Source organism: Diceros bicornis, chromosome 11 (assembly GCF_020826845.1).
Source record: "Diceros bicornis minor isolate mBicDic1 chromosome 11, mDicBic1.mat.cur, whole genome shotgun sequence".
Lineage (NCBI taxonomy): Eukaryota > Metazoa > Chordata > Mammalia > Perissodactyla > Rhinocerotidae > Diceros > Diceros bicornis.
The window spans coordinates 43,664,350-43,808,528 of NC_080750.1; the positions used below are offsets into that span (position 1 = coordinate 43,664,350).

Consider the following 144,179-nt stretch of genomic DNA (forward strand, 5'->3'; position numbering starts at 1 on the left):
ATATTTCTATTATATAACAATCACTTATTACCTGTACTCAAAATTCAGCACATTGTATATATATCAGGTAATTGTAGTTAACTGTACAACCTGATGGAGTCGCCTGCAGTCTCGTGCCCTGGTGGAATGCCATAGTGATTCAAGTGTATTTGTGATAGTGTTGCCTTAAAACAGCTTTTTGAATGGAAATTATAGTCTTTGATACCATAAGCTCTTTGAACCTTTCAACCCTGCATTTTATTACATTTCCTCATTTACTTGTTAGCGTATATAACAAAATAGATGTTTTTCTTTCCTATTGCACTTTTCTTTTTTTAAGAAAACAAGCAATTATGGGTTAGGTGCAATATGAATATAAAATAGTTCTTCTGTAAATATCAAAGATTATTTTATAAAAATATTCTCCATAACATAATGTGTCATCATATAAATATTTCCTTTTGTTTGACTTTTTTTTTATTCTCTACATGGTAAAGGCTATTTTAATTCATATTAGCAATTTAATTCCTATTAATTCGTTTTTGTGTCATAATATTTAGGATAAAAGAGGCTTATGGCCTATATTAAAATGCAATAATTTTATTCTAATTGAATTTAACCAGAAGCAACATGGAGGTAAAGTAAGCATCCAGAGACCATATCATAAAGAACAGAAGTAAAACGTTTACACACACACACACACACACACGGAGTAATTTAATCTATTTCAGCAGACATCCTCCATTGCCATGCTGAGCCATATAAAGTTCCAATAAGAAAATCAAAGTTCAGAGGTGGGAAATAAGACTTGTCTTTTTTGCTGATAGCTTATTTTTAAGTATTTTTGTTGAAGACTGTGGTGTATGTATATGTCCTAGGAATCATCAAGTTTTTTGTCTTATTAAGTACACATCTGTGAATTGTTTATTCTAGTTGAAATATCTCAATGATATTTTTTAAAGAGAATGTTGCTATTGATGAAGAAAATGATGCTGTGATTTCACTATGGAAATTTCCAAACATTTTTCTGGAGCTTGAACTTTTATTTTTAATGATGTTAGTTTAGACTAAGACCTCTGGTGAACTCAATAACCCACAGGTTTGGTTTGGGATGAGGATTTGATTTTAAAAAGAGCTCAGCTTCAAAGCAAGAAAAAGATGAACGTATAGTTTTTAAATCAGTATTAGCAGAGCCACAGATACACTGAACTTATGTGGGGTTCTAAGAAGAACTCAGTTTAAAAGTCCCTTAATTGTCTCCATTAGTCCCCAGGCTAGCCCATGATGACCTCAGGAATAAAAAGTCTTTAAGGATTTGCCTCTCATATTCCAAGGGTACTACTATAGCTATTACAATGATTACTATTTACTAAATGATACCCCAATGTCTTGAAAGACTGAATGTGTCTCATTAAATACCAGTCCTATTATTGGAGAGTTCCATAGTCCTTGGGAAAATATAGTTATAGTCTTACAATTATATGAAGTTAATAAAAGCATTTAAAAGGAAAATAAAGACTTAAAAACACTTTTCTTTCTGGAACTGAGCCCTTATTATAGGGAATATAATAGGAAATTAAAAGCATAATAAAATATCTTTTTCATCAAATATTTAAGCAGACCCCAATGTGGTAATAATTTTTGTTTTAGAGTTTATAAGTTAATTAGAATTCAAAAAATATTTGTGTGTGTGTGTGTGGACCAGTAGAGGAAAATGTAAGCAATCTGAGTAAAAGCTATATGGGAATTCCTTGTACTATTCCTGCAAAATCTTTCTGTAAGTCTGACATTTCATCTAAATAAAAAGTTACCAAAAAAAAGTATTTTCCCAGAGAAATTAAATCATCTGTGATAGATTCTCCAGACCAGCCTATAAAGGCTCCTTAATTATGGAATACTTTGTAGACCTTAAGCAGGATGAACATATATAATTTCCATGATAGAAGGCATTCAAAATCCACAACTTGGGTTCTAAAAAATTTAAGGAATCCCTTTTCCCTCTCTGTCTTCTCCACTTTGGATATGGAGATGTGGAGAGGTATGGAAACATTTTCAGATCCAGACCACTGATCTAGGGGCAGAGACCGTAAAGGGTAAGTTCTCAAGGAAAGTAATGGGAGCTCAAGGACCAGAATAGGAGCTCTGAGGTTAGGAGTGGAATTGAGGGTGGAGAAAAGAATGAACAGAGAGGGTCTATGAAAAGGTTGGGGGCTAAGGGTTCTGAATCTTTTTGGCGGTTTAACTATCCTAAAAAATAATGTGGAGTCCCAAGACTGCTTCACTATCAGCCTGTTTCTCCTGAGAATTCTAGGAGCTGTTCCTACTATTCTGGTTTTATTGTTTCCATTCATGGCTTCTTGTCCTGTCATGTTATATCCAGTACACAAAATAAATTTGCTCTTCATACGTATTTGTCAAGCAAGCATACAGTTCCACTGAAGTTTTCTAAAGATATTTGCATCAAGAAGCAAAGAGAAATACATATTTAAAATGCCTCTTTCCATTTTGCCTTACCTCTGTATTTCCGTCTGGACTTTGTAATAAAATACAAAGTTTGAACCTAAATATTAATAGGTTCATTTACTTATTTTCATTTATTTATTCATCAAGCATTTATTCAATGACTGCTATGTGCCAGAAATATTGCTGTTTTTGGAATTCAGAGATGAAGTATGGCCCATTCTATCAAGAAAGGAAAATGAAAGATGAACGCAAGATAAATAATTACAAAATTCTGTGGGAGCACAAAATAGGAGACTCAGTGCTTGGAGGAATCTCTTGGTCTTAGCAGAATTCATCAAGCAGAGAGGGAGAAAGACATGGTCCAGGCAAACAAACTAGCACACACAAAGAAATGGAGTCTTAGAGATGCATCGTGTGTTCCAGACAGCCAGTTGCCTGGGATGAGTAGGGAGTAAGGAGAATAAGGACAGAAAGACCCTTTGGACATAAATCATGAAGGGGATGTTCGTCATGTTAAGGTGTGTGATGATTATTATTATTAATCATTATTATTATTAGTTTCCATGGAGCCCTTTGTTCAATATAAATCTTACAAGAGAAAAAGGAAAACAGAAAAAAAGCAGACTCATTGGCTTCTGCCTCCCTCCCCAACAGTTTTAAAACTACTAGGCAAGGGAGACATCAAAGAAAGACCTCAAAGACGTTAAAGAAAGAAATGTGTTTTCGAAGGGCAGTGTCAGAAACAGCATGGATAAGGGTGGATATTTCCTTGCACAGATGACTAAATGAACATTCTTCTGTATCTCAGAGGAAAATGATTCATGCTATATCCAGGGTGTTTTACCACAAGTATGAATATAAAGCTGGGATGTCTGGCATTGGAAATTCACATTACTCTCAAGGTTGTTAGCCCTTCAGGTCCTTTGGTGAGAAGGAAGGAAGAGTTGCGTCAGAATTTTACTAACCTTTCTTCCATATTATTTCTCCTTGATAATGTCGGTCACACCAAGGTAGACTCTGCCCTGGCCTGTCCTATGGTTAGGTTAGAAGCAGTCATAGGACAGAACAGGGTGTTCTATGGTGGGACTAGCAAGTGAAAGGGATGGATGAAGGAGAGTATCTACTCCAAACAGTGGCAGGGGGTGAGACATGGCCCCCTGAGACTACCCAGCTGGGAAAGTGCAGCTTTACATCAAATGGAGCTCTGCATGCAAAGACCTAATGAAGCCTAGGGCTACATAATACTTTAAACCCACATTCAAGTTCTTGTTAAAGCAAAGTTAATAGTCCCAAAGAGAATGGGTTAATGACTTATAGCAGTAGTTTTAAGTGTGTGGATTTTACCTGGATAAATCATCATTAATAAGTGAAAAGGAATCTCTTTGATACATATTTGTTGGGACGGCTTGATAGATCACTACCCTTCACTGAACAGTACAACATCAAGAATTTGTTTTGCCTGATTGTGCACGTTGATGCTATTTCACTCTTTAGATGTCTGTACTTGGGAAGTTAAAGGAAGGCAGATTTGAAGGGTGGCAGGATGGAGGGATAGGACACCTGTGAGAGGTGGGAGGGCAGTCATGAGAGGAGCTAGGCCAGAGGTGTTGCAATTCCTGAAAAGAAGGAATTACCATCTCCTGCAAAAGAAAAACTCAATGTTGTAGAGATGGTGGGGAAGTTCAAGTTTCTTGTCTCAAGACAGGCTAAAAGCAAGGACACCAAAATGTAACTTTAAACCAAAGTTTACAGTGTTATAATGTACATTCTTTGTTGAGACTGTTCTCAAATCCTGGGAAATCTTTGTATTCTCTAACGGGAAGGAGAAGAATCATTCCTATTGTGAAAGCCATGAGCTTATGGAAGTAATTAGTCCCTTGTCATCTTTGTTGAGTTCAGTTTCCTTCTGCTCTTAGCATGTTTGCTTGCAGATTTTAGATAAAGTGTGGCTCCCTTTAAATGCTTCTTTTATTATGTTGATGATGTGCACTCATTTGGTATTCTTATATTAAGCCACGTCAAACATTTTACATTTTATTGCCATTTATATTTCTCGTGAAGTGGCTTTGCTCTTAACCTATCTGTCACAGGGCATCTGTTTGAGTAGCTCACACAATCCACACACTTTTTCATCCAAAACTATTTCCTTATCTATGCCCATTTCTCCCCATATTCAATGCCTGCAAAAAAAAAAAATAGCATAGGCTTCATAAATAAATAGATTTTGATAAAAAAAAGAAAAAAGTAAGCAAAAGGAAAAAAATAGTGATCTTCTAAAAGCCAGACTTCTTTTATCATCAGCGCAGATTCTTTTCCATCATAATAAACTTAGTTTCAGGAAAATGTTAATATTTGAGATTTAAACAATGAGATAGCAATCAGGACAAAATTTAGATAGCAAATCTAAGACTTAATCTCAAATATGCTGGTAGAAAATTTTGGATAAGGTTGTGCTGCCCTTCAATTTTTTAAGTATTTAATGTCAAAATATTAAATTGCAAATAAACCTTACAGATTGTGAAGAAAATTGCTTGGCAGAAAATGACTGCATAATGTACAAATCTTGAAGTATTTGCTAAGATGTTTGTTTAGTCTGAAATGTTTTCAATCCATCTGTATTGAGGAAAGAACTACGAGGTAGTCTTAGAGAAAACTAAAACAAAGCAAAACAAAAATGCTATGACAGAATTTGGACAATCCAATGTATTATACACCTGGAGTGAGAGGAGCAAAACTAAAGCCTTTTGGAAAGTTATAGCGACAATGGTCACGGAATTCTGTACCTTTAGAAATAGCGATGCCCAGTGACACAGGCGTGTGCAGCATCCAGGCAGTGTTCGACCACAGTATGCTGCCTTCTTCCCAAATAAACTGTATCTTGAAAAATTGAAGTGAATAAAAATATATTAGCATTTGAGATTGTACTGTTCCTTTACCTCCTCCCACATGTAAATTAAAGATGCCCTGCAAAATTTTATTACAGAACTTGATATTCACTAATCTAGAGCAGTGCTCTCCAGGCTTTTGGATTCCTACACACTATTAGTAAAATATTTTAGTACATCAATAATATATTATAATATATAAAAATAAATATTTATATTATTGATATTTTGATTAATAAATATAATATGATCTCAATCTGATATACTACAATATAATACTATAGCTTATTTTATTTTCTAAATGAGCATGAATATAAGTAGAAATTCTAGTACTTTCTTCACTTACCCCAGTGAATCATGTTTATATTTTACTTTGGAAACTGCTACAATAGGCCGTGGAGCTTCACTTTTATCGAGTCACATATCACGTTGAGAAGTGGATAAAAGATATAGACCATCACCCCTCCAAAAATGTGCATGTGCTCTTATGCCTTAAGATTTCTATATACTTCCAGAGGTTTGGGGAATCCCTGCAATCTACTCCTAGACGACCTCAGTGAGGTAGCATAGACCCTCAAACTAAGAACCTATTATCTAGAGGGGAAGAAATAGTAACTAATGTTTGAAATGAGAAAAGAATGAATAAATGGAAGAAGTCTGTGACTTTTGGTCCAGATGGAACCACTTCTGATTTTTGAGGAATAAAAGGAATTCGTTTTTTTGGTCCTGTTCTGTGGAATGACTTATGAGCTTCACGTACAGGCAACTAAAGTTTTCTTTTGCTGCAAATATTTAATATATCTCTCTCTAGCTTTTGGTAAATGTGCATTGTTAGAGATATCCCAATTTTTTTTTCTAATTTAAGTACTTCTTTTCATTTTTCCTCTGTGTAAAATAGGATAGCTGTTGGACCTTGCATTGAAAACGTTCTTGATACTAACAGCATTCCTTTTATTATTATTTTCACAGTTGCTTTAAATAACATGTTTATTTTGAGTTCTGCTTCTGGCAGAGTTGCAAAGTCTATCAAAAAGTTATCCTGTGTCTCAGAAGCTTGTTAGATATTGCTGCCACATAAATATTGTAATAAAAGTGTTAAATAAAAACCTTCTTAAAATTTAAAATGAGTTCTGTTTAAAAAGAAAAATGAACCATTGAATCAAGTAAAAACAGTATTGTTCCAAGTCACCCAAATACATTTGTTCTGATATAGGTCTTGCTGCTACACATAGAGGAAACGTTCAATGCAACGGTGTGGAAAAACAGGACCAACACGTATTATTTCAGGCTTTTGCTGTGTACAGGTCAATGAATCCAAAATCCCTTTTCAAAAAGTTATTGTTAAATGCAGTACTAATATAACCAATATACATTTCTTTAGGTATGTAAAGCTCCTATTTCCAACAAAACTCAGACTCAAGTTTTCAAATCACACATAAAATCAAAAGTATAAAAAAAAAACCCTAAATTTAAGAATAGAACTGTACTTGGCTTCTCCAAGTGTAATGGTTAGTAGCACAAGTTCTGGGGTCAATTTGTCTCGGCTGCATTCTGCTAGGAGACAATTTTCCATCACTCCTCTTACATTTTGTAGAGAAACAAGAGTACCAACTGCCTTTGTTCTACACTATCTTTTCCAATGTGTTTGAATAGGAAACAGCCTTAGAAAATAGAGATAATGTCTCCTTGCAGAGCAAAACGGCAGGCATATTTACTGCCCATTATTAAAGATTTGTGTTCCTAAGCTCAAGGTTTGTCTCCTATAATGCAACCCACTGTGTGTGCAGGGGTCACTTGGCTGTCTTCACTTGGTGAAAATTGAGGCCCAGGGAGACAGTGCAAGATATAGCTGATGCTCTCTGTCTACTATCATAGTTGTGAGTAATGAAGTCTTTTGTCTCTGACCCAAGAATCTTGTGTCTTCTGCCAGCATCCATGAAACTGGCAGTTTAACTTGTTAACTTGCAAGTAGTGTAAATTTCACACTTCATAGTATTGACAGTTTTGGCAATGAGAATGGGATTCTGACAGAGACACAGCTTCCTGGAAGAGGAAGGTTGAGGATCTTGTAGGCTGATAACAGGATTTGAGGAAGAGTCCATGAGAATCAATGGCAAACATGGTGACCAAATTGTGTGTTCAATGGGATGTTAAATAGTCCTCCATTTTATTGTCTGCTAGTGAAAAAGAATTAGGGAGGATGTTGCATGTCAAGTATCAGAAAGGAGATTCAAAGGCAGCTGCCTGAACAGTGGCTTGGTTGTTGCTAACACTACTCTGTGTGAGAAGACTTTCTCCCCAATTAGGCTGCCAGCCTATTGTCGTAACTAACACAAAGGACAATTCTGGGTTAAAGGAAGGTTCTGACCCTCTTCAGACAACAGTTACAGAGATCAACACTTACACTCAAGGCAAAGAAAGGAAATTTGTGTGATCTATGAGCAGAAACTAGATGAATTATTAAAATTTTGGCTAGTTCACTTGGGAAATGAGTGTGCTAGATGCATAATGCTTGTTAAGGAAGAATGGCAACAGTTGGGAAGTCTTAAGGCTTAGTCCTTCCTGCAGCCTTTCATGCCAACCTTAGATCTTTTCAGAGATGACAGTCAAAGACCTTGAAATTTTTCTGTAGTCCTGGCTGCCATAAGGGAGCTTGGTTCTCTTGGAGAGATTTCCCTGAGATAGAAAAACTCCCATGGAAAACCACAGATAAGGTATTGTTGTGGGTTGAATTGTGTCACCCTAAAATTCATGTGTTGAAGTCCTAGTCCTCAGTACTTCAGAATGTGACCTTATATAGGAATAGGGACATAGAGGATGTAATTAGTTAAGGTGAGATCATACTGGAGTAGATAGACCTCTAATCCAATATGAATGATAGCCTTATAATAAGGTGGTATTTGGACACAGACACACACAGGGAGAGTGCCATGTGATGATGAAGGCAGAGATCAAGGTGATACAAGTAAAGGAATACGAGTTATTGCCAAGAAACAACCAGGAGATAGGTGAGAGGCATGGGACAGATTCTCCCCCATACCTCACAGAAGGAACCAACCCTGCCAAGACCTCGATCTTGGACTTCTAGTCTCCTGTACTGGGAGACAATAAATTTCTGCTGTTTAAGACACCCAAATACTTTGTTTTGGCAACCCTAGCAAACTAACGTGGGCATCGATCTATATTTGGACCTTTAATGCCCTGATTTGGATTTACAATGCTGGTCAAAGTGATTCACTGGAGAATGAGAGACTGATGTAGATAAATTATTGAAGGTGGACCTGCAGCCCTGGAAAACTCCCCTAGACCTTGCATTTAAATTGGATAAGAACTTAAGGATATTTTCTTGGTAATGGTGCAACAAATGTCCCAGATTACGGTGATCTCCTTAAAAAGAAGTTGCTGCTATGCAAGGCAATCCCTTGTCAGCTAAAGTGAGCAAACCCTACACCCCCAGTTGTAATACATTGTGGCTGTGGCTGATAAGTCAAGGGATGCCCAAACTGAAATAGATGGTGTCAGTAATGAGGACCTTACCACCTGCTCTGGAATGTTGGGCAGGCCAAAGACCTTGGAAGTTCCTTTGGTCGAGCCATGAGCTGCCATCATGTACTCCAAACTAAAAGTAAATGCTCCTTGCTTAGTGGATTGGAGCCACTGTCTCCCTCTGCACTCCTTGACCCATCCTTCCTTCTCTACTCTGATGTCAGGTGCTTTAAAAGAGAAAGACGATTAAGCATGGGGCCAAGGTCTCCCTGCCCCATGGGGAATGAAAGGTCATGGGCATTTGTCTGAATATGGCGGGAGCGGTGCTTTCGGGAGGAAGAGAAAAGGGAATCCAAATTTTATGCCTCCGTTGTATACAAATCACCATCCTACTTGGTTCCTTGATGGGGTGGGGCATGTGAAATCAATTAATGGGATTTAGGCAGGAATCATAGTGGACAAGGTAAGCAAATGTGCCTTTTGTTTGGGGCCTTTTAGGGTAATTCAATGTATTGTCACATCCATACCTAAATGTCTATTAAGAATTGATGTGTTCCTTGTCCTGTAACTGCCAGAGGGGATTCTCCTGACATGGTAAGAGCAGCATGCAAATAAGTGCTAGTATTTTTGGGGCCCCACAACTCTAACAACATGTGTCTTTGAGCTACAAGTCTCTGGTCTGATAATTTTGGTGATTAGAGCCTCTGGTAAAGGAAATCAGCCTTCCACAGAAGTTCTCCTTGACGTTTAGACTTGCCACCTCCCTGACACAGCTACTGAACAACTCTTATTATCAAATCTCTATTAGTTTGCTACTAGGCCCCTGAGGGCCTTGTGACTCTCCAGCCTGATATTTCCATTTTGGAGTGAGTTGATCAAACTCAGTGATTAACAAGGTGGGAGGAGCCCACAAGCCTCACTTGGTAAATGGAAATGGTATGTTTAAGCATGCAGATAGCTTAACCACAGCAGCAGTTCAGCTTTACATGAAAAAGTGGCAGCCATGACTGTGGGGAAAACTTCATCCCCCACTCTGGTCCTTAGAGCTAAGCTACTGCTCAGTGGAGCCCTTGGTTCACAGAGCTTTCCTACATGTCTGGGCCTGGTGCACTGATGATTCAGCTAAGCTGAAACCCAGTGGTGTCTTGATATATTTATACTTATTCTTGGGTTGTTGCTAATTTCCTAGCTCTTTTGTCTGCTCCTTGGAAAATTACATATTAGCAGACTAAAGGCAACTCTCTTTGGGGCCATGAACTCTGGAAGCAAGTCACAATTGCTGATTGCTGTTTGCATCACTCATGTAAATGCCTATGATAAGGGCCTGTTCTCTAAGGATACTGATTGGAATCCAGGAGCTGAATGAACCTGAACCACTCAGATTCCCACCATCACTACCTGGATCCATCACTGTACCACACACAGCAGCACAGTCGCCATCATAGGCCAGGCACAATGATGTGTTTCAGATTCAGAGATTACCACTGCCTGCCAGACTTGTGATTTCTGTCAAAGTTGACCCATTTGTCTCATGGTGAGAGTGGCCATATGGCTTGGAGCGTTGTCTCTCCCCTAATCCTGGCAGATAGACTACGTCAGATCTTCAACCCCCTTTCAAGACTGTCAGTGGTTCATCAGCAATGTTGACACTTTTGTCAGGTCACAGTGTTGAAGTTCCAGTCAGATCAGCTCACTATAGTCACGTTATTGTATCCCTGGAAAATAAGCGTGTATTGTTTTCAGCTTTTTGGAACATTTACAGTCTGACAATGGTGTACTTTTTATTGTAAAAGCCATTCAACAATGTGCTGATAGTCAAATTATTCAACTGATCTTCCATACTTCCTACCAGACATAGCACCTGGTATTGTTGACCACTAGAATGGGCTTCTCGAAAACTGAAAAAAGTTTTTTTGATTCTACTCTCATCATCTCCTCCTGGTTTATATACCTTAATAAATAGTTTGATTACTGAATGCAGTTGTCTCAAGAAAGGAATCATCTCCTCCCGGGATATGAACAGGATGAAACGAATAAGGGGTTAAATAGATCTAATTTTAAAATTTGGGATTTTGTTCTGACCTTTCCTAGGCATGATACTTCTGTCTTCTAACAGAAACCCCAGGCCCGTGTGGCTGTACAGCCTCTGGGTTGGCAGCCCACACACAATGGGACCTAGAAAATTCAGACTTAATTAGATTTAGTCACCTGGATTCTCTTGTTGGATTGATATGATCTTAGATCATAAGGAAAATGACCTCTTGGTTAAGTATACTTCTTATTGATTCCCCATACAGTGGTCCACATAGGCCAAAGTGGGGAATATAATCAATTTCTCTAAGTTTTATAAAAAATGCCATTGTCTTTCATGTACCTGACCTTTCAAGACAAATGGTCTGGGTGAAATTAGGGGAAGATTGGAAGAAAGGTGAAATCGTAGCTGCTGAAATAGGACATAGATTCATGGTGGTGGACAAGGAACAATAACTCCGGCATTTGGGGAGGCAAGATCTTGAACCCCAGGCGATATGACAGAGGGAAGAGTATTAATGATCTTTATCATTCAGAGCCACCCCTGGAGACTTTATCATCAAAGAAAATGCCCCAGTGTGGCTCCCCAAACTGTTTTAAATGCCTTAAATTTTACTGACTATTGGGCCTGCCATTTCCTTCTAGACAACTCTGAACATGATTTAATCACCATTCCCCTTGACCTTACTGATTCTGTCAGATGCAGCAGGGGATAGCTCCAGCTCGTGCATCTCCCACACAAACTACCTGTCTTTCCCACCCCTTTCCTGTAGCTGTTGCTCAGTCATTTCATGGGCCTAATGAATGCCGTCAGCTGGTGGCATGACTCTATAGGACAGGTTGGACCAATTGCACGCAGGCAGTGAGTGCCTCCACAGGGAAGAGTAGACTCATTTATTCAAACTGAACTGAGAACCCTAATGTCTGCCAGCTTGCTGGGAAGCAACAGAGGAGGTATTTTCAACCTGTGCACCCTGACTGAAGTAGATTCTACTCAGGAGTCCCAAGAATGGTGAACTGTACTTCTTGAGTCCAGAATTAATTTTCTTCATTCTGAAAACACAATGACTTGTACTGTAAGGGTAGGGAGGAATAAGGAAGGAATACGAGGTCTTCAAGGGTTTAACACAGCACCATGAGTAGATCATGAGGGCTGCAGATGACTATAGAGATCTCTCCAGAGTGAAGCCATCCTTGATGACTCAGAAAAGCTTTATGGAGGGATAACTGACTGATTATTTATGCATAAACTATAAGCAGTTGTCTCTGTGGTGGGAGTCACACCATTAGAATGGTGCTATGAAATTTTCCCTGACTTTAGCTGAAGTCAAAGACACTACCTAGGCCTTCAAAGGCATTCCACTCAGCCTCAACTCACTGGTCAGGGTTGTTACGAATGATAATAAACTGCCCTAGACTTTCCCTTTGCAGGTCAAGGTGGAATCCATGGAATCACTAACTTGGCCAAGTGGAGATGTCAACATAGAAACTTGAGGAGAAAGCCACCTGGCTTTCTAAGGTACACCTGGTGGTTTATGGGACTCGTTCAGCTGGTTAGGTCCAGAGCCCTGGGGGCAAGACATGGTTAAAGTCAACACTGCAAGGTGGCGTCATTCTGTTTCTTGGAGTCCTGTTGGTAGCAGCCATAATTAAGTGCTGTATAAGCCAAATTGAACAGATTTGGGCCCAGCTCTTTCAATCAGGTTAATCAGAGTGCTATACTCATGAATTCACCAGAAGCCAAGATGATGTAGAAACTAGGGGTGAGTATTGTCAGAAGGCAATTCTACATGGACCCCTCATATTTATGCATGTCTTATGACCAGAGGCTCCAACTGCCTTTGTTCCACACTATTTTTTCAAGAATGTTTGTATAGCAAATTGCCTTGGACAACAGAGATAGCATCTCCCTCTGGAGCAAAGGGAGGCGTGCTTACTGTCCAGTATCTGAGATTCAGATTCCCTAAATTCAGGGTTCCTACCTTGTAATATAGCCCACTGCATGCACGGGTGTCACCTGGCCCTCTTTGTATCACACTGCAGGAATTGCGACTCAGGAAACTGGCTACTCTGGCTACTGCTCTTGCTGTAAGTAATATAGTCCATAGTCACTGACCCAGGAGTCTTGTGTCTTCTACCAGTACCCATGAAATTGTAGCAGGCTAAATTTTTAGCTTGAAAGTAGGATAAGGTTAAGGTAGGATGCCAAAATTTAAAAATCATATGATTTTGCATAGAAATTTTAGATCACAGAGATCACTAAGAAATTGCAGTTTATTTGGCATCACTGGGTCCTGTCAATGAATGGCTGCCCCTGAGCAGCCGCCTAATTTGGGCTGGGTAAATATTCACCAGCTCACTGCATTCCCCAACATTCCCTTTTACCTTAAACCTGCCCAAACCACCTCATCCCTTTACATTACCTGCCCAGCCCCATGGGCTTTAGAGTTTGTACTTCTTGCATATCTCTCTAGGATAGCAAACCTGCTCTATGAAAATGATGATAAAATGGAATGTTCAGTGTCTGAAAAGAGTCTTTCCTTTACAGAATCCCATAGATCATATTAAGATTCCATTAAATTTCTTCCCTTGGTATATCTAAATGTGGTTTGAATCATGGTCTTGAAAACTGTATGTAGTTTTCAGGAATACAGTTTCTATAAAGTGTGGTTTACTTTTATACAGTTCTGCCATAGTTCTCATATTAGATAGCTGTGTGTATTTACTTTGTAAATAACAGTGGTGGTAGGTTTGCATCCTGGAGCTGGCACACTAGGATAGACATTAATAGCCCTGGGTTCAGTCCCCAGAGGGTCATTGTGGTAACAGCTCAAATATCGTGACTCATTCCAAGCCTTCTGCCTGATGATTTGGAGACCAGATAAAGTCCCAGTCCACACCTTTGCTTCCTGTTTACGGAAGAAGTAACTCTCTTTACCAGAATCTGGATTCTTAACACAAGGGCAAGGCACAATCCCACACCGGTTTGGATGGACAGAGTATGGGGGAAATAATTTCTTCAGCTTCCTGCCCTGGGAAGGCTGTATATGGTACAGAAAGCAGAGCTATCACTAGGTAAGCAATCTTCAGTCTGCAAGGCTGTCAGCTGGTACTGTGTTAATTAAGGCAGGTTAATCCTCAAATAAGAAAAACCTAAAATTTTGGTAGTCCACATGAGCAGTTTATTTCTGACATTATGGGGGGTGTAGAAGGGTGGTGCTCCACCAGTCATTCAGGGCCTGGACCAACAGAGCTCTCTGGTCTTCACTGTCACCTTGGGCATAGATATCCATTGGGCAGATGGGGAAGAAAATGGGAAAGTACTTGTGGTAGGTTGTGTTCAGGCCTGGAGGTGACACAGACCCCCTCTGTTAGCTTGCACTAAGGGACATGGCCAACTTCACTGCAAGGGGAGTTGGGAAGAAATGGGAATCACTTGGGTGATCAGCACAATGTTTGCCACAGATATTTATTGAGGGTTTATTGGGTGCCAGGCAGTGTTCTACACTCTGAGACACACGTTATTTGAGAGTTCCATATAATCAGGAGATCGAATGTTTTTGGCCAGAGCAGGCCCCTCTTCAGGCCTGGAAGCAGTGTAGCACTGCGAGTGGGTGACAATGAAGGAAGAATTTAATGTGGCAACCCATCTAATCCTCCATGGGGAGAGTTGGATGGCCCTTCTTTCTTCTCCCATATAGGACAACCACTGATGGTGCTCTACGGATTGTGTCCATCATTTGCTGAGCCTACTAGACAAGGGTCCAGAACCAACCTTTTATGTCCAGGAAGAGATAAAACATATCTGAGTTAGTTAAGAGCAAAAAATGCCCTCCTTGTTACAACCCTTGTTACTCCCCAGGTGGGGGAGGTTGTGTTCCCCTGAAAGGACACATCCAAACAAAGAGGCCTGTTATCACCTGGCCAAGGCAGGCAAGTGTCTCTTAAGTGACAGGTTCGTTAGTGTGGAGAGGGGTGTCACCTGTCTTTGGCTGCAGTACAGGCCAAAAAGGACCCCTGAGGGGTTCATTCTGTCTTAATCAGATGCTCTGGAAAATCAATTCCTGCAAGCTGGTTGCCTATCCAGAATGAGTTTTAACTAAGGGCAGGAGCCCTGCCAAGCAATTGCTAACAGAAGCTCATTACTGCCAGAGCTGGAAATAGTCTGTACAACTTTCTTGTAGCTGATGAAATCTGCTTAAGAACCTCTTATAGTTTTTCACAGGGAGTTTGCCACACATTGGGTGCCATTCATTTTTCAACCTTGACATCAAGTGAGAGGAGACCAGGAGTACTGCACATTAGACTTCACCTGGGAACCAGACAGTGGACCTTTAATCGTGGACCATTTGCTTTGGGATCATCAGAAGAAGAGGGTGCTTGTTCAATTTACAGATTCCTGGAAACAAGCACAGATCTATCAATTAAAACAGCAGGGTTGGGGCCCAGGAATCTGCATTTTAAACAAAGTCCTCAAGAGATTTTTTGTCAGCATTTTCAACCCCAGAAGCCTACTACTCTCCTTCTTAAAGGCTGGAATAACTCTATTAGAGTTTACCCACTGGGTGGCAAGTCTGCTAACAGCTAACGTTTCTGAAAGCACGTGGATTGCTATGTAAGCATTTCAAGCCACAGTTGCTTTACTTCCTGGACCATGGCTATATTTAGAGAAGCAGAGGATCATCAAGCTTCCTCGGATTCCCTCCGTTTTGCTTATTCCTAGCTCTCCCAGGCTCAGTAGGTTAAGGTGATGATATGTACAGTCCAGTACACTGAGTTTAGACCATCCATGATCAGGTTACATCTGGGACCAAGAGACAACGACAGTTACTAAGAATCTATGCCAAGGAGTAGTAGCTAAACCATAGACCAGAAGATGAAATGGTAAAATCGAGATCTAGAAAAGCCAATCAATTGACCTACAGGGGTTTTACTGCATTTACTCTCAATTGTATAATCAGTATCTTTAGCTCAATCCACGATAAATAACAGTTTTGATTTTTATTCACAGGCTCATCATTGAAATGTGACTCATCTTCTCTTCTGGATGTTTTCCCTACCCCAAGATGAATAGTTTCATATCCTGCTCCCTTTTCCTTTCCCAGCCTTCTAGCTTCATTGGCTTTTTCTCAAACCTCATTCTTAACTCTTAGGATGAACTACCTCTCTCTACATATTCCTGATGTTCAAATGTAATGAAAAAAATGGAAAAATTAATTAGTGTTGCGAAATAGACCAAGGATTTTGCTGGTGGTAGAAGGAGGGTTTCTAGCTTTGAGAAGACAGGCAGGAAAAATCAACTTGAGATCCTGTAACGCACCTACCAGGACAGAGAGCAAAGATACTTCTTTAAATCTTCAAATAAAAAACCATTAAATAATGCTATCTGCTTGTAAAAAGTCATCCCCCCAAAAAACTACATAACTTGTGTAATGTATGCAATACATCTGACACAAATTAACATATTTAGGATCACTTTTCATGGAGGAAATGAGTAGAATTTGACACATAACATGTTTTTCCCACTATTTTTCCAGACTTTCACGTGATTTCGTGAGTTACTTGATGTTCATAAGTTTCTTTTCTGTTTAAGTCAGCCATAGCTAGTTTCTGTTGCTTGCAATGCAGAACTTTGACTGATGGAGAGACCAACAATTACCAAGACAATTAATCCTGAGGAAACATCCTTTTTGGAAAGAAGGCTGTGGCTATCCACTGGGGAGGGGCTGGTGTCCTACCTTATATATAAGCTACATCAGTGTGATGTACATGTGAAACACAACATGGCTAACAGGATAACAAGAGATAGATACATATAGTAACAGAATATGTATGTAATAGAGTGGGAGACTTTCTAATATTATTGACATCTTTGAAAGATTAACATAGAAATGTAACTTCTAGGTCTGTCTTAGCTTGGGCTGTTAAAATACTGTCTACTGGGTGCCATAACCAATAGACATTTACTTCTCACAGTTCTGGAGACTGGAAAGTCCAAGATCAAGGTGTTGGCAGATTTAGTTCTTGGTGAGGACTCTCTTCCTGGCTTGCTGATGGCCACCTTCTTGCTGTATTCTCTCCTGGAAGACTCTTCCTCTCCTTATAAGGACGGTAATCCCATCATAGATGCCCCACTCTCATGACCTCATCTAAACCTAATTACCTACCAAAGGCCCTAATACCTCCTAATACCATTACATTGGGGGTTAGATAAGGCTTCATCATATGAATTTTAGGGGACACGAACATTCAGTCCCTAACGAGGTCTCTGAGAGATCTCAGAATTTGGTCCAGAAAAGATACTCAACACTCTGTATTAGTATCCTATTGCTGCTGTAACAAATTACCAGAAACATAGTGGCTTAAAACAACACAAATTTGTTACCTCACAGTTCCGATTTTAGGGAAATCAAGATGTCAGCAGGGCTACATTCCTTCTGGAAGTTCTAAGAAAGAATCTATTTCCTTGCCTGTTCCAGAATCTAAAGGCCACCTGCATTCCTTGGCTCATGGCTCCTTCCTTGCATCACTCTGACCTTTGCTTCTATCATCACATCTTCTCTGAATTTGATACTTCTGCCTCCCTCTTATAAGAACCTTTGTAATTACATTGGGCCCACTCAGAAAATATAGGATACTCTCCTCACATCAATATTTTTGACTTAATCACATATGCAATGTCCCTTTTACTGTGTAAGGTAACATATTCACAGGCTCTGGAGATTAAGACATGGACATCTTGGGGTGGAGGTAAGGGGTGGAAAGGGCAGGGCATTCGTTATTTTGTCTACCACAGCATACCTAATGTTACATATGTGGGAAGATCCACATCACAGCTCAGGACTCCCTAACTCAGTTCACAGTTCAACTGACACTATCATTTTTTTCATGTGAGAAAACTTAGTTTCATTAAAATCACATTCAGGTTAGACTGGAGAAACCACAGATTTCCATAGCATGCCAAAAACGTAGGTCTGAGTAGCCTTGGAAATTATGGACAATTACTTGTGGTCTTTTTTATTGGTTTCTTGGCAGGGATGAAATGAAAACAATAGAGCACAAAGAAGAAAGACATATGAGCAGTTCAATAAAGTGAATGCACATTATTTCTGGTAGATAGAACATAAAAACACATCCCAGGGTGGTTTGATCTTCATTCAATTAGGATAATAGAATGGAACAAATCTAGGGCTGCTTTATTCTGCTGCCTTTGCTCCTCTCTGTGGTGCTGGAGAGATAATAAGGGAAGGGATAGGAAACCATGGCTTATATTCTCTATAATGCAGTAGGAGATGTAAGCAAGTTATCTTAACTCTAACATAGTACATGTGAAAATGGACTATTTACATTTTTATAAATACATTTCTCAAATGGATTAGAAAGTTCACATTTGATGAGTATCTACCATGTGTCAAGCACTGTAATATGTCCTTTACATATATTATCATAATTCATCTCCACAATTGCTTTATTTTCAGAGATTTAGAGAAATTCAGTAACTTGTCCACAATAGGACCAAAGGCCAGAAGTCTTATGAATCCCATTTTCTTATCTCCTTTGTGGTGTTTTCTTACATGAAGAATGTTCAAAATTCATATAATTCAGGCAGAGAATCATATAATAAAATAGAAAATCCTATGTGCATTAAATTGTACTGAATATAAAATGCATTCATATATATTAACTCATTTGCTTCTTACCAAAAACTCTACAGAAAGTATAAAAGTTACTATTTATAATGTCCTTGTTTTACAGACAAGGGAAGTAAAGTTTAAGAAATCATGTTAATTCCCCCAATTTACAGAGTTACCAAGTTGCAGATAACTTCTCTTTTGATTTCTTTCTACTTTATTAGGCATTATAATAAACAAACACTAACAGTCAATTTCTTCTGACACATAAGAGAAAAGAATGACATCATGAGAAAAGAGCTTTGGGTTTGGAATCAATGATCTGCAACGGGGTCAATGAGTCGAGTGATGTCCCTTATTTTTTTTTTATTTTTATTTTTTTTGTGAGGACGACCAGATCTGAGCTAACATCCAATGCTAATCCTCCTCTTTTTTGCTGAGGAAGACTGGCCCTGGGCTAACATCCGTGCCCATCTTCCTCCACTTTGTATGGGACGCTGCCACAGCATGGCTTAACAAGCAGTGCCTTGCCAAACCGGCGAACCCTGGGCCGCCACAGCGGAGCGCGTGCACTTAACAGCTTGCGCGACCCAGCCGGCCCCAGAGTGATGCCCCTTATTAATGTGACTTCCTCACTACTCTGGACCTCAAGTCCTCACATCTAAAATGAGCAAAACATCTCCCGCCTAGACAAGGAGATAACATGTGCAAAAGTACTTGGTAAACTGTAAAAGTTATTTAGAGGTAAGGTATTTTTTTTAACTAAATAGCATTACAATCATTCCAGGGGAGCAGATATTGTTTCACACTGTAATCTTTTCAATAGAGTATTGATGCTTCTCAAGTGGAGCATCGTTAACAGCTCTTTGAATCTCGTTAAACCAGTTTAGGTCTTTTGTTTCTGGATTTCAGGTTGATGTTCTTTGTCAGGTAGGGAAACTATCCTATGGAGACACCAGAAATCATAGTTGAAGATCCTTCAAAATCCATTCTAAATGACATTTTATCAAATATGTATGTTTTGTAAATGTACTGGTGGGTACATTCAATGCAATGATTTTGCTTTGATGGGGTCCAGGGCAGGCCACTCCAAGATGTGTCACTCTTGTATGCAGATTATTTCGAGCTGAAGACCATAAAGGCTCAGAAGACTCTGAAAGAAACTTTGATGTCCCCCCACTAACCGCCTAAAAGAATTTAAGATAGAAGACCTGTCCCCAGGACAGGCCATCACCATAGATAACTCTGGGTATGGATAGACTGGGAGGGTCCTTGTTAAGCCTGTTCTTATCAAAGCTCTGAAAACCAAATAAAAGTAGAAGTTACCCTTTGTAAGAGACATTTACATTTATAAGGGAAATCTCTGCTTGTAAAGGTATCTCCTTCTCTGTACCAGGAAGAAGGAGGGATGACCTCATTTCTAGACATTCTTATCAGTGCAGAAGTCAAGGACTTAAATCTCCACATTAACCTCTTGTTTACTGTGTTTTTTTTTTGTAATTTCCCATACCTGACTCCCCCCACCCCCAACATCATCTTTTGTCTTTAGCTGCAGATAGTATTTAAAATGAGATCCTCTGCCATTTTGTCAAGTTACCCAGTTTCCTGGGTTTCTCTGATGTATACATGCTATAAAGCTTTGTTTGATTTTCTCCTGCTATTCGGTCTCATGTCAATTTAATTTGTAGCTCAGCCAGAAAGGACCCAGAGTGGGTAGAGGATGGTCTTCCTCCCCTACAGCTTCAAATGTCAATGAAAATGAGTAAGATTTTATCACATTGGCACAGGCTAATTTCAACTTTTTAGGTTGCTGATAAAGCACCCATTCAGAAAAAAAGTTCAGGCTCTATGTAAATGGATTAGTGGACAATTTACTTCCTTTTCATTATTTTTGCTCAGGTTTGTTAGAAAATTCATAATATTATTGTATTACCTAGTTTGGTTTGGATTTTATTTTTAAAATTAAAAAAAAAGAAGAGAACAGCAATCTGAATGTGAACAGTAAATGTAGCAAAGACATTATCAGATTATCACTTGTCACTTGGCTTATTCAGTTGCTAATTCCATACAAACAGTAACAGAGTTATACAGCTCTTTAAAGTTCCTGAGAAGCTTTCAAACACATTGTCTCATTTGACCTCCTACTACTTTCGTTGAGAAAAGTGGGCCAGGCAACATTATCACATAAAATGGAGAATTCTAGACTCAGGGTAACTTAACTGACAAGGCTGAACTAGATCCTCTAATGGCCATGTTTCAGCATTTTTCAATATGCATTCACTGCCCTTGGACATATTACATTTCTATAAGGTGGATATAAGGGTTAGTCATATTAATAGTTGGTTCTAAAAATAGCAATAACAGCAACAAGTTGAAAAATGATACTAGCTAATAGTTTCTGAGTACTTAATGGATGCCACTCATGCTTTAAGCATCATACTTGTATTAAACCATTTGCTGTTCATGATAAGTAATATTTTTAATCTGTTCAACACTGGAGTATATTGACCTGTTATTTTTCCCATGTTATAAGTGAGGAAACTGTACTTCAAAGAAATTAAGTACCTTATCCAATGTTACACCTCTACTAAATGGAGAAAAACAGGCAGTCTGACTAAAGAATCTATGCAAATAACTACTAAACTATGCTGTCCCCATAACTAACTTTGTTCTTTGCTTTTTCAATCAAGAAAAGACAAAAAGAGAGGTAACCAAACAATCAAATTTGTGGCTCTTATATTTCCCATTTCCTTTTGTGTTGTTGATGCAAATAATCCATAATCAGTCTATAATCCAAAATTGGGGTGAGTTTATTATGAGCCAGATCTGAGGACTAGCCCAGGGCTTTCCTGCTCCAAAGAAGGAAGGGCACCAAAGAAGTGAGGTGTACAGAATGATTATATACCAGCTTGGAACAAAGAGCATACATCACATATGATAGGAATGTCCCTTTTACAATTGGTTGGCCCAGTGGCATAGCGGTTAAGTTGGCGTGTTCGTCTTCGGTGGCCCGCGGTTTGCCGGTTTGGATCCTGGGCACAGACCTACTCACTCATCAAGCCATGCTGAGGCAGCATCCCATATAGAAGAGCTACAACTGTACAACTATGACACACAACTATGCACTAGGGCTTTGGGGAGAAAAAAGAAAAAAAAGGAAGATTGGCAACAGATGTTACCACAGGGCCAATCTTCCTCAAAAAAAAGAAAAGAAAAAAAGAAAGAAAGAGAACACCAAATTCTAATTTTTGTACCAGCTTACTTCTGATATTAAAACTTATTCACTTAATCATATTCATTTTAATCTTAGCCAACTTGCCCATGTACAAAATTCTTTCCTCAGGGTTTCTCTTCAACAAACCTTCTATAACTTTCTTTTTTCATTCAGAATTTGTCCTATGCCTTCTTTTTTTTCTTCCTGGTACTTTAGAACAAATTTATCTTTCTTAACAAAATAAACAAAAATATTTCCATTCCTTTTGTCTTTTTTACTGAAAACATACATCTTACTTTCTTTGAATACAAACATGTTTTCCTTATTAAATTTTAGTAGTTTTAATCACATATATTTTAATTTTAACCCTTACAATCCTTAATTTCTAGTGAAAACTAAGAAGTAAGCAATTATAAACTGTATTTTACATTATCCTTCTGTGGCTTGGCAAACTTGTAAATACTTTTTATAATTTCTAGAAACATGCTACTTCATAGGACAACTTTAATAAAATATGACATATTTACTAACAGAGCCAAACAGCTTTTGGTTTCTCTGTAATAGGAAGCCAAAAGTAGATAAATCTATATTTAGTAATTAATGTCTAATATTTTCTTATGGGGAAATGACCTAGCTACTCAATGAATTTTTATTATTTAATTTAGCCTAGCAAAGCTTCAAAGTTTTAAGTTATCAAAGAGATTTTGGAAGCTATTTTAAGTATTCCTGTCATAAACTATAATTATTGCTAAATGTCTATAAACACTTATCTCACTTACATCTAGACCATTTATTTGTAACAATTGTATTTAGATGACTCACAAAAACTTTATGTAACACTTCAGCAGTTACCATCATCTTATGTTGTTTTAAGTACATACAGAGTAACACATAATCATTGTTAATAAATTTCCCCCAAAACTTTTACCTCTTTACATTTATTTAGTTTACCTGTTTCCAATAATTATTTAGATTGCCTATAAAGACTTTGAGACATCAGACAAAATCAGTTATCAGTCTAAGCTATTATTTGTCTGACAAACTTGTAACAGGGGTAAACATGAGCTAATTTGACTAATAAACCAAGGCTGCCTGTTTGTGTCATATCCAAATACTGACAACTCTGAGGACATGCCTATTTCCCACAAACCAATAAATTTAAACAAGCTTTCATTTACCAAAGATTATTTCATATCACGTTAACTTGAAAGACATTTCAGTTAGGTGCATTTAGAAATAATTTATGTAAGTGCTTACTTTAAGCCAACTAAACAGAGCTCTTAATTTTGGCCATACCATCCGGAGGTAAAAATATCACACACATATAGCACACATATAGATACACATACATAAAGACTCCACAGCTATTGTGTTAAAATTACTGCCATGAATCAGATACAGTAACACAAGGCTCCCTAGTTATGAATACAAATTTTGTTTTAAGCCACTTTTACTAACATTTGTGGAGAAAACACTCAAGATGCTAGAATTTGGGCAAGGGTGCTCTTATGGCCATTTTTCTTGCCTTTTTACTTTTTTTTCCCTTCAGTCCGAGGAATTAGTAATGGGCTAGAAAACAGTTCCCAGAGACTCGAGGTGATAATCCTTTATGAGATAAAGGAACTGGATGGAATCCGAATTGCCTCTAGAGCTGCTTTTACAGTCTTACAAGGAATTTTTGTTAAGGATAATTGTTCTTAATTTCTCAGAAATGTTTGGCTTGTAACTTAAATGGCATTATAGGTTGATCTGCCTGTCCAACTACATCATCTCTTATTTGCTTCTTTCCCTCTGGGTGTTTAGTTTTATTTTAACTTAGGGTAGAAGGCCTAGAAAGAAAATTTCTATCAGGATCTGAATATCAGCTTCCAGTTGGCTGAATTTCTGACTGTAAGTTGCTAAATCCTTCCAAATACCTTCTCAGGTTTCAGCCAGGACAAACAGTAACTACCCGGGTGTATTGAATAGTTCCAGTAATCTTTAACGTAGCAGTTTCCCAGGAAATTGTTCAGAGTCTCATTAACTCTGGGAGTAGATTTTGGAGGTGTCTGTAAAGCCATGGCCTAATACATTTTTCTTTAGGTACCTTTTATTTATTTATTTATTTATTTATTTATTTATTTATTTTTTTGTGAGGAAGATCAGCCCTGAGATAACATTCATGCCCATCCTCCTCTTTTTGCTGAGGAAGATTGGCCCTGGGCTAACATCTGTGCCCATCCTCCTCCACTTTATATGGGAGGCCGCCACAGCATGGCCTGACAAGCGGTGCATCGGTGCGCGCCCAGGATCCGAACCCAGGCCACCAGCAGCAGAGCGCGAGCACTTAACCACTATGCCACGGGGCTGGCCCCTAGGTACCTTTTATAACTTAATTTTTATTAACTTTTTGCAACAAAACTATCAATAAGGTTATTTTGAAATTTTGAAGTTTCTGTTTTTAAATGCACTTTTTATTTTTTATTTTTTTTAATTTTTTGTTTATTACAGTAACATTGGTTTATAACATTGTAAAAATTTCAGGTGTACATAATTGTACTTCTATTTCTGCATAGATTACATCATGTTCACCACCAAAATACTAATTACAACCCATCACCATACACATGTACCAAATTATCCCTTTCACCCTCCTCCCTCCCCCCTTCCCCTCTGGTAACCACCAATCCAATCTCTGTCCCCATGTGTTTGTTCATTGTTGTTATTATCTACTACTTAATGAAGGAAATCATACGGTATTTGACCTTCTCCCTCTGACTTATTTCACTTTGCATTATGCCCTCAATGTCCATCCATGTTGTCACAAATGGCCGGATTTCATCCTTTCTTATGGCTGAGTAGTATTCCATTGTGTATATATACCACAGCTTCTTTATCCATTCGTCCCTTGATGGGCACTTTGCAAACCATACATCTGATAAGGGCTTGATCTCCAAAATATATAAAGAACTCATGCGTCTCAACAACAAGAAAACTAACAACCCAATTAAAAAATGGGCAAAAGATCTGAACAGACATTTCTCCAAAGAAGATATACAGATGGCCAACAGACACATGAAAAGATGTTCAAAATCACTAACTATCAGGGAAATGCAAATCAAAACTACAATGAGATATCACCTCACGCCCATCAGAATGGCTATAATTAACAAGACAGGAAACAACATGTGTTGGAGAGGATGTGGAGAGAAGGGAACTCTCATACACTGCTGGTGGGAGTGCAAACTGGTCCAGCCTCTATGGAAAACAGTATGGAGATTCCTTAAAAAATCAAGGATAGAACTACCATATGATCCAGCTATTCCACTGCTGGGTATTTATCCAAAGAACTTGAAAACACCAATTTGCAAAGGTACATGCACCCCTGTGTTCATTGCAGCGTTATTCACAATAGCCAAGACTTGGAAGCAACCTAAATGCACTTTTTAAATGATCTTATCTAATCAGAGCATTCCTTCTAATGGCCAATGTAATTCCCCTGAGGCTGGCGGCAATTTGGGTAGAACCCTTAGTGGAGAAGGGAGTACAACTCACATTTCTGTCTGACTATCTCTGACGACAAAATAGGGTGCCACCGCATTTTGGGACCTCAACCTGATGATTATTAAGCCAAACCCTCAAGACACAAAACAAGCTTGGTAAGATTTTTTTTTTGCTGTTCTTTGTAAATATTTACAGCTTCCAGAACTTTTAGTTTGAGCAATTATGCCAGAAGGTGGTGAGCTCTACTCTTTAAAAATTTTTCTATTACCTAACTCTTAAAAAGGAGCCTCACAGTGGCTATTGTAGTGTTAAATTATCCCAGGTTATCTTGCCTGCCATTTATAGCTATCTTTATCTCATGAAGCTTTTGCGAGTTTCAGCATGAAACCGGCCAGAGTTCCAAGGAGAGGCTGCCCATTTGGGAAGTGGTTGGCTTTTAGAAGCTCAATTTCCCTTTTTTTTTTTTCAGTTTAGTTTTACTATAAAGTCTGAACAATTTCTAGGGACAGTGTAGTGGGTAAAAAATGTGCTGCTTGTGAGTGTTACTCCCTAAAGAAAGGTCCTAAACACCCTCTTACGTGCCCTGATTTCTTCCCCCGGCAGTCTAAAACTACTGTGGGGGCTTGGAGTGCATGGGCGACCAACCTTACATGTGCTTCCCTGGACGAGACTTTAATTAATTAGAGTGAATGATACTGGAGTTCTCTACGGGACCACTACTTGTCTCATCATGAGGATTGATCCTCTGACACTCTCATGAGGTTCTCAGTCACCTGAGAATAACTTTCGGCCAGGAGGATCTGGTGTCTCTTTTCCTCAGAGCTGAACAAGTTCAGACTCTCATTTCTCTATCAAGCAGTTTGTTCAGGCTTTATAGATGCAATTCTTCCCAATTTTAAAGCCAAATTAAAATGGTCAGCCTGCCCCATTTACTCTAAAGTTCGCCCTGGGCTCCCTTGGCCTAGGAAATTTCCCCTGTTTCTTTTTCCTAGGAATTTCTCTCCCTAGGCTCCTCTTACCTAGGGTATGTACCAGTACCCCCTTAAGACACCTAGTTTTAAGGCTTGAAATAGCTCATATAAACTCTGGACCCTTGACTTAAAATAAGGACTTAGTCCAGGTTTCAGTAGAAATCACCAGGGTCACCTGAAGAATGCAGTGATCTAGGGGGCCTCAGTGGACCCCTATTGGTACCAAATTCTAGTTTAGTATAGATTTCAGGTGATCTCCTGTGGGTTTCTCTGAAATCCTGCCGACTACGCCAAGAAATGTCCACACAAATAATCTATAATCAATCTATAAATCAAAATAGGGTGAGTTTACTATAAGCCAGATCTGAGGACTAAGCCAAGGCCTTCCTTCCCCAAGGAAGGAAGGGTACCAAAAAACTGGGGTGTACAGAGTGGTTATATGCCATCTTGGAACAAAGAACATACAACACATATGATAAGGAATGTGCCTTTTACAATAGTCATGAGACTGCTTTGATGGCACACCAGATAGGTGAACGCAGCAGGTCAATGGTCACAAAGTGAGCACAGAAGGTTGGTAATTTATCCTTAGTTTACGGAGAGATGCTTATCCTTAAAGAAATGATGATCTAGGGGAAGCTACATCCCAATCTTTGAGGTTATCCTTCTCATCTTTGGGACATAGCAAATATTTAAATCAGATGTACAATACAAGCTTAGCAGGCCACATCAGGCCCTTTTGGAAAAACAAGATCCAGGCCAAATTAGTTTTAAACCAAATGGCTTCCTCATATACTCCAATATATCCTATTGCTTTTCATTTATTTATCAATGTCAGTAATACTCAGTATGTAATTTAACATAGGCTAGAAAAGAGCAATACTTTCATGCAATATCTAGGGAATTCTATGAGCTATGGACTGTTTTGAAATAGACACCTGTAGTTCAAGTGCTAGATTCTGACTACCACTGGATAAGACTAAAAGAATGTATGTTTAGCTCTAATTTCACGGGAATCTTGAAATCTTCCAGGGCTTCTGAGGACAACAATTCATTACTTCACTAATTTTACTCCTTGGCTATGATTTTAATTTTTTCATTGTTTCCCAGCAAACTAAGGTGCATAAGAGGTTTCCTGATATAGAAAAAGAAAGTTTTACTAAGTCACTTCTAAAATACCTTTCAGTGCTCAAATTAGATGAATCTTTGACATAATCTTGGTAGATCTATCCTTGTAAAAAATCTGATAATCTCTCTCAGCCACAAATAAGTGTGGACTGTGGCCAAAGTAAGACCAGTTAGTTTTTATTTTAATCAGTTTGACTCCCGAACATAACATTAGAGCTGAATCTAGTTTTCATAAGCTTTTCTCAGAAATAAAACATTTTTATTTAATTCCCTACATTCCAGTATAAATATGGTGTTGAGTTGATTTACCTTAATGCTTGTAATTATTATAACATTAATTCTAAGCATCATCCTTAATTCTCTTTTAATTTCTTTCCATTTTCTTCCAGAGTTCAAGCATTATATATATATAAAATGCTTGAACACATGTATGTCTATGTGTGTTTGACTGCAATTTTTGGTTTGGTTTTAAATTCTGGCAAGATAAACATTTAAAAGAATTTGGTATAGGAAAAGTAACTTTAAAAAGTGCTTCTTTTGGGCTGGCCCCGTGGCTTAGCAGTTAAGTGCACGCGCTCCGCTGCTGGCGGCCTGGGTTCGGATCCCAGGCGCGCATCGAGGCACTGCTTCTCCGGCCATGCTGAGGCCGCGTCCCACATACAGCAACTAGAAGGATGTGCAGCTATGACATACAACTATCTACTGGGGCTTTGGGGGGAAAAAAGATAAAAAAAAATTAAAAAAAAAAAGTGCTTCTTTTAATATTTAATAATACCTTTTTCATGTGACTAAACTTATAGTTAATTTGCAAATTTAAAAGAAATTTGGATGTCACCTGTTTAGGAATCTGAATTGTTGAATGCCTTTTTTTTTCATTGATCTAGAACCACATCACATAATGAGTCATTTAGAACACATTTTTCTCTTTGCTCATAAGCTTTCTGAATTCCTTGTTTTAAGTACTGAATAACCATTGGCAAAAATCACGACTAGAGGTCTGATTATTGCGTGCCTATCCAACACTAGCACCAGAAGCTTCACTAAGAAACAATAATGGGGCTCTGAGCCACCCAGATTAAAGAAACATGTGACTATAAAGCAAATCATTGTATAAGGAATTGCTGAAATTGAAGAACATGCTGCTCTGCAAAATGATCTAAAAATTGAAGTGCTGATTCCATGGTAGAAAAAACTGTTTTGATGTTTTCAAAAGATGAAAACTTTGAAAAGCACATGCACAGACCCGAGAACATCCCCCAAATCCTCCTCTTTATCCTCAACCTAAGGTTTGTTATTTTCACATCACTAGAAAAGCCTTGAAAACAATAGTTACAATACATTTAATATTTAACTTACCCAACTAATTTATTTTTATTAGCTGAAAATGTGAGTCATTTCAACTGACGTTTCTGAAAGCCACAAATTGTCTTTTTTTGGTGTGTGAGGAACATCAGCCCTGACCTCACATCCATTGCCAATCCTTCTCTTTTTGCTGAGGAAGATTGGCTCTGGGCTAACATCTGTGCCCATCTTCCTCCACTTTATATGGGACGTGGCCACAGCATGGCCTGACAAGCTGTGTGTGGGTATGCGCCCAGGTCCGAACCTGCGAACCCAGGCTGCCGAAGTGGAGCTCAAGCTCTTAACTGCTTCCTCCACCAGGCTGGCCTCAACACAAATTGGCTTTGTATTGATATATTTTTCATGCATTGGACTGATCTTCAAATAGTTAGTGTTGACTTCAAGCCTGGCTAAGCCATTCCCTAAACTCCTCCTTTTCCTCCGTAACTGATTCTCCTCAGCTTGGGCCATACAGAGTAGTGTGGTATATTGTTTCCGAGAATATGGAATACTCTACTCGTGACCTGATTCCTATGCTCCTTTGTTAGCAGTGGTGACAATGGGTAGGGCGCTTTCAGAAGCATAGTGACTGAACCCCTTTTGTGTTCCTCCATGGCTGGCAGGCACCCTTCCCTCCCAGAACGTTATATCCTTTGTAGTATCTTGTGGGCCAAACAAAAGTCAGCAAAGTTTTCGAGAACAGAACTTCCTTTAGATTCAGAGTGAATATATTTAATTCATATATTATATTTATGAAAACAGTCTAATATATTTACAATTGCAAATAGGTGTTGGACAAAAAGGCAAGAAGTGCAAAAAGTTATTGGCCAAAAAGAACAATGAGGGTGGAAGTTTGAACTTCAGAGAGAGAAAAAAATGTTGGTAGGTTTGCTCCCCCTTCATTTCTTCTCACATTTTTCTCCAGGTGAACTTTCCTCATGTTTCATGACCAGAAAGCAATTTTCCCTCCCTATCTTTTACCTACAGAAGGTCTAAGGTACAGAACACCACAGTGCACTCTAGACTGAGACACAGCATGGGTCTACCGCTGTTCAAAGGAAGGCAGGGCGAGATACGATAAAAAATCTTTTTAACAAGTTAAAAAATTATTACATCTGCATAGAAAAAAATCAAAAAGTACAGAAGATCATAATACAAAATGTAAAAGTCTTGGTCCCTCCAGCCACTGGTTCTAATTATAGATAATAGGTTTATCAAAACTTTCCTATGCATCTTTGCAGAAGGTTATGCTTATAGCACTGTGTGTGTTTGTGTGTGTGTGTGTGTGTGTGTGTGTTCTTATTATCCAAATAGCACCTTACTCTATCCAACCATTAAAAAATTGAGGTTGGGGGGCCGGCCTGGCGGCATAAGCGGTTAAGTGCGCGTGCTCCACTGTGGCGGCCTGGGGTTCGCAGGTTCGGATCCGGCTGTCCATTGACACACCCCTTGTTAAGCCATGCTGTGGTGGCATCCCATATAAAGTAGAAGAAGATGGCCACGGATGTTAGCTCAGGGCCAATCTTCCTCAAGAAAAAAGGGGAGGATTGGCATCAGATGTTAGCTCAGGGCTAGTCTTCCTCACGCACACACAAAAAAAATTGAGGTTGGTTACATTCATGTGTCATTTGTTTATTTTAAAATGTATCTTTCTGTATCATTATGTATCTAGCTTTTCCATGATTATATAGAGTAATGGGCTATTTTAATGGTAAAAAATTAATAGTTAATATTAAATAATGGTTTAATATTTTAATAATTGTATAGAATAAAGTGGTCCATTGCATGCAAACCTGTAATTTATTTAATCATTCCACTATTGATAGCAATTAGTATTTTTATAAGTTATTTGTTGTTGTTTTGTTTGTTTGCATAACAAATATGCTTCAACATAGGGCTCTGGGTACAGATGCCAGTACAATTTTATTGTTTTGACATTTTCTCTATTCGTATTGAAATTGTTCTCACCGCAAACTATTCACACCACAGAACACCATCTTGGCTTCTCAGGTCCACTTCAGACTGGTGATCTAGAAGCAATGCTTGCTTTCTCTTCCTCACTTTTGACCTAACACTAGTCAACCTTATCCACGCACCTCAGGCACAGAAGTTTACAGTTTCTGTTCCTCTAATCTGCTCCCTGCGGTGAGGCTCAGAGCATTAACTACGCTAAGCGCCTGGTAGAACTCAGACTGGGAAGCGGATAATTAAAAGTCTGCTCATTTTGTACCGGGCCTTTTCCAGTTCATTGGTTACCTCTGAGAAACACAAACAGAGGCCAAATTCTAGACAGTTAAAAGCTCCCTGGAGTCATGGCTCCTGGCCGCGGTGTAAGATCAGATGTGCCACTAGGATCAAGCACAGAACGTCACTGGGTCTTGCAGGGAAGTTTAGTAATGGGCAGAGCTGGTTTTGACACGACACTCACCAAATTATACTACTGAAAATTTTAGCTGGCTCATTCCACTAATCTCATTGACTAAAAGTAAAATGTGCTAAGCTAAGTATTATTAGCTTTCAGTTGCCGTAACTGTTGAGGGACCAAACCACAAAGGAAATGTTTATCTGCAAGATGCCAATAAAAAAAAAGAGGATGCTGGCCACCGAGAGTGTATTCTTTTTAAGGCTTGTGCGTTGCAAAATATGTACACAAACACACACACACCCCTCCTTAGTTTTTGCTACCCCTGAGGACAGACCTTTGGATAAGAACACATTTGGTGGGACCACAACAGCTGCATTCTACCTGCCCCGGAATTCATTCAAGGAGCAGGCCTGGGGCTTCTCCGTCGTCACTGTTATGGCCTCAAATGAAAGCCTTGTCACCCAGGCGGAGGTGGGAAGGCACTGGAGCGCAGCAGCGAGGAGAGCATCCGAATTCCCTCCTCTGTTGCTGATTGGTTGAAAACCAGCAGGCAGCAGCCAGCCCCCTGCGGCTCGACTCGCCATTTGCTGCGAAGAGGTGGCAGTCAGGGCGGGCCGAGGCTGCGGCGCTCCTTCCAGCTCTACGCTGCCGCCGCGGTCCTGTTGCGCTGCCGCCGCTGCAGCCGCCGCCTGGGTCGCCGTGGTCCGCGCTTCTGCGTGGGGACTGCTTCCCCGGCTCCGGGCGCAGACACCATGGTGAGTGCTCTCAGCCGGGTCAGGCTGGATCGTCGCGTCGCGCCGGGCCTGGCTGCTCCAGGGAACCGGCCGCACCACCGGAGACGGGCGCAGGGGCCGGGGAGCGCCCCGAAGGGCGCGGGAGCAGCCTCGCTGTTTGCCTGCGTCCGGGGTAGGGGAGGTGGGAGAGTGGCCAGTCGCTGCGGGGGCGGTAGGTGATTTGCTTCGTAGGGGGTCGGCCGCGCCGCACCGCGTCGCCGTTTCCCGAGCTCGGGAAGGGGACGTGCGGCCGAGGCGCGGGGGCTTCTCGGCTCGGGCGGCCTCACTGGTGGGAGAGGTTGAGCGCCGGCGGCGGGGGAGGTGCCGGGACCGTGTCCCCTCCGCCGCGCTTTCCCGGATGCCCAGCCGGCCTCGGAGCAGTGACAGGTGAGCGGGGTAAGAGGTGGCATGGGGGTGGGGCGGATGGTGACTGAGAGGATGTGTTCTTGATTGGGGCGGGGGTTGCGCCCCTCTCATGCCCCTCTGTAGCACCGAGTACCCCGAATAGAGCGGAACCAGGGGGTGGGGTCCAAGGTTACACCAGCGCAGTGGCAGCAGATGCAGCAGCCTCGCCCTCAAGCCCTTTCCCACCTACAGCTGGTTCCTGACGCTCAGGTCTCCCCCTGTCCCCGCAGTACGGATTCGTGAATCACGCGCTGGAGCTGCTGGTGATCCGCAATTACGGCCCGGAGGTGTGGGAAGACATCAAGTAAGTGACTGGCTCCTCGAGCTCCCGCCCGGCGCTGGCCCCCGCGCCTCGCTTCGTCCTCCGCTCCCTGCTCGGTGGCGGGCGCGCATCCTCGGAGATGCCTCCGCCCGCCGCCCGCGGCTGCGGCTGCGCTCCCACGCTCCGGCGCGCGGACCCGGAGAGGAGGGGCGGCCGGGGCGGGGCCGCGAGGGCGAGAGCCGGGAGAAGCAGCCCCTGGGGTCACCGCGGCCTCCCGCCCCGGCCCGAGCGTGGGAACGCGCTGCCAGCTCCCGGGCGGCTCCCAGGCTCTGCAGGCCGGCGGCTCCCACGCGGAGAGGGGCCGGGGGACCACAAAGGCCTCCGCGACGTTCAGGCTCCCAGAGGCCTGAGAAACAAGCGGAAGACCTTGGCTCGTTTATAATTTACACACCATGCGGGCACATAAAACAGTTAAGCCTTTTCGGTATGCTAAAGCTCGCTTCTCTTGAGACTATTTCTTGAGCTACTGTGAATCAAGCGCATTTATTCATCTGTAATAAAGTGAAATTGGAATGTTTTCCCTTTCATTTTTCCAAAATACCACCCCCCCCCTTTTTTTTGGTTTCTCCGATGATGAAGGCTGTCAGTTGCAGGAGGGCGTCGTAGATTCAGTCTAGAGCTGTGAGCCCAGTTCTCTGGATGTGAACGGAAATACCACAGCCACCTGAGAGTTTAAGCCTGTTGGAATGGTGGGTCATCTCGGTGGGCACATTGAGGATTTCAGTCTTAACAAAGTTCTCTCTTTTTTTTCTCTCTCACTCTGGTGAAATTTGCATTTAACTTGTATAGCTGACCACAACCAACTAGCTACACCAAAACCAGACATATGGATTTTCATATTGGAACAACAATCTAATTCCTCTGTCCCATTCACAGGGAGGTAGAGGGAGTGGTTACCTGGGTGGGCAGAGGAGAACACATGGTTATTATTTACTCATTTCCGGTACTCCCTGATTTCATTTTGTTGTATCAAGTAGGTGGTACTTGCATGCTAATTTTTATTAAATACATTGCAGTAATTAGCAGTCAACTCCAACAGGCCTTATTTGCAATTACATGATATTGATTTCTTATAAATGTCGATTTCCATGAAAATGACCAGGGTTAAATATGAAGCACTAGAATGCAATTTTTCCTTCCCTTGAGTCTGTATCATTAAGCATTGTTTCATGTTCCGTGAGCCATTTGTGTTACCCACAGGGCACATCTACATGTTATAAAGAGAAGTGTGTGGTTGAATCAAATGAGAATCCAGGCACTAAAGTTTACTTTGGGATTTGGATTTTCTGTCCACCTTATTAATACCTTCATAATTTTTATTTTGCTTGGTAGACGGAGTTAAAGAGAAGGCAGACATCAAGAGCAGGATTTTAAACAGTGTAACAAGTATAGGATTATTCTTAAGTGATTTTCTTTGTGAATTTATGAAAGCATCAGGCATATCCCCCACATGATGTTTTTTCATCCGTAGGTGGAGATTCCCAAATTTCCCGGTGGATATTCTATGACAATGAATATGTTTAGAATTTTGAGAGCACAATAAAAGATGACTATATGGTTAAATAGTCATTATCTAGTTTAACCAGATTTAGAATGTGTATCCTACCCATCATGGATTTAGATCACTGTTGAATACAGAGATGAAAAATTATACTGCATAGAGAAATGTATCAGAAATTTAAAAAAAATTAAATTGTCAGGTGATTTGTTTGTATGGGCCGTATTTTCCCCAGAGAGGGTCAAATATCTAAAAATATACAAATTCCACTGATGTAAGAACTGAATGCCAAATCACACTAAGGATATTGTTACATTCTACTTTAAAAAACAATTTATTAATTTTTAATTAAACAATATCTTTTAACTCACTAATTTATCTTTAAGTAGCTTTGAACAGTATTCTTAATGTGTTCAAGTGCTAATAATTTAAATCATTCAAAACATATTTTTTTTTCTGGTACAAATCACATGAGTCTTTTTCTTATAAAATTACCTCAGGATTATGTGTCCCTGCAAGGGAAAGATTTAGTTAAACTAGTGTTTGTAATCTGGGTGTTAATTTTGTTTCTTTTTTGTCTAAGCATCCCTTTTGGTGGAGCCCATCTTGTCTCGGGTACAGTTTAGTATCTGGACTAGAGAACATTGTTCAGCTTTCTGCATTGAAGGGAGTAAAGCAGCTCATTGGTTTCCAACCTGGTCAGTACCCCAGAGGGATTACTACATGCTCCCTGGAAGAGTGCTTGCTTAGCACAGCAGAGAGATGCTCAATGCCTGGGCTCAGGAGAGAAGAAATTGGAGGAGTTTAATTTTAAAATGCTCCTTGGAAGATTTTGATCCCTCCTCTCAACCTCATCCTCTACTCTAGGAAGGACCACTGCAGTCAATGGTCCAAGACACTTTCAGTTTTAACTTTTTATAAAAAACTAAATATATGAAAAACATTTTTTATTTTGTTTCAAGTACCAAACTCCCATCTTCCTTTTTAATCTGTCTAAGTTGATGTTTATAAAATTTTATATAATACTTTTTTGGTTTAGTAGGAAGTGACCATCCATCCTTCATGATGAAAGGATGCCAAACATTTAATGACAAATAAAACCTAAGTAACAGATTCCAGACAGAAAATTGTAAGTGGATAAGAGCCAAAAATTCTTCATTGTAATGTCAGTATCCGCTTACACTCTCACCAACAATATAACCATTTTGTAAGAGCTTTAAATTCCTCTTTTTAAGAAAAAGAAAAATTTCTAGACCAAAGCTTGGCAAACTGTCTCTTAAAGGGTCAAATAGTCAATATTTTAGGTGCTGCAGGCCATGAGTCAAATCGAGGATATTATGTAGGTACCTATATAACTATTAAAATTTAACCATTTAAAGATGTAAAAACCATTCTTTGCTCCTGGACCAGACAAAAACAGGTGGTGGGCTGGATTGACCCATCGGCTGCAGTTTGCCAACCTCTGATCTAGACCATAATACATGCAGAAAAGCAAAAGAGACCTTGAATCTACTTCAAATCTTGTTTTGTTGGATTCCTTTCAATTTTCAGATGGTCCTTCCTAGAAGCCATGGTTCTTAAGTGATAAGAAAAATCAATCATCATTTCAGAAAAAACTCAAAGTCAGGATAAACACATTAGAAAAGCACGTAAATACTTGATTTAATCATCTCTGTTATCCTCCCATCAGCCCTGGCAAAACTCATCGTTGCATCGAACTACTGCATTCCACTTTAGATTTTCTAACTTCACTGGAACATAAAGATGGATTCAAAAAGCAAAAAACCTAAGATGATTAAAAGTCTGTTAAAAACAAACAAACAAACAAAACACCTTCCTGAAAACTAATTATTTTGCCTGGAGTTGAGCAGGTTAAGGAACAAATTAAAAATAGATTTGAAATTCCAAAGGGCTGCACAGTGTATTCAGTAGCCCTCCTGTTTTAAGATCTGAGAGAAACGTTGGAATCAAAATTTTGGTATGAGATTTGAAAATGATGTAATGACACTCTTAGTTGGTAAACATTGGAGTAAATCCCTCTAGAAGGCTGTCAATCATCTTCCCCGAGTAAAGAATACATAGATGTTTACCATGGTTTTATCTGATATACCTGTAGCAGGGAAGCACACTTTTTCTTTGATTGATTTATTCCCTCTTTCTTTCTCTAGGTAGGCTTACTTTTAATGAGCATAGTCTAGTGTTTAAGGCAGTGAGAATAGAAAAGTGAATGCTATACTCCTTGCTTTCAAATGAAGTCTAGAGATACAGGATATTTTTCATCATATTATTTCTTGATTTTTCTGTCTGTAAAATATGGAAACATTTGACTCTTGGATAGTATATTCTTCTCTTCCAGTTTTGAAATTAATGTATCTAGTTGCATTTGCTAATCAGGAATTAATCATTATGGTTCATATAAGCAAATGCTTTGGTATAAGCTAGTTATGTGACTTTCCCAGTTGCCTAAACTTTCCAAGCCTCAACTTCATAAGGAAAAAATAACACCTGCCTTATAGGGTTGTTGTAATACATTGAAAAATATCTGTAAACTGCTTAACATGGTTCTTAAAATATAGTTACTTAATAAATGGAGTAGCTATTATTAATTTTACTCTAGAATCCAAGTTTTTCAACTTTTCTCTTTCCCAGCTCACCTGAAAGATAGGAATCTCTCCTTTCAATGACAATAGCCCGTTGAAGTCTACATACTACCCCAGTGTAAATGCTCCCTCATCACTCTGGGATAACTTCATTGTCATTTTCCACTTTTTGCTCCTTTATCCATTCTGTGCATCTGGTACCAGAACTATGAATTTGATTTGCGTCTTAGACTCTTCTTTCCTTCTTGCTCTTAGCACTTGTCCTGCGCTACTAACAGCCCCCAGCTAGGCTCTCTGTGTCCCACTTCTCTCCATTCTGCAGATTATGGGAAAACTATTACTTCCATTATTCTGTTTTTCCAGTCAAGTTCTATTTTGGAATCAATCTTACATTATATTCTTCTAGTCCTAAATTCCTATGTGTTGTTTAAAAAATGCAGCATATGCTCTTTGTATTCGTCTCATCAAAACAAATTAAAACAAAACAGTGTACCACATTTTACCATATTTTTATCAGATTTTCATATTCACGAGGCTCTATAATTCTATACCTTTCTGTAGCCTTGCTCAAGTAGGTTTTATAATATCAACGGTACTTGATATTATAAAAACTGTTTAAAATTTGCGAAGTCCTTTCCTCCCTGTAATTTCACGTGAGTGCTACAACACCCATTTGAAATGAGAAAGGCTTTCTAGCTCCAGCTTTTCCCCACGTTTCTAGAGATATAATTGACACATGACATTGTGTAAGTTTAAGGTGTACAATGTGTTGATTAGATACATTTATAAATTGCAAAATGATTACCATCACAGTATTAGCTACCACCTCCATCCTGTCCCACAGTTACCAATTCTTTTTTGTGGTGAGAATATTTAAGATCTACCCCCTTAGCAACATCAAGTATATGATACAGTATTATTAGCTATAACCACCATGCTGTACATTAGATCCTCAGACTTGTTAATTTTGTACCTGGTTGTCTGTATGCTTTGAGCAATATCTCCCCCTTTCCCCCACCCCCCAACCCCTGGTAACCACCACTCTACCCTCTGTTTCTCTGAATTTTGTCCTTTTTAGATTCCACATATAAGCTCAATGATTTTTTGTTTGTTTGTTTTTTTATGATAAAGCTGAGTTTCCAAGAGGTTAAATGACTGTCCTAGGGAATTATCCACAGAAAGATGAAGCGTCAAAACTCCAACCTTGCTCTTCTGGTGCCAGGTTTACTACTTCTTTTAAGTTAGAATGGGAGCTAATGTAGTATACATACCAAAATGAAACTATATTAATTTTTTTACCTAGAAACTTCCTCAGCACAAATAAACAAATTAATATACAGATTGAAAAATAGGCTAACTAGATAATTGTTAAGATCAGGACCTTTTTCTGTAGAAAGATCTGCCTGTTAGCCTGCAAGATAGAGGAAAGCACAGTATGTTAGTTGATAAGCTCACTAACACTTGAAGCTATTTCTCCAGGTGGAGCTAGATGTCCCATGTAAACTCCTTCACATCCCTACCAGTGAGCTCTTTGCATAGAGCTCTCCCAGAACATGGACCATGTCTGATGAGCAGCATGGCGCCTGGGTGATAAACCAGGTCATAGCCTTATCTCAGGGTTTTTCTTTAATGATCTGAAGTATCCCCCAAAAATCAAGCTGGAACTTTGTTTTCCCTGAATTCTGCAATCTTTGAGAATTAAAAAAAACGTAAAAGCATATTATTTAATTAGGTGTGTCAGAGAGGGAGCTTTGCACATTAAAATGAGCATAGAGGAGAAATCAGGAAATCTGTCTTCTCCCTCTTAACATACCCAGACCTGGTTATGGCAAACATTAACTAGACATTGGGGCCGGTAGCAAGGAACAATGTCCTTTCTACTCTGTCACCTCTCTCCAGAATAAGGGACTCGAGCAAATGTTTCTCTTCAATGTGTTGGAAAGCGATAGTTATGGCTCAATACTGCGCAGACATCAACAGGAAAACCCACTTAAAGAAATCTGCATCACTGGGCCAATTCAGAGGGTGACTTTCAGACAATGTGATTACTTGCTGCTTCTCTGTTGGCTCCTTTGCCTCTTTGTTTGTTAAAGAGGAAACAGCTGGGAAAGGGGGTCTTTGTTTAGGTCTAGCAAAATGGAGCCCCTTTTTCTATATCAGAAGATATTGAGGTTAAAGAAATTTCTATTCCAAGTAAAAGGTAAACGTTCTGAAGTATTTATTGTATCTCTTTGGTACTGTGGCTTTGGTTTTATTGCATGTTCTGATCTACTTGCCCTTCATTGTTGAATCATGAAATATTAAATTGTTGCTTTATTGAAATTCTTTATGCTCAATCTTCAAATCACCCAAACATGAGAACCATTCAGTCCACATGTCCGCTTGCTCTCAGCACTCCAGCCTCACGGGCCAGTTTTCAGTTCCTGAACCACGCTGAGGTTTATATGTGTCAGGATAACTCCTGTGCTTAGAAGGGTCTCCTTTTCTTCACTCTCCCCACCCCCTCCCATAAATGTAAATAAGTCTCAGCTTTGAGATGGCCAAACAAATGTTACTTGTTAAGGGAAAACTTTTCTCACCTCCAAAACTGTATTTTTCCTTCATAGTACGTGCAAGAGTTTATAATTATGTATTTCTATTATTATTTAATTAATGCCTATCTTGTCTGACTAGACTCTAGTTTCTAGAACTATTGCCTAGGAGAAAGCCTCTCTCTTTCTCTCTCCCCCAACTCCATATATATATGAATTATCTTCCACATTTTACTTTCCAGAGAATAGAGCATATGTATATTCATCACAGATATTTTTTTTTCTGTAACCAGGATTTGTTATGTCAAAATGGTGACGTCTTCAACTCCTCTTTAATAAAATATAAGCTCTGTTGAAATGGGCATTTGTTATATCAGCAAAGGCAGAAGATTTAGCAATAAATTATAGCATCTCCTTTTGGAAGGGTCAGAGTTCATACTTGGATATAATGAAAGGATTAAGAGCACTGTTGTTGAATTACCAATTTCATATACCAAAAGACAGTTATGGGATTAGATTCAGGATAAGATTGAATCCTTTAGCAAGTGTCTAAAAGGCAGGTGTGTGTGGTACTGTTTAAAGTCAGTCTCATAGACGTAGATAAATATTTGCAATGCTGAAATTAAATTTAAAAACCGATGAGAATGCTCACCATGTCATTCAATGTTGAATATATATTCAAAAATATATATATATAATCAAAATATATGTATATTTATGTATGTGGAACGCTTACCATATGGTTCCATAGTCACACTCCTAAATGCTTTATATTCATTATCTCACCTAATCCTCACAACCACCATAGAAAATAGAGTCGCTCTTTACTCTCATTTTATAAATAAGGGAACTGAGGCTTTAAGACTTTAAAACCCTGCTTCAGACCACTCAGCTATTAATCCTCAGAGCAGGGATTTGAATATAGGTAGGCTTGTAATGATCCTATTGTGTGCTCTCCCCCAAAGAGAAGGACCTATGACCTTCTCTTTTCCAAAGACAACCAATTTAGTGTGGACACAACGTATTTGTGCTTTAGTACTACCCATTTTTGTTTTTGTTCTCCTGGAATATTCAAGCACTTGTACAGGTGATTTTGGCTGTCATATTTTTAAAGGTGGTTTTATTCACCAACCAGGACATCTACTACAGAAAATCAGACTCATAAATTTTGAGCCTCTTATTTATTTTTAGAAGAAGAGCTGTGACTCGGTGTGCTCACAAGGCGGGTTGATGAAGTGCACACACAAGGATCTAAGTGAATTCATTTGTCTGATGAAGCTACTGAAATTGGCTCATATGAAATGTCTGTGGATGTGTCTTCAGAATTCGGGCAGTTACTAATGAGACTGTCTCCTGGCAAGTTGGACACAGTCAGAAAAAAATGCAATTATGTATCAAGAGTGATGTTACTTTGCCTAAATCCGTGTCACTCATGAGAGCGTTTACTGTTACAGTTTATAGTACTTGGATGAGTGAACACACTGACTTGAAAGAATTGACCTTTATCGACTGGAAGAGGGTCCAAGCAGGAAGCCATGGCTGCATTTATGGGGCCTGTCTCTCCCCTCGGCAGCTCCCTCAAACTAGAGTCTCCCCTTTGGAGATTCAGACTTATCAGGAATCACTGGATTGGACTATTGAAAATTGAGAGGCCATTAATGCCTTACAACCACTCAGAAAAAAGCAAACAGATTTTTTTAATTTTTCAGTTTTTATATATAGTTATCTGTGTTTTATGGTGGAAGATTTTAATTTTAATAATAGTTGGGGACAACCTAGCATTTATGATGTCCTGGCAGCTCATTAAAAATGGACCATCTTAGGATTTATTGTCAAGATGACATCTACATACTGTCTTTTAATACAACATGTGCTGTGATAATGGTTTTTAAAGGATCAGTACCCTGTTGAGCTGTCATTGGTCAGGCTGATTTCTGGATGTGTGCCAACCTTTCCTGCCTGAGATCAGACCTTATTTTGAGACTCCATATTCAAGATGCCTGCATTCAGGCTCTCCCATTTCAGAACAACTCTTTTCATACCTCCACGGGAGACTTCTTTACCTAAAAGCCAGCAGTCCTTGCAATATACTAAAATTAATTGAAAAAAATGGATAATAGCAGGAACTCAGTGTCAGAATAGGAACTCAGTTTTTGTACATTCACATTTTGTAGTTAAGGAAGTTCTCCTTAAGTATGCAGTTATGAGAAATGCTGCCTGGATGTTTCTGACAAATTATATACCTAGCTTTTAAAAAATAAATAGCAAAAAAATTCCTAAGTTTGAAAACAAACAATGGACTTTTGCCAGTAATGTTTGATTGTTTGATTTTTTTAGTAAGGAGTTTGGAAACACATAGGGGAAATATATTTAATTAATTCATTCACTTCTTTTAAAACATGCACACATTTGTTGAGCACACGCCCTGTTTCAGGCCCTTGAGTTAGGCACTAGTGATTAAAAAAAACAAAACACAAAAACCAAAACCACAAAACCACGGAACACCACCATAACACAAATACCTGCAACCCTTTTGGGGAAAGGTAATTAATATAAATAAATGATCAGTTTAAATTCCAACAAATAAGCATCTCTAAAAGTAAGTGGGAAATTAATTGCTACTGGGAAAATTCTTCATGTGTATACCTACTCAATATTTAAACACTCATTGTGGCTACAAATACATAGAATATGATTATTTCTCATTTTGTCCCCAGATGAGAGTTTGGTCTTTATTTTCTAAAATTCTTTGGGGAGATAGAACTTGTTTTTGGCTATTTGAATTAATAAATTCTATCCACTAATCAACACATTAGGTGCACCTTTAGTTTAATTATTTTGATGCTAAGTAAAAATTCCCTAAGATTTTGTTGCATTCCTCTTTCCCTCTTCTTCCGCTCGCCATTTCCTCTTCCTCTTCCTACCCCTCCTCCTTCATCTTTTTTCTCAACTACTGGGCTAGTCCCGATTAGACGTACTGGGCCTTAAGTGTGTGAGAAGCACATTCTAAGCCCTTTGCATAGATTAATTCTGCCAGTCAGCACGACTCCAGGTAAGTACTGCTGTCACTCAATTTTTCAGATGAGGAAACTGAAAAACCAGGAGGTGAACTTGCTCGAGCTTAGTGCAGCTGCACATGGGATTAGCTTAGTTGCTTCTTTTGCACACTCTGTGAGGAAAGACGACGACTTATGATATGGATGAAGCCAAGTGAGTTTGTCTCTGTCTAGGTCTACTTGTTAGCCAAAGAAAGTGCCCTTTTGCCTCATCCAACCTCATTTAGGCCAATGTACCGATAATCTCTCTAAATATTTATACTGTCTGCTGACCTCTCTCATTGAGTAATGCACCACAGAGAAAAATTTAATGCTTGACTGAAACACAGTTATTGAGTACATAGGTGAAGATAACATGAACTACTGCAACTCATACTATTTGGAAATAGTGGAAGACTATATCCATTTGGGGTTATCCAAGGGATTTTAAAAATAATAATAACAGAAAGCAACAGAATGTAATAACACAAACTAGGATATATGATGATAGTTCTATTGGTTGCCATTTGATAGACGAGCACTAATGAATACATTTTACTCCAGTTTACCAACGGCTTCATATGATATTTGTTGTCATCTAAAAGTTATTGAAAAGAAAGTGTGTCCAAAGTCTTTCATTTTGGGGAACATTTTAAATTGTTTCTTAAAGGAGCTTGTGGTTTTCCTCACATGTAAATTAATTATAATTTAAATGATTGGGAATTGCATAATTGCTTTGTGTGATGCAACAATTTAAACAAAGTAGACTCTCAAAAAATATATTCCAAGGGGCCGGCCCAGTGGTGTAGTGGTTAACTTCGATCGCTCTGCTTCGGCAACCCAGGGTTCACAGGTTCGGATCCCAGGTGTGGACCTATGCACCACTTGTCAAGCCATGCTGTGGCAGGCGTCCCACATATAAAGTAGAGGAAGATGGGCAGAGATGTTAGCCCAGGGCCAATCCTCCTCAGCAAAAAGAGGGGGATTGGCAACAGATGTTAGCCCAGGGCTAATCTTCCTCACCAAAAAAAAAAAAAAAAATATATATATATATATATATATATATATATATATATTTTCCAAAAGAATGAGCTAGTCTAGAAAATTTGATTAGTATACTTGGCTGAATTTAGATAATTTAAGCACAAAAGAAACTCTACATATAAAGAAAATAGATCTTAAATTTTGTTAGAAATGTTATATCTATGTAGTTGATTCATCCTTTGCTTTTAAGAAAAAAGCTTGAAAGTTATGACAAAGTGGGGGATGGAGAATTATGAGATAATATTATCTGAATTATGTAAATTGTTTATGTAATCTGCATATTAGCTTATTTCCCAACTTTTCTTACATTTGCTAGTCATCCTCTGAGATTTCAGGTAGACAGTAAAAAAATATCTTCAAACTAAGGAGAGAAGAAAGAGCATAATATTGGAAGGGAGGCCATTAAAGGTTGCCATTAAAGGTAAAGAATCATGGCAGATAGATCTGGAAGATATATCTGAGAGGTTGCTATTATCATATCTCTGCACTCTCTGGAGGCTAAAACATTTGACAGCATGAAGTATGAACAAAATATAAATTTATCTAGAAGTTAGAAGAAAATAGTATTGAGAATTGAGACATACTGAGAAAGCTTTATTATCTTAAAATTTCTACTAGCTTCAATGGCCATATTGCCTGAAATTAATTCGTTTGGATATTACTCCTTTTGCACAGTAAATTCTCCTATTCAGTTTAATATGTTAAACCAATTCTCACTAAAGTGTTTGTAATATCTCCAATTAGCTTTTCCCCTGAAAAGAGAAGAAGATGAAGAGTGGGCTACAGAAAGAAGGGAAATGGGTCCAGAAAGATTAGGTCATAGAAATAAGTTTTGCCTCTTGAAGTCTTTGCTCAGATAGGTGGTAACTTCTCTGGGAAGCCTCCCATGATCACTGTATTTCATATTGCATCCCCCCCTTTCTCCTACATCCCTACTCTCATCTCTTTATCCTCATCTGCTTTCTTTTGTAGCATTAGACACCTTGTAATAGTTTATAAAATTTGAGTATATATTATGTTTATTGCTTATTGCTTGTTTCTGCCATCTAAAATGTAAGCTTTATGAGGACAGGGATCTTTATCTATTTCGGTCATTGATATTCTAATAAAGTGCTTAGAAAAGTGCCTGGGCCATAATAGGTGCTCAAATATTTATGGCAAAACTCCTCCCTCAGGGGAAAAAAAAAGAGTAATTAAAGGGCGACTCTAAGTTCGCAAAGATTTCTAAGATAAATGTAAATAAGGAATCCTAAGTCTTTTGAATAATTCATTGAAATTCAGTGTGAAATTTTAAAGAGAAGATGGTTATTTCCTTTTCTGTACTACTGTTTAATTTATATTTCATCCTCCCTCCAGGGAGCATGTTGGGCTGATTATTTCAGGAAGTAAAGCTTAAAAGATAAGGGAGTTTATTTTATAAAAATGTGAGAAAGGAAAGAAGGAATGCACTGACTCATGGTTAGGGGATTTCTAGAGAAATAGCCATTCCTCCGTTTAATGCAGAGGGACTGTATATTCTGTTTGTATCTCATTCACTTAACAGTTGTTATGAATTGGTGAGTGTTTTCGAGAAACTGAGTTTATTACAGAAATTTATATCATTTGATTTATCCCAGTTGGAAGAAAGAGAATAGGGCACAGTGAGAACGTTAATTAATTTACACTTTATTATATATTTAATTAAATTTTATTTAAATTTTATTAGATTGCCCTAAATCAGAGACTTCAAAATTTCAACCTGTAGACCAATGTAGTTTCGTATAAAATATTAGTGACAAAATGAGAAAAATTAGGCTATCCATATTCTTCAAATCAGCAATTCCATTTCTAGGAATTTTTTCTATTTTTACATAGAAATATAATTATTAGCTACAAAGACATTCATCACAACATTATGTATACTTGTGAAAAAAATAAAAGCAATCTGAATATCTACTAAAACTTCAATATGTTTGTACAATGCAATTTTATGCAGTCCAAGTATAAAAATATACTTGTTGACATGAAAAGACGTCCATCAAATGCTAAGTCAAAAAAGGAGGTTTTAGGGGCCAGCCCTATGGTGTAGTGGTTAAGTTCGTGTGCTCCACTCCAGTGGCCTGGGGTTTGCAGGTTCGGATCCCAGGCGTGGACCTACACACCGCTCATCAAGCCATGCTATGGTGTCGACCCACTACAAAATAGAGGAAGATGGGCACAGGTGTTAGCTCAGGGCTAATCTTCCTTAGCGGGAAAAAAAGGAGGTTTTAAAGCAGTATGATCTGGTGTGTGTTATATATGCAAGAATATTCAAACATAAACCAAAAGCAGTGGTTATCTCAAAAGAGTGGAGGATTTTTTTTAAGTTTTTCCTTTCTCATATTTTATATTTTTATACAATTAGAAATTAGAATTAATAAGATATAGCATTTATCAAAAGATAAGTTAGTGTTTGTGTATTATATCTTCATAATTTTGAGATATTTCACTGACTTGGCATTAAAAAGACAAGGTGGTGAACGTATATTTCTTTCATTTAATAGCTGTGTATGTTCAACAAAAGAGAGAATTTTATGTCTTATATATAGCTCTTCAATTTTTTAAAGACCACATGGGAAGTACTGTGGTCATTAGTAACATGTATAATGCTTCAGCAGCTTAGAACATACTTTTGCACACTGTATCTCTTTAGAGTTGTGGAAGGTGGGTTATATTATTGCTCCTGTTTTAGAAAAGAGGGGTTTTAATGCTCGTGTGCTTTATGTGATTTGCCCAAGTTCATTCAGCTAGTAAATTCTGGGCTCTGAAATTCAGATCTCCTTGCCTACCTTGTTACCTCTCTGATCCTTTCCCTTACAGCTAGCTACTCTGACCCTGCCTCCGTTCCAGCCACACTGGCCTCTGCTGTTCCTCCAACCCCAGGCTGCTTCCACCTAGGTCTTTGCACCTGCTCTCCCCTCTGCCCAGAACACACTTCCCCAGATTGCCCATGGCTTACTCCCAGAGCTCCTTCAGACTTGACTCAATTGCCAGCTTCTCAGCGAGGCTTCCCCGCTGCTGTTCTGGAGCTCCCTACCCCCCTTCTCTGCTTTATTTTTCTCCAAACTATTTACCATTATATATATTACTTATTGGTTTTATGCTTCATCTGTCTCCCCTCATACATATGTTCCAAGAGGTCAGGTCAGATATTTTTGTTTCTTTTACTAAACGCTGTAGCCCTAATGCCTAGACCAATGCTTGGCACATATAGAGACTCAACAAATATTTGCTAACTGTTTATTAAACTGAAACATTTCTTGATTATGTTTAATATCAGGTATTGTATTGGGCGTTAGAGTTCTATATAAATGTTAGTCTTGCTAAAATATACTTAACTATGTCATTTTAATTTCAGGAGGGGGATGTGAAATAATTTCTTAATCACTAAACGTTTAGGTACGTGACATTGATTTCAACAAATTTGCCAAAAACAAATCTTATTTAGGGTACAAAACCATTGTTTATACAATCATTATGGCTATAGTAGCTATTCTTTTATTTCAGTTTTTTCCCGCATCTCTCTCTCACTTTTGTTTTCCAGAAAAGAGGCACAATTAGATGAAGAAGGGCAGTTTCTTGTCAGAATAATATATGATGATTCTAAAACTTATGATTTGGTTGCTGCTGCAAGCAAAGTCCTCAGTAAGTTAAATGTGACTTTCGTTCTTTGGCTAAGTTACACATAGAAGCCCAAAGGAATGCCTGGTCCAAGATAACATTGTATAGTTTTACAGGTTGTGCACTGCACAACCCTGATGTGGAGGACATTCACATACAACGTTAGACTCAGGCTATGCTGAGTCCTATTTTTCCTTTTAAAGCTCTTTAGAGAAAGGAGGAGCTCTCTGCCCCTCCCCACAAAAAGCCATGCATGGAGAAGGAAAAAAATTATTGATAATATAATAATAACTTCAGTTACAGTGCCAACAACGCAGTAATTAAAAATGTATAGTATGCAGAAAATATTTATTCACAAATTTATTTTGCAATCATGTTTTATTAGCTGTTGGTAAAAGAAAAAGGAAACTGAGATCTATATCAGATAAAGCTCATGCAAAGAAAGCAAAGTTCAAAAAAAACCTTCATGGAAAAAAGTTGTTCTCAAAGTCGTATCCCTTATTCTCATAGTGCCTGGTTTATAACGAGGCTACAGTGTGGATGGAATGGAAACAAGCTTTTTAGCTTTGCCAAATAGAATTAGAGGAGCAAACACTATCTATTGCAGAATACAAGAATTAAAAAAAAAAGAATGGTAAATTCCTAATAATAAGAAGAAAAATGTCCGGCCCCATTAGTAATCAAAATTGAAACAAACATGAAATATCTTTTTTTCATATAAATTTGGCAATTAAAAAAAGTAAGTATCTGGTTAGTAAAGGGTAGAGTTAAAGGGGAAACCATACACATTTTTAATCTGATAGGAAATTAAGACAACTTTTTTGGAAAATTATTTTGCATTGTCAAAGTCTTTTAAGAAATGTTCAAATGCTTTAGTAATTTTTTCTAAAGAAATTATTAGATTTCTTTGATTAAGATTTATGTATGTTTTTATTTCTGAGTTACTTATATTATGAAAAATTGGAACAGCCTACATTTTTCATTTCCATAAATAAGTTGTTGCATCCCTATGTTGAATAAGATGGGATTAAAATTGATATTACAGAAAAAAATCTAAAAATTTTAGGAAATATTAATAATTGGATATTTAAAAAAGCGGGATATTAGGATATGTACTATATGAAACCACCTTATTAATTATATATACTTATATAAAGAAAACTATTTATACCAAAATATTGTCAAGTGCGTTCTTGATAATTTTCAAAATCTTTCTGTATTTTTCAGGAAAAATAAATAATACATTAAATATATGTTTTAAAAAGCTCAAAATGAATTAAATAGTTTGTCATAGAAGCTGAGAAACTGACTTACTTATAAGTACAAATTTACACTGTTAACATGTTAATATGTTGTCCTCTCAGATTTCATTGTCTTGTCCCTGCCAGAATTGTTTCCTGTGATCTGTATTCACTCTGCACACAAATTGAGGATATTTAAAATTTTTTTACTGTGCACTTATCTTCATTCTTCCCATTAACAATATTCCACCTATAATATGTTTTTTGTTCTTGTTGTTCTCTCAAACTTATAAAATAGATCTCAATGCTGGAGAAATCCTCCAAATGTTTGGGAAGATGTTTTTTGTCTTTTGTCAAGAATCTGGTTATGATACAATCTTGCGCGTCCTGGGATCTAACGTCAGAGAATTTCTACAGGTAAGCAATTTGAGGTGCTGTAGTTAAATGGTCTGAGTTTGTGATTCTTAAATATAAGCTCTAGAATACTCCTGTTCAGCATGTTGATGCCAGTGTCTTGCTGCTGAAATGGAATCACAGTGACTTGTTTTTGATTCACATGAAATAATAGTTATTGGGTGGTCTTGGATACATTTTAGCATTTTTGCTTCATACTTTTTCCTTAACTTTTGGTTGCTGATGCTGAATATGCAAGTTGTACATTAATGTCTTCTGAAAAACTCAACATGGCCTATTGCGACCTGTTCAACTGCCTTTTTATAAATGGTTCTGTGTGCTAGTAGTTGTCCTTTTATGTTTTAGATGCATACCATGGTCTCGCTTTCTATTTGAAAGGTATTCCTAACTTGTATAGCATAATTAAATAGTATTTCAGTATCTAGGACGTTCTACCCAGAGCTCGTTGTTTAGGAGAAAGTATCATGGGTTTCAGGTGCTCTGCCATCAAAACAAATCTGAGAACCATTGCGCCAAGTAACATATTAATTAATCTACTATAGAAAGGAAAATAGGAGACCTTCCCAAGTCAGTTTCAGGTGAAGTGCAAGATAAATAATGTCACCAAAGGCATTTGTCTTCTATTCTTGTTAACATTACCTTAAAAGTTTTTACTAGTAAATTACACATTAGATGAGAGGCTATTTCTGGATTGACTGTCCTATTTTAAGCACTAGGATTTGTGAGACCCCCTTTTTGAAATGTGTTAACATTGAAAATTATGTGGTTGTTTGTAAAGGATATTTCTAAACCGGCTGCTGAAAGCAGCCAGATCTTGCTGGAAAATGATGTCACTGCAATACTAGCTGAACCAAAGCCCAGTTTTGAGGGAATGTAAACTACTTTCAGTCCAGCTGCGTTATTGATTTAACAGCCAAAATAAGAACTTTAGTGTTTAATCAAAATGTCTGTTGTTTACATAGTGACATTTTTCTTATAAACTTAAACCAGTGTTAAATCAAGATGGAAACCGGTTTGCTATCCCCTGCCATGGATTTACCAAACTACTGGTGTCAAAAAAAAGCTGCCACTTCCAAATGAGGTAGCTGCCAGGAGGTATATAAATTAAGCTTTAACAGGCTCTATTTCGGTGAATTATTTTAAATGGATTAGAGTTTGATATTTAAGAGTATTTTGGGATTTTGGAGTTTTGAATACATATTCCATTTTTAATACTTTGTAGACTCCTGTCACCTTATCAGCAAAGTTTCAACTCGCAGTTCCTCTTTCTTAATTATAAGTTTCTCTCTCAATGGCTACATGTACGTAACAAAGCAAGTACTCAAAGGGATTTACAAATTTTTTTTTTTTAACCTTTACTCGTGCCAATCTCAATGGCACAGTAAGAGAGCAAGCAGTCTCTTGTGCGTTTCTCTATGTTCTAGAGCTGCGCTATCTAGTAGGATAGCCGCTAGCCACGTGTGGCTACTAAGCATTTGAAATGTGATGTGCTGTGTGTAAAACACACGCCAGATTTCAAAGACAGTACAAAAAGAATGCCAAAATAGCTCATAAATATTTTATATTGATTACATGTGGAAGTTATAATATTTTGGATATATTGAATTGTATAAAATATGTCATTAAATTAATTTCACCTGTTTTTTTTGTTTGTTTGTTTCCTTTTTTTAGCATGGCTACCAGAAAATTTAACATTACATATGTGATTAGTATTTGTGGCTTGCTTTAATGGCTTTTATTGCCTCCTATTTCCGTTGGACAGCGTTATTTTAAATAGTTCTAAGTCCTTTTACTTCAAAGTCAATAGGCAGCTTTAGTTAACATATCTTTAAGTTACATACAGTTTTATTTTATTTTTCTTTCAGTGTGAGGGTGAACAATGAAGAAACTAGAAAGTTATACTACTATGAAGTTTTCATCAATATTGTACATTTTTGATCTAATTCTTTTTTTTCCTGATTTTGAAATTGCATATCCTAAGAGCAAATTGAATGTATTAAAATATTGCTTTTCTTTAAAGTAGATATGTAATGATTAGGCTAACCACGTAGAAATTAAATGGACTTTTTTTCTATATAAGTGATTATAAATAAAGCAACTGATTTTCATAAATTGTGTTAAGATCCTAACTCACATATAAAAATTGACATTTGTCGTTGCATAAATTAATAAAACATTCTTTGTGGTAGACGTCAACCCTTCACTAAAGATTGAGATACACTGGGCCTTGTTTTAAAGAGAGTTTAAAGACTTTTCTTTCTCTTTCACCCCCAATTTTAACCAATCACCAAATCCTTACGGTCTATTTCCTAAACACTGAATTTTGAGAATTCTACCACTTTTCTTCATTTTCCCTATACTTCCCTGGGAGAGTCTGCCATTATCTAGAGGTTGGATAGTTTCCCTCCCTCTCTTCATGACTCCTGCAATCTCTTCTCCTGTCTGTAACTCTAGTGATTTTTCTAAAATGCGAATATATCTCATCATATCATTTCTTGCTTAAACCCTGCAGTGACTCCCCATTGGTCATTGGAAAATGTTGAAAATAATTAAAACAATTGAAACTAGTTGCATCCTCTAGCCATCCTTCCTCTTCCTTTCCCCCAGCCCAGCCAAACAGAACTTCTTTTAGAATCTTTTTTTTTTAATCTTCCTCTCCTATCCTCTGAGCCTTTGCACCTGCTCTTCCCTTTGTCTGGAGCACTGTTCCTGCTCCTGTCACCTGGATAAATCTTATTTATCCTGCTGGTCAAATTACTTCTTCCAGAAAGTCTCCACTCCTCTTTCCAATCTCTACCCTATCTGAGTCAGGGTAATTCGCATTTCTCACGTTTTCATAATACACTCTGTTTTCTCAGCTACGGTTGTTCTCACCCTATATTATCATTTCCTGTTTGTTGGGCTGGAATGTAAACTTCATGAAACCAGAGACCATGCATAATGTCTTAATGATGATATCTCCTCTGATGCAATTTGTGTATCTGGGAATGAATGAATATATATATATATTTTTTTTTATTAATGAAGATTTGTTGTTTGTATAAAAATAGGAAGCAGATAAACCAATCGCTCAAGATTAATTCTTTTATTAAGGATAACAAAAACCTATTTTGAGTGAGACTATATAACTTTATTTGGAGATGAATCATAGTTGGAAATATAGAAGAATAGACAGACACACTAGAGTAATTTTCTTTTCCTGTGGACATGGCAAATTAGTGTTTATTAGTTAATTTACAAGTTATGTTATTGTATCTGTTGAAACTTTTTAAATGTTCATCCTAGTATTTCCATTTGAAGCTCTCAGGGAAAAATAAAATAGCTGCTGAAATCATAACCCAAGAAATCATTTGACCATTGCGTTAGACTGGGGAGTTCTGATCACTCATTGTTCCAAGGAGGACTTCCTTGGAAGTTCTCTCTCCCCAGCCTCTCAGTTGAATACATTATTAAGAATGGCTCTCTATTAAATATACATATTTTTGCTTTCCTTGAAATAATTTTTAAAAGTTTTCTGAGTACCAGGCACAGCATATAATAGGCAATCAAAAGAGAGTCTTTGAATGATAGAATTAGTTAATTCTAAATTCTGTGTATATAGGGCCGGCCCCGTGGCTTAGCGGTTGAGTGCGCGTGCTCCGCTGCTGGCGGCCTGGGTTGGGATCCCGGACGCGCGCCGACGCACCGCTTCTCTGGCCATGCTGGGGCCGCGTCCCACATGCAGCGGCTAGAAGGATGTGCAGCTATGACATACAACTATCTACTGGGGCTTTGGGGGAAAAATAAATAAATAAAATTATTAAATTCTATGTATATATATATTTTATTTTGTCCAGGCTATTTTATTGAGATAATATTTCTGTCCTTTACAGAAATTTTATATTCAAGGACATACTGTATAGATACTGTATGTAGTTTAGTTCAAGAAAAATAATTGGTTTTCACATGAATTTTTTCATTTCCTTTGATTAATCAATTTGAACAATTTAACAATTTTAACTATTTAAATAGTGGACAGCCCCCCTTTGGAAGGCTTGCTACAAATATCAAATTCATGGCCCTCCTTATCTAATCTGTCTTGTGCTCCCAAATTCAATTTTAAAAATTTTGCATTTGGCTTATTTTTAATGTACCTCAAGACCTCAACAAAAAGTAGCTTAAAACCGTAAATGGCAAAAGTAATAAAATACAAGAAATATTTTTAGAGGAAGCTTTTTAGAAACATTACTTTTCCCTAGACATTACATAGTTTGTAATTGATTTTTCTTAATCTCTTGTAAAACCATCAATTTGTGGACTATTGATAAAAGTAGATAATCCTTCGAATTTATTATTATCATTTGGTTGACTTAGTAAGTGAAAACCTGATTTATCAAAAAGAGATAAAGAAAAATAGAAATACATTTTTATTTTGATTTTTTGGATTTTATACATTTTACCTGGATGTATCATCTTAAAGATAAGACCATATTTCAGCAAGGATTTTTTTCTCTATTCTACCTCTTTTTCTTAAATTAAGAATAAAATGTGTGGTTCTGTTCTGCTGCTGTAGTAAATTTCTGTCTGAAGCTTCTAGTATATTGATCAAAACACTGCAGAGAATATATAGGATTTGACAGCTCCATCAGAAAACAGCCAGTAAGGATTGTCCGATTTAATGGTATTTCCACCTTAATACGTGCTCATCTCTACTTTCCAGTGTCCTATTGCATTATTGCAAATTGTATTTTCCCCAAATCACTGCACTCATATCTCCCATCTCATGTGCTCTTTTGCCATGTGGTTTGGCCTCTCCTCCATCAATAGGTGAAATTCCCCTTCCCTTGAATCTGGGCTGGCTTTAGTGATTATTGGACCAATAAAATGTGGCAGAAGTAACATTTTGGCACTTCCTAGGCTAGTTCATAAGAATTCTTGAATTTCTTGGAACAGTTGCTCTTGGGATGCTCCCTCTAGGAACCCAGCCACACGAAACGAAAAGCCCAAGACACATGGAAGACCATGTGTCTGCTCTCACATAGCAGCACTAGCTGAGCTCCCAGCAAAGAGCCAGCAACAACTGCCAGCCATTTGAGTGATCCATCTTGGGAAACCAGCCTGGTAGAGCATTATGATGACTCCATCCCCAACTTCCATCTGACTCCAACCGAAGAACTTCCTAAGTCCAGACAACCCACAGAATCATGAGATAACAATAAATTGTTGTTTTAAGCCAATAAGTTTTGGGGTGCTTTGATGTGCAGCAATGGATAATTGGAACAGCATTCTGTGTATTGTTTTTTTCTCTCTTTTCTTTTTTTTGGTGAGGAAGATTGGGCCTGAGCTAACATCCATGCCAGTCTTCCTCTATTTTGTATGTGGGTTGCCACCACAGCATGGCTTGATGAGCTGTGTGTATGTCTGTGCCCAGGATCTGAACCCACGAACCCCAGGCTGCTGAAGCGGAGTGCGCGAACTCAACCATTATGCCGCTGGGCTGGCCCCCTCTTTATTTTTTTGTGTCTGTGTTAGTATGTTTGTGTACAATTATACACATATTTACAGATGAGTCAGGAGCTTTGATTAGGCCATATTTGATAAAATAAGATAATAAATGGCCTCTGGGAATGGATCCCAAATCAATCCACAGCAGGGCTACCAACTCATTTTCAATGGTATTACATTATTATTACATTATGTGCTCTTTACCTCTGCTATAATTTTACAGAGGTAAAATGAAATTAAAATGAGCATGGAGGGCCGGCCCCGTGGCTTAGCAGTTAAGTGCGCGCACTCCGCTACTGGCGGCCCGGATTCGGATCCCGGGCGCACCTACGCAGCGCTTCTCCGGCCATGCTGAGGCCGCGTCCCACATACAGCAACTAGAAGGATATGCAGCTATGACGTACAACTATCTACTGGGGCTTTGGGGGGAAAGAAAAACCCTTTAAAAAAAAAACCCTTTAAGAGGAGCATCGAAAACCTCCAAGTTGACTATTAACGAGCAATATGCAATCTTAGAGACCACTCAAGATTTAAACTATGGGCCTCTTTAGATATTCATAGAAATCTCAGTTGAATAATCAAACAAACAGTCTGTCATAATTTGCTGGAAACACTGGCTCTTTTAACTAATTTTGGTTTGACAGTAGTTTCACTCATTCACTCAATTCAGATACGTGGGAGTTCCTCTGCCAGTGTCTCTGTTCAGCCTGTGGTGGGATTTCCTTCAATTCATGTTGGCCCCGGGTTTTGGCTTCTAAAACACAGCCTTGTGATTTGGCCAACCCACCAGGAGCAATCTAGGATTGATGACTGATCTAAAATTCTTAAATGTTTGTGCAAAGTGTTATTTTGGGAAATATGAGGATTTTCCTGAACAGCTGTGAAATTCTAATATTTCCCTAAATTATTTATAATATTTCTTAGAAAAAAATGCACCATCCACTTTATTTTTAACTTTTGAATTTCAAAAGGAACTGTTTTCTCAACATCCAAAATGCCAATTTCTGTAACTTGCAATTTTCAAATTGACAAGGTAGGACTTTTAAAGGAAGATGAGTATTTTAGAATTATAAGACAGTTTTCTCTTTGAATAACTGGCATATATTTTCACAATTTCACAAAATATTGATTGTCCAATGTAGTATTATGTAAGAGGGATTTTTTTTTTTTCGTTTTGGTGAGGAAGATTAGCCCTGAGCTAACATCTGTTGCCAATCCTCTTCTTTGTGCTGAGGAATATTGGCCCTGTGCTAACATCTGTGCCAATCTTCCTCTACTTTGTATCTGGGACGCCGCCACAGCATGGCTTGATAAGCAATGTGTAGGTCCACACCCAGGATCCAAACCTGCAAATCCCCAAAGCGGAGCATGCAAACTTAACCACTATGCCCCAAGGCCAGCCCAAGGGATTTTTTTTTTTAACATGAGTTTATTTATTTATTTATTTTTTTGTTTGTGAGGAAGATCAGCCCTCTTTTTTTTACTGAGGAAGACTGGCCCTAGGCTAACATCTGTGCCCATCTTCCTCCACTTTATATGAGACGCCACCACAGCATGGCCTGACAAGCGGTGCATCGGTGCGCGCCTGGGATCCGAACCCGGCCACCAGTATTGGACCTCGTGCACTTAACCGCTACGCCCCGGGGCGGCCCCTAACATGAGTTTTAAAGCAGTAGAATGAGTGAAACATTTTACACGGGTAATTCTGTGACATTGTACCATTTTTTTCTTTAATTAAAATATTTCTCCTGAGAGGATAGTAATGATAACTATATGTAGTTTTAAAAATATTATCATTTAGGGGCTGGCCTGGTGGCATAGCAATTAAGTTTGCGTGTTCCACTTCAGCAGCCTCGGGTCTGCTGGTTCGGATCCTAGGTGCAGAACTACTCACCGCGCATCAAGCCACGCTGCAGTGGCGTCCCACGTACAGGAACTAGAAGGACCTACAACTAAGGCATACAACTGTGTACTGGGGCTTTGGGGAGAAAAAAGTAAAAAAAAAAAAGGAAGATTGGCAGCAAATGTTAGCTCAGAGGCAATCTTCCTCAAAAAAATATTTTCATTTAAATCATTTTAGTGAGTCTGGTATAATTTCTTTTTAAATAGGGCCTTACATTATTCCTTTTAAAAAAGATTCTCTGTATCTTTTCAGTTGGAAGGCTGTTTCTCAAGGAGCAATTCCAAGAAGAAAAGTCAGGAAGAAAAGCGTTAAAGTGTTAACTTCTTACTTGCTCTGATTTCATGCTCCTCACACCCTGACCTTGGTGCTTCCCAGTGTATGGGGTTGGGTTTTCCACTTTATTTAGGTCTTGCTTGTTTAAATATTTCATGTTCAAATTCTAAAATGACTCCTTTCTTATAAAACTTAAAATGTTTTTCAGTTACATGATCTCATAAATAAATGTTGGTATTGGTCTTGTTTTTCAAAAGTGTGAGGAATATAAAGAAAGGAAATGCTGGGCCTCATCCTCTTTCCTTATAAAAAGAGAGGTTTGCAAAGAGTGATTTTTAAGATTTTTTCCAGATCTAAACTTCAGTAATTTTCTCAAATGACACGGACAACTCCCTTCTCTCCATCCGCTATGATAATGATTCCTGGAGACTGAAAAATCTCTCTCAAAACTTTGAAGGCAAGGTCTTACTCCACTCATTTATGTGGATCATTGGGAATTTTTAATTAGATGCCCTGGAATCAGGGAAATGAGGTAGTTAATTCCTGGAAACTCTGCCTCTGTAATTATGTATGACCTTATTTTTGCCATGCATATTACAAAGGGAAAATTTGCATTTATTTTGAAACATTCCATGATCTTTACAAATGTGAAACTTCAAAGTATTTCTCAAGTGAATAATAAATTCTCTTTTGTTTCCTAAATCTGTGGAGTGTACTAAATCTAGAACTCCAGTGCAGTGTCCCAGGATGCCAGCACTAGTTTTTCTTCTGTAAGTGATAAATGCTAAGTGACAAGATGAACCAAATTTACAGATAGCAGAATTCCTGAGAAAAAGTACATTGGTTTTGGTTGTAGAAAATGCAGTAAAATGATATCAGAACATTAAGAAATGCAGTAAAAGCCTCAGATTAACTTTTTGGCATCTTGAGGCAAAATAGATGAATGGACCTGCTCTCTATCCCGTCCCTGTTTTCTAATTTCACAAAGCTAAAAAGAATGCAGTGGAAGCATATTAGAAGTTTGCTTTTTTTTTTCCCCCTGGGCGTCTACTTGTGCTGAAATATATGTATTTCCATTTTTTTCTGTCTCTTCTGTGTATATACTTCTTTATAATTGGCCATTCAGCTCTTTTCTTTATGTACCTGCTTCCGTGGGTATATTTAGAAGTAAAACAGAATACCAGTTTTAATATGAAACTTGTTGTCCAGAATATATTGGTACAGCCATGTGGGTGAGTAATTAGCTTTGTATAGATAGTATTATAAAACGTGGACCAGGTTTTCTCTTGACTGTTTTGAGAATCCTTTTTATGGCCTTCGAGGTTGCTGCAAACAATTATAGTCTGACTATGAAGAAGGCACATTTTTTGTAATATAAATGTACTCAAATGAAAATTTAATTTGTAATCATGAGCTCCATTTCTCATAATGGACAGGCTGTGGTAATCACTTTAATTTTGAGAGAATAAAACCACAGTAAGGAAAGCTGTAACTAAAGAAATCCCAAGAGTATTTTTTATGTTAGATACTATCTAAAGAAAATCAATATTACATTAAGTGATGTTAAATCTTTTGCGCTTCAAGAAAGCACTTTACTTGTCCATTTAATTAATATTAAATTCAGTAAATCAATAAATTTCTGGAGAGTTGGTTACCACAAAGACTTAAAACCTGAACATTCTGACTTCCCGTGTTTTGGTTTCCTACTTGCTTTGAAGTGAAAAATTTAAGCAAAATTTTATCAATATTAATACCATAGTATTATCAATACTTTCATTTAAATGAAAATGCCTCTGCATTTAGGGTCTAGTGCCTATCTTTGTGTGATTCATGGAATGCTGGTCTTGGGCCATCCTCGCCGGTCTCTGGCCTTTGTTAGCATCAATGGTGCAGCTGACGTAAATGGTACCAATTGCTACTGCCTCATGCCACCTTTTAGCTGCATGTAGAAATGTGCTAATGACATAACACAAGAAGAAAATAATGAGTATGAAAGCGATATAGGTATATTGAGATATTTAAGCATTTTGTAGAGGAAAAATTGAAAAAATTATTAAAATACATATTTTAAGTTATTGTTTGACTCATTTTGTTTTCTTTAAAATGAGCCACAACCCAGGCTTGACTACGTTAGAGAATTTCCTAAATGCAGCAACAAGCTCAACTTTGACTTTGTGGGAAATGGAGATAAATATAAAACTCTTGCAGTGATTTTTTTTCTCACCAGATTTTCTCTTACAACATTTTTTGCAACATCAGCAGAAGTGTAAGGGATCTGGGAGGGTCCTGAAGAGTGTCCTTACGTCTTCCCTTCTCGGGAAAGAATTCCCACGTGAGGAATTTGTCATAGAAGAACCTTCATACTACTCAACCAAGTAAAATAGTTGTAGGCCTTCAGGGACTTGTAGTTTATACACACCATCCAATACTTACTATCTGCCATATTGCATTCCTTTTACACAGCAATAGCAGCCTCTAGAGGCAATCAGGAAAAATTGATGTTTTTGTTAAGAACTGGTGCGACTTGAGTATGACAGGTGTAATTTTGGGGAAGAAAGCAAAAGCACTAAGTATGAAAGTATTTCGAAACGACACCAGATTCACCCAGTTAAGGAGACTATTGAAACATTTATCCAAATGAGAATGTCAGCTTCATGGCCTGGCTCAGCTCTCACCTTCACTTTGAAACCTTTGGACCCCATTCTTCAGTCTGAATCGTTGGCTCCCTTATTAGTCATCAAAAGCCACTCTACATGTTTGTTTGTGATGTAAACCACGAACTGCTTCAAGTCAGGGTCCATGTCATGCAGATTTGTGTCCAACCCTCTGCCCGGCCCTCAGCCTGCACATATGATATGTAATACACATGCAATAACTTTGCAGAATGAATGAGTGATTGAGTGGAGGGGACAGAAAACTAAACCACAGTGCCCTAGGTGCCCTGGTGGAGAATTTCTCGAATTTTGGCACCCATGGAGTTAGCTCATACTTACTCCAGTCTTTTCCAGATACGTTACTAGATACTTCTGTTTCCCTGAATTGGCCTCTTTGAGACATTTGGAAGAAGAATCATAGTTGAATTTTGGCCAATCTCCAGCACTTTCTTTTTAAATGCATTTTTTAGGCCCATGGCATTTTGAGACTTTTGTTTTTCCTATTCTCTTGAGCAATAATCACCAGTTATGATAGATTGCTATTTGCTTGATGTGTTAGCTTTTTATTGCTACCATAACAAATTACTACAAACGTAAGTGCTTAACACAACACAAATTTATTATCCCACAATTTTGTAGGTTGGAAGTCCATAAGAGGTCTCATGGGACTGCAGTCGAGTTGCCAGCAGGGCTGTGTTCCTTTACAGAGGCTCTAGGCGGTAGTCATTTCCTTGCTCATTCACGTGTTGACAGAATTCAGTGTCATGTGGTTATAGGGCTGAGGACCCTGTATCCTCGCTGGTCGTCAGCTGGGGGCTGCCCTAAGGTCCTAGAGTCCTCTCTCCAGTCCTTGCACAGTCTCCTGCATCTCAGAATCTGCAACAAGGTGTCGTTTTCTTTTCATGCTACCATCTCTTTGACCTTCTGTCATTGCATTTTTCTCTCTCTATAACCGGGACTTTCTCTCTCTTGGCTTTTGGGGACTCAATCACTCTTGTGATTAAGCTAGGTTCACCCAGGTAATCCAGGATAATCTTCCCAACTCAAGATCCATAACCTTAATCCCATCTGCAAAATCTTTCTTGCCTTGTGAGGTAACGTATTCAAAGGGATGAGAGCGTGGAAATCTCTGAGACATCATTATTTTGCCTGGGATGTTCTTAGTGCTTTATGTACGTCATTTTAGTTATCTCCATTTTGTCAGAAGAAATCAAGTCTTAGAAAAGTTGGGTAAATTGGCTACACTACTGTGAAATGACAGTGTCATGATTTACATCCAAGTCTACTTGATTCTAAAGCCACCTTGCTCTAAATTCCTATACCATGCTGTGCTGTGCGTGCATCCTAATATATATGTGCAACACACACACACATACACAAACACATTATGAACTAAGTGTTGAAAAACCATGCTGTACCAAGTAACAAGTATGGTTTGCACCATTTCTTCTGGTCATCTTTATACAAAATCTGCTTTTTTTTTTTTTTCATATTCGTGAGTAATGCAGGGTGGTGGGGAATTTGGCATGTTCTAAATTACAGAAAATATTTATTGGCAAATTTATTAGTTTTTCAAGACTTCAATTTCGAAAAGTAATTACTTCACAGATTAGTCATGAAGCTGTACCTTGATTGGAGACTACTAATGAATGTGAAGAAATTATACTGCTTTAATTTCTAAAAGGTTTTTAATTTCCAAAACATTATCTCACAAAATAATGTGCTTATATTTTCATATATTTATAACTCTGATGTAGTTTTTTGAATTAATTAGGTTTTAGGCATTTAGTGTAAACAAAAGGTAATATGTGCTCACTGTGGACATTTGATATTGTTTATCACAATGCTCATCTACAACTGCCCCAAACTCCTATAAATATGCTTATCTTTGCTTTAGCCCATAAGTGTTTGTTTTTTCTGCTTCAGGCATTCTTTTTACATCTCACTTCTTTATTTATCCTTCCTTAAAATGAATTAACTATTAATAGCTACAGTTGTTTTCCTTAATTACACTATTTTAGTTTCAAGCTCTCTATGGTTCTTGCCTTACAGATGTCTCAGTGCAGCAAGAGAAGGATGTGCTATGTGAATGTTAACTCTGCCCATCTGCCCACTCAGCTCAGATTTGAGCCTTGTTTCTTTATCTTGTGTTCTCAGAGTCGACTACCATGGTGGAAGCATTATTTATTCATCACTGTTTCCTCTTTATTGCAGAACCTTGATGCTTTGCATGACCACCTTGCTACTATCTACCCAGGTATGCGTGCACCTTCTTTTAGGTGCACAGATGCAGAAAAGGGCAAAGGACTCATTCTGCACTACTACTCAGAGAGAGAAGGACTTCAGGATATTGTCATCGGAATCATCAAAACAGTAGCTCAACAAATACATGGCACTGAAATAGACATGAAGGTAACAATCAGTAAGCCAGCCTTGGTGGTCTAGTGGTTAAGATTTGGTACACTCACTGCTGTGGCCCGGGTTCATTTCCTGGTCAGGGAAACACACCACCCATCCGTCGGTTGTCATACTGTGGCAGCTGTGGGTTGCTGTGATGCTGAAAGCTATGCCACTGATATTTCAAATACCAACAGGGTCACTTATGGTGGACAGGTTTTAGTGGAGCTTCCAGACTAAGACAGAGAAGGAGGAAGGACCTGGCCACCCATTTCTGAAAAAATTGGCCACAAAAACCCTGCAAATAGCAGTGGAGCATTGTCTGATGTAGTGGTGGAAGGCGAGAGGATGGCACAAAAACACGAGGCAGGGTTCTGCTCTGCTGTACACAGAGTCGCCAGGAGTCAGAATCAACTCAACGGCACTAATAACAATAACAATAACGAAATCAGTAATGGAGGTTCTTCTGAACATAAAGATGACATGTAGAACGTTAAAAAAGATATTCCGTGAATTTACCTTTAATTGTTGCTGCTAGTGGACCTCTCCAGAAGTATATATAAGCCATGCAGTGGCAACATCAGCAATCTTCTATATTTGGCCTTGGAATGCATTGTACAGGATATTTCTTTCCTTGTGGAGGCAGATTTTTCTGTCTAATTATACATTGCTTAAGGCAACATGAAATTTAGTTTGCATTCCCCGTGAGCACACACTAGCTGGGAAGCAGGAGGATATATGACTGGCTAAGCTGTGGCCTCCAGAATACAAAACCCCCTTAACAACATGGACCGTCAAATTCCAAAATAATATAGAATTAGATATTTTACTGTTCATTGTTTCTTTGTGGATTTTTTTTTCGTCTGTCCCTGAAATATAGTCAGAATTTCTCGTTTTGTGAACTAAAAGTTTTGCTTTTTTTTTTTTAAATAGATTACTTGGTGAAAGAATCCAGGTCTCATACTTTAAAAATATGTTGCTATTGATAATACACACTGTTAGTTTTGAGTGTTAATTTCAAACTATTGATCCAGCAACTATGCAATAAAAAGAACATCATTTTTCTATATTTCTGACCCAGAGAGTCTCTCGCAGTCAGCTGCTTTTTGTGTGCTCAGCATATTCAAGCCCAAGAGCTGTTTTTCTGTGGCCCTAAGTTTGAGAAAAGTGGGGAGAAGGATACCCTATTGCATCTTTTCTTCTTTATGGAAAATCTAATAGGCAGTGCTTTCTTAGACATCATAGTTATGTTCTAACACATATAGGAAGCCCCCACTTTAAGTACATTATTATACAAGTAAAAATTGTAACATTTAAATTGATCATATTAGAAAAGTATCCTATATATTTAAGTTAGTAATGTCACATTAGATTTCATGGTTTTCTTACTTTCAGGAATTGTCAATTCTTACGTGGCACTTGTTGGTCATTCCCAGGTGCATCCTTAGTTTTTTTATAACTACAAAGTGGGACTATGTGTAACATGACATTATCAAATTCAGAATCATTTAAAAATTAAAGCCTTGGGTAAAGGATTGAAATTCATCCGTGATTAGGAATCTCACTGAAATTCAGTCAAAATCTTATATGCCTTTCATTTCCAATCTTTAATCCTGACACCAAACTAACACTACGTCTATACTGAGTGAGGCTGTATCAAGGGATGTATGCATACTGTGTCTGCTCTTGGTTTTGTTTTTTATTTAGCCATGCTGAGCAAGAAAGAGGTACATAGAAACTTCACGAAAGAAACACAAATTAGTGCACACTTAGAAACTGCTGTTGCTATGTGTATTAGAGTCTTTTGGAATGGGAGGTTGATGGCATTAGCACACTCTATATAAAATTCGAATCTTAATTATGTGGTTCATTTTATACAATATTTGGGTTGTGTTGTGGCCCTCATTTATTCAAGTGCTCCAATATAGACTTCTGAAATATTTGCATTTTGTAATTATATTTTGTATATTTAATTTTTTCAAAGGCACTGTTCCAATTTCCTGAAGTAGTATTATGTCAAATCCATAAGGTTAACAGGTCCAGAGCTACCAGACAATTTAACCACATAAGATATTATACCATATCATGAAGTGACATACCAAGGAGAGGTTAAAAAAAAAAAGTGGTTTGTTTTGCCAGTTTGATCAAAGCAAAAGAGTAGAATTGAGGAATTAATTAGTAAATTTAGGGTGCCTGTAATTCAATACCTCTAGCTAACACGGAAGCAGAGCGGAACGTCAAAATTAGGCCTGAATTTTAGGATTGACTCTGTTTTGTTTTATTTATGAAACTTTAGGGAAATCAACCTTAATGGGGCAAAATTTTCCAATCATAAATAAGAATCTTAATATTGAACCAGTGTAGTAGATTAGTGTGACAGTTATTGTAGTGATATCCTAATTTCACCATGAAAGTATATCAGAAAGAGTGTATACAATAGCGTCTATGTTAATTGTGGTTTGTTCTTAAGTCTCAGAATATGTTGCAGTGAACTCCTGAACAAGTAATACTTTGCCTTCATTTAGCTGTAACGAAAGAAATATTGCCCCAACTATTTCTTTTGAGATAAGAGTTTCTCCCCTTATAAGAGGATATGTTGCTTGCTGTTTCTTAACCTCAAAAGAAAAAATCTTGGGCCAGCCCTGATGGCCTAGTGGTTCAAGTTCTGCGTGCTCTGCTTCAGCAGCCTAGGTTCGGTTCCCAGACGCAGAACCACACCACTCATCTGTCAGTTGCCATGCTGTGGCTGCTGATATAAAAAAAAAGAGAGAGGGGCCAGCCCGGTGGCACAAGCAGTTAAGTGCGTGTGCTCTGCTGTGGCAGCCCGGGGTTCGCCGGTTCGGATCCTGGGCGTGCACCGACGCACCGCTTGTCAGGACATATTGTGGCGGCATCCATATAAAGTGGAGGAAGATGGGCACGGATGTTAGCCCAGGGCCAGTCTTCCTCAGAAAAAAGAGGAGGATTGTAAGATGTTAGCTCAGGGCTGACCTTCCTCACAAAAATAAAAATTAAAAAAAATTAAATTAAAAAAAAGAGGAATATTGACAACAGATGTTAGTTCAGGGTGAATCTTCCTCAGCAAAAAAAAAACCAAACCCAAAAAAAGAAAAAATATTTTCTATACCTTAATAATGTATTTGCCTGTGAATAATATTTTAGAAATGTAGTTATTTCTGTAAATTATAGAGCTTTGCTCACAATTATGATTACTTCCTTAGAGTGAATTCCTAGATTTGGAATTAAATCAAAGAATATACAAGTTTTTATGGATTTTTATACATATTGTCAATCTATCCTTCAGAAAGATTTATCAAAATACTCTCCCACTAGTGGTATTTGAGATGACTCTTTTTCTGCACCCTGCCCAACTTGGAATTGTAATTTTATATACTTGCCAGTTAATGGATAAAAACTGACACTGCTTGTATTTTTAAATATGTATCTCTATCATTTTGTTTCCCACTGTTTTTAAATATTATTTTTATCGTATTACGTATTAAATAGTGCTACTCTGTGTGATTTGTAGGTCGTTCACTGTACAAGTGTGCCTGGCAGAGGGAGCTGAGCCCACCAGGACAATGGGCTGCTTTTCTCCCAGTTCTACCAGAGAGACTGCATGGGCTATTGGTGGACTGATACCAGATTTGTAATTTTTCTGTGAATAATTCTTGAGTCTTCAAGTTTCATAAATCAATGTCTAGAAGTAGTTTTCGATTTTAGACATGTGTGGTATTTACATATGTTAAGTTTTTATAATTAACTCTCTAAATGCAATTCTCATAACCAGTTTCTTAGGTATTTAGGTATTTTAACTAAATTGAAATGCAGACAATTAATAGCATTTCCCCCTTTGACATTCAGGTTATTCAGCAAAGAAATGAAGAATGTGATCATACTCAATTTTTAATTGAAGAAAAAGAGTCAAAAGAAGAGGATTTTTATGAAGATCTTGACAGATTTGAAGAAAATGGTACCCAGGAATCACGCATCAGCCCGTATACCTTCTGCAAAGCTTTTCCTTTTCACATAATATTTGACCGGGACCTAGTGGTCACACAGTGTGGCAATGCCATATACAGAGTGCTCCCCCAGGTAAAATGACATCAGACTTCCTTGAGGCCCAAGACAAAAGGCCATAAAGACGCTATTGTTACATGTGGCCATTCGTTGATTTAACCCTTTGCATATCCGGCAACGTGCAGCACATCACATATCACATACATTGTTTAAATGTGAGCTAAGTGTATTTGAGCACACTGGGACTTTCCCTGGGATGGCTGTTTATTTTTTTTTGTTGTTTTAATCACTTATAGGAACAGTGGGAAAATTATGTGGGAATGGTATATTTGTTTTAATGAGAAAATTGGTAACTTTCTAGTAACAGTCAGCTTTCACTTATTTATTCATGCATTGAGTAAATATTCCTTAGATATCTACTGTATGAAAATAGCTTTCAAAATCAACCATTGACATTTTCAGGGAAAAGAAGGGAATTTAAAAAACACTAAAGAGGAAAACAATAGAGATTATCATAGGGTTTAGTAGAGAAAGCATCAAAGGACAGCAGTTGGGGTAAGGATGAGAGCCTACATTTGACTTGTATTCTTAGGACCCATTTGTAAAATCTGTCCTTTCCACTTATTCTTTTTGCTCATCTACTAACTTTTGGAGTTGTACATGACATGTGTCTTGAGATAGTTTTTGCTTGTTATTACAGAGACTTGATAATTCAGGATTAGCCCAAATGGGATCAGGCTTAAACTATAAATCCGGAAGCAAAATGGTTTATGGCCTGGGCTCCTATGCCAGCTCTGCCTCTCCCTCATTGTGTGACCTTAAACTTGTTATTTCTCATCTCTCTGCCCATTTTTCCTTTATTATAATGCAAGGATAGAGAGCACATGAAGAACGTTTAGTCCAGTGCCTGGTCCACTGTAAGCCATCATTAACTGTTACCTATGATTATTATTAACTGTCTCTTGATAAACTATCAGTGTTTGCTGGTGGTTTTGATATTTAAATTGCATTTTAAGCCATAGGCATTTAACACCTCATGCTACATTTTAAAAGATAAATTCCGTTCCTTCTTCTTTGAAAATGCTTCTCTTATTCATGTTAGCTTATGTTTGAATATCAGTCATCTGAATCTTTAATAGGTTTTATGTTCATGCAACTATTTGGTGTCCGCTTAATCACTGAGTTGCATAGGTGAAGATATAAGTCCATAGTTGAGGTAAGTTTACTACAAAATAATTATGATTTTCTATTTTTAAGTGTTATTGAGCTAGTTTAATCTAATAATTAATATCAAATCGTAAAAAATATTTTGAGTAATTAAGTACTCTTTTCTTTTTATCTACACTTTAGCTCCAGCCTGGGAATTGCAGCCTTTTGTCTGTCTTCTCTCTGGTTCGTCCTCATATTGACATTAGTTTCCATGGGATCCTTTCACACATCAATACGGTTTTCGTATTGAGAAGCAAGGTAATCAAGATATGATTTCACTAAATGTGAGTAAGTAAGGTATGTTACAAATTAGAAGTGTTCCAGAGGGAAAATTAGCTCCTATAACATTCTGTGAGATGGAGAAGGCATAGAGAGATCCAAACCAAACCTCAAAGGGAGTCCTATTTCAAAGGCAATGTTATTGATTTTTGGTTTGCCCGCGGGGCGGTGAAACTCTTATCAGCTGATTAGAATAACAAAAATAAGTTTTGAGAGTGTCTTGCTGGGACAGCCCAGTTTCACATAATAAAACCAATACCCTTTATTCGCTATATAGCTATAATGTCCTATTTTAGAAATCAGAAGAAATAATAAAGATTTTTTTTAACTTCACCCAAAGCCACTGATTTATTCTTCCTTAAATCGTCTATTACTCTTGGTGCCATTTTGGTGGGAAAATAAAAGTGATAAAATATTCATTCAGTTGATAATTTAGGTAGTTCCCAGATCTCATAGTTTCTGTTTTGGGGATTGATGGAGCAAAAGTGTCCTAGAGTACACATTTCATCCTTCCTACAGCCCTCCCAAAGGTCTTACCTACATATACTTTATGTGTTTGGAACTATTTCCAGCTGCTTTCTGAATGCAGGGGTGGGGAATGGAGAGGCTTGGTTTATTCATTGATAGAGCGTAGTATTACATGTTGTAACTGTACTGAAAAATCAGAAATAAGATTCACAGAAGCTTTAAATAAATATGTGAACAGTAGCACAGCTATTGTCTTTCTGGGTTCAAAGGAGATAATCAATTTACTTTTATGCAGTGTTTGTAAGGTAGCCGCTATGCTTATTACCTGGCAGAACTCTGATGAAAGGCCTTCTCCTGTTCTTATTGGTGCACTTATTCTCTCTTATGGTTTGGTGGGAAATGAGGTATGTGTGTCCTTCTTTTTGCTGAATTATTAGGTAGGGAGAAAGGTACTAGTTAATGGTTATGTCTTGCCTTTTCAAGGAAGGATTGTTGGATGTAGAGAAATTAGAATGTGAGGATGAGCTGACTGGGACTGAGATCAGCTGCTTGCGTCTCAAGGGTCAGATGATCTACTTACCTGAAGCAGATAGCATACTTTTTCTGTGTTCACCAAGGTAATAATTTTTAGATTAATTATAATGGATATAAGTACCTATCTTTATCTAACAAAGGAATTCAGTTCAACACTTTATTCAATCATGTCTACATAGTCTACAGTGTAATTAGATTTTACAACTCTTGTTATACACCTCTCTATAATAAGGATAATTTCATTTAATATTTGTAATAAACTCAGAAGAAATCATGTATTCTATTTTAGTTGCCATGTCTTAATCAATTTGCTGAATGTTTATGACATTAGATCATGGGATACCTAATCTGCAGTTAGCTAACTCTATAGCTCTGTACCTTCCAAGGAGGTACCAGTAGAAAAGCAATTCTGTAAAACATCTAATATAAGGCATAAATACGCGAGTATATTTGGCACCAAGAAATTACTTTTCTAGTTACTTCTGGGTTTGAACTATTTTATATTAAAATATTTAGCTACTTTAATTGAGATACACTATTCAAAATATATTATTAAATTGAAATTTATGTAAATTATGTTATTTGTAATAAACATCAGAGGGAAGTAGAACTGCAGGTTAGTATTTCCCCAATTTGACAAAGTATTTTACTAAAAGATGCATGAGAATTCAGAATAAGAAAAGTATGTCTCAGTTTTCTTTAGAACAGTAGAAAGAGATAGTTGTGGAAATTGTTAAGTGATATTTTGTGTGTTTATAATTTTGTATAACCAAAATGTAGCACATTATTTAACACACTCAAGACAGCATATTTTGGTGGGCTATTGATTAAAAATTTAATTTAAAATCCACATGATCGCTTTTCGTTTAAAGATACTGTTTTACAATTTCTGAAAAATCTAATGAACTTTGTAACAACCTCTTTTAATATTATTAATATAGTATTAAAGACTATATGTGACTAATTATTTTTTCCTTAAGAATCTATATCATGAAAATAAAAGAGACACAATTAGGGAATATGAACTCTTTATATTCTGTTATTAATAACCTACATTGATCTAACTCTATGTTCATCTGCTGTCAGTAAGTGTTTTTTTCTTCTGCCTCTTTCCAAGCTGACCTTCAGTAGAATAAGAGCTTCTCATTAGCAACAATTTCTATTCATGGAGAGAAAGGTTTCTTTGGTAATAGAAGCAGAAAATTTGGAGTCTATTTGCTAATTACCATGTGCGGAAATTGGTTACATAGTGACACATTCACAGATTGTCATATGAGTCCTGCTCATGTGTGTAGAAAGATTTGTACACACATTAAATAAAAGATCAAATAAAAGCATTTTTACTTATGAAATGAATAATTCCAAGATGATTAGTGGAAATTTAGAAAAAAAGTTAATAGCTCATTAAAGTAATAATAAATACATTTTTAAGAACAATGAAACTTATAATTTGATTAAATTTTCTGACTCAATATGAGCATTTTAAGCCATTCATTTTCATTTTAAGCTTATAATCATTTCTTTTCTCTGCTCATGGGCAGGTCTTATATAACATTTGGTAGATGATCTGGCTTCTTTCCAGAGATGTGTGCTTAATTAGTAAATTCTTTGATCATTTTATTTTTCTATATTGGCATGATAATTTTTGCTTTGATTTATGGACATTTCTACTGAGACTATCTTGCAGGGAGACATTTTATTAATCCAAAATTCTTCAGTAAAGTCACAACTCAATTATGTCATTTTAGAGGAGTTAACTATTGTGAATGACCAGGAGTAATCACTTTGCATTTAAAGCAATCAAACCACTACTATAACCTCAGGACATCTTCACCAAAGAATCATTTTTAAAAAGTGGTCAACTTTTCACTTACCAGGTCTTCACTGAATCAATAAACATTATTATGTTATTCTAAAAATGACAAGTTACAAAGATGCATAAAATTCAGCAAGAGCAAATAATGTTTCAAATAAATGAGAAAAATTAGTCAAAGAAAATAAGAGTAGTAGAAGAAATTCGAGCCAGAAGTAAGAGTAGCATATAAAATACATGTTAGAAAGTCATAAATACATAAAATCCACGTTGAAGATGAGTCATAAATCTTGGTTGTAAACTTTTAATCATCGTGTCTGAAAGAGAAAAACTAGTTACAAGAGTCATCGAATCCACAAGGCAAAAATGAACTAGTTTATCAAAAGAAGCACTATTAGCCCTGTCAAGGAAAATAAAGATAAATTCTTGTTCATCTCTTTATAATGAGGAAAAAATGCGATAACAATAATAATAAAAACTTTGTGTTAAATACCTGAGCAGGTTTTATAGGGAAGTTTTTTACATTATCTTTCAGTTTAGGCTGATGACATCAAGAAATGCAATTTGGCAAAAACGCATTTCAAGTCCACTGCTCTTTGATAGATTTTTAAATGTCTAAAAGAATGAAGTCACTTTATTCATGAGATTCTCCAATTTTTTTCCTTCAGCCTGACCTTTTGAATGGTATCAGATGGCAGGATTATACTCCTTGACAGTAATCAGGGTCTGTATTGTCATGTGGACAAGCTGGGACTGATGTTGCCTCATTTCTCTGTGTAACAGTGTGATGAATCTGGATGACTTGACAAGAAGAGGTCTGTATCTGAGCGACATTCCTCTGCACGATGCTACGCGAGATCTCGTTCTTTTGGGAGAACAATTCAGAGAGGAATACAAACTGACCCAAGAACTGGAAATCCTCACAGACAGGCTGCAGCTGACATTAAGAGCCCTGGAAGATGAAAAGAAAAAGACAGACACGTAAGAATGTAACTCTGTGGTTAAAGAAGGGCACAGCTGTTATGCATAGTATATTATGACTCTGCTATAGTTAGGATTAATAATCAGACTAAAAGACATGGAACCCACTGTAGTTCTAGAGTAGTGAATAAACTCTTCCACATTACTTAAAAAAGAAATTATGTCTACAGAAATAAATCAGTCTTAATGGTAGTGGGAATGCATCTTCTAATTTTACAAACCAAGTTGAAAGAATATATGCTACAACATCTCTCTGAAAACCATTAGACTAATTCAAATGCGTATTTAAAGTCCAACTATCCATTCATTCATTCCTTCGTACAAGGAGTACGTACTGAGCATCCTCTGTGTGCCAGAGGCTGGCCAAGTGCTGAGAGTTACACTGAACACTGAACTTGGAATTGACCATTATAGTTTAAAAGATTTCTTTTCTTGGACTCTGAATTATTTTAGGGCTTGGCAGATTGAAACTGACAGATCGTAACGTCATCTTTAGTGACAACAATTGCATCTGTAATGACATACGTTAACAAAAATATCAAAATATTATTTTTCTATGAATGGTAGATTAAATTATGAAATATTGGGCAAGTAACATTTAAGATAATACTTCATTTTCAAGTAATTCATTTAAACAAATACTCATCATGCATACTACTTGGCCCTGCTTGCATGTATTAATTAAAAGCACTAAATCACTGATGTTTATAAGAGATTTTACCCAGCGTCCTGTGTTAAAAATTTCATTTTTAACGTTTATGTAATAGGAAGCTCTCTTGTTGGAGAATTGAACTGATCTGTCTTGGTTCCTGTAAGAACTATTTCACTCTACTTGAACACCCAGAATGTCAGTAACAGCATCACTTTCTATACTTTTCTGGCCTTGGTACGTGTGTAGTTGCCCATGAATGGATACTGTGCCCACACCTAAACACAGCTGTTAACTTTATTAATAGCATGGATGAAATCAAGAATGCCATTGAAAGGTCTGTCTTTATCCATAGCTTCTTAATTCAATCGTCTTGCCCTTTGTATAATGAAGCTGAAAGTTTACTTTCTTTGAGATCACTTTCCTTTCCTAATGGCCCAAATTGAACCCCTTAATCTATCCAAGTATTTTGCAAATTTCAGAAAGCATATGAGGCAGGCAGCTCAAATTCCTCCCACTGTTTGAAAAACAACTCAAAATATACATTTTATTGTTACGTGGTACATTTATTCATGAAAAATAACACATTTTATGGAGCTTGTAAGATAGTACTTAGGACTAAGGTTCAAAGTCATATGGATTTGTAAGTTTGAGTTACTCAGTATCCGGCTCTGGCTGTTATATTAGAAAACCAAGTAGGTTTTATTTTTTGTAGATATTTGGTTTTCAAGGTGATTTAATTATAAACATTTACTGTTAATTTTCTTGAAGCTAAGTCGTTCTACTATTCACATTTAATATTAAAATACAGCTTTAAAATATTTAATAAAATGTTTTCTGTTTAAGAGTTAAAAATGGAAGGCTGGAGAAATTTCACTAAAGCTGGGAAAAATAAGGCGAGTTCAGTTCCATTTTGCACATTAAACTTAGCACAGTATGCCCTCTGGCCTTAGGGAAGAAAAAGGCAAGGAAGTGTCATTTGTTCCTCTGAGTCATCATATCAAGACCCTGTGGGTCTCCCTGGTTTCTGCTTCTCTCCCTCAGCTCTCATCGTCCTCCTGTTGTGCTTACCACACTTTCCCCCTCAACATAATCCCAGATGCCATTGTAGTGATCTCAGGATTGTCTATAGAAATAAAATCTTTTCTTGTCTAGACCAATTTCCACCTGTTTTATCAATTTCTTCCACAAAGGAGTGAGACATGAATGGGACTGGAAAGAAATCTGCTTCTTTTAATATTATTTACAAAAATTGAAATAAATGTCTTATTCCTGAGAAATAAACATGCTCCCGGTTTTGTGCTGTTCATACAGTGTTTTAAGCGCTGGTATTGACAGCTTTCATACTGTGAACATCGCAATAGCAGGGTCAGAGTACAGGACTACGCGTGAAAACTTGGACTTCCTCTTGCCAGTCTTTTGTCTATTTGTTTGGCTTATTTTGATTTGGTTTAAATTGGTTTGGATTTGGGGATGTTTTATGTGATTAAATCAAGAAAATTATTTCTATTTTCTATACTTATAAATATGCCTAATAATGGGTGTCCTATCAGAATCTAGGCCTATATGGTGTAAATGGCAGCTCTATGAAGTGGACTGTAGAAGCACTAAAGCCATTCCCCGTATGTCTTACCATGGATTTTTCCTAATCCCGCTGAACAGGTTATTATATTCTGTCCTTCCTCCGTCTGTTGCCAATGAGCTGAGACACAAGCGTCCAGTACCTGCCAAAAGATATGACAATGTGACCATCCTCTTCAGTGGCATTGTGGGCTTCAACGCTTTCTGTAGCAAGCATGCATCGGGAGAAGGGGCCATGAAGATTGTAAACCTCCTCAATGACCTCTACACCAGATTTGACACACTGACTGATTCCCGGAAAAATCCATTTGTTTATAAGGCAAGTCCAGATCATATCTTAATGCAGTGCCATTCAGAGTCTGAATCTTCAGACCCTACCTTCCAGAAGCACTGCAATCACAGTTCTCTGACTATAGTCCTGCAGCCTTGGTACAGTCAGCCTGTAGTCACTGTTTACCATTTTCTTAAATAATTACTTCTTGTTATAAAACTTTCTCTTCCTTGTAGCCAAAATGAATGGAGCAGATGATTCCCTAGTAAAAATGAAATATTCAACAGCTTATTTGCACTTAGACGTTAACAAATCTGCACAGGTTGTTTATCACGCAATATAAATACAGCATTCTTTTTAGTGCTCTGCAAGAGACATTTTTACTGAAATATGTAAATGCTTTGCACAGTAAAGAAGTCACAGAGCATGAGAAGGAGTGCTGGGACTCCAATGTGCTTTTAGATAACATCAACTTGAAGATAAACATTTATAAGGCATTTCTGCCCTTTGTTTCAGTTAGAAACAAATATAATATTGGAAAAATGAAGTCGGTGGAATATTGCTTCATAGAGAATGTTAACTAAACCATCACCAGGCATCTGCAGTAATATAAGTGCCAGAAAGACTATTTATTTTACAATCGTTTTCTGAGGTACAACGTAACACTTGGGGAGCACATCATAAAAGTAAAAGGTTAATGACCACGATAAATCACTGAGCTTCAGGCGGTGGCTGTTGTACCATCAAACCGTCACTGTTTTAGGGGGAAATAAAGTAATAAATTGTTCTACTAAATTATAAGGATATCTGAGGTGAGAAACCAGGACTTAGAAGACGAAAAATCATGCTGTGTCTGTACCTGCCTGTGATCAAAGACCTCAAGTGCTTTGTAAATTTCAAGTAATGACAAGGTTTCATCTTGTCAGAGTTAAAATGTATTAGAATTTTAAGACAATGAAGGGGGAGGAAAGTTTCAAGTTACTGATAGCCTTGGAAAAATATTTTTTATATAAGGGTAGTGGATGAAATTGTCATGTTTTTGCTAACCAATGAACGTGTAAATATTTGTGCTGTGTTAGGTGGAGACTGTTGGTGATAAATATATGACAGTGAGTGGTTTACCAGAGCCATGCATCCACCATGCTCGATCCATTTGCCACCTGGCCTTGGACATGATGGAAATTGCTGGCCAGGTTCAAGTAGATGGCGAATCTGTTCAGGTTAGTAAATAAAATAGATATTGTAATAGTGGTAGTAAACTTTTGTGGACAGTTGATTCATATTATTTATCAGACAATCATTAATTATGTACAAAGAAGGACATCTTGACAACAAAGACTATACTATTTTATTGAACCCATTGTATTACATTCTTTCATAGAGATGGGAAATCTGTCAACCTATGTGAAATTACCTAGTCTGTCCCATATACTGAAAGTCATGAGGATAAGATAAAACCTTCTGTCCCTTCTGGTTTATTTTTTAAAGTCTCTTTCTTGTGTCTCATGTAAGTTGCCAGATTCACATCTCTGAAATCTTCAGACTTTAGAAAAGGAATGTTTCTCTTGGAAGACAGATTTTGTGAGGGTTTTGATTTTGTCTGTAATATCTTGGAGTTCTTCTAGAAAATTCTTATGATTTTTGTATGATTACTCTACATTACTCTGTAATATAAAGTAAGCAAAAATTAGTGTGTTAGTGATAAAAGTTATTGAAGCAAAGCTTTGATCTCTGCAGATAACAATAGGAATACACACGGGAGAAGTAGTAACAGGTGTCATAGGACAGAGGATGCCTCGATATTGTCTTTTTGGAAATACTGTCAACCTCACAAGCAGAACAGAAACCACTGGAGAAAAGGGAAAAATAAATGTGTCTGAATATACATACAGGTAAGAGAACATGTCTTGGTGTTAGTTTACTGATTTGCAAGAAAAATGTCTCTGCATGTGGTTTAACTCTGAGTGATTTTGTTATCTTTGAGGAGTTATCTTCTCTCTTAGGGCTATTTAGTTTTTATTTCAGAAGACTATGTCATTATTTCCACTTTAAATGATTCTACACCATCTTAGGAATTTCTGATATGATCATTGTTCCTAAAACCTTGAGTTGCCGTTAAAAGCAACGTTAGTGTGTGTCCTGGCTGTCTCGATTGGTAACTGTGGTACATGTCATTTCTCCATACAACCATATTCCATACTTCTCTCCCTCCTCCCTGTCCCCTGTCCTTTAGATGTCTTATGACACCAGAAAATTCAGATCCACAATTCCATTTGGAGCACAGAGGCCCAGTGTCCATGAAGGGCAAAAAAGAACCAATGCAAGTTTGGTTTCTATCCAGAAAAAATACAGGAACAGAGGTATGACTAATCAGAGCATAATTCTTTGTTTTCAAGACAGAATATAAATATGAGCAGCTAAGTCACAATCACTGAAACTATGTTTCATTTGAAAAGAATTCTTGCTTACAGACATGAACTCTTAAGTAAAGCAGCGGAAATGATGAAACATTAATGAGCCCGTTAGAACAACAACAGCTTCTTAGGGGACGCTTTATGGTTGCCAGCTTTTGTCCTCTAGTAAAATTAAAACCAAAAGCTCTAGATGGAGAAGACCTGGTTTTTGTTCTCCCTCCGTAATCTGACTCGAACACGACTGAGGGGAGTGGGCTGTGAGGGCACTCCCCTGGCCTTTCCTCTCAGCACCCTGAGCTGTTCTGAGAACACCATCAAGGCCAAGTCAGGACTGCAGTTCATGGGAAGTTTCTTAACCATGAAGCCTCAGATCCTTCTAAGGGCCAGCCTATCTCCCTGTGGAATGTCTGGGGATCTTTGGAAATCCTAGTCCTGTGTGTGTTTTTCCTAGAAAGAAGAGTGATTTATAATTTCCTAGAATCTAAATGATTCTCTGGGAGGCGTTAGGTTCGTCCTAGTACTGTGGTTGCACTCCAGCCAGAACCCCTGTGCTAGACTGTGCCTCAGAATACTGGCACCCCAAACTGGAATCCTGTGGCTCAATCCTGGTCATGCCCTGCCTTTGCCCACTCACAGCATGTTGCGCCAGAAGCGAGTTTGATGCTGTCTTCTCCTGCTGATGTATTGGTTCTTTAGATAGGGTGAGACTACTTGATTATATTTCTTTTCCTGTATGTATACATTCCCTAAAAATGCTTTTAAAGTATAACAAGTCCTAAAAGGAATGGAATGCCAGGTTTTAAAATATTTATCTTTATCTTCTTTCAGATGTTTTTACTTTAAATAATTTACTTATGAGGTTGGCGTGCTTAATGATATTCTTCTGATAAGTTAAACTATACCTCAAGGGTTGGTCATTTTAGTTAGGTGCCCCTGGTTCATCCAGAATTATGCTGGGAATGACTTAGAAAAGCTGTAGATATGAATGCAGATCACATTTTTATAGAAAAAAAATATTTGGGGGAGGGTACGACAAGCTCTATTATCACTGAAAATTAATCCCCTGTTTCTTCCACTTTTTTCAGGAAACACAGCAGGATGAGAACTGAATCATGGACTGTGGGATGAAAGGACTGTGGACTAGGTTGCACTTAATCCCCCAATACACATCAAGCCTAGGAGCAGTTATTCCCTAGGGATACAGATTTTGCTTTGTCCATTGCAGTTATCCCAAGTCTTTCTCCTAGGTATATCTTTCACTGTTCATTATACAACTTTAGCTCTGCTTTTGATTATTTTCGAGGTTTAGTATATTATCTAAAGTTTGGCTTTCAGTGTGGGTGTTGTGAGCTTTGTGTGTCTTAAAATCTACTGCAAGCATTACCTAACATGGTAATTTGCAAGTAGTAGGCACCCAATAAATATTTGTTGAATTTAATTAAATGAAACTGAACAGTACTTGGCCGTGTGCATATACACCATGGTTTGTCAAATCTGTTTAGTGCTCCATATGTATATTTTAATGACTATAACATACAACAAAGTTTATATCGTGTTGGTGTATATCATTATAGAAATCATTTTCTAAAGGAGTGAATCCTAAGTTTTAGGAAAAAATGTGATTTATTTTCAGACTTCCCAAATAAAAATTAATATACCATGCTAAGAAAATAGTGACTATTTTGAAATATGCTAATTTCCCTTCAGAAATATAGAATACACATTTCTCTTATTAAAATATTTGATTGCTCATTCAAATCATGTGGCAATTATAATTCCTCTGAAATGCTATCATTTGTATTGTATCCCTTATAGTAAATCTCATTAACCACATGCAGCTGTCATAGAAATCTGCACTGTTTCACACTGAGCTATTACGTTAGCCTGGGATAAATGTTAGGGCCTCTAACCACATCCAAGAATAAACTAGAAGCACTGCTGGGATTCTCCTGTTAGAGCCGTTCCTGGCTTTTTATTCCCAGAAATGAGCTTCTTTTTCTTAGCTTAGAAGAATGTGACTATATCTAGGGCATCATGTTCAGAAAAGTTAGTTTAATTTTGACATGGAATGCATTCCTATTGGAATAATTGGCCTATTCTTAAATGTCTCTGATAATTTATTAAAATCTATCTTTATAAAATATAGTGCAACTACTTTTGTGTAAAAATGTTTGTCTTTAAATTTGGTATTTCGTATCAGCACATCAATATATGTATAAATGTTCCATGTTAATGTGTAAAAGAATCTGCAATAAATTATTTTTTCCACTTGTCTCTAGACAGTTTTTATTTTAAAAAGAATGATATTAATGTTATTATTTGTCATATTATTAATTCCATTTTTGTAAATACATTGTATAATAATTTTATCTCTTGTGAACTTTAAATTAATTTTGATTCACCGCTGTTATCAAGTTGAATGGCTCCTCTTAAATAGGCATATCCTCAAATGCTGTTTTTCTTTAGTACCAACAAAATGAGCAAAGCAAAACTAGACCTGGAGGCAGCAGATACACAGATCGGTATGACATGACATCAGCTCGTGAACAGCTCACAGTCTTTTAGGTGTGAAAGACATGTATACAAATAATTAGAATATGTGCTATTCATAGTGATAAAACATATTCAAGATACAGAAAGAATACTTAGAGAATGAGAAATGAGAGGACAAGGGTGGGGTGGGACTAGGAGGAGGCAAGGAGACCAGTTGGGTGTTATGATGGTTTAGTTTAAAGATGAATTAATGAGATGGAAGCCAGGATCTGCATCTGGGCAGATAACCGATGCTCAGTGTCTCTGATTTCTCTCCTGTTTAATCCTGTGCCCAGTATTGCATTCTGTGCGTTGAGTTTGGTGTGCATAAGGTTATCTCCCTAATTTCTAAATTCCGTGAACACTGATCAATCTTTGTTGCATTGACACCAATGACTACTTTGTGGAGTTTTTTTGTTTGTTTTCATTATTTCTGTGAAATTATTTCCCAAACATTTTTTTGTGCGTGTGAGAATTTTAAAACATAAAGAAAAGTTAAAGGAATTGTACGGGGTACAATCGTACACTACCACCTAGATTCTACAGTTCTTAAAAATTTAGTGCATTTCTGACAATTCCCTTTTCATCCATTTTCGAGCTTTCTATGGTCTGCTGGATTCTATTTTTTTGTTGAGATATAATTTACATACTGTAAAATTCACTCTTTTAAAGTATACAATTCAGTAGTTTTAGTATATTCCCAAGGTTGTGCAACCATCTCATTCCAGAATATTTTCATTATCCCCCAAAGACGTCCTGTAACCATTAGCAGTCACTCCCAAATACCACTTTCCCCAGCCCCTGGCAACCACTAATCTACTTTCTGTCTCTAAAAGATTTGCCTATTGTGAACATTTCACGTAAATAGAATCATACAATATGTGGCCTTTTGTATCTAGCTTCTTACATGTAGCATAATGTTTTCAAGGTTCATCCATGTTGTGGCGTGAATCAGTATTTCATTACTTGTTATGGCTGAATAATAGTCTGTTGTATGGATATACCACATTTTGTTTATCCATTCCTAAGTTGATGACACTTGGGAAGTTTACACTTTTTGGCTATGAAGAATAATGCTACTGTAAACATCCGTGTACAAGGTTTTGTGTGTATGTATGTTTTCAGTTCTCTTGTGTGTATATGTAAGAGTTTAATTACTGGATCATATAGAATTTTACATTTAAATTTGTGAGGACCTCCTAAACTGTTTTCCAATGTGGCTGCATCATTTTTCTTTCCCACCAGCAATGTATGAGGGTGCAATTTCTGTATATCCTTGCCAACACTTTATTGTACATCTTTTTGATAATAGTCATCCTGGTGGGTGTGGGGTGGTCTCTCATTGTGGTTTTAGCTTGTATTTCCCTAAGGACTAATGATGTTGACCCTCTTTTCTTGTGCTTATTGGCCATGTGTGTATCTTTGGAGAAATACCTATGCAGATGATTTGCCCGTTTTAAACTGGATTGTTGTTTTATTGTTGAGCTGTAGAGTTCTTATATTCTGGATACTAGACTCTCATCAGATGCATGATATGCAGATATTTTCACCTGATCTGTGGATTGTTTTTTCACTTTCTTGGTAGTGTACTTTGAAACTTAAAAGTTATTAATTTTGATGAGGTCCAATTTCTCTATTTTTCCTTTGGTTGCTTGTGTTTTAGATATCATGTCTAAGAAACCATTGCCTAATCCAAGGTCACAAACGTTTACACCTGTATTTTCTATTAAGAAGTTTTGTAGTGTTAGCTCTTACAGTTAGATGTTTGATCCGTATTGAGTTGGTTTTTGTATATGGTGCTTCTAGGGTCCAAATTGACTCTTCTGCTCACGCAAGTCCAAGCATCATTTGTTGAAAAGACTATTCTTTAATCATTGCATTGTCTTGGCATCCTTCTTGAAAATCAATTGAACGTAAATGTAAGTGTTTGTTTTTGGACTCTGATTTCTCTTCCGTTGATTCATGTCTATTCTTATGCCTATACCACACAATCTTGTTTACTGTAGCTTTGTAGTAAGTTTTGAAATTGGGAAATATGAATCCTCCAACTTTTTCTCTACCGGCTTATTAAGCATTGATGTTCCTCAAGATTCCTTCCTTATCTCCTTTAATACTCTCAAATGTCAAATCTGTGACTGCTAATAATCGTGGCTACCAGTTGGTGCACATTTACTCTGTGCAAGGTTTTATTCTTGCCACTTTATAAGGTTATTTCATCAACATCCTAACATCTAAGAGCTAAGTACATTTTATCTTTTAATATGCTATTGTATTTTGTTTGCTAGCATTTTACTTAAGATTTTTGCACTCATTTTTGTAAGGAAGAATAACCTGTAGTTTTATTTGTTAGTGCATTTTTTGTGTGTGTGGAGGATCTCTAATTGTTTTCTCTATTTCTTCTCTGGTAATTGATCTCTTTAGACTTTTTAATTTTACTAGACAATATTAGTAAGTTTTATTTTTTTAAGAAAATTATCTATTTCATTCAGATTTTTAAATGTATTTTAATAGGCACACAAAATACAACTTTATAGTATTAAAGTTTTTCTCACTTTTGAGGATTATTTTGCCTCAAATACTGTTTGTTTGTTTATTTTTTTCCTTGATCTTGTTTATTAGTGACTTTTTAATGTTTCCATAGAACCAGCTTTTGGATTGATTAATTAGTTTTACTATTTTCCAACTTATTAATTTCTGCTTTAATCACTAATTTCTTCTTTCTACCTTATTTAATTGAGTTTTTCTTTGTCCAGCTTTTCAGATTATATGTTTAATTGCTTTAAGAATTGAATCCTATCAGATTTCCTCTGGTAAAAGCATTTGGACATATTCCAATATGTCATATTTTAGCTATTTTTATTTTCAAAAAAATTCTCCAATTTTACTTGGTATTCTCCTTTTGTTCCAAGACTTGTTTAGTCATGTGTTTTTCATTTCCACTTTTTTTCTGTATCTTCTCTCTTTTTTTGTCCCAATTGTTTTGTTCTGATCAGTATAGATTCTGTTCCTAGCAACTTCTTTCTGTACAGATATTTTTATCCTGGAAAGGAGAATTTGTTGGTTATTTCCAGATATCCTAGAACCCATCCCATCCCATCATCTTCAGAACTTACTCTAGTCAGCTTACACTCACTCAATAATTGGCATCTGTAGAATGCTATCCTAGGTTTGGTTGCCATGTTCTTAGATTAGTCCACTGAGCTTTCTAGTAAGTATGTTTTTGTGATATTTGGATTCTCCTGTGCTCAGCACCATTTCCTTCCCCCTGTTTTCTCCCATACAGATAACAACACCACCTGATGATTGTAGCTATCAGGAGTCTGTTCCAAATCTATAAGTTTTGGGAATATTTGGGTAGCAATTAAACAATTTTAATTTTGGCTTAGGCATCTGTGGGTTTTTGGCTTTCTAATTTTAGTTGTTATGCCTGTTTTTAAGGGAGATTCAAAAAGATTAAAAAACTACGGTGACACTGCCATCTTCCCAGAATCCAATATATATTTTTTGAGCATCTACTTGTGGCAGACACCGTTCTAGGTTTTGGGATACCTCAATGAACAAAACATCCCTGCCTTTGGAGAGCTTACATTCCAATTTTTACATCGTGAATATTTTTAAAAGTCTACTTTATTCTGCCTACACTCTCCTACTTCAAGTACTCATCATCTCTAACCTGAAAAGTTGCAAGATCCACTTTATAAGTATTTCTACTTCCTGTCTTTCCCTTCTCCATTCTGCATTCCCAAATTACTGCCAGAGTGATATTTCCCAAATCCAAATTGCTCTCCTGCCTAAAATCACTTAATTGCTGTTCATTGTCTATACACCTTAGCAGAGCATAAAAAGTTGTCGTCTTTTCCAGCCTTGTCTGCTGGTTGTTACCTTTGTAATTTTCTTCTTTGCTCTGTCTGGAATGCCCTGTACCCATACTCTGCTGGCAAACACCTATTTCTCTTTGAGACTCAGTTCAGTGTCCTCTCATTGGAGATTTCCTAGGCCAATTTAGTTCTTCCTCACCTTATTGTCCTGTAACACCTATGATGGTTAGCACATTATCTGTTTACATATGTTTCCTTACTAGCCTTTAGGTTTCTTAAGGCTAAAATAGTTCCTCTTTCCCTAGATTTGTCCCTTGAGCCTACCACAAAATGGGCGCTTAATACTTGTTGAGTGAAGGAATGGAGAGAGCAATCTCTTCAAGTGATGGGGCTAGAAACCAAATTTGAAGGGAATGAGAAATGAGATTGCAGAAAAGAGGAGGCAAAAAAAAAGACTTTAAAAAGTGACGTTATTAAATTTGTGCTTGGAGGAAATCATGCTGTCATTGGTGTAGGGCCTTATTTAGAGGGAGAAGAACTTGGATTGAGGGTGGAATTAGAACCTCTCGTAGTTTGTGTATGGGCCTACTTAAGGTGATGGCAGGACAGGAGGCTCATTAAAGAGAGATCGAAGTTAAAAATTAAAGGTGCATATTAACTTATTGGCTACAGGAGATGAGGAGAAGGCAGGTGCCTGGGCTTCTGGCTTGGATAGTAGGTAGATGATGGTACTATTAAGCAGGATGGAGGATATAGAAAGGTAACTGAGTTTAGGAGAAAAGGTAATAAGAATAATATTAGACATGAGTTTCAAGTACTTGTGAATACATTTAAGAGAGAGACTGCTGTTCTCTCCAGGTGGCATTAATGTGTATTGAGAGAACAGATCTTTTTTTTTTTTTCCAAATTGGGCTGACAGAGTTTTGAATTTCCAAACAACCTGTTATTAGCGCTATGATCTTGGTAAGCCACTTACCTTTTCTGTAATTTTTTTTTTCATTGTAAAAACAAGGATTATAATACTCACTCCAGTAGATCTAATTGAATATAAATGGCAAGCCATAGGAGCCAAAACTTTGGCTTGCCCTTTCAGAAATACTGGAAAGATAATCTAAGAAAGGCAGATTTGTGAATCGTTTAGTAACAGTTAAAGCTAATTCTTGGACAGCACAAGTCGTGAGAAAATAAGTGGGTCAACAAGGAAAAACAGTGAACACATTTTAACTTTGCAGAACCTTGAAACAAACCCAGTGAAAACCACCAAAAAAATTAGAACCAATGTTATGAAAACAGCAGTTTGTCAGTTTGTATTGAAGATAAAAGTACATGTTTTTAAACTTTTACAACAGAATACCAATTTACACACACACACACACACACACACACACATTTCAGAAATAATTCATTATTTCATTTGGTTTAAATCTATGATTGATTTACCAAATGACAGGTTCTGTTTTCTTTGTCGTTGAGAGGGAAAAAATACTTTTCTGCCTATCCCTAAGTGCTTCTCTTTTTGCTGCCCTCACTAGTGGCTCTTAGAACCTCTAGAGGGCAGCAAAGAGTGCTGTTTAGAATCGAAGCCTGGAAAAGAACATGGAAGGACACAGGGTCTCACAGAAGTGCAGTTCACAATCTTGGCTCCCACCTGACTGTCACATCCTGTGTGCAACCTTGAATTTGTCTTTCCACCCTCCCCTAGGTTCAAAGGAATGTCATAAAAATAATTTTTTCTACCGCACTATGATCATTTGTGTAGCATGAAATCTATTCACACATATCTTGTTCAGAAATTTCACCTAAACATTTTCTGCCACGTCTATAAGAATCTGTGTAAATTTGTTAAAACAGCAAATTTGTAATAGAAGCTATAATTTTGTACAGTATTTTTATAGGCAAACTAAGTTGCATCTAGCTCATGTTAAAAGCTATCAAATACAAATAAGAAAGTACTGTTTCTTTTCAAGGAGAAAATTGGGAAACCCCTTATTTTGCATTAGTAAAATATTCATTTAAATGATTCTTCTTGATACTTCTACCATATTGGAAAGAGGAAATAATACAGGGTCGGTTAAAAAACCAAACCAGACCAAAAAGTACTGGACAGAGAATCAAGAGCTTGATTCCAGTTCTGGCAAGGCCAGCCCTATGGTCTTGACAAATCATTTAACTGCTTAGGACTCAGTTTCCTAATCTGTAAAATGCAGCCAAACAAGATGATATCTAAAGTTAATTCTTGCTTCACAATTCCATCATTTCTTTGGTAAAAATTCCAGCTTAGTGATGCTAGGACTTTGGCCTAGCCCTTTTGGAAATACTTAGAAAGACAACCAAAGACTTAACTATACTCTCCTTAAGAGTTGAGAACATTGAGTAGATCAACCAAGAGATTTTTAAAGCTAACTTCTAAGAAATAAACAAATGAGGCAAACACTTGGTGGGGACTTTTGACTCTGAGTTAAAATCAGAATGACTAGATCCAGATTAGTGTATAAAAGTGTTAATGCATGTGTTTCTATTAAAAATTGGCTCTATAATATTTACCTAATTATGTTACTTAACTTCAAATTCTTTAATAAACAATTGTGTTTTTGATTCTCTAAAGATAAGGGATGAAGATGTATCTCTCTTTCAAGCAGTCATCCTCTTGAATAGAAAATAACCTCTTAAAAATTAAAGACGAAGTGTCAGTGAGTGTTACATATAGAATTTTTAAATTATTATTAATGAAATGTATTGCCCATTTTGTAGTAACTTATAAAACACTTCCCTTCAAAAAAAAGAATGCATAGACAAGACCTAGAAACAACCTAAGTGTCCGTAGATGGATGAATGGATAAAGAAAATGTGGTACTTACATGTACAATGGAATATTATTCAGCCTTAAAAAAAGAGGAAATTCTGCCATTTGCAACAACATGGATGGACTTTGAGGGCATTATGTTAAATAAAATAAGCCAGACACAGAAAGACAAATACTGCATGATCTCACTTATATGTGGAATCTAAAAAAGTCAAACTCAGAAACAGAGAGTAGCAGGGTGGTTACTAGGGGTGAGGGGGTTGGGGAAATGGGACGAGGTTGATCAAAGGGTACAAACTTTCAATTATAATATGAGTAACTACTGGAGACCTAATGTACGGCATGATGGCTATAGTAATAATTAACGTATTGTTTACTTGAAATTTTCTAAAAGACTAAACTTTAAGTCTTCTCACCACAAAAAAAAAAAGGTAAATCTGTAAAGTGATGGATATGTTAGTTAGTTTAATTGTGGCAATCACTTCACAATGTATGCATATATCAAAGCATCACATTGTACACCTTAAGTATATTCATTTTTATTTGTCAACTATACCTCAATAAAACCAGGGGAAAAGTGGTTTTATCAACTTAAAAAAATCCATAAATACTTTCCCTTTTGAGGTTTTCAGTATCACACAAATAAACTTCAATGTAATTTATATATACCCAAGAATATAATAGAATCCTAAAGTTCTGGGCCACCACAGCACCTGAACCTGAACTTGTGGTTATATATAGCTTTGAATGTATTAGTACAAATAACATAACAGAAAGGATTTTGGTGTGGTTACCATTTGGTAACCAAAAGGTAAAAACCATTACATTGTAAGGCACAGGCTGAGCCAGCTACTGATTCCTCTGCTCCTGGGTAATTAGGACTCTGAACAGGAGTGGGCGGGGTGGTCCATGAGGAGTTTGTATCCTAGAATCTGAAACAAGAAGAGGTCAGGGCCTGAAGAAAATACCAGTCTCAAATTTAGGGTCTGACAAGAAAGCCCAGTGGCCTATCAAATGAAGCCAGTAGCTTAGAGAGTAAGAGGCAGGAAAGATTCAGGAATTAAGTATGTCTGGAGTTCAAAGCCTTTTACAGGGTGCCAGTTTGTGTGTGCAATGATATTTTTGGAATATATCTGTTTAATGATTTTATATCTTCAATTTTAACTATAGAACAGGATATTAAATAATGGGGTCATTATAACTCCTGATGTATGAGGATAACTATTTTTTCCTCTAAAGCATAATATTTGTTAAGTCTATTTAGAAAACTACAAGGGTAGTCTCTATCAGCACGGTTAATGGAAACATGTCAGATACAAATGTGAGTCACATATGACACGAAATTTCAAATTTAAAAATGTCTAGTAGCAACACTTTAAAAAGTAGAAACAGGTGAAACTGATTTTAATAATGTATTTTATTTAACCCAATATATCCAAAATATTATCATTTCAACATATAATCCATACAAAAAATTATTAATAAGACATTTTACATTCTTTATTTCACCCTGACTTTGAAATCCAGTGTATTTTACACTTGCAGAACATCTCAATTCAGATGGGCCACATTTCAAGTGCTCAGGGGTCAGATGAGGCTGGCGGCTGACACGGGGCAGTTCAGCTCTAGCTATACAGGATACTGATTCGAGCTTCCATTAAAATTGAATAGTCATCTCAGATTTTTGATTGTTTTGTTTATTCCTTGCCAGCACATTGAATCATACCTGGTTATTTCTAAAAACAAAACAAGAAAAGTAGCTGACTAGTTGGAAGTGAAAGTGGTCATTGAGTAAAGAAAAGAAGTATACGAGTGTTTGTGCTTTTAATTTTAATTCGTAGGTTTGAACAGAACGTTCTTTTGAACTTAAACTCTATGTACCAAAACATAATATAAATGGTGATAAGAAGAGGAATAAAGGAAAATGAGTTCTGAGAAATTTTTAGACAAATATTTAAGGAAAAAGAAATTGGACATTTTTATAAATTGCTAACACTAGCAATTTAATATTTTGAGATGATAAAAGATCTTACATTTTCGCTTGACATTTCTTCTGCAATTTTTGCATAAGAAGCAATTATAAAGCCCTAAGCAGCCTCTATTATCTTTCGACAAAGCTAAGACTCTTTATAAAGATCTAGTTCATCAGTCAGTTACCACCCACATTCCATTTCTCCTTCTCATTTGTATTCCTGTTAAAGGTTGTTCTCTCCCTATTGACTCAACCTATTATTTTCGCACTTGACAGAAATATTACCAAAGTATTAACTAAAAGATTATGCAAAAGATGACTACTAGATGTTTTGCACACTTGTGTATACATGAACAATTTTTACTTGAATTTTCCTCAACAAAATGTCCCAGAACTGGGGCCAGCCCCGTGGAGTAGTGGTTAAGTCCCGCACGCTCTGCGTCAGCGGCCTGGGTTTGCAGGTTCAGATCCTGGGCGCGGACCTACTCTGCTTGTCACGCCATGCTGTGGCGGCAGCCCACATGCAAAGTACAGGAAGATAGGCATGGATGTGAGCTCAGGGCTATTCTTCTTCAAGCAAATAAAGAGGAAGATTGGCAATGGATGTTGGCTCAGAGTGAATCTTCCTCACCAAAAAATAAATAAAGTCCCAGAACTGTAGGCACTCTTCAGACTTTAACAGGAGCAAATGTCCCTACTATACTGACCACATGCCCTTCTCTGCTAGTTTACCAAAATGCTGTTCCTGATGTATGAACTTTTGTGATTTGAAACTCTTTACATGCAGCTCTTTGCATTTCTTAACATGTAAAGCCCTTTTAAAAGGATTTCTTTAAAAAATACACAGTGTTAACATTGTAATAAAAGTTACAAAACTCCCTTTTAGAATGTACATTTCTTTAAATGTTGTCCACATCATTACGGCTAATCGAACTTAATAGGCATGAAGATGTTGAGATAAGGGTTGATCAGAACCCCTGCCGCCTCTCAAGCTCACAAAAAAGCCTATACCACCAGATGCCAATGGGGGGACAATACTACAGTCACCAAATACCCCTACTTCCCCAGCGTTGAATGTTTTGCACGTGTTTAATCCTTGTGACAACTCACTGACTGGATACTCTTATTATCACCTCCATTTTACTTAAAAGGAAGCTGGAGCACATAAAGTTTGAGTAACCTGCCAAGAGTCCAACAGAGACTAAGTGGAAAAGCCGGTAACTATAGGCAGCAGCCAGACGCCAGAACCTATGCTTCCAGCCAGTATGTTCTGCTGTCTCTCAAATTACAGGTAAGCAAAGCAGTTGGCAGGTGGTGAGCTTCTGGTGAGTGTTTTAACGTTAGATGACTGTGTGTCAGCAAAGTTCTAGTGCGACAAGGTGGGCAAGGAGTGTGAAGGAGACATGACAGATGGTTTTGGCCCTATATCCTATGACTAACACTGAAGAACAGATGTGGAGGCCTGGGGCACAGGCTGGGGGCCAAAGCAGGTCTAGAGAAGGGGAACATGATAACATTCAATGTGACTCACAAGGCAGCAATCATAAGGATAAAACAAGAATATGGTACACAGTCAGAGAGATGTTGTGGTAGTAATTGCCCCCTCTAAGTATAAAGGCTTATATCTTACTTGAAAATTGAAAACCAGATTGGCCCTAGAGTTTTCAGGTTGTGGGAGTCATTAATTCTAATAGTGAGCTCTGATGGGCTCTGGAAGTAGGGAAAGAATGCCATTTTACTGTATCCTTCCAGTAAGGCATCTGCTAAGAGTGCAGGCTCCCGGGACATGGAGGGAATCCTCCACCATGTGAAGGTGGTCCACCTCACTCTCCTGCATCCTACCACCATCCACTAGCATTTTCGTTTTATTTGTAGGGGCTTCTGACTAGGGCAACTGTTTTTGCTTATCCTGTCTAAGGCTTCTAAAAGGTATCCCAGAAATACAGAATAAATTTTCCTGATTTCTCAACCCAAGTTAGGTCTGTGTTTCCATAGTACTATAATTGCCATTCTTCTGTTATAATTTTGATGACTTGTCTTCTTGTCAAATTGACTGTGAAAGAACTCATGTCAGAGATTGCATATCCACTCACTAGCCCCCGCAGCCAGGCCAGAGCATAGCAGGAGTTTAGGATTGTCAGGTGTCCTTCTTCCAAATACAGGAGAATCTGCTGGGGAGGGAGTATGATATTCAAACAATTTGTAAAGCATCTGTGCTTTCCACTTAGCTGTTTCGTCTTTGTGCTGACTGTAGATTTATTTACTGAAATAGTCCTCCCTTCATGTACACATGCACATTCATGGCTAATACCAAGTTGTAGTTTTAACCAAGCTTCACTGAAGATTTAAAAGATGGTATCAGAGGCAAATTATGAAAAATTTAAGATTAAAGATTATTATTCTTCTTCTCAAGTTTCTGCATTTCACTGACTATACTCAAGCACAGCAAGTTCAGTGCCAGCCAAAGAATTCCTCAGCTCAGAGTCTCTTCTATTTTTTCTCTTCACCAAGTCCCAGTGCCCCTAAATCTCTTTTGGCCCACCTGGAGGAATTGTCTATTTCTTTTTATTAATGATCTCCAGAAAAAATTACAATTCACTAATTTAAAGGAAGAATTTTTAAATTGTTAACAATTATTCTTACTATCAGATAAAATATTGCTGATGTATACATGAACAGATCTCAACGTTCAAGGGCATATGTGCCCTTTCTTCTAAATGATGCCTTCAAAAGAGGACTTGATTAGCAAACAATATATATCGTGGGTTTATTTTTTATATAGTTTTAATATATGTACTCAATTTGACTACTGCAGTAAAATGTTATTTTTAGAGCATAATGATTTTACTAGCTGTTTTTATTCATTTAAATTCACCTGGATTTCCCAATAAGTCCCTTCCACTTTCACCACTAGCAGAAGTGTGTGAGACAGTGTGTGTATATATGAGTGTATTTCAGAGAATTTGTTAGATGTTATTAACCAGATTTAAAATGGTAATTGTATGTACCTAAAGAAATCTGAATCACATTTAGATGCAGAGATCTGAATTTTAAAGTCTTGAAAATTTAAGGAGACTGAACGACTGGATTTTTCTTTACTTTTAATATTTTCTTTAATAGAGCTAAAATTATTAACATCTTTATTTCTTTGCTTGTCTCTGTAACTCCATATATTATGTACACACCTACTTTGTTTTTTCATATGGTTGTAAGAAGAAAGTTGGAAATGAGATGGCAAAATTTCTAGATCTCTGGGCTTCAAATAAGAGAGGAAATGCCAGGCAGGTCCCACACTCACTGCCGTCTAGGTGCTGGCTTTCAGCGTTAGAATTTGCCAGCGGCACCCAATGAAGACCTCATGGAAGTAAACACAAAACCGTCACTGCTCAGTTTCTGCTATGGTGCTGATTCAAAGGCTTCCTCAATTTATGTTGTTATATTTTCCCTCTTTTATTAAAGATATTTTAAATTAGGTAAAATTTGCATTATATCATAAATCTATATTTAACATAGATAGCAAGGGACACAGACAAAAAAATTTAACTAGTTCCTAATACTTCACTACTTTTAAAAATACGAGATCCCGGGGCTGGCCTGGTGCCGTAGTGGTTAAGTTCGTATGCTCCACTTCGGTGGCCCGGCATTTGCCAGTTCGGATCCCGAGAGCAGACCTACACACAGCTCATCAGCCATGCTGTGGTGGCGTCCCACATACAAAAAAAAAGAAAGATTGGCACAGATGTTAACTCATGGACAATCTTCCTCAAGCAAAAAGAGGAGGATTAACAATGAATGTTAGCTCAGGGCCAATCTTCCTCATCAAAAAAAAAAAAAAAAGAGAGAGAGAGAGATCTCAATAGACAATTTGCTGATTAGCATTTCAATTCATATTTTATATATAAAATATTTTATTGTATTTGACTTCTTTTTGTCAAAAGCAAACAAACAAAATTATGCTGACTTTCATTCTAAAACTAAAGCATATATTAAATTATCCCAGAAATTTAATTACCTATTGTTTTTCTCAAAATTTTAAAAACATGAAAAACTGAGTTTACCAATTTACTCTTTTTCTTTCTTGGCAATTTTTGCAGATGTTTGCTGTAAGTAACCACCCCTGCAAGTGAAAAGATAAAACATATTGCCCTCCCAGTTCTGACTGCAACTTAGGAACTACACACTATTTACTTGGGATTATATATCTTTATTCACATTTTAATGACTGAATTTAAATCAATTTTTAAATTACTATCAACTATATTATGTTAATCATTAAAAAATTAAATTGTTAAAAAATCATTTAAAAAATGTTGTTTCTATTTAAATTAAAGCACAAGTTAAGCTAGATAACAACAAAAACAGAAATATCAACATTTTAACTTTACTAATGTTGAATAATATTATTTTCATAACAGAAAAGTATCATTTTTCCAAGCATAAGTTATTCATGCAGTCAAACTTGACCGAAAACAAATATCTCCATAACACCGAAATATAAAATCTTTATTCACTCTTCTGGTGTTATGTTGGTCTCTAAGAGAAGAAAAGATACTTGATTCCTTCAGTGATTCATATTATGAATCTGAGTTGAGCAGTGAAATAAATAATGATAATATTGGATTATAACTCAAAGTATTTACCTCTATGATTTCTCTTTGCCGCTATCTATAGAAAGCTTTTTAACCATCAGAAGACTGTATACATGTTTTCCTGTGTTGCCTTTTACATTTTACTGCTCTTGTATTCATCTTAATTCATGTTGAGTTTATGATGGTATGTGATAAGAGATAAGAACTGAACTTGTAAAATCCAAATAGCTGCCTTCAAATCCAAATGCCCTTCTTCCCCTCAATGCTTTGTAATGCCTCATTTATTAGGTATTGAATTTTTACATATACTAACATTTGTTTTAGGGTTATATAGTTGTACCATGTACCTGTTGGTCATCTCTTGACCCAGTACTGTAGTGTTTTTTATTATAATATATTCTTTATAATACTTGTAAATATTTGGTAAGAAAGACTCCCCATCCTTTGCCTCAACAATTGCTGCTTTTTTTTCTGAAATATAACTAAATTTATATGATTAAAAGATAGTAAATCTTAGTATTATTAACTTCTAAAAAAAAAATCCTGCCCAATAGGATTTTGGTTAGCATGATAATAAACCTATTTAGTAGTTTGGGAAAGATAATTTAGCAAAATGCAGTTTTCAAGTCCTTTGCCTCACCCGATGTTTGCTTACTTTACATCTTTCAGTAAAGTTTTATAGCTTTCTTCATAAAAATCTTGAATATTTCTTAAGTTCATTCCCATATATTCTGTATTTTTAGTTTTCATAATTTTTACTTGATTCTTTTGGTATTTCTGTGTGGACAATTATTATCTTTACAAATAATATTATTTCCTCTTTTCAATTGTTATATCTAATAATTACTTTTCAGTGACTCATTGAATTAGCCAGGACTTTCCACATATTGTAAAACATTATTATGTTTCCTTGTTAGGTATTAATTTTAATGGGAAAGCCTCTGGATTTTCAGCACTAAATGTAATATTGGCCAGTAGCTCAAGTTTGTCTTTTTCCCAACATATTAAGAAAATTTCCTTTTTAGTTTTTTGAAGCCTTTTGCATTTCTAGGCATAGATGTTGAAATTTATCAAATATCTTGTTTAGCATTGATTAAGATAATCAGGTGTTTTACGTTCTTTGAAATCTATTCCATACCAATGAATTTCTAAATATTAAGCCACCCTTCCATTCCTGAGATAAAGATCTACTTGGCCATAGTTGACAAGCCTCTTTAATCATAAATTTTTGTGCCCATTTCTTGTTATAAATTTCAAGAGGAGGAATTTCTTGATAATGTTTAATGCTTTTTTAATGAATTTCCAAATTATTAGACAGACAAATTAACAGTTTAGGGGTATGTCCATTTTCCTGTATTGTTGTCAACTGCAGACAGCTTTGTTAGTATTTTTATATTCATTAAATCTTTAAGGTCTTGAACTCTATCTCATTATTTCCTTTTATTTCTGTGATTATTAATGAGATTGAATACGTGTGCATGTATTTCCTGACCATTCTTATTTCTTTTTTGGGGTATGGCATATTTGTATTCTTTGGCCTTTTTGTATATGGGATGTTTGTTTTTATAAACTCTTTGGTACACACTATGTAATAGAGATATTAGTACTCTACTAATATGTACAGTATTTTTTTTCCTAATTCTTCCTTTCAGTTCTTTTATAACGTTTATTGTGCTTGAGCATTTATGACTAGTATCGTATCCCGAGGTGGATTTCTCTTCCTTGTCTTTTAGGCCTTCTGACAAACTCTGACCATGTGGAGAGTCATGTATTCTGTGTAGTAGAAGTACTTCATATGCAGTTCTTTGTCTCCCACGTGCCCAGATCACAGAGATTGATTTCTTCCACAGTTGCCAGCATCATTCTTATGAGACCATGCATCCCCCTGTGCACCATGCAACTGTGTGTTCTTTCCTTTTCTAAATCATGTTAAAAAATGAGTGCTGTAGACACTTTTAAAAGAATCATGCATGAGATAACAATCATGCAGTTCCCAAGTAGTAGAGATTACCTAGTTTTCCTCCCCTCTTCCTTCCTTCCTTTCTCCCTCTCCTTCTTCCTTCCTTTCTCTCTCTCTCTCCTTCTTTCTCTCTTTTTCTCTCTCCGTCTTTCTTTCTTTCTCTCTCTCCCTCTTTTTCTTCCTTCCTTCCTTGCTTTCTTCCTGCCTTCCTTCCTTGCTTCCTTCCTTCTTCTTTCTCTCTCTTTCCTTCCTTCCTCTTTCTTCCTTCCTCTTCCTTCCTTTCCCTTCCTTTCTTTCTTTCCCTTCCTTTCTTTCTTTCTTTCTTTCTTTCCTTCCTTCCTTCCTTCCTTCCTTCCTTCCTTCCTTCCTTCCTTCCTTCCTTCCTTCCTTCCTTCCTTCCTTCCTTCTTTCTTTCTTTCTTTCTTTCTTTCTTTCTTTCTTTCTTTCTTTCTTTCTTTCTTTCTTTCTTTCTTTCTCTCTTTCTTTCTCTTGCTTTCTTGCTTTCTTTGTTTTCTTTCTCTCCTTCTCTCTCTCTGTCTCTTTCTTTCTTTTTCTCCCTTCCTTCCTTCCATCCTTCCTTCCATCCTTCCTTCCTTCCTTCCTCTCTCTCTTTCTCTTTCTCTCTCATCTTTCTCTCCCTTTCTCTCTCCCCCTCTCCCTCTCCATCTTCCTCTCTCTCTCTCTTTCTTTCTTTCTCTGTTACTTCTCCCTTGTTTGCTGTTTATTCACATATATCTACATTAATTTAATCCTCTTTGTCTAAACTTTATGCCTTAAAACAACATACTCATCTGGGTGCTGCTTCTGCTCCATGTGGCCTTGGCTAGAGTCACTCACTCAGCTGTATTTAGTTGGCAGCTGCCTAAGAAAACTTCATCCACTTACTAGGTACCCTCGATACTCCCCGACATGATGCTTTTCTCTCTATGTGGCCTACACATGGGAGCTGGACACTCAGAGTTCCAAAGGGACAAGCCCCAATGTACAAGCTCTTAAGGGGCCTCTATTTATATTACATTTGCTAATGACTCAGTCAAAGCAAATCATATAGCCAAATCCAGTGTGGAAGAAGATTACCCAACGGTATGAATACTGAGAGGTATGGTTCATTGGGGATCCCCAACGTAGCAGTCCACAAAATAATACATCTTTCCTGATGGACCCTCAAAATGTCCCCAACTCCCCCTGTTGTGATATATATGTCTCTTTGTGGCTTTATGTGAGAAATCCTCCCTTGGGAGATTTTATATATATATATATATATATATATATAAAATGCATAAAATGGCTGGGTCCTAATTATGTGTACATTTAATTTGCATAAGTACTTGCATATTGATCTTCAGAATTGTTGTACCTATCGACATTACTATCACCACTACATGGAGATTCCCATATTCTATGCCAACAGTTGGCACTATACAGACTGTTTTCCCTTTCCGTCTCAAATCACAATCTGACCACCCCATTTAAGAAACTATAGTGGCTCTTTCTCAGTTTTCTATAGGGTAAAGATCAATGACCTTGGATACAAATTCAATGACTTCTATAATCTGATCAGTCCCTTTTTATACAAATGGTTTTCCAACTCAACTTTATTCTCCTTCCACTTCCTATAATGTAATATCCTTGCTGTTTTGCAAACACACTACACAAATCTGCAGCCGTAAGACTTTGCCCCAAACTTCTTCTATGCTGAAGGCTCTGCCTTCCTCTCTCTGTTTATCCAAGTTCTACCAATCTGGTCTGCAGGATTCAACTCTGTTTTGATATTCTCAACAATGTGAATAATCATTTCTCTTCAGTTTCTCTGAAGTTTTATTTTTTTCAATAAGCATTCTGAAACTTAATCATGAATTGGCTTTCTTCTCTCTCTTTCTCAAAATAAGAATGGTGGGCCAAGCCCTGGTGGCCTAGTGGTTAATATCGGCACACGCCGCTGCAGCAGCCTGGGCCTGGTTTCCGGGCACAGACCTACACCACTCTGTTAGCAGCCATGCTGTGGTGGTGGCCCATATACTAAAAAATAGAGGAAGATTGGCATGGATGTAAGCTCAGGGCAAATCTTCCTCAGCAAAAACAAAAAAAGAAAAAAAAAACAAGAATGATGTAGTGCATTTTGTTGTAAGAAATCTCCCTTTGGGCTCAGTAGGATAAGGGGAATATAGTTTTGGTGATTTTGGTTTGCTCTTAATAGAGACAGAAACTTTGCCAGCCCTACAAGGATGTACTGATTTATTCAGGATATCCAAATGATCACCGATGAAGTCATATTTAATTAAACGGTATACTGTGGTTTGTTAGCATACGAAAATCTTAAATGTCATTTAAAGTTGATATTTGAATCATCTGAGCTATTCCTTTGTTTACTTATAGTCTTATTGCTACAGGTGTTTACTTAATGCTGATGTGTAAGAACTGAAGGAATAATAGATTTGCACAAACACTATGGATTTACCAGACGTTATTGTGGGGATAAAATCTCTGACCATATTGTGTCAATTGTTAAGCAACTTTCGCAGTGATTAATCTTTTTTCTTTTTACTCATGACCCCTAACTCTGGGAAAATCTGTCTCAACTGATTCTAACTGGACTTGTAGATTTAAATCCCTTCTCATCTGATTTGTGTTGCTGCCATTCCTATCCTTTATTCTGATTTTGGATATAGACTTTCCAATGAGATCATTTTTATCCTTACTAAGTCTTAGAAGAAAACTTTCTATCACCTTAAGTCTAAAAGTAATTATTCACATGCCAACATTCACTATGCCTTCAGATGAAGAGTGAAGCTCTGACAGACTTTCAGAATTTTAGTAATGAGATGACTTAGTAAAATAAGCAACAAAGAATATGGAACAGTCCCTACATTAGATATCTTTTTCAAAGCCATGCATTCATTTCTTGCCGACTAAACAAATTCATAAGTTTTCTAAATGATTTTAAATAACTGTTCCTTTTTCTGAACATAGTTTCTCATTCTTCTTTCTTCACGAGAAGAAAAATTATAATAAATTTTGGAGAATGGCTACTCACAGAAGACTAGTCAGAACATAATACATTGACCAACAATTTTCTGGAGTAAATTCCCCCTTAGAACACTCTATCCTCCAGTAAGTATCACATTTACCCTGATTACTCTTTGTACACCACAGCAAAAACTCCAAGAAGCTGGCCAATACCTATATTGACTTGAGCCTACCTAAGATCCGTGCAATATATGCTCCATCCTGTTAAAGGGGATGGAGTTTAAGTAACACTCCCTGCCCTCCCTAGTGACTCTTTTGGCATCACAATGTTCCTAGCAGCTTTGCTGTTTTCTGAGTCCAATCAAAGCTACACAGACACCTGGTCATATTTCTGCTGTAGCTTCTCCTTACTTTTCCATAATTTCTTGTTCTCTAGAGTATCTCAACTTTCATCCTGCCCCTTAAAGCCCACTGAATTCTTACAGCAAAAATAAGATACCTGTGCATACTCATCAGATTGAACAACAACAACAAAAAACACAAACACTTAACAGTATCACATTATAATTTAATGGGGAATAAAATACCATGAGAACTCTGAATTCTCATATGCTACTGTTGGCTGTATAAATTAGAACAGTTACGTCAGAAGGAAATTTGGCAATATATAGTCAAGGTGAAGATGCATATACCAAAAAATTCCAGTGATTTCACTTTTAGGAATAAAATCAAAAGAAAATATACACAGAGTTTTATTGCAATATCTTTGCTATAGATAAAATACTGAGACTATGTAAATACTCATTAGTTGGGGGAAAATGAATAAACAAATCATGGTACATTCACTGATGCAATTTTGTGCAATAGTCAAATAAACTAGATCTTCATACATTAGCACAAATACACAGTAAACATGTGAAATGAAAAAGCAGGTTTCAGACTTATATATATATATATGTGTGTATATATATATATATATATGTATAGCATAATTCAGCACATGTAAAATCTGAGGGAAATATGGCAAATTATAATACTAGTTAAATCTGAATGGTAGGTACCAGACTGTTCATTTTATTATTTTCTTAAATTTTCCAATTTGTGATTATAATTAATAATCAACAAGAAAAATATGAATTGTATATATCCCATTTTCTGTGTTAATTTCTATATAAAGTGTTTAATAATCTTATTTAACTACTGATTTATTATAATATTTAAGTAATTTTAGGAAAAAATGCTATACTACATAAATGCCTTACTATGTTTAGACAAAAAGAGACTAAATAGAGATTGAAGAAGCTGAGGGAAAACAAACAGAGAAGGAATAACGTTAAAGAATGGGAAAGATTTTGGAATTTCCGTGAAAGAGAAGGGCATTGCTGTGAAAGAGGAGAAGGTGAGGAGAGTCATTGAGGAACAAATCATCATGGTAAATTTCTTGGGCTGAGAAAGAACTGCCCTAGATAAACATGTTGGGAAAGAAGTTAAAAAAAAAAAAATATATATATATATATATATATATATATAAATATATAAGATGGTTAGCATATAAAAGGTGATAAGAAATTGGAAACAAGGAACTATTTGGTATAAGAGAATGTCACGATAAAAGAAATATTTAAGAAACTATTCTGGCAATATTATCATGAAGTAAATTGTCAAGAGAAGACGTAGACTTCCAGGAGACTGTTGGCAAATTCCAGGCATAAAGGCATGGGTTAGGATGGTGGCAGTGGGAAATGAGAGGAAATGAGAAATGAGAGAAAATGTCCGAGGAGAAAAGACAGGATTTTGTGATTAGAGGTGGAATGCACACTCTGCAACAACTGAGCCTTTGTGCCAACAGCATTGAAGAGGTCTCATGACTGCCAGGAATAGCTCTAATTCTATGAATTTTGACAAATGTCTAATAACATGTGTTCACCGTTACAGCATCATACAGAATACTTTCATTACGCTCAAAATCTCCTGTGCTTCACGTACTCTTTTTTCCTTCCCTCCCCCGAGCCCCTGTCAACGACTGATTTTTCTTTTTCCTGTTTCCATAGTTTTGCGTTTTCCAGAATGTCATATAGTTGGAATCATATCGTAGGTTGTCTTTTCAGATTGGCTTCTTTCACTTAATAATATGCATTTAAAGTTCCATCATGTCTTTTCACAGCTTGCTGGCTCATTTCTTTTTATGCCACTGCACTTTTAATACACCAGATTTTATCACAATCAAGATATTAGTAAATCCCTTCTGATTCAGGATGCAAGCCCTTTCCAAAATGGTTGGCAAGTATGATACTCTATCAGTTTAGAGATATCTATAGTCTATCATATCTCCACATTATCCTTCTAGGCAGCCTCCAGTAATGCCCGAATCACTTGGCTCAACACACCAAGTCCTTCTCCAAGGGACCTAGTCTCCCTTAGTATGTTGGGACCAACATTGGCTAAGCCCTACAAGTGTTGTTGCCACTTTCTATGCATCTACATGAATAGTGTCCCCCAGCAATTGGGAGATAGGGAGTTCAAAATATTCAGCTACCGTGTGCAGTCTTTTCTGAAGATTCTGTGGGTAAATCATCAGTGATATATGGCTATACAAAAGTATGAATATTATAAACATAACTTGAAAAACAAAACCGAAATGACATTTCCCACCAGTTCTTTTTTCAGGCAGGTCATCAAGGGATGCCAATCGATATCTTTTCTTCAAATAACTCAAGTAACATTGTTGGGTTAACTTTATAGTTTGGCTTCGGGTCACTTCTCATAGAAAAAGCATATCCAGGGGTCTTCTCAGCATGGATCGTGACCTACCACCACACTTGAGAGAATTAAGAGTATTGATTCTCTTGTTCTGAGGCCCTTTCTCAGGAAAATGACAGTATCCTTTTCCAGTGTTGTCATTTATGTGCTCCCTTCCCACATTCCACAGTTTCTCTCTGTCCATTTTTTACCTGTCTTAACTCAGATGTTGCCTCTCCTGGTGAGAGCAGTGGATTCATCCATACTACCCACTCACAGGCAAGTAGCAAAAATAGCCTTTCTAGAATGTTCCTTTTGTCCATTCCCAGGAAGGAGTGCCATTGGAAAGCTACAGGCTATGGGACTATCATTACTATAGGCAGTGGTCCAGCACTTCCAGTCAGTCTCAGGTGAGCCACATAATGTGGAATTTTCACTCAGGCCATTTGTTCCCTCAGGAATATCTATACTTTGAGAGAAATTGACATTGTGGTGCCAATTGTTTGCATGGTAATTTTTCCCTCTTCCAGGACACATGAGTGCAATCCTTGACGTGGTACAACTAGATCCAGCAAAATAAGGAAAATGTTTTTGAGATGAGAAAGTCAGATAGTGTGTGATTGTATTATTCTCCAATCTTCATTCTCATCTCCTTCGCTCTCATCCTCTCATCCCCTGAAAAGAAATCTTTTAAGAGATGTTCCTCCTCCACTACCCCTCATACTCAGATAAAGTGTGTATTTATCCATGAGTCAGATCAGCTCTTCATACCCCTATCACAGTCTCCCCATTTTTAGTAAAGGTGTTTTGATTCTGGTTTGGGAGTGGTAGGACTTATACTAAGTCTATATGATGTTCAGCTTCTTAATCCATTTTGGTACATTAACAGCAGTGACATACTACCTTGGTAGAATCAAACGGCAACACAATCTATTGTTTCAAACCCTTGAGAGTATTGGCTTCAGTCAACGGATAATAAAGCCCAAAGCAGAAATAATGCTTATTCCAGTCAGAACCCATTTGAAGCCACCTGCAGTTACTGGTAAGGGTTCTACTAACTTACCTACTACCTCTTGTCCTTGAGAATCTTACCCAAAGACTCTTAAGGCAATTTCTTTCCTCTTGGTATTCTGGGCTGTGTTTTACCAAATGAGAAAAGAATGTAACATTTTTCTACCCATCATTGCACAGTTTGAGCACTTCTATGCTCTTGTTTCATATACTAAGAAACTAGTTCCAGGGGCCAGAACAAACCTCAGTCCTTGCATTCAAAACTCCTTTTGAGTCAGCAACATAGTTTTCCAAGTGGGCATCTACATAACCCATTTTGATTCTTCTTCAGAATTCCTACAGAGATTTCTAAAATTGCATTCCCGATGGAGAGATATTCCTAATCATCCAGTTATTGAATGCCCATTTGATTGGCCATTCAGCAAGACCATTGACCAATCCCATTAGCCTATAAATATCCAAACATTACTCTAGGGGTGGGAGTGCCAAGTTTCAGTATTCTCAAATATAATGCCTTCTTTAATGCCCATTGTGTGGATTTACCCTTTACCATTCTCAGGGTTAATGGTGGCTGGTTTTCGGACTGACTTATACCTTTCAGTGAAGGATCAGCACATCAGGCAGCTTTCTTTGCTATAGCAAAGAGAAAATCACAATGTCTAGGTGATTCAGCAATAGAAGCTGGCCATTTGGGGGCTTTTGTCATTGGCCCTAAAGGGACAGCTACAACCTGTTCTTGGATACAATATTCTCTGTCCCTTCCCCTCCTCCAGAGCTGCCATCAAGTATGCACCTGTAAGTACCATATCCATTTTATCAGTGAATTCTGCTGAGTTGTTCTGTCTTTATTGGCAGATTTCTCTGATATTGCAGCTATTTGGGGGCTTAGAATTATTTGATGTCCCAGTGACAGGATCTGTGTCCACCAAAGCCCAGTAACAGATCAACAATTGATTCCTGAAAGAATTATATGAAGTTGCTGCATCCAGTGACTTACAGTTCTAAATTTCCAGTATTTTATGCTTAGATGCAATAGCAGCAGAGACTCTAATCTGCATACATCCATTTGATGATACTTCCAAAATGATGTGTGATTTAATTAACGTTAAAATATTCACTACGGGGGCCGGGCCGGTGGCGTAGTGGTTAAGTGCGCATGCTCCGCTTTGGGGTTCACAGGTTCAGATCCCGGGCTCACACTGATGCACCGCTTGTCAAGCCATGCTGTGGCGGCATCCCATATAAAGTAGAGGAAGATGGGCATGGATGTTAGCCCAGGGCCAATCTGCCTCAGGAAAAAAGAGGAGGAGTGGCATCGGATGTTAGCTCTGGGCTAGTCTTCCTCGCAAAAAAAAAAAAATCACTACGGATGGAAATTGAGCAATCTGAAGGTTCTCATTTAGCATGACAAATTAAAATTGAGCAAAAGGTAAGTTACCTATTTAATCTAGAATCCAGTAACGGCAAAGCTCTCTATTTTACATAATAAATGCATTCCAATTAGGGGCTCAGGTTTAGGTGATACCACAACAAGATGTCTCTTTCTTTCTTGCTCTCCGATCTGCAGTTTCTTGTTAACTCTAATGCCTTCCACTGCAGTAGCACTGTACCCTCCAAGTTCTTTTGGCTTTCAGATATTGCCCTCCACAGCTTCAGGTTCTTATATGGCCTTGTCTCTTCTTAATAGGAGGGTTATATAAGGGGCCCAAACCTTTATTGACATATGCTATTATTTGGTTCAGGGTTGTATCACCCAATGAGGGTGGCTCATTACTGGTTATCATATCATAAACCTGAGGCTGCTCGTATCCACAATATTTCAAATGCTTCAGAAGGACTATTCCACTTTTCAGTAGGTGACAGAATTGCAACTTTGACTCTCAAAGCACAAACCCTCTGTATTCCCACCTTCATCAATCCCAAAAGAGGTAACATTTGTACATTTAAAATTCCGGGGAATTGTCTGGATACTGAGCATGGCAACCAACAGAAAATTAATACTCATCCTGAATAGTCCCCTCCCTTCTATTGTGTTTACCATCCAATTATTTGCCCCTTGATTGTTTAAGCAAAGAAATGAAGATAGCAAAGATTCATCGGCAGTTGATGGTACTTTTCAGCCAAGTGGCCCAACTCTCCCCTGGCCTATTACCATATTATATTTAGATGGTGCAATTAATAATAAAGAGTCATAAGGAAGCAGCCTCATGAGGAATCATTCTATCTTTCCAAGTTCCCAGTAGAACTTCAGGCAAACAATGAGGCACATTTTGTTTGTTTTATACACTAGTCTCATTTTACCTTGTTTTGTGTTTCATTTTCTTTCCCTTCCCTGTCAGTGATTTCATTTTCATAAAGTGATTAGCAGAAACAAGGGTCTCCTATTTCCCCCCTCATTCGGCTTCTTTATTTCCATTCATTTTGCCAAATTTTTAAGGGTCAAAGCTGTATCATGCCGTCTATGGATAAGATTGTTCTTCGGTAATCTGCTTTAGAGCTTTGGCTACTTTAAACCAAGGGTATGGTGACAATCATTTGGCATCAAAATCTCATAAAATCCTCAATACTCATTTTTTCCCCCAAATGTTTCTGATACATTGATTGGGGGGTCCAAAAGTCACTGCTTATATTGCTCTGCATTGCCCAATTCACTAGACTGGCATTATTGCTCTAGGGTCTAGAGTCTAGGGTCTTGGGTCTGGATTTAGGGAAGTGAGGCTTAAATTCTAAAACTCTCCATTCTTAATTAGTTAGCTCTTGCATGACATCAATCCCTATTTAATCTCTTTCAAACAATATATATATATATATTTGTAATTTTTAGAGCATAGGAATATTGGAAGATAAATGAGTGACAGTCATAGGAAATACTTAAAATTTCTTATAATTCGGGATTCATCAAGTCCAAAAAATAGGAGAGTCATCCCAATTATATTCTGCTACTTGCCCATTTTATGTAAGGGATACAACAAAATTAGTGGAGTCCCTTGTCCATGAATCACTCACAACACAAATTGTTGAAAAATTTTTCAGTATGCTAAGAAAAGGGACAGAATAGTATCTCCTTGGTTTAGCTTAACGTATTTGGATGAGTAGAGGAGAAAAGAATTGCAATATAGGAAGTGAGAAGCTGCCTGGCACTAAATCTGAGAATCAATCATACTATTATTAGCATAAAAAATGATTCTTCTCAACTGTCAAGAGAAACATGACTTTGCAGCCAAATATTTTATTTTATTTTGGGGCCCACAAGGCAGAGAAATGAGCTTTCTCTTCAGAGAAATGAATCTTCACATTAGACTATCATCAATAGCCCTATATTTCTAGTTTATTCATTCATTCATTTTATTTATTCCATTTTATCCTGTATTCCCACTTCTGATTTCCCTTTCCACTATAGGCAATCTTTCTAATGCGTCTGTTACATAAATATTTAATATTATATTTATATTTACCTTTTAAATATATGTTCTTTTAACACTTGTGTACTTGTTCTGTGGGCAAGCATATTCAATTTACATAAACTATTGTATTATACCCTTGCATATGTGGGGTTTTTTAAAACTTTTTTCTACCTAACACTTTATTTTTAAGATTTAAGAATATTTTGGGGGCATGTTTAAGCCATAGTGCCTCTCTGCTGCTAGTCTTCCATAGCATGCACACACACCGTTGACAGTGACTTCCCCATTGATGGGTATGTAAATGATGAACATCTTAGCATGTCACATCTCTGTGGGAGAATTTCTCTGGAGTATTTCCAGGTCTTGAGATATACATATTCCTAATTTGACTGAGTACTGTCAGATTGCACTGGCCTCATTCCCATGGCACTAGCACTTACTTATAATTAAATTTGAAAACAACATTTTAAGATTTTCAGAAATTATTCTCATGTGGCCAGAAAGAAAATGAGACCCAGCAATACTAGACAGAATGAATTTGGGGTTAGAATTCTATGACTTGATGATTATTTCTTAAATGTGTTTGACAAGGCTCCTGGACAATTCACCATTTATTGAATATTCTGAGAGACTGAAAGTAGGTTGACTGCCTGAGGGGTAATGAGAACACTTCACCTCTTGAATTTCCTTTCTAGATTAAATAAATACACAGAGGTTCTTGGAGAAAATGATAAAACACTGTGTACTCTCAATATACTACAGATTTAATTTTATTTTCAAATAGATTTATTTTAAGAATCCATCTATATAGGAAATATATATCCTGCCCCTCCCAAAGTCAGTTATACAATAGAACTCTCCAGGCAAAAGAATATAAAAGTATGTTGGATTTTAGTGAAAATAAAAATTCTCAGAAATTTTATAAAGTACAAATTATAATTTCCCAAGTAAAGTAATATCTTGTCTCCTCATATAGAGCTTCTTTATTTATCAGGTCTCATTCACATATTTAGTCATAAAGAGTATCTTTTTCCATTACTCAAATATTTATTCATTAAAAAAATATTTATGAAATGTCTGCTATATAATCTCTACTGTTGTAGGTGCTGAGAATTCATGTGTGTCTGTTTCTTTTTATATATAAATTAAGATGTATACATAAATACAGACAGAGACAAAGACATATAAAGAGATAGAGATCTACAATGGATTGTATTGGATCCCCAAAACTATAACATACTATTACATAACAATGAGTTAGTCACGAATAAATCTGAGGGTGCCGTGAAGAGAAAAGTAAAAGCTTTTGTCCTCCGTGAACATCAGCATTCCTCTATGCTATTTTTATTCCCAAGATGATTCTGAGGTGGAGGAGGCCCCTGGGTCATTTCAGGTATCTTCAGCAAGAACAAAACGCATAGCCAGTAGAGATTGGTGAATATATATTCAATAATTTCTATAATTGTAATCATACTGGCCCCACAAAATAGGCCCAATTGACCACCAACATCTGCTGTAATAAAGCCAATAAAGAAATGGAATAAATTATGCTTTTTCACAAAAAGTAAATTAAACATTGCTAGAATTTAAATTATTTGAAGCTAATAAGTTAATCATAATTGATATTACATAAAGATGAGTGAATTGTATTATTTTAAGTTTGGTATAAACAAAGGAATAGTAATTAATAATATCTTAAAATAATACTCATATAAATCATCTCAAAAAGGAGAGAGAAAAAGCCAACATAAAATCTGTTTCCAAAAATATAAGTCTAAGTCTTTGGGGGATATTAAATTTAGGCAAATTTATAAAACATCCTAAACAATTACAAATTCATTTCCATGTGTTGAATGGAGAGCAGAAATGCAGCATTCAGATGGCGTTATTGGGCAATGATGTTTTCCAGAAACATAAATTTCCAAGCAGTTTGTGATTTCAAGACTCCAAACTGCTTCTTTTTAAGCATTCGTAATATTTCATTAAACTAAAATATGGTAACACAACACTGCCTTCTTAAGAAAATTTTAAAATCTAGATATATCTTTATTGTTTGTGCCTTTTTTATTGTGGTAAAATGTACATAACATAAAATTTACCATTTTAACCATTTTTTCTTTTTTTTGGTGAGGAAGGTTGGCCCTGAGCTAACATCTGTTGCCAATCTTCCTCTTTTTGCTTGACGAAGATTGGCCTTGGGCTAACATCTGTGCCAATCTTCCTCTACTTTGTATGTGGGTCGCCACCACAACATGACTTGATAAGTGGTGTAGGTCTGTGCCTGGGATCTGAACCTGTGAACCCGGGCACCTGAAGCAGAGTGTGTGAACTTAACCACTACACCACCAGGCCAGCCCCCATTTTAACCATTTTTAAGTGTACAATTCTGTGGCATTAAGCACATTCACACTGTTGTACAACCATCACCACCATCCATCTCTGGAATTTTTTCATCTTCCCCAACTGAAACTCTGTACCCATTAAACAATAATTCCCCATTGCCCGCTCCCCTTAGCCCCTGGTATCACCATCCTACTTTTTGTCTGTATGAATTTGACTGCACTAGCGTGGACTTCTTAACATAGATTACAATATTAAGCTTTTTCTCATTGCCCTGGGCCATTCTTAGCATCACGCTATTTTTGTAAAGTGTGGTAATCAGGTATAACTTTCCCAAGAGCTTTGAGGAATTTGTATATTTCCTCCCTATTCAGGGGCTCAGTGCCAGTGTCTGACTGCTGTCATTTTGCATGAATCTGATACCCTCTTCCGTCACCTACATGACTTCCTTTATGTGCAGTAAGATCTAGAAAATCAGCAATTAAGTTTAAGGACTGTGTGATGAAGGAGTGTGAGCATACAGTGGTGATAACTTAAATGCTGAATTTTGCTTGTTCAGGCTATTCATTTCCGACCTCTCTGGGTGGAGCTCTGTGTGGAAGTCTGAGATGGCTGACATTCTACCCAGAGGTAGCATTGCTGAAACACTACACTGCAATCACTTGCTGACGGGGGATGTCTGAGGGGACAGTAAGATGCTGAGTGTGAGTATGGAATGATGAACACCAGCCTTTTCTTTGTGAAAGCCCGTGTGAAGTTTGCTGGAGATGTGCCTAGGGAGTCAAAAAGTGTTAGGTTTAAATGGCAGGCGAATGGCAGGCACTATTCATTCTTTTTCTCCATCGATAAGCTAAATCTTAAATACGAAAGGACAAAAAACTGATAGAAAATTCTTTAAACATTGAGGAACAACTAAATAACACTTACCAAGTAACTCAGACACACTCACTGCTTTTTGCTGCTGGGTTATCTTATAGTTTAAGTCACTATAGTTTATATCAATGTGCACGAGATTCTCCCTAGGGATAAAACCAGAGTTAATCTAGTTCAAGATTGTCAGCACTATTTTTTTTTTTTTTGTGAGTAAGATTAGCCCTGAGCTATCATCCATTGCCAATCCTCCTCTTTTTGCCGAGGAAGATTGACCTTGAGCTAACATCCATGCCTATCTTCCTCTACTTTATATGGGACACTGCCACAGCGTGGCTTGACAAGTGGTGCATTGGTCCGTGCCTGGGATCCAGGCCTGCAAACCCCAAGCCACTGAAGTGGAGCTTGCGAACTTAACTGCTAGGCCAACCAGCCGGCCCTTGTCAGCACTATTTTTAATTTCTATTTGACAAAGTACAGCAATATCATTTTTTGGTTCAGGTGTTTTTTAACGTTGAATTAGACACATCATTGTATTCAATACTAATCATAGTAGTTTCATTTGGAGGGTACTGTTGTCATGTTGGTATTTAGGGAAAATAATTTTTCCCCGACCCAATAATTTTTTTATGTCACATTCCAGAGAAACTGGAAAAAGACATTAAACGTAAATATCTACAGAGTAGATGCAAACACTTAAGTGTATCTAATTTTAATTCAAATCTTGGCCCTGTTCTTTGTTACTTACATGACTCTGAAGAAACTACGTGGTTTTCTTGAGTCTTGGTTTCCTCATCTGTAGTCAGGATTTTAGATTTGTGACAAGGAGAAATTAAATAATGTATGCAAAGAATTGGCCCAGAACCTGGCATATACTGAGCGTTCAATAAACGGTAGTCATTTACTTTACATCATTAATATATTAGAGCAGAGACTCTGTTTTCTTAGTGTCTTCTAGAAACCTTCATATGTGACCAGAGTGGCTAAACACTATTTTAAAATGATAGCTCTTTATGTAGTCTTGGATACCCTCACACTCTCTATCTCCCTCCCAGAGCTCCAGCCCAAACTTGAAGTTCAATAATATATCCAACTGCCTCTTTGTATTTCTACTCAGATGTTCAATAGGTATTTCAAATTGATATATTCCAAGTCAAACTCTTGATATGTCTCCATTTATAGTGTTATAACACCACACAGCCAATCCATCAGGAAATATTTGTTTTATCTTCAAAATATATCAAGAATCCAACGTCTCATCCCATTCACTGCTACCATCTTTGCCTAAGATTCCATCATCTCTCACCTGGATTTTTCCAATAGTTTTCTGACTGGTCTTTCTGCTTCCAACTTTAATGTACTTTACTTCAACAGATACACACCCTCTGTTCTTCACACAATAACCAAAATAATACTTCTGCAATTTGCAAATCATATCACTCTTCTGCCCAGAACTCCCCAGAGACTTCCTAGTATACTCTAAGTAAAACCCTAAAACCCTTCCATGGCCCTATAAGATTTTGTCTGCCACCTACCCCTTCACTCTGACCTTTCTCAATTCATGCCCTGCCATTCTCTTCCAACGCCTACTCTGCCTCTGGCCATACCAACGTCCATTCTATTCTTTCCATACACCAGGGATGCTGTTGGCTTAGGATCTTCCTCTGCATTTGGTTTTCCCTCCTTCTGGAATGTTCTTCCGCCATGTAATATAAAGGCTAGTTCTTATATCTCCTTTAGGAGAGCAGTTTTCAAAGTGTGGTCACAGACCCACAGAGGTCTCCAATATCTTTTTTGGAAGTTCATAAGGTCAAGATTATTTTCATAATATACTAACATATTATTTGACATTTTCACTATGATTGTTATTTCAAGAAAAGCTGCACTTTTTACATGGAACACCATTTTTACTTGAAAGAATGACTGACAAACTATGATAGTGATAGTAATGGTATTTAATTAAAAATTAATGCTATCAAAATGAAATTTATATTGTATAATAAAATATTTAAATATTTGGAAAATCTATATAATGCAGAAAATTTTTCTAATGACCATTAAATGATGTTCAAAATCTTGCATAGGTAAAAGATCATTCAAAGTGAAAGATCAATGGATATTAATGTAATTGAGTATAAAAAATTTATTGATATGTTTTTAATATTTCACTGCTAACTGCTTTCAAGCACCACCCTGCCCTCTTCTTGTCCCAAGAGAGGTAAACTGATAAGAAAGCCCACACGCTTCCTCTTTTGGCACCTGGGTAAGTTCAAACCACACAAACTCTGGCCCACACTGGAGATCTCTCGTTGAAGTCACACCATGTAACCACAATGAAAGGCAAAGCCAATTGCCTCTCCTTGTACTTGCAAGCCAAGAGAGGATCTGCTTGTGAGTCTGCCCTACTCGCCCCAGAAAGTCTCATCATGTGAGCAATAAATTTTTGTCATGCCCTCTTGACGCACGTGTGGCAACATAAGTCTCAACATCCAAATCAAATTTGGGGTGGGGAGTTGATCCTACTCCTCGCAGGGCAACCACAAAACACATATTACAATTAACGTTTAAAGAACTACCACTTGTTGGGTTTTGGTATGTTATCAAGGAAAAAATTCACAATATCTATAAAGGTTATTAAAATATGTCTCCCTTTGCAACTACATATCTGTTTGACGCAAGATTTTCTTTACATTTTTCAACCAATACCACATAAAGCAACAGATTAAATGGAAAAATGAGAACCTAACTGTCTTCTTTTAAGCAAGACACTAAAAAAAATTTACAATACTCTGAAACAGCATCACTACTCTTCCTAAAATTTTGTTTTGGAAAATAGTTATTGTTTGTAAAAAACTTTTATTTATGTTACCATACAGTAAGTTTATTACTGCTGATTTAAATGAATTAACAGTAAAAATTTTCAGTTTAAATTTCTAAGATGGCAAATACTGACACTTAAAACTCATTGGACTCCTCAGTAATTTTTAAGAGTACAAAGGGACCTTGAGACCAAGAAGCTTGAGAACCACTGCTTTAAAGTCTTTGCTCAATTGTCACCTTCCCAGGAAGGTCTTACCTGATCACTATCCATAGCCCTGAGAACAGTCGTCCCTGACTCTGGCTTCTCCACACCCTTTTACTGCTTCCTTTCCCTCCACAGTACTTAGCACCATCTGACATGACTATATATATATATATTTGTTTCCATCTCCACCTCAATGGAAATAAGTGCAGGAGGCAGGGTTTTTGTCTCTTGTACACTGAGGTATCCCTAACGCCTAGGGTATCCCCTGAATCCTGACACAAAATAGGTGCTTATTATATATGTGTAAAATGGACAAATAAGGGAACAAATTACGATGAAAGCAATGAATGAATGGATAAATATTAACCTGTCTGTCGTATAAGCTGAGGTGCAAACCAACCACCTGATGATTTGCAGATGGCAGTAATAATTGTCATTAAGAACAGATCCTTCAAAAAGAGAAGGAAAAAACAAGTGTTGGCAAGGATGTGGAGAAAAGGAAACCCTTGCGCATTGTTGGTGGGAATGTAAACTGGTGCAGCCAATAAACTGGTACAGCTATGGAAAACAGTATGAAGTTTTCTCAAAAAATTAAAAATAGAAATACCATATGATCCAGCAATTCCACTTCTGGGTATTTATCTGAAGAAAATGAGAACAATAACTAGAAAAGATCCATGCACCCCCCTGTTCATTGCAGCATTATTTACAGTAGCCAAGATATGGAAACAACCTAAGTGTCCATCAACAGATGAATGAATAAAGAAAATGTGGTGTACACACACTCACGCACACACAACACACACGCGCGCACACTGGAGTACTATTTAGCCATAAAAAAAGAATAAAATCTTGCCATGTGCGACAATTTATGGATGGACGTTGAGGGAATTATGCTAAGTGAAATAAGTCAGACAGAGAAAGATAAATATCATATGATTTTACTTATATGTGGAATCTAAAAAAACAAAAACCAAACTCATAGATACAGAGAACAGGTTGGTGGTTTGAAATGGGTGAAGAGGTGGGCAAATGGATGAAGGGAGTCAAAAGGTACAAACTTCCAGTCATAAAATAAATAAGTCATGGGGATGTAATGTACAGCATAACAATTATAGTTAATAATACTGTATCACATATTTGAAAGTTATTAAAATAGTGGATGTTAAAAGTTATCATCACTAGAAAAAAATTTCCTAGCTATGTATGGTGATGGATGTTAACTAGACTTATTGTGGTGATCGTTTCAGGATATATACAAATACCAAATCATATGTTGTATACCTGAAATTAGTATAATGTTGTACGTCAATTATACCTCAATTAAAAAAAAAAGAATGAATCCTATTAGCAATGTTTCCTGGAATTATGTGGTGTGCTTGAATATATCTGAGGAACATGGCTGTAAATCACTCTCTTTATTGTTTACAGTTTTAGAAATCAATATTCCCAAATATACTTAATTCAAAATATATCATTAATTTGTTTACTTAATTTCCATTGGTTTAACCCTGGGTAACAGGAGAATGTGCTATGTTTAACTAGATAATCAGGGGGTATAACAATATTTACAAATAATAAAGCAGTTGCCAAAGTGAAGGAAATAATAAAGTTGTCTTGGAAGTCCAGAAATTTTAGTAATATTGCAATCTTTTTATCCTCCATTGTGCTCCTAATTTACATGTACGCTGATAATATTGTTTAATTTCCCAAGCACAAAACTCATAACCATTTCCAAGCATTATCCGTCTATGTTTTTGAGAGAAGATAAATTCATCCCACACAGATATTGTGATATTTACTCAGCTTCTCTCAGGCAGGTCACGTGCCCAGTAATTTGAGTCTCACTGAATCTGTGTCTCAAGGTAATAGTGAAATTGTCCAGGATTTAAGGCCAAGAATATTTGTTTGTGTCAGGAGAGGCAAAATTATTAAATAAAATCTGAATTTTAATAAGGGTAAGGAGATCAAAGAAAAATTGTATTTGTTACATTTACAAAACACTAAAGAAATGCTTCCAGATGCTTGAGTATGAGGGCTGCGTTAGGGGAATGAACTGTTTTTGCATAAAGCAAACAATGTTATCCAAGTTTTACTTGAAAATTTGTTAAACTAAGACAACAATTTACAAAAATCATTTATTTTATGAACGAAATCGGCCTCAATTCAGCCACAAGTTACCCTTATCTTCACCTCCACACTGCCTGCTTCAGTCAAGCTAAGCTTCTTATCTTCTTAACGGGGTTCAGCAGCTGCCACATGAGGCCCTGAATTGGTCATCATCTGGGGTTGGTTAGTACCCCAGGAAAAAACACACACTGGCTTCATGATTAAGTTAGGGGTTGCTTCGTTTTAAATCTGACTGTTACTCAGTTTTCACATCTGCTCTCCTGGCAAACTGCATTTGTGCTTTCTAATTTACTGCTCTTTGATTTCTGGCACCTGTACATAAACCAGTTACTAAATCATATGTGTGACTTCTAGCTACGGGCTCTATTTAGGATTTGGACACCCATGTGTCCAGCTACATTTATGCAGCCACCTGCCTTAGTCCTCCTAGAAATGGTCTGTATGATTTACAACGATGTAAGGTCCCTACAAGTCAATTATGTGATAAGACTAATTGGAGAGCTATTTACAACAATCCAAGCTTTACAAAAAAACCAGTGTTCTCTACAGTCATCTACATGGGTTACTTTTCTGATTCACCGATACTTCTCCAAAATCGTGCCTACATTCTCTGCATATTATTAAGTAATTACAAAAGTCAGGAGCTATCTATCAGCCAAAGCCACACACAGCGCTCTTCTCAGTCATATTTAAGTATAACAGGGATAATACTACAAGTATGCCAGTTTCCCATATTAAAATGGAATACAAAGAGACGTCTGTACTGGAGACTGAAGTGTTAACAAAGATATGATTGTAAATTTCCTAGCTTTCCATCTTTTTATCTGCTAAGTGTCTGAAATCATACCCATCAACCCTATCTTAATGAAAATACTTTTTCTTCCTGATTTGTAAAGATCATTTTATTGTCTAGACATTTACATGAGGAGAGCAGTGTTTTTAATACATTAAAATGAATACCAGGCTAAAACTGGAATCCAAACATGCTTTCAAAGTTAGGTACTTTTCTGTGCAAAGTTAGTCAGCTTTTAATTAGTTAAACTATTTATATTATAATACATATACATACAAACACCAATGTGCTATATTGCTGTTTTAGATCCTTGGCTTGAAAATATACATAAAAACCAAAGAGAAACGTTAAGGTTGTTTCCTGATTTTAAAAAAGAGAGTTCTTTATGAAGTTTGATTTGTAATTTCTAAGAGGCAGTATGGTGCAGCAGAAAGAGACCTAATTTAATCCTCACTTAATCAGAATTGGAACTATACATCTCTGTGGAAAATACATGGAGACCAGAGTCATAGGTCTTGGTCATAAGTTCTTTCTGTGCCTCTGACTACCTTAATAGGACAGTTACTTGAAATACAGTGTGCTTCAGTTTCCTCATCTGTAAAATGAGAATAATTATTTGTGCTCCATAACTATGTAATTTGCAAGTATGGAATTTTCATATTTTAAAGCGTTAACTGATATCAGTCAGCATTGTTATTTTCCCCAGTTGGGCCAATAAAGGCAAGATCATGAGCAAATTACTCAAGCAGGCCTCATTTTACTTTTCACACAATTAAATCAAAGGATGGAAAGATGTGATTTTTATCTACTTTTAAAACTCTAGGCTTTCATTGTTAGTTCAGTGATGTAAGCCACTGCTTCCTTTGACTGATCAGAACTTTATTTCCTGAGTCTTTGAAAGTTTTGAGTAAAGAAACTATTCATGTTAATTACAAATAATTTGCAAGACTCAAAAGATTACCTGATATATTTCTGGCTTCGATTCAACTTCTTGGAAAGATATTTCAAAGCTGTTAGACTTGGAAAAGTAGAATAAGAAATAGTGGCAGGGTATCCTGTTTCTTCACAAGGAACAGGGCAGCTAGAATTATGTGTTCCCATTGTACATAATCCCTTAACTTCAATGTGGTCTGAAATGAAAATTAAGACAGGATATTCAGAAAAGAAGACTATTTCACAGTGGGAAGAATAGAGCTCTTTAAAATTTTATAATTTCACTTTCAATCCTACAAAAAGTGGTTAACAAGTTCTACCATTACTTTCTTAACACATGGTGTTTATATTTTATTTATATTTTAGTATAAACACAGCAAAGGAGACAGAATATAAAACATAGTTGTTATCCTTGAATTCATTGAGTCACTGGATTCAGATCTTTCTTAGAAATAAGAAATCCTTTCCAGAGAGTCTTTGAGCCTATTTCCATAAAATATCAGTCATTTGGGCAGGAGAAAGATGGAAAGTTGTTTGTGTGAACTTGTGTCACCTTGAGAGGAACTTTTAAATGTAATCCTGAAAGCGAATGACTCAGGTTTAAACTAAACTTATCCTTGGGGTTGTCTCAACTTATAAAAGTGTGAAATAACGCTGCCAGGTGTTTAGAGCCATTTATTTCTGTGGATCCCAGGGACTTCTAAATCAGCCGTTGAGGTTCTGTCTTCGGTTCTCTCTTGGCCCCTGTAGAGCAACCAGGCTGTCCACACAAATGTGTACTGGAAAATGTTTCTGCAGGAGGTGGTATTTGTCTCCAGCTTTCCTTTGGATCACCTCCCAGTGCCCAATCTCACTGCTCCTCACTCTTGGTGGATATTTTGGTTCTTGTTTGTTACTGAATTCTTTGTTCTTGTGACCCTTTTTTCACCAAGACACCCTAATAATGATCAACCTTGGGCTTGCTTTCCAGACTAACTTCGCTGCTTTTTCAGGGCATGACTTTAGCATGCATCCCTTAGTTCTTTAAGACTACTGGTAATAAACACTACTTTTTCCCTATACTCACACATACACATATACTCACAAACACACACTCTCACACACACACACTCTCATATACTCACACACACATACTCTCACACACTCACACACACATTCCCATACACACACCCACACACATTTCCACACACACAATCACACACACACACACACATTTCTGATCCCATTATCCCACAACAGTCCCTGAAGAACTGCATGCATGATTTGTTTCCAAAAGCTTCCCCGCCAACCCCCATTAGGGATAGGAAATCACAAGAAATTTGACAACATAACTTCAATTCCATTGGTTAGTAACAAGACTTCTGCATAAGGCATACCTCAGAGATACTGTGGGTTTGGTTCCAGACCACTGCAATAAAGCAAATATTGCAATAAAGCAAGTCATGCAAATTTTTTTGGTTTCTCAGTTCATATAAAAGTTATGTTTACATTATACTGTAGTCTATTAAGTGTGCAATAGCATTATGTCTAAAAAATAATGTATATATCTTAATTTAAAAATATTGCTAAAAAATGCAAATGCTGTTGGAAAAATGGCACTGATAGACTTGCTTGACTCAGGGTTGCCACAAACCTTCAATTAGTAAAAAATGTAATATCTGTGAAGTGCAATAAAGTGAAGCACAATCAAATGAAGTATGCTTTATTCAGCTTGTAAGCTATTAAAAAATATATAAGATCCCTTCTACCCATACCCATTCCGTGAAATATTTTACAATCATTAAAAAGGATCTGTTAAATCTATTCCTGCTGTCCTGGAGATAGTTCCATAATGGGTTAGAAAAGCAAGTTTCATAGAAAGGAATATAATATGATTCCATTTTAATAAAACAACCAATGACTATAAATATGAAGCTGTTTATGTGGAGAAAATTATGGTAGAATATACTAGAGCGTTAACATTGGTTGGAGGTTAAGGTAAGAGATATGTAAGCAAAAAAGATGCTGTTTAAGAAGTTGTCCCCTGTAAATATGGCATGTAGGGTTGCGATTCTATTTATGTAAAAATTTTACATATGTATTTATATATAATATATGTATAATGAAATGAATGAATGAAAGAATGGTCACCTAAATGGTGATAGTAATTCTCAGAGTGATGCAACTTCTACTGATTTTCCAACTATTCTTTTTTTATCCTCTTTTTGCTGAGGAAGACTGGCCCTGAGCTAACATCTGCCAATCTTCCTCTTTTTTGCTGAGGAAGACTGGCCCTGGGCTAACATCCGTGCCCATCTTCCTCCACTTTACATGGGATGCCGCCACAGCATGGCTTGCCAAGCGGTGCCTCGGTGTGCGCCCGGGATCCGAACCCAGGCCGCCAGCAGCAGAGCACATGCACTTAGCCACTACACCGCAGGGCCGTCCCCCCAATGATTCTTTTCTGTTCTGTAGTGTTTCAACTAGTCACAAGTATGTTTTATTTATGTTAATCAACAAAGTTATTTTGATTATAAAAAAGTATGGAATTTAAAACACAACATAAAAATTTAGAAATAAAACCCAGAACTTTGTTGCTGTTACTTTGTCACTGCATATCTTTAATTCAGATATATCTTGAAATCAGAGGAGTTTTTTGTTTTGTTTTACTATCTATGTCTATGTAAGCTGCTATTCTTAATTTTAAAAATATTGAAAAAGCTCTCTCTTATAGTCTCTATTCTGTTTCCTTTCTGGACTATCTATAGTATGATTTAATGTCTTTGAGCAACTTTCATATAAATCCTGAAAATAAATTAAGCCACTTACCAAGTGTAGGAGAAACGCAGTTGTAAAACTTTTGTAGGTCACACTCTATCCCATTTCCTTAAAAATAATGAGTGTAAATATAGAGACTTTACATTTTATGAAATAAGTGACATACTGACAAAAATATCTTTCTTGTATCCATCCATCCATCTGTACATTTATTCTTTTGCCAAAAAAAGTATGAAAACATGTTAATACCCAATGAAAATATACATTGGGAGGAAGAATAATAAAGTTTTTTTGTTTATGTTCATGTTTCCTTCCATCTGTCCATATCATTCTAAGATCTTTTAAGTGGGAATAATAATTTTAAAATGTTAGTAGCTTTGAAATTTAAAATTGCTTTAGCATTCAACATCTCATTTGTTCCTACCCTAATCCTGTGATGTGGCAATCATTTTACAAACGAAGACACTAAGGTTCAGAAAGTGGCATGCTCAAGCAGTTAGGGAGGCCTTGGCTCACTCTGTTTACTTTCTAACCTGCTCCCTTTATCCGTTGATTTAAATATATATATTTACATATTCACACACTCACACACCTCGTGGGCTGCCTTTCTAGCAGTAGGATGGGGCAGAAAAGCGCTAATATTTGTTAAGCACTTGCTGTGGACCTTAAGACAAATTGTAAAACCAATATGTAACAGAGCTGAGTTTAGTCCCAGGCTGATTCTAAAGCCTTAGTCTTTGCGCCTTAATACAGTATTTGTTGCTTATCACCCATGTGGTCTCTGGCGTTAGCCTCAATGTTTAGCCAGTTGTCCTGAAAATAACCAAAAGAGATTGTCCACGTACAATTTGTGGATAAGTTCAGCTATGAGGGAATACTTTTTGTGAAGGAACTGAAATAAGTAAAAAAAGGAAAAAGTCTACCTCCAGAATTAAGTTAGTGAAAAGCCTCTCTTTTCCAAAGTGTGCCTTACTTCTTGCACTGCTATTTCTCCCATTACAAAGAACAGTAAAATTTTGGAAACAACCCATATCTAAAAAGGTGATTTGGGGGATTGCCTCCACAAAATGTTAGTGGAGGTACTTTAGCTACTTCATTAATGTCTACAAATCTCACTTTCCCCATCTATAAGCAGACTTAGAGGGATATGTGAGGATCAAACCAAATAAGACATTATCCTGAAAGCACTTGGTACATTCTAAAGCTCGTGCAAATGTCATGGTTTGTGTTTTGCATTTCATCTTGCCTAGTTTCTGGTCCAGTTATTCAGTTATTTGTTAGTTATTCAGTTTGTGTTTTGTAAGCAGTAATACATTTTTAGATTATAAACATTATTTTCCATCTATCAATTCATACTTTCTTCCAGTCACTTTGGAAAGATTATTAGGAACGACAAATCAGAGCCAGAGCTAGCAGCTTTAGAGAATGGCGGTTTTGGGGGGGCCAGAGACCAATAATCAGAATTTTGGAAAGAAAGAAGTGATGATTCTCGAAATTTCTAAGTAGTTTTCCAAGTAGAGACTGTTGTTATAAAGGGAGAGAGAGGTAGTATTAGTATATCTATGTGTGAAAAGTAGTGTAGTGTGTGTCTGTGTGATGGGCCCTAGTGGCAAACTTATACAGCCAAACTGGTTTTGCCTTTAATTAATGCACTATACATTTCTTTATAAATATGCTGGAGGAGGGGGAGGAAGGAAATCTGAATAAAAATATCCAGTGCTTATATGGAATGTATTCTGTGCCAAGCACTTTTTTTTTTTATTATTATTATTTTTTTATTGGTTTATAACATTGTAAAAATTTCAGGTGTACATCATTGTACTTCTATTTCTGCATGGACTACATCATGTTCACCCCCAAAATACTAATTACAACCCATCACCACACACATGTACCAAAGCCAAGCACTTTTTAAACCACTTACACACTCGTTTCATCCTCATGACAACCCTGTAAGGTAGAGCACTATCCCCCCCGTTTTACAGGAGGCACAGAGAGGTTAAGCCCAAGATCACGTAGATGAGAAATGGCAGAGCTGAGGCGAGCAGCCTGGATCAGTGTTCGGCTCTCGCCCATCCTGCTCCACTGCCTCATTCCACGCTTGCCTCAAATATCCCTGGCTCTGGAAATGTTTCAAACTGCATGCAAAGGGAGCCTGGAGTTTTCTTTCTACCCACAGAGAAAAGAATTTTCCAATAGTGAAATATTCATAGTTGGTAAGATTTATATAGATGATCTAATTTTTCTTTCAAATTGAGAAAACCATGATGAGCAGCTTTGGACATTTGAGAGCACCCAATTTTACATTTTGAAAGTAAGAATTGGGGACTAGCCCTGAGAACACAGTTTTATTTTCTTTCCAGAAATCTCTGCTATGATTCCTTGATGTAAAATCTGTCGGTTGAGGTTGTCTTTGTCAAGTGGTTGACTTTCTGGCATAGAATTTCATAAGAATGGAAAACGATTTCATGATTGTCTATTTCCCATGTTTCAAATTAAGTGACTATAGTTAAATAAGGGGAAAGTTGTCATTTTTTATTTACCAGGAAGCAGAAAAGGTAAACATCCGCATTGTTTTTCCACGTGCCGTGCTTTGCATTCCTTCAAGCAACCGGAAGAGCTGTAGGTACTAAAATTCTGCAGCTTGATGTTAGGGTTGCATTCTCCCCAAGGGTATTCTTGATGAACTGTCTTAAGATCAAAGAAACACCTGGTTCAAGAGATTCATCTGAGTCAATCCACCTATTTCCACTCCAAGAAGAGAGGCTGATACGTGAGTTTACTTTTCTCTCAGAGCTCTTTTTTTTTTTTAGTTGACTCTATTTGCCTATTTTGCCTACTCTGTTAACCTGAAAATCCCTGAAAGTAAATATAATAGTGGTCCTTTAACATATATCCCAATGCTCTGTGCTTGTAGTGAATCAATAAAATCAAAAAGACTAATTGCTCTAAAAATTAACTCATAGAAGGAAAAATAGTATCATTTATGGAAACGATATGTTAGCATATTAATCAGCCCACCCACAAAACAGCAACAAAAATCACAAAAAAAGATTCTTTATTGAGCAACTATTATGTGCCAGGCATTATGATAAGTGCTTTCTTTATTTTATTTCACATACATGTCATAATAACTACGAAAAGGAAATATTACCCCCCTCTCCACAGTGTGCAGGGAAAGATGGAAATTGAGGAAGTTAATTAAGAAGATTACAGAGCAAGTGGCTGGTGAATAGAAACCTTCCAGACGTATCTGACTCCAAGATTCCTGCTCTTCCCACTTATTTTTCTCCTTTCCAGAACGTCCCATTGAGAAGACCCACAGCTGTGTCTCCTCATACTTGCTGACCCTTTCCAACTCTAATGAAATTTAAAGTCATCTTGGATTTGCTAGGCTTGCCAGCTTTCACTTGTATTGTGTATGTGATTTCACTGTTTTTACTAAATATACGCATCCTAGCAAAGGAAAAGAATCTGAAATGAAACTGTGGAATGTCCAGGGGTGTTCTAAAGGCATGGGAGAAAGGGGTTTCTAGTGAAAAGTATTATTCACTACCCCACCGAATTCCCTCAGACTCTACATTTTGTGAATATTTACCTTCACTTGGCGGATTGTTACCCGTGCATGCATTCCCACAGGGGACGACAAGCCTAAACCATCGAACTGTGGCACCTTCTTTGGTGAATGGATAACGAAGATGACCCCAGCATCCACAAAACCAAGGGCTGGGTCATCAGTGAATTCTGCCTGAAACAAAAATCCATTTTTTTCCCAAAATTACAAATTGATAACAATTCTACACAAGTTCAAGATTTAGTTTCATCCTCTCATGATAGTATTTGACTGACTTAAAATCAAATATTTCATGTTACTATTCAATCTCTTTTTATACAAACGCTGTGAAAATTAAACGCCTAAAAACATACTTGTCATGGCTGAATCACATTTCAAGGCCTCGGCCGTTTTCCATAGATTACTCTGCCTTGGATGAAGGTCATAGTACGTATTATGACTGTTAATTATCTGATTTCCTCTGGCCCTCTCCTCACCTTTCAGTTGCTTCCTTCTTGGCTGTTCTCTTTGCTGCGTTTGTTTTAGAAAATCATTTGGCCCTCTTCTTCTCTTTGGGATTAAAATTTCTGACCTTATTTAAAATTCAAATTCATTTTCCCAGAAGAGAGAAGACAAACTATTTGTTTAACAACAGTGCTCTTCTATAATTCATATGTCAGTTGGAGACATTTAAGACTAAACTGCTGGTGATTTTGTTACTAGTTGTAATTTCAGGCAATACGGAGAAGGAATGGACTCCGAATATGATGATTTTTTCCTGTGAATCGGTCAACTGCATTTGTAATTACATTTAATAAACATGCTTAATATTCCATTTGTAACTCAAGACCCTATTTCTCCTGCGTCTATTATGACTCTCTAAGAAACGCTTAACTGGCTAGTCTGGAGAAATATTTAAGTGCCATTTACTTGTGAAATGTTGCATTGAATTTGCAGATTTTAATTGCATTCTAAAAATATTTGGGAAATTCTAGATTGTAAAATTCATAATATAATGTTTGAACTGACCACATGGCTAATATTTGAATGACTTCAAAATACTAATCAAATATATATACAAGAATGGGTACATGCATTGCACTGTGTAGTACTATGTTTGAACATAACAAAAGGTATCTTGAGTAAGATACAAGGGGAAGTGTTGAAGCATACCTTGTGAGCAATTCTTTGAAAGTAGCCAATGGCCTCAGTCACTTGGATTGGGAGGTGGGGTAATTTCATAGAATTTGGGGAGACTAGGTTTATTTCTCAACTTTGCATTAATTGTATGATTTTGGATACTTAATTCATCAGCATTTGAGAGTTTTGGTTTATGAAACCACAATAATGGAGTAGAAATATGTGTGCAAGACAGACGTGAGAATTAACCTTGGGTGGGAGCTATACGAGATACCCTTGAAGGTAACACCACTGCATTTCTCAGGTGTCTGGACATTTGCGTCCCAGGCCTCAACACTTAGGCTTCTTGAACCAATTACAAATTTACAGAAGCTAGTCTTAGGCAAGCCCATTTATACAACATTCTTTACATAGTAATTTTTTCTTTTGATCGCTTTTTCAGACTGTGGATTCTGTGGTTTGTCAAATGCGTATGTATGGCTTCTTTCTAAAATATATTGCCTTATTTACATGAAAACCTTTCTAAAAATTATTCTTTAAATACATAGAGTCATTTTAAATTAACTATATACATTGTGATTTAGAAATCTCTGGTTTCTTTATTTTGTGGCATGCACATTTCCGAAGTCACAATAATGATAGTCAGTAGGATAGCTAAAAATATCCAGGTTATGCCTCTAAATTTTGCCTGTTTAATCTTTAAGTCAATAGCTGCATCCATGGGACTCTGGCTAAATTAACAAAAACCAAAATAATATCCAACTTGTGGGAACAATTTAACAGGGCAAAATATTCTAATCAAATCTTTTGAAACCCCTCCCCATTCTTGTTTGTCTTGAATCCTGACTAGGTTTAAGAAAATTCAATACCTGATTGACATTGAAGAGCAAGCTTAAGCCTCTTCCAGAGACACTCGTTTCTCTCTTTGCTTGGATATTTTCACCATGATTAAAAGTGAAACAATTTCCATATTCAGTGAAGACATGTGCAAAATCCTCCAATACGAAAAGGAACCAAATAAAACACAATCAGTTGGGTGTTTTGGTCACTTTTGAAGTTTATATTGCTATAACTTTTTTTTTTTAAATCACAAATGTCTAAATGAGAATGTGGAAATAGAAAGAATAGAAAATCTGGTCATTCTTGTTTGTAGTCAATGAGAGTTTTCATTTTTGTTGTAATATGCACTTGTCAATTTGTATGTGACTGAGACATTTTAACATATAAATAAGCATGTTTTTAAAGCGTTTGAAAAGTAATTTGTTTTATACTTACTAAGGATTCATGGAAACATATATTTTTACCTGGGGAGAACTCTGTCAGCATCCTCTCTTTGTGGAGGCACCCCTACCCCACCATGCATGGTCACAGTTGGGCAGCCAATCACATTGCTCTGCTCCTTTAACCCTCCTCTTCCAACCAGACACACTACAGAGGTACATGTGACATAAACTGGGCCAATAATACCCTACCATTAATACCCTACTATATTAATACCCTACTCATTCCCTTCAGTGATTTGTTAAGGAATTGATATATGTCCCAAGTACAGCTAATCAAAGTCTTCATGGGATTGTTAAGTGGATACTGGAGTGTTAACCTATGATAATGAGAAGCTAGGGTTGTCAACAGCCATCTTGGCTCTGTGTGGGGAGAACTCATACAGAAAGAAGCCAACCCGAGTCCCGAGATTGAAAGAGAAACAGAATATTAATGATGGTGTTGGAGTCCCTTGGTTGAGCCTTTTCTGAAGCCATTCCTACTCTTAGAGTTCCCCATTAATTAAACCAATTCATTGCTTTTACTCTTTAGCTTACCAGAGTTGAGTGTCTGTAACTTTCAACTGAAAAACTCATATCTAATACAAAATTTCTTGGTGATGAGTTTAAACACGTAGGTAAATAAAAAGTGACAGAAAATCTTCTCTAAATTAAGAGTTTAGACCAGGGCTTCATCTCTGTCACACGTCTCTCAGGCATTTCTTTTCTGTTTCCTGTGTGCTAAGGAAGGCTACCAAAAGGAGGAGGAATCGTGTCCCAGAACCATGAATTTGTGAAGTTTACCTGGAATCACTAACCACGTATGCTACAGAACTGCCGATACAAGAAATAAGAGATCGTAGTGCCTACGTATTCCTTTACTAATAGATTCAGATATGTCCAACACTTTATCTTAAATGTAGATTAATTTTACAAACAATAAAAACAAGATGTCATGAGTCATTAGAGAAATATATATAATTTTCATAGTTAAATGCTGGGGCCCTCTCATTTTCTTTGGGCTCTAATGCAGTACCACAAGCAAAAAACCAGAATGTTGGCTGCTTAATGATAATAAAAATGCTATCTTGGAGTATGTTGTTTACTGATGAACGGGAAAAGTCAAAACATCCTGTTATGTTAAAATTGTTTTTCTTTTGGAAGGACTATTCCACAAGAAAGGTAACCAAAGATTTCTATTCTCTATCTTTTCTTAGATAACTACTTGAAAAAGGAAATATGTCTCGTGTGTTCCACACCTCCTGATATCGTAAGGCTGAGCTAATGAAATATAATCTTTGAGCAAATTTATATGGATTTCTCACGGGAGTAAATTTTATCTCAGTGTGAAACAGTACAATGAAGTAACTTATTATATTGATGGTATTTGAAGAAATATCAAATCATTACCTGTGGGCCACATGGCTTTCCATAAAAGTCACAATCCAACAAAGTGCTGTTGTTGAGATAAAAACCATTTTTCTTGACAAAATCTGCAATGCTAAAGTTCTGGTGACTTGCAAGAAAATCAATAGCCTTTTTAGAGCCAGTGGAATTGGCACTGATTTCTTGAAGATGGAGGACTTTGGATACAACAGTCCATAAGGAAAAAATAACACCAAATTTGGCTACAGCATATGTTTGGAACCTGTTAGTAGGAATAAAGGTAATATTTAGAATAAAAACTTGTTACTATCTAGAGGATAGAGATCAAACATCTAGATCGTCTCAGCTTCTCCAGCTTATCTCCTACACTCTCCCTGATTCATAATACATTTAAGCAAAATTGAATTCTCAAGAGGTCTTTGTCACATCCTGCAATATACCTTGTAATTGTACCTATAGTTTCATATACCTAGAATACCTACCTTGATTTGGATACATCCTAATGGATCTTCAAAACCCAACATAAAGAGAGGTGGGAATGTGTAGTTATTAAGCATATAGACTTAAGAGCCAGATTTCCTGGGTTCGAATTCCAGCTCTGACATTTTTGTGGCTTGGTATGGTGTTTGTCTGGCTATGCTAGAACTATATTTCCAAACGTCTCCTTCCTTGTATGTATCTGATTGCAATCTGAAGTTCTTCATAGGGCAGGAGCTGTGATCACTCACACACATTGTGGTTGGATCTCCTGACTCAACTTGTTGATATGGGGCAACAGCCAGGTCTATAGCTCCTCCAGCTCCTGTCTGATCTCTTCCTTCAACTTCTTCAAATCCTAGGTCAAGTGAGACTGCAACCTGGAGAAGGTGCCAACTTATCCTGCAGGTCACTGGCACCATCAAGATCAGTGGAAGTGAGAATGACACACACATTTCCAGCTTGTATTTGTGTCCTTCACTTCAAATCTATCTTCCTTTCTGACTGCTGATCTTGCTGACTTCAGGCACAGCACCAGAAACAGAGGCAGCAGACTTACAAAGACTGTTTGACCAGTCCCTATGATTTAGTGGGGTTTAATCCCTGTGATAAATTCCTTATTCTGTCACTCACAGTGGTTCTGTTTCTCCAGTCAAACCCTGATTGGTACAGCGACTTAATGGGATGACTTACCAAATTTCTTCGTCTCACTGTGACTCAGTTTCCTCCCATGTAAAATTGGTATAACCTACCTCAAAACGTTATTTTGATGATTAAATTATTTTTCTAAAACATTTAGAAGGGTGCCTGGAATATTAGATAAATATTCATTAAATAAATGCCTTATTATTGTCAGAGTATTTTCCTGGCAGTCAAACCAGGAATAATCCATTTGCCCTAACTACTGTAAGTATTTTTTAATACTCTTATTTTGCTGAGCAATTTCTGCTTTGCATTATGTGTGGTTCTTTATTTGCATACCTTACATTTCTTTCAAAATGTGATTAGTATTTTTGTATTTTAGATATTATAAATCTTCAGACTGAACAAACTTTCTCTCTTCAAACTGAATAATAGAAAGCATAAAAGGAAATGTGTATGCACTCTTGGTAAGTGTACAGGGCCATGTGGTGCATGGTTTGTATGTAACCTCACTCCTGGACTTCCTTTATGTTCCAGATGTTATATTTTATTTTCACTTTCCTTTATATTATCTTTCACGTAATTTTTCTTTCGCATACAAGCCACATTGAACCTTTCTTGGTCAAGTTAGAGCATACACAAAACAAAAAATGAAAAAAAAAAAAAAACCCAAACCAACATCATATGTTCTTTTAGAGGCAAGAAACTGTTTTCATGATCAGCTCCTAACGTAATACCTTACTTAAACAGCTCTGAGCCTTGGAAGGTCTGTCTTAAAACTCACAGCCCAGGTTACTGAAGCATGTAAATATCCTCATTTGACATTTCTTTTCTTTAGAGACACTATTAAGCTCCTGTCATGGTGGTATTCTACTAACTACAGTATATCTAACAACCTTGATTTTCTTGGTCAAAAGTGTTTTTAGTGATCTTTTGAGGAGTTAACAGCCTACATTAGCAACAGATTTTGGGAAGAAGAAGAGTTGAGGGATGAACCTTTCACGTCCTTCAGCTTCCTAACTCTCTGAATGACTGACAGGATACCCAGGATCTGCTCCAAAGCACTGCAACTTTGGAATCCTACATAGACAGAGTTAATACTGCCTCATACCATGTTCACTGGATTCTTTTCAAAGTTATTATGCAGAGAAACAGAGAAATTATCACATGTGTAGGAGGTATGAATACAACAGATAAAACGGGCATTTTAAAATATTCTAAAACTTTTATTGTTATACTAATAATGGTTGAGACCATGAGGGTAATTTAGGTAGATGAATTAAACTTAATGAATAAAGTCTAACAATATTTGCAACAAAGGAAGTGAAAAATTTTGTTAGACGTATTGTTCAGCATAAAATCAAAGTGTTTTGCTCTGAGTTTATTTTCAACTTTAATTCAAACTTCAAAATCCTCTCAGGTATATTCTTTCAGAAACCTTGCTTAAATATAGCTTGTCTTACTCTTTTATTTAACATATATTGGTAAGAGACAAGTAAAAGAAAATAATGATAAAAATACATTGATTTGTTTAAACAATGTAATAATTGGTAACCGATTATTAAATCTGTCATTCTTGGGTATATTAATGCCTTTAACTACACTTCCTCAAATTATATGACCCAAATGAGTAAGTTTCATTTGGTGCTCAAGTTGATGTCTGATCAGCCCTTCATTGAATCCCATCAAAACAGATCTAAGTCTACTATGTATTCACAAGAAAGGTATATTTTACAGATCATTGTATGGAGAGGGAAAATGGAGAAAAATGCCTGCTCTTTGGATTCTCCTATGAACCAATTTTAACATCTTATAGTTCTCTCACTAATTAATGAAATCTTGACACATGTTCATTTTATATTTGTATAAAAGTCATGATTTTATCTTTTATTTAAAATCCTCTACCATTTTTTTTTTTTGCATTTAAACAGATTTGGAAAAAACAAAGAAGTACAGTGATTATTGTAAAGGTGAAGAAACACACCTTGGGTTACTCATTGTAAAACAATGGATCAAATATCATCAGTACTCACTATATCCAGTCATTATCTCTGATTTTGGAAAAGAAAGCAAATTTCAGAAGTTTTTACCAAATATAATAGAAATTTATGAGAATTTTATGGTGAAGGTTTTTTAGTGGAAATTTTTGACAGAGACATTTGAAAGCCAATAGGATTGATCCCAAAGAAACAAAGTCATGACAGTACTGCAATTCTTGGAATTTATTGTGAAATATGATTTTTATAAATCTCTGCCAAATGTATCCTTATGAGTTTGTCTTCCTTTGTATAGCAATTGCTTCATATGAAAGAAACTTTTCAAAATTAAAATTAATAAATATTCTTCAGTCTACTCTGAGTGATGCTATCTAACTGTACTATTAAACGTGAATACATAAAGAAGATTAATTGTGACGAAATCATTGATAAATTTGCAAAAGGCTGAAAAATGGAAACTACAATGCTATTATTCATCACCACAACAGATCTAAAATAAAAGTCTTTCCTTTTCATTTCAAAATACAGTAATGCTAAAAAGCATTAATGCATCACTTTTTCCCTATTTTTTAATATATATTTATTTTTTATTTTTATTTATTTATTTTTTCTAGTGAGGAAGATTGGCCCTGAGCTAACATTTGTTGCCAGTCTTCCTCTACTTTGTGTGTGGGACACTGCCACAGCATGGCTTGATGAGAGGCGTGTAGGTCCGTGCCAGGGATCCAAAACTGTGAACCCCGGGCAGCTGAAGCAGAGTGTGCGAACTTAGCCACTATGCCACAGGGCTGGCCCCGTATATATTTATTTTTTAATATTTTTATTGGAACAAATACATATAGGCTGTTATTATAATTTTTTTAATTTCATGATTGTAACCAAAAATAATTTTGTCATATAGAGGAAGGGAATGTTAAAAAATGACCTACTCTAAGCTGTCATATAAATTGGATAGACCCCTGATAGCTATGGTAAAAAGCAAATCCTTCCTAATAATCCAAGGTCCCTTGGCAAAGTTTCCTCATCTTGGGTAGCCATTCCTGCTGACAAAGTAGTTTAGCAGAAGTACAGGAATTGGCATTGAACAGCAGACCTCTTTTCCAGCCCCTAGCTGGTAACTTGAAGTAAATTGCAATGTTAAACCTTCCTTTCTCTCATGTAAATTGGAGGCAATGCAGCTTAGAACAATAATCTCCAAAGCGGGATGTGCATGTACTGAGGATACTCACGCACAGAGAATTTTAAGGGAATAAATTTCCAGATCCTCCACTCTTACTTAAAGTTAATAAAGAGCATTCACAATGCTTCTTCTCTCTTTTATGAAAGAGTTTTTACCTGTCATCCATCACAAATCTTGGCATGTATAACAACTTCAGGGCTCCTAACAGACCCATAAATAATTAAATTGTATCTTGCTTCAGAGAAAGACTCTTCTAAGAATTAATCAAGGCTCTTTTGAACATACCCTGAATGATTTCAAATCTTTTAAATTTATTGAAGCTTGTTTTATGGTCTTGCATATGATCTATCCTAGAAAATGCTCCATGTGCACATAAGAAGAGTGTGTATGCCCCTGTTGTTGGGTAGAGTGGTCTGTAGATGCTTTCGAGGTCTAGTTAGTTTATATGGATGTTAAAGTCTTCTAAGTTCATGTCTATTTCTTTGTTTACCCTCTACCTAGTTGTTCTACTGATTTGTGTAAGTAGAGTCCTGAAGTACCCAACTATAGTTGTTGAATTATATCGTCCTGATAGATCACCCCTTTTATCAGTATAAAATGACCCTCTTTATCTCCAGTAACATATTTTGTTCTTAATTTTGTCTACTATTAGGATAGCCACTCCAGCTTTATGATAATTACTCTTTGCATAATATGTTTTTTTGCATCCTTTTCCTTTTACTCTATCTACATCTTTGAATCTAAAATGTGTCTTGTTTTTTGTCATCCAATCTCACAACCTCTGCCTTTTGATTGTATTGTTTAACTGACTCAAATGTAATTTTCTTATTGACATAGTTAGATTTACATCTGCTATCCTACTATTTGTTCTCATGTCTTTTGTTCCTATAATTTTTCTTTACTGACTTTTTTGCATTAAATGTTTATTTTCTAGTGTAAAATTTGAATTCTTTTAATAATTTTTCAATATGTCATTTTAAAAGTATTTTCTTAGTGGTTGCTCTGGGGCTTACCATATACATCTTAACTTATCAGAGTCAGCTTCAGATTTATACTAACTTGATTTCAGTGAGATATAGATACATTATTCCTATATAGTTTATTTCCTACTCTCACTTTTTTGGCTATTAATATTATACATATTACATAAATATAAGTTAAGTAGTATATTTTTATTATCATTATTTTATATAATTTTATGTCTTTTAAAGAAACTGAGAGACAAAAATAAATCAAGTACCTATTTATAGATAAAGGTTATATTAACCTTTTTATTTACCATTTCTAGTTCTCTTCATTTGTTCCTGTGGATTTAAGTTTCCATCTGGTGCTATTTCCTTACTCCAGTGCAGCTTTGCTTCCATCTTTTGTGCTGTTATTGTTAAAAATGTTACCTTTCTATTCATTATAAGTGTATTTTATAATTGCCTTTTAAACCAAGTAAGAGAAGAAAGGATAAGAAATATGCATTTATAACGTCTTTTGTAATGACCAAATTACCTTTACTGGTGCTCTTTGTTTTTTCATGTGGATTTGAGTTATTCTCTGGGGTCACTTGCTTTCAGCCTGAAGAACTTCCTTTTACTATTTCCTGTAGATGGGTCTGCAAAGAATCAATTTTCTCAGTTTTTGTTTCTCTCTGAATGTCTTTATTTTACTTTCATTTTTAAAAGATATTTTTGCTAGAGGTAAGATATTTGGTTGTTATTTTTGTTTCAGTGTTTTGAATATGTCATCTCATGGCCTCATGGCCTCTGTTGTTGATGATGAGAAGTTAGGTGTTGGCCTTATTGGACTCTCTTGTATGTGATGAGTTGGTTTTCTTTTGCTGCTTTCAAGATTTTTTTCTTTTTCTTTGGCTTTCAAAGTCTTCACTATGATATGCCTTCTGTTAATTTCTTTGCATTTATCCTACTTAAAGTTTGTTGAACTTTTTGGATGAGTAGATTAATGCTTTTCTGCAAATTTAGGGAGTTTGGGGCCATTATTTTAATATATTTTTTCTATCTCATTCTCTCTTCTCTTCGGGTACTCCCATTTACGTATGTTGTCATGCTTAATAGCATTTCACCTCCCACATTTCTCTGAGGCTCTGTTCATTTTTCTTCATTAGTTTTTCTGTCAGTTCTTCAGATCACATGAAATTTGGGGAGACACTATTCCACCACTATACTTCAAATTTACTGATTCTTTCTGCAGCCAGTTCACATCTATTGTTGAACCCATCTAGTGGATCTAGTAAATTTTTCATTTCAGTTATTGTACTTTTCAACTCCGGTATTTCCATTTGGTTCTTTTGTATAATTTTTATGTCCTTATTGGTATTGATGAGATGTTGTCATTATAGCTTCCTTTACTTGTTTAAATATTGTTTCTTGTAGTTCTTTCAACATATTTATAATAGCTGCTTTGATGTCTTTGTCTACAATATCTGATATATGTGCTAGGCAGTTTCCGTGCTTTATTTTTTCTGTGTGTAGGTCATAATTTCCTTTAACTTTGTATGTCTTAACTTTTTTGTTGAAAACTTAACGTTTTAGATAACATACAGTAGCATATCTGGACAGCAATTGTATTAGTTTACTAGGGCTGCCATAGCAAATTACCACAAACTTGGAGTCTTAAAACAACAGAGGTTTATTCTCTTACAGTTCAGTAGGCCAGGAGTCTGAAATCAAGGTGTCCACAGGGCTATGCTCCATCTGAAGGCTCTGAGGAAGCCTTCCTTGCTTTTTCCTCAAGTATTCCGCAGTTTGCAGCAGCATAACGTGAATCTCTGCTTTTTCCCTCTGTATCTCTGTATGTCCTCTCCTTTCCTTATAAGGACACTGGTCATTGGATTTAGAGCTCATCCTAATGCAGAATAATCTTGTCTTAACTAATTACATCTGCAATGACCCTATTTTCAAATAAGGCACTCTGAGGTTCTGAGTAGATATGAAATTTGGGAAGACACTATTCCACCATTATACTAATCCTGTCACCTTGGAATTGTTGGTTTTGCTTTCTTTATTTGCTTAGTGAATTGGATGGACTGTTCTGGCAAAGTCTATTCCTCTCCTCCACTCACTCCCCACAGTGTGAATTCTCTGATGTCACTCCTAGATGGCACAGCTTTGGGCATGAGTACAGTCACCTTTTGATTGCAGTTGTTTTAGCAGGCCTTTCTGACTGTCTTTTTTTCCTAACTTCCTTGTTAAACCATTTGCCTCTGTATCATATTCAGGTGTTAGGCTCCACTAATTGCTGGTTCAAATTTTTTTTTTATAAACTTTATGTTTTTTAGAGAAGTCTTAGGTTCACAGCAATTTGAGCAGAAGGTATAGAGATTTCCCGTATATTCCTTGCTGCCACACATGCATAGCATCCCCCATTATCAACATCCCCCACCAGAGTGGTACGTCTGTTGTAATTAATTAGCATAAATTGACACATCATTATCATCCAAAGTCCATAGTTTATATTAGGATTCATTCTTGGCGGTGTATGTTCTATGGGTTTTGGCAAATGTATAATGACACATATCCATCATTATAGAGTCATCAGAGTATTTTCACTGCCCTAAAACCCTCTGTGCACTGCCTGTTCATCTCACTTTCTCCCCTAATTCCTGGCCATCACTTATTTTTTTACTGTTTTTATTGTTTTGCCTTTTCCAGAATATCACGTGGTTGGAATCATGTGCTATGTACCCTTTTCAGATTGGTGTCTTCAATTTAGTAATATATATTTAAGTTTTCTCCATGTCTTTTCTTGATAGCTCATATCTTTTTAGGACTGAATAATATTGCATTGTCTGGCTGTACCACAGTTTATTTACCCATTCACCTACCAAAGGAAATCTTGGTTAGTTCCAAATTTTGGCAATTATGAATAAAGCTGTTATAAACATCCACGTGCAGGTTTTTGCATGGACATGAGTTTTCCACTCCTTTGGGTAAATACCAAGGAGCACAATTGCTGGATGATATGGCAAGAGTATATTTAGTTTTATAAAAAACCGTGCAAAACTGTCTTCCAAATCAGCTGTACCATTTTACATTCCCTCTGGTGTTAAACGAGAATTCTGATTGCTTCCCTTCTTCGCCTGGATTTGGTGTCAGTGTTTTGGATTTTGGCCATTCTAATAGGTGTGTAGTGGTATCTTGCTGTTGCATAAATTTGCATTTCTCTGATGACATGTGATTTGGAGCATGTTTTTACATACTTACTTGCCATCTGTATGTTTTCTTTGGTGAGGTATCTGTTAATATCTTTGGCCCATTTTTTAATCAAATTGTTTTCTTATTTTTAAGTTTTAATAGTTCTTTGTATATTTTGGATAACAGTCCTTTATCAGATGATATATATTTTGCAAATATTTTTCCTATTCTGTGATTGCCTTTTCATTCTCTTAAGCTCTATTGTTTTTAACAATACCCTGGGGCATAAATTGCTCCACAGTCTAATCTAATTAAACGTGCTAGTACTACTTTATAGTAGTAAATTTTGAGGCCAGTCTGAGAGTTCTTCTGACCCCAGGAGGACTCTTCTTGTGTATCTCTTTCCTAGATTCTCACTGGAAGACTAGCAGACCTACAGTCTAGCTTGTTGTCCTCATGGACCTACTAGCCTTCTCTTAATTGCTTGCCACCAAAATCTATGCTGTTTTTGAGAGCATCCTTAGGCTTAAAGTTTACTATACTCTGATATAAGCAAAACTGAACTTCACTACACTCTGTTACAAGCAGAGTTTCATTAGGCAGACCTTCAGAGTTCTTTGTTCTTATGGCCTATCTCTCCCACTGGGCAAAATCTCTACAAGCAGGGTTCTGGGCATGGTAGTGGTTTCTGGTCTTCTGACCTTGCCTCTCTCAATGTGGAACTTTCATCTTTGAGCAGGCTGGGGTAAGAGTGACTGAGTATCTCAGCCTGCAATACCTGGGGTAGAGCTTCCATCCTACAAGTGGGCATCACATGGAGGAAGGAAGCCCCCAACCTCTTCACTGTACTCATCTGAAATTTAGCCTCTGCAACATGGAGCTGGATTAAATGAGAAATACTGTCAGCATGGATCTCCTTGGGCACGCTGTAGCCCTTGACTGGAAACTAGGAGGAGAAAGAGCCCTGTCTTCTTGGTCAAACCCACCTAGAGTGTGATTTCTGTCATGCTGAGACAGGAGGGGTTGGTTTGTGGCTCAAATTCTACAAACTCTCACTGTTTTTACTGAAATTTAGTGGATTTTCTTGAATAAGTATTTCTTCATTTGCTGTACTCCCTGAGGGCAATTTCCAGATAGTATAAACCGTTGCTTTTTAAATATATTTGGTACATTTTTTATATGGTCACACACCGCATAACAATGTTTTGGTCAAAGACCACTGATACAATGCTGATTCTATTAGATTAGTACCATATAGCCCAGTAAGTAGGTTTTCGTTTGTATATTATACAATGTTCGCACAATGATGATATCAGAATATATTCCTATCAAGTGATGCATGACTGTATTCTAATTATTGTAGTAGATACAATGACTTTCTGCTAATTTTTTAAAAATTTTATTTTGTGTGGTAAGAACACATGAGATCTACCCTCTTAAATTTAAGTGTACAATACAGTATTGTTGACTATAGGTACAATATTGTACAGCAGATCTCTAGAACTTATTCACCTTGTATAATTGAAACTTTATACCTGTTGATTAGTATCTCCTCATTTCCATTTCTCCCTCCTCCAGCCCCTGGAAACCACCATTCCACTCTGATTCTATAAATTTGACTATTTCAGATATTTAATTTAGTGGAGTCACGCAATATTTGCCTTTCCGTGACTGGCTTATTTCACTTAGCATAATGTCTTCAAGGTTTAGTCACATTGTTTCATATTGCAGAATTCACTTCTTTTTTAAAATTGAATAATATTCCATTATAGATACATACCACATTTTCTTTATCCATTTTCTCTTAATGGGCATTTAGGTTGTTTCCATATCTTAGTTATTGTGCCTACTGCTGCAATGAACATGAGAGTACCAACATCTCTTTAAGATCCTGATTAAAATTCTTTTGGATAAATATTAGGAGTAAGAATGCTAGAGCATATGGGATCTATTTTTAATTTTTTGAGGTACCTCCATACTGTTTTCCATAGCAGATGCACCATTTTGCATTCCCATTAACAGTGTACAAGGGTTTCAATTTCTTCACATTCTTACAAGCACTTGTTGCCTTTTTTTTTGATAATAGCCAGGTGTGAGGTGATGTCTAAATGTGGTGTTGATTTACATTTCCCTCATGCTTAGCGACACTGAGCATGTTTCCACATACCTGTTGGCCATTTGTATGTCTTCTTTGGAGAAATGTCTATTAAAGCCTTTAGTACACTTTTTAATTGGGTTATTGGTATTTTTGCTATTGAGTTGTCAGAGTTTCTTATATATTTTGGAGATTAACCCCTTAATGGGTGCTTTTTTTAAATAATCTTTTTTTACCAGTTACGGTTGTTTCTCTGGGGAGAGGGTCTGTGGAGCTCCTCACATGGCCATTCTGGAAATGGCATATACATTTTCTTTTAACAAAGGGTATCTTCAACCAATCTTTGCTTTTGTTGGAACGTGTGCCATTTAAAATAGTATGAGGCAATAGCATTGAAAATCTTTTGGGGGGTTATTTGTTTTTACTCTTTGGAACCTTGATTCATATCTAATAGTCACACAAACATGCCATAATATCTGCTATATATTGAGTACCCGTCCAAGGAATGCCCCAGGAGTGAGAGAAAATGGTGTATATATTACCTTATCTGATGTAACAGCAAACATGTGAAGTAGATGATATTATATCATTTTATACATGCAAAGATTGAAGCTAAGAAGGTTAAGTGACTTGACTATGGTCAAATAGCTGATAAGTGGTGGATCTTAAAGAAACCGTCCCCAATTCCCCTGACCCAGGATGAAATTCCTATGTGTGATCTTTTAGGCTTGATCAGAGGCAATAACAAGGTTTTGCCTAGAAGGCCTCCTGAGTGAAAGCTGTCCTCCCCACAGTCAACGAACTGCACTTTTCTGGAGGGAGTTGTAGTCGAAGGCTCAAGACAGTGACAGCAGAGCAATAAGACAAGTGCGAGACTTTTCTAAGCTCACGTCAAACATCCACGAAGCTGATTCTGCCTCTATTACAGTAAATATCTCATCAGGTACACACCAGAACATTTCGTATCTCCATACTTTTGCATAGTAGTTTCCCCCTCAAGCTCTTCCTTATCTCCGCCAAGAAACTGCCTAGCCATCCTTTAATACTCAGACAGAGACTGTCATTTTGTCGTCTGTGCTTTCAGAGTCCTTGCATATGCTTTTATTGTATTGTATAATTACCACACATATTGCATTGTGATTATGTTTCTCTCTTTTTTGCTAATTATCAAACTTTTTAAGTAGAGATCAACCTTTTTAACCACAGGGTTTGGCGTGTTGCCAGCATATAATTGAGGAAGGAAGGACGGAAGGAAGACAAGAGAGAAAATAAATGAATGAAGAAATCAATAAACCTCTTTGTTTCCCTAAATTTGTGTTTTTAAGTACAATTTAAGAACTTTAATGGTGCTACATATGTTAAATACTGCATGATAAAACTCTATTTCAGTCATCCAAGAAAAGTTATATTAGCAAAGTTGTAGAGACTTATTACTATTAAAAGAGTAATTTTTACCTGTTCAAATTACAAAACGTCACAGCCGGGAACTCTATCTTTTCCACATACTGAACCTCTATAGATGTCGTGGTCGGCCATGTGAAGTAGTTGACCAAGCGACTGTAGATCTGCCATACCACGAGGAAAACTGAGCCCAGGACCACCACCAACCAGATCACCTTGCGAATTTTGCTCCGGTTCCGAACAATGTGATGTACCCCATGAAAGGAAGTGGAGATGGCAAAATCATGGTCAAACTTCTTTCGGTCAGTGGGCGATGGCAGTGGTTTCTTTGAAATGCAAAGCTTTATCTTTTCCAAGAGTCCTTAAGGTTTTGCCCATAATATAATTAAACAAAAAAAGTAATGAGTTAGGAAACGTAATGCTATCTGTAAACAACACAACTAACAAAAATTTAAACAGGTTACCCTTTTTATGCGTAATGCATAAGGACTCAATATTCATCTTGAGTTGCATGGTTTATTCAGGAATCAAGAAATTAAAGTGTTGACTGCATGGGTCTAATGAGAATATGCTAATGCTATTCAGAGAATGTCTCTTGTTAATGCAAATGTCTTAGTGCAATCGCATTAATATGTTGTTACTTCCGATTTCAAAAGCAACCCACCCTGAATAGGTTGCTTATAACTCATAATCTTTAAGAAAATTAGCTCTAATTTTTCAAATACTCTTTTTCCCTGAAGAATGACAAAGTTCCTTAGATGTCATGAGCAAAATCAGGCTGACTCTTCTGAAACGGGGCTAAAAAGAAATCTGTTCTTCAATTAATCTTAGTCCTGTGGTGGTGTGTTGCATGGCTGAGTGTAACTTCCATAGCTTTGTATGCTTTGATAAACAACTATTTTACTTCAGCTGGCTATTTAGTCAGAAAGCTTAAAGTTAACATTATTAGTTAAACAATCTATTTTCTACCTCTTTAGAAAGTAAATTTATCCTTTTAAGATCATCAATAATCAATAAAATCATGTTTCTTTTAATAAAAATATATTTTTATATGATATTTTAATAAAATATCATAATTATTGACATTGATTGATAAGGACCAGTAAGGGTGGCCCTAAAATTTTTATGGCAATATATACCATATTCAGAATTCTCTTTTGGTTTAATTTGTTTTCATTTTTTTGTAGGAGAAGACATGGAGAATTCTTTTGCCATGGGAAGGCTGCAATACAGTTCAGAGGATGAGATGGTCTTTGAAATGAAAAGACCTGACTTCTGGTTCAGGCCTTATCTCTTGTAACCTGTGTGACTTTAGGCAAGTTTCTTAATCTTTCTAATACTTTGCTTCTCTTCAGACAAGTAGAAGCAATAGTCTCTGCCTCCTCAGTTTGTTGTGAGTACTAAATAAGATAATACCCGGGGACGGATTGGCATATTACCTGGACCATGGTAAGCACTCAATTAATATTAGCTATTTTTGTTATTCTGCTAATTTAGCAGTGATGTGGTAAATGGTAAAATATCCACAGATTTTTAAACACTGTCTAAATTTCTCTTCAGAAATGAGTTCTTAGTTACCTCATAAATGCTCATAATTAGGTGAATCACCTTATATATCCTTTGCTTCAATTCAAGAATTATTTGAGAAGTAAGCATATCTATCGGGATTGAGGAGGAAAAGCCAGATATATCAGAGGCTATAGGAATGTGATAAGGCTTAGAAATAAGTGAAGGTCAAACTGCCATATGGTTAGACACACTTGCCTGTGAAATGGTGCAAAAAATGTTTCCATTAGAAAAAATATGTACATATATATGTTTTATTCATGACTCATAAAGTACTTTTACCTCAATATTACAAAAAAAGTATTATTTTTGTTCAACTAACAGCATTAATTTACTTCTAAAAGGTTTTGAGTGTTACTTATCATTAAATCATTATTTAATACTTCATAAATCAATGATCAATTAGCTACGCTTAAGTCATGGGGTATATAATGACATATAGAGGGCACCTACAATCATTTTCCAAGGGAATCAATTTCATTTGTAAAATGTTAAGACCCTGTTACAAATTATATTATGATTATTTCACAAAGACTATACACTAAGCAGGAAAGTTTGTATTAATCTAATTAGCTTGACTTTAGAATAAATTTGACAAATAGCCCCACATACTGTTGCTAGTTTTGATATCAAGCTAGGTAATAGATATATAAAGTAACTGGCATAGTCACAAGGCAAAATCAGAAGCATAAGAGAAGCTATTGTTACTATTACTCATTAGCAAAATAAATTTAATAATGCTCTGTTACATATTATTTAGCCATTAGTTACAAACACATATGAAAGATTGACTCCGACAGAAGGAGAACTCAGTCTCTGGGACCGGGCACTCTTCCCAATACAGGCATAAAAGCTGTTAGAAGGGAATAATAATCTAGTAACCTGTAACTGGCCAAGCAAAGTAGTGCTGGTTGCAAGCATTATCCTGAAAAACATGTTTCAAGTTTATCTGTCAAAATTCTGCTCATTTAATATAGATTGACTCCTTGACAATTGCTTTGGCTTTACTGGAGTACTCATCCATTTGCTAGAGTTTTAAAAGAGTTGTGTTTTTTAAAAATATTCTTTTAGAGGAATAGTGAAAAAACAACGTGATGTATTACTGTGAGGAAGATTAGAATCAGTTTAATAAATGGCCCACCAGCTTGCAAAGCAGGAAACGTTTTACTTTCCTGACTGAAATATACACTATGTAATTATGGCAGGTGGCCCTTGCATTGAATACTGATCTTTATAGAAGCATTTTGAGGAACATCGAATCAGTTTTGCTGTATTTTAGAAACAAAACTTTAGGCACATGACAAATAGAAACCAAAAACAACCCCAAAACAAAACCAAAAACCAGTTCCTAGCATATAGTAATATTTTAAAACTATTTTTGACTCCCTCATACAAATCACTCTTTTCCTAAGTAATGAAAACTGTATTACTTATATTATATCCAGTAATATTAGAAATCAACTTTCCCAAATGAAAAAAATAATCCCCTTTTCTGTTTGCTAATATCTAGTCTTTAGAAATGAAAATTTGTAACTATTCTGAGGATTTTACTCCTTACCCACCTTTCTCAGCATATACTTTTGATGTCTCAATCTGCTCCATTTGCAAATTCAGTAAGCAGGAGTCCTTGGGATATAATCCAATTTTATCAATAACTATATTCATTTTGTGGCCTTTATATAAAATATAGCAGTTGGGGTTGTAAAACATGGAGGCAATTTACATGATTGTGTTGCTATGTTTTGCCTCATAAAGCACATACTCTCCAAACCAAAAATGCTGATAGAACCGGTGATGGGCATTTACAGACTGATGAGAGGCTATCATAAAGTGAAACCAAAAAATATCATTAGGAAACCATTTTTTCAGAATTAAAGGGACAATCCCTACAAATATCTGTGGTTTTAGTGTCACCCATGACCAGGCTAGTTGACACTCAGGGAACCTACCTGGGCGAGTCTCCTTAGCTTTTATATCTCTGTTTATACAAATTTAAATCAAAACGCAGAAATCTGGGGGGTAATGACATCTTTTCTGGTCAAAGTTTGTTTTTAGTAACAAATGAAGCTGTTTTAAACAGAAATAGTAATCATTGCAAATGACAAAACACCAGAAAATATCTCCTCAAGAAGAAATGATTACTGAAAGTATACAAATTCAATAAAGCACAAAGGCCAATTATTTGTTCATATTAACACTTTAGAGAAATTATTAGAATTTATTATATTAAACTGGAGAGTATGCACTATTGTGTATAAATGGCACCATCTGTTGACACAACTGAGGAATTGCATATATCTCTGCTTAGAGCCTCTTAGGTTTGCCAGGGTAATATTTTATAAGTATATAGCCACTAATCATTAACATGGTTGCATAGATTTTACATATATTTTCTTGGAAACTCAGTACTATAAGTTGAAACTAGTGTTAGACGGCAAACTAAGAAATTTCAAGGGATGTAAATGAAAGTCCTGGGAATAATTTCCCAATCATCAAATTAAAGATTTCAGGAAGAGGGTCAATCTCAGAATGTATGAATTTCTCCATTAAAGATCTCTTCTTCAGGGTTAAATTACAACTTCAGTTAACAATCTTTTAAAATTCAGGTACATGTTCCTGAGGGGAATAACAGCTAACTTACCTATTCACCCTTCCTTCCCTTGCTAGACTTCCTTCCTTCCTTGTTCCTACCATCTTTACACAGCTTTGTGGAGCCCCGATGATGAACAAGGTTACATATTAGTGGGCTAAGTAGGCCTAGTTATCAGATCTCTGCTGATTGAACTTCTAAGAGCAGAGTCATTAGCTGGTTTAAGTCTGGGGACAGACAGGTAGGAAGTGAGGCTAGTGCAGAAAAAGCCAGGCCAGGCTGGGGGAACAATACAGATTAAAGACAGTGGGGAGAGGGGTGCCTGTGACAGGGGGAAGTGCGGGAAGAAATATCAAGAGAAAAATAGACAAGGAACCTTCCAAAGCTATACTTTCTCTGCTTCATAATTTAACCAAGGCTCAGGCGTCACTAGAAATTTTCTTAATGTTCATTTCATGTTTTCACTTCCATTTCACTTCCTCTTTCCTCTTGCCCACAACGTTTAGTGACTTCCCCACAGTGTCTTGGTGCGTGGGTTAGAGAGAAAAAGAGTGAAACAGAAGGGCAGGCAGGCAAGATCTCTCTCTGTCTCACCTATCCTTTACCTGATCAAGAATAAAAGAAAAGAAGACATCTTATTTTTATTTGCTCAAACTTGTTCCTCTCCTCTGTGATATTTAAAAACGATGAATATATTTACTCTTGATTTTAATGATCTGATACCCCCACATCTCTCTTCTGCTTTAAAATGAACTTTCCAACCTTGTTTCCTTTTCTTCTTCTGTCTTTGGTTTTAAAAATACTTCACTCATCTCCATTCATCTCCCTTCCATTAGTGACATTTAGTAAATTTGAATTCCATCTTCTCTGTCTACTGGGGAAATCTCCCTCCCATTTGCCCTCATCTTCTGTGTTTGAAATCAAAGCCCAGTATCCTTTTCACAGTCACCTATTCTTTCTCCTTTGTTTCCTCAACTTCTCAACTCTCTCAGGAATCTCATTAAAAATAAATGCAGAAGCTCTCACTTTCCTTCCTCCTACTTTCCCCGCTCATCGTTGTAGGGAATTTGATTTGCATAGCAAGTGCATTTGGCAGAACATAGATTTTCAAATTCCTTTCATCACCACTCCCAACATGCACATAAACAAAAAGGTGGGTAATTAAATGACAAAAGCAAATCCAAGGAGAATCTGGAGAGTTCTGAATTATCATTATCTGCCACTCTTGCACAAGTAGCATCACTGGCAGAAAATCACTCATTACTACTGATAAATTCGAAAGATGAAATAAAAAAGAGTAGGTAGGAAAAAAAAACTTTTTTCTGACCTTGCGTTTGAATGCAGAGCATAAGCAACACTAATAATTTTATGCAGTGTCTAGAGAAGTATATTCTGGCCCAGTACCATTTATGCAGACACAAAAATGTGTCTTATTCAAGTATTTCCTATTTATTCTATTTTTCAAAAAAACTTATGTGTTTTTAATAAAAGTTTTAATCCTGTTGTATTTGCATATATCTAAAGGTATGAAAGAAGGTCGTCTATGACTACTACTTTTAAATTTAGCTTTGAATTAAAACTTTGTATTTTACTTTCTCTTTGGGGCAATGCATAACCATTAAATGTGATGCAGTTTCCGTTTTTGATTTAGACAGATTTGATAAAGACTACAGGGTCTGCAAAAGAAGATGATGTAAAGAATAAATTTTCTTTTATTGAAAGCAGATTTTTTTTCTTAATAATCTTGGAAAGGAAAACCAAAGCAAACTCACAACTTAGCATTTTTGTGTGTATGTGTGTGAGGAAGACTGACTCTGAGCTAATATCCATTGTCAATCCTCCTCTTTTTCCTGAGGAAGATTAGCTCTGAGCTAACATCTGTGCCCATCTTCCTCTATTTTGTTTATGAGATGACTGCCACAGCATGGCTTGATGAGTCATGCGTCGGTCCACACCCAGGATCGGAACCTGCGAACCCCAGGCCACCGAAGCAGAGTACGCAAACTTAACCACTACGCCATCAGCCCGGCCCACAACTTAGCATTTTTTAAATAAATACTTCAATGGTGTCTTGCTTTAGGTTTGTAATAATACAAAAATCGGAACTAATACTGCTATGTTCTGTTATGTCCTGTGTGTAAGAGTTGTCGGTTAGTGTCTTTGTATTCATTACAATATATTCTTTTTATAAAACACTAAGTGGAAGAAATTAGCCACTGTCTCATATCTATTCAAAGTGAGAATAAATTCATGCATCTAAAATGATAGCATTTAGTGTAGAAAAAGACTTTATGATGTCACCAAGTCCAACTCTTACTATTATCCCCCACCCTCACCCATTTACAGAAGAGGAAGTTCAGGCCTGAGGAGAAAGAATCTAAGTTCTGCAAAGGCAGTGCTCTTCCTCTAATTCGTTTGCTGATCTATCCAACTGGGTAGGAAAATATTTAGCAGATAGGAGGCAGTAAATAAATATTTGTTGAATGAGTAACAAGTTTGTCCTGTCCTTATACTTTTCTCATTATATACACTCTTATGATATAAGAAAATTATTGTATTTTTCCAGCCTTTTTTTTGAAAAATGCAAACACAAGAAATTTGCAAAAATTGTGCAATGATTCCCTATATACTCTTTACTGTAATTCACTAATTTTTAACGTTTTCCCACACTTGCTTTATCTTCACCTCTAAAGGCACCATCCCCTATGCTTAAGAAACAGGACAAACTCTTGCATAAATACAATATAAAAATCTCACTCTAGAAACTTAACTTTGATAGAGCACTGTTATTTACTACACATTATACTCAAAATCTGCAAATCCTTCCCAAAAGGAACTTTATAATGATTTATTTCCCGAACCCAGAATCCCATCAAAGATCATAGATTGCATTCAGTTGTCATGTCTTTTTAGTGTCCTTTAATCCAGAACATTTCCCTAACCACTAATTTAGTTTTGCTTTTTGTCTTATTACTTTGCTATTTTTGAAGACTCGACATCAGATGTTTTGCAGAATGCGTCTTAATTCGGGGTTGTACATTTCCTTCTTCATGATTAGGTTCAGGTCAAATATTTAAGGTCATTGGAGTACCACACATGTGATGTGTGTCCTTCACAAAGCATCACAAGATTTTTGTGATCCTAGTTTCTCTTATTATTAGTGACAGTAAATGTGATCTCTTGGTTAAGGTGGTGTCTGTCAGATTTCTCCTTTATAAATGTACATTTTCCCTTTTGTAATTACAGCCATGCATTGCTTAACAATGAGGATATGTTCTGAGAAATGCATCATTAGGAGATTTCATTGTTGAGTGAACATCGTAAAGTGCACTTACACAAACTTAGATGGTATAGCCTACTACTCACGTAGGCTATATGGTACTAATCTTATGGCACCACCATTGTATATGCACTCTGTTGTTGACCAAAACGTTGTTATGCAGCACATGACTGTAACAAGTAATCCGTGGGAGCAATTCTTTGAAATTGGGATATCTTATTCTCAACCTTTCACGCAATGATTTTAGCATAAATCAATGACTCTTGTTTGAATTAATTATTGCTGTGGTGTTTACAAAATGATGATATTCTCTTTTGATCATTATTTCTATATTTTTTCTTGGCATTCTTCTGTAAAGAAGAGCTTTAACTTCTGATCTCCCTGTTTTTTTAAAAAAATTAATGAATTACTTTAAGTAAATACAGTAAAACATTCCTGTGGTTACTGATTTAAGGAATTCTTTAAATTGGCACCTTTTCTGGAAGGACTATTTAAAATAAGTTAACTGTGCTTACAGCTATCTCATTTTCCACAATTATTTAATACAAGTTAGTAACTCAAAATATGTTTTAGAAGAAAAACATTGCTAATTTGAGAATACAAACTTGTGATTCTTTAGACTCAGATTAATCAATTTAAAGCAACAAAATACTTAGATGTAGAAGAAGAGATAAGGTTCTTGATTATTTTAGTTCTCAATTATTTGAGTGGGTTATGAAGAGTGGCAAGGCAATATGTAGATATGCTAACTTCTGCATGTTCCTCTTAAATAACTTGAAAATTTGCTTGTGCTATATTTATTTTATACTTTTCCAGCAGGTGTACTAGACACCAAACTTCTTAGAACAAAACAAAAGTGAGTCACATACTTTCTATTTTCTTTAATCTGTTTCTTGTTGCCTGACCGTATCTAATAAGTTGTTGAACTTGTGATCCAAATAGAATTGTTTTGATTTGTGTTTTCACGTATTGATTGAATGAAATGCTCCTCCTTAGATCTTTAAATACAGGAAGTAACTGTTTTGTAATACACATAGGAGTAATATACACAGTTCTCTGTGTTATTGGCTCAGTCTGTGGGAGGTTTCTGTTTGTCACTCAGCTACAGCCATGTCGTTAGTGGAACAGCCTCTGTTTAAACACCTCTGTGGTTTTCCTCATAGTACTGAAAATGTTCTTGCTATTGCTCAGGCCACTAATGCTTAACTTTGGAGCCCAGGAGGTTGCAAAATTACCTGTCCATACACTACATGACATTGTGGGTCAAGGTTACCTGAACAGGGTCAAATTATCCAAACATTCTACTTGCGATTTTATGTTCCTGTCTGTTTTCTCAACTCTGATCTTTTATTTCTTTGTGCAACAGGACATTTGGGAGAAACTTGCCTGCCTTCCAACTACTTAGAACAAAAATATTGA

General features: G+C 36.8%; 2 protein-coding genes across 2 annotated transcripts; one reads left to right on the plus strand and one right to left on the minus strand.

Moving 5' to 3' along the window:
* Positions 1 to 31,648: 31,648 nt before the first annotated feature.
* On the plus strand, positions 31,649 to 77,126 carry GUCY1B1 (guanylate cyclase 1 soluble subunit beta 1). The gene is made up of 14 exons (XM_058550245.1): positions 31,649 to 31,732; positions 32,386 to 32,459; positions 46,748 to 46,848; positions 48,364 to 48,482; positions 61,008 to 61,205; positions 65,055 to 65,285; positions 66,561 to 66,677; positions 67,650 to 67,783; positions 70,297 to 70,494; positions 72,806 to 73,043; positions 74,075 to 74,215; positions 74,733 to 74,887; positions 75,229 to 75,355; positions 76,495 to 77,126. The coding sequence occupies exons 1-14, from the start codon at positions 31,730 to 31,732 to the stop codon at positions 76,516 to 76,518; spliced, it is 1,860 nt and encodes a 619-aa protein (XP_058406228.1). The 5' UTR covers positions 31,649 to 31,729; the 3' UTR covers positions 76,519 to 77,126.
* Positions 77,127 to 104,526: 27,400 nt separating this feature from the next.
* Positions 104,527 to 138,492, minus strand: ASIC5 (acid sensing ion channel subunit family member 5). Its single transcript, XM_058549784.1, has 10 exons — positions 138,453 to 138,492; positions 135,379 to 135,685; positions 123,415 to 123,652; positions 121,615 to 121,740; positions 119,651 to 119,800; positions 118,596 to 118,743; positions 116,104 to 116,160; positions 113,324 to 113,492; positions 106,472 to 106,563; positions 104,527 to 104,717 (listed from the first exon to the last, which is right to left on the minus strand). Exons 1-10 carry the CDS (start codon positions 138,490 to 138,492, stop codon positions 104,527 to 104,529), a joined length of 1,518 nt encoding a protein of 505 aa, XP_058405767.1.
* Between the last annotated feature and the right edge of the window lie 5,687 nt (positions 138,493 to 144,179).

Bases quoted from the DNA above. Each gene is read 5' to 3' on its own strand.
- ASIC5 (XM_058549784.1), bottom strand. From the start codon at position 138,492: ATGGAGCAGATTGAGACATCAAAAGTATATGCTGAGAAAG. The intron at 118,744-119,650 runs GTAAATATTCAC...TTTGATCTTAAG, and splicing joins TAACAATCCGCCAAGTGAAG to ACAGTTCATCAAGAATACCC. The intron at 113,493-116,103 runs GTAAGTGGCTTA...TTTTCATTTCAG, and splicing joins CTGCGTTTCTCCTACACTTG to ACCACATTGAAGTTAAGGGA.
- GUCY1B1 (XM_058550245.1), top strand. The intron at 73,044-74,074 runs GCAAGTCCAGAT...GTGCTGTGTTAG, and splicing joins AAAATCCATTTGTTTATAAG to GTGGAGACTGTTGGTGATAA. The intron at 74,216-74,732 runs GTTAGTAAATAA...TGATCTCTGCAG, and splicing joins TAGATGGCGAATCTGTTCAG to ATAACAATAGGAATACACAC.